The following is a 111,672-nucleotide window of genomic DNA, read 5'->3' on the forward strand; positions in this document are numbered from 1 at the left end:
TTGGAAGGCACTGAACAGACTGCGCTCTGGCATCACAAGATGCAGAGCTAATCTTAAGAAATGGGGCTACAAAGTGGAATCTTCATATTTAAGGATGCTTCAATGATGATGGGGAAACTAATTTTTCCTGTCCTTCCACAATTAGGGAAAAATATAACAGCCTGCTTGCCAATGTTAACCCACTCCTACATATCTTTAAAACATTTGGGAGGTCACTATATTTCCACTGAGTTTAATCTTGTTGGTTTGGAGACTAGTTTTCTGGACTGTCAATGTCATTTTGATTCTTGGTTCTAGTTTCAGTTGTATTAACAAGTACCCCAACTTAGGCCCTTTCTACACTGCCATGTAAAATATAGATTACCTGCTTTGAACTGTATTATATGGCAATATAAACTCATATAATCCAGTTCAAAGCAGATAATGTGTTGTTATATGGCATTGTAGAAGGGACCCAAGATTTAAAAGGAGGATGCATGCATAATTGTGCAGAGGAGTTAGAAGTAAAGGCATGTGCAACCGGGCTGAAACAAATGTGCCTAGAGTGGTGCAGGCTGATGGCTTCCACAATATGGATGGAAAGAATACTTGAAAATCTATTATTTTCCCACTTGATATAAACAAACTTGATATAAATTGTTAATGACCCCCCATCACACTATGGGTTAGTAACCACTCTAGGCATAAATACCTTGTTCCATTCCGTTGAACATCATGAGAGCAGGAGGATCATGAGAGCAGCTGTGGGCTATTTCTGCTTTGGGGATTTCCTGGGAATCTCCAATAAGAAAATCCCAGGCTGCTTCTCATGGCTAGACTGGAGGAAACCAAGAGATTCCCTGTTCTCCAGCATGTCATTTACATTTTAAAAAAACCAAAAAACAATATGGGGGCGGGGGGGGGGGGATTAATCGCATCACAGGTGACTTGAGAACATACTGCAAGTCATTTTTGGAGTGAGAGAATTGGCCAGAGGATGCCCAGATGTGTTACTATCCTGCTGGGAGGCTTCTCTCAAATCCCCGCAAGCTAGAGCAGACAGATGGGAACTCACTCTGTCTCACTGACTCAAACCGGCAACCTTCAGGTTAGCAACCCAACCTTCAGGTCAGCAGTTCAGCTGGCACAAGAGTTTAACCCATTGTGCTACCACCTCTCCTATAGGGAATAGTGCAATAATTCCATTAAGAGCCTCAACACATTTGAGCATTTCCCCCCTCCAAGCCCCTTTAAATGCTGTGACTCCCTCCTGCAGAATTCTGGGGCCTGAAGTTAAGAATCAATGCCCAGGGGAAAGACAGGGAGTTCAGCTTTATAAATAGTATGGGCAGTCCCCGAGTTACAAACATATGACTTACAAATGATTCATAGTTACAAGCGAGAGTGAAACAACAGCAAATGAGAGAAATCTAACCCTCGGAAGGAAAATTAACTCCTGGAAGAGTTATTATCATGGAGAAAAGGTGTCTCCACTGAAGCTTCATCACCAATTCTTGATTCCACAACAAGCCAAATTTTTCAATAGGCCTACCATTAATCTGGTTTTTAATTCTACATGAGTATGTTGTGTTAATAGTTACTTTATTGATATTTTATTATGGTTGTGTTGTATTTTTTGTGTTGGTAATTGAATGCTTTACCTATGTTGGAAACCATCCTGAGTCCCTTCGGGGAGATAGAGCGGTATATAAATAAAGCTATTATTATTATTATTATTATTATTATTATTATTATTGACACAACGATGTTGTATGACACAGCAAACAAGATAGACATGCTGGATTTCGTTTCACAAAACCACAAGTCGAACACTTCCCAAGTGTCTAGGACTGTGTGATGTATTTTCGGATGATGCGTGCAGATCCCAGCAGGGTGGCCTTTTGCAGTTGGCAGATCGTAATTTTGTCAATGTCTATTGTTTCCAAATGCCGGCTGAGATCTTTTGGCACGGCACCCAATGTGCCCATCACCACCGGGACCACCTGCACTGGTTTCTGCCAGAGTCTTTGAAGTTCAATCTTGAGGTCCTGATAGCGGCTGAGTTTTTCCTGTTGTTTTTCATCAATGCGACTGTCACCTGGGATGGCGACATCAATTATCCAAACCTTGTTCTTTTCCACAACTGTGATGTCTGGTGTGTTGTGTTCCAGAACTTTGTCAGTCTGGATTCGGAAGTCCCACAGTATCTTTGCGTGTTCATTTTCCACGACCTTTGCTGGTTTGTGATCCCACCAGTTCTTTCCTGCTGGCAGGTGGTACTTGATGCATAAGTTCCAATGGATCATTTGGGCCACACAGTTGTGCCTCTGTTTGTAGTCTGTCTGTGCAATTTTCTTACAGCAGCTGAGGAGATGATCAATGGTTTCGTCAGCTTCCTTGCACAGTCTGCATTTTATTATTATTTTATAATAATTTATTATTATTATTATTATTATTATTATTATTATTATTATTATTATTATTTGAAGAGTAAGATTAAAAAGCACAGCCAGGTGGGTTTTAGTTTATAGGAAAAACCATAGTGGGAAAATTGACAAAGTGGTGCAGTGTACATTCATTTCCCCAATCTTGGCAAACAATGGGCACTTCCATGATGGCATCATTGCACAATTACAGGGAAACTGCAACCACTAACATAGAGGAAATAATAGTGGTAGTGATAGGTATGACAGTCCTTGCCCTCACCTTGTGGTTTCTACCTTTCACCTCATTCCTTTTCCTCTTCAGGAAAAACAACCAGGCCTCTTGCTATCACTGCAGCCAATTACTTTCCAGCTTCCCTCCTTCCTTCTTTGGAGACTTTTAAGCAGTGGCTGGATGGCCATCTGTTGGGGTTGCTTTGAATGTGATTTTCCTGCTTCTTGGCAGGGGGTTGGACTGGATGGCCCATGAGGTCCCTTCCAACTCTATGGTTCTATGATTCTATGTAGTTACAGTGCCATTCACATTTCCCTAAAGTCAACACTTTACCCATCATTTAAGCATGTGAAAAACCAAAGTAAATTATGGACCCTCTTCATTATATAAATGCACTAATACCAATGAACAGGCAGTAGGTGTGGCTGATAGAAGCCGTATTAGATTTAACAATAATACAAATGCTTAATTAATAAAGATGTATATGATTTTCCTTCAGTACCACCAACTGTAGACAGATCCAGGAAACTGATGAATCAATATATATGTACATACACTTATATCTATCTGTCTATCTATCTATATTAATTGGGGTTGCAGCCAATGTATATGTCTTTGTATCCCAACAACCTTAGGTGTAACCTGAACCTTGCGTAATACCTCCTGTGTTATGTCATACTGCAGAGTTTTTTATCAGTCCTTAAATCCAGAATGGATGAAATAGTGGAAATCCTCCATTACTACTATGGTTAACTTGTGGGATTGTTTGTAATCTGTTTCAGGAAACGTCACCAATGTTTTATTATTTGCCTGCTGGTATATAATATGCTGCTGTGATATATATTTGTTGTTTCTCCTCTGCTTTCTCAAGCTGGATCTACACTTTCTTAATCTTAGGATCTGATCCCAGATTATCTTCTTATCCCAGATTATCTAGCAGTGTAGACATATATCTGGTTCAAAGCAGATAATCTGGGATCAGATTCTAGGATACAGAGCAATATAGATCCTGCCTCAGATGCATTCAGCTGAGCTTCCAGACACAGATTCCCAGATTTCATGACAAGTGATTACAGTGGGCTTTTGGTATCCGTGAGGTTTAGTTTCAAGTATCCACTGTGGATACCAAAATCTTCGGATGCTCAAGCCCCATGTATACAATGTTGGAGGAAAATTGTGTTTCTTATATCAAAATGGCAAAACCAATGATTTTTGGGTGTTTTCTTGAATATTTTCAAACCATGGATACTGGAATCTGTGGATGTAGAATCTGTGAATATCGAGGGCCAACTGTATATTATTTACATATTATATCACTTCTCCCTCTTCAGATATACTCCTCTTCAGTTACAGTATCATATAATACATAAGGATCATATCATAAAGTCTTAGAGATACCTGTCGGATTATCATCTTCTTTATTTCTCAGACTACTCACATTCGTATAAAGAAGTCAAAGCCCAAAGGCCTTGCATCTTCCGGGTTTCCCTTGTATATTTAAATGCAATATGGAGGTGGTTCAAAGCAAGTTACACCCACAATTGTCACAGCACAACATAAATATTCATTTCACTCACAGTACTCAATCACCCTGCAGAATAGTGTAGTTATTCAACAGTGGTTTATGAATGGGCCTTGCAGTACAATGCACAATATAAACTTTTTGCACATCCATGTGTGCAATAATTTCACACCCACTGCCATCAACTGAGTTCTGCTATCGTATAATGTAGAAACACCACATTAGATGGTGCATGATACTTGAGTAAATACAGGTAAACTGGTAAGCCACATGCCCAAGTTTGGATGACCCTTGTGGACTCTTCCAACACTATGAATGTCTGATTGCTTCATGGCTAAAACCCGAGGTATGTCAATTTCTCTGGAAAGATCTGTGACCTTTGGGTATTCCCAGGGAAATAGTTATGGAGTGCTTCCCAATTTTGCACCCAGTTCAATTCTCCTTCCATCCTGTCATTCTGAACATTGCAGAGAGCAAGACACTGGAAAGTGTTCATACCTAGAATTCTAGTATTGGCTGAGTTCACATTAATGTGCTAACTCTGTGTGCTGCTTTTCACTTGATTCCTAAAGTGTATTTATAAATGCTCAATTGAAGGCTTAGCTTACTGCAATGCAAAGAATTTGGGGAGTGAAGAATTTGGGAGATAGAACTCCTATTTGATGGACAATGCCTTTAGCTATTCATTCATTTCATTTAGATGCCTCTTTGATCCCAGGGTGGGATCCAAAGTGGTCATTAATAGTTGATTTTTAAAACAGTTTATCATAAAATATATTATCACACTTAAAACATTCTAAGATCAATTAAGAACATACAAAAGTTGAGAAGATTAATAAAACATCCTAACTTTTTATTTTAAAAAAATATTTAAAAAATTCTCAGGGCAGAGGCCACTAGGGGCACTGGAGTGAGAAGGATAGTCCATTTTACAGGGGGGGGGGGGGAGTTGAAGGAGGAAAACCATTTTCCACATTTTCACTGGTTATTCCCCCTCCCCACTTCCCATAGTACAAAGGAGGGTTGTTTCCACGACGGGGCCATGGGTGGGGGGAATTACAGAATACAGGGGGATATGGTTTTATTTCTTCAACCCACCCACCACCCCCATAAAATGGACAATCCTTCTCTCTCTAGCGCCCTCTAGTGGCCTCCATCCTGATAAGAGAACAGTACCAAAAACCCTGTTTATACATTAAAATCTGCCTAAATGAAAATGTTTTTCCCCACCGGCAAAAGAAACGTGAGAAAAGGACTACTCAGGGAAAAGGCCATTTCAGAGGATGATATCGCCTCTCCTCTCCTCAGTCTATATCAGGCATGGGCAAATTAAGGCTCAGGTGCCGGATGTGGCCCTCTGGGTGATTACCTCAGGCCCTCTTCATTTTCCCTATCCCCTTGACATAAGGACATTGTGGCCTGCCATGTCCTTATGCCAAAAATACAGGGTAGGAAGGCGCACAGCAGCTGAGAGCCCTCTGGAACGCTCTCAGCCACCACATGCCTTGCCCTCCTTCTAGCATAAGGATGGGGTGAGTGGTCCCATCCTTATGCTGGGAGGACAGCGCAAGGAAAGCATGTGGTGGCTGAGAGCCCTCCGGAGCACTCCCAGCTGCCTCCTGTCTCACCCTCCTCTTGGCACAATGCCAAGAAAACAGCCCAAGGAAGATCGGGAGATATCGATTGGGGCAGGCGCCATATGTCCCACCTTCCTCCCAGCATAAGGATGGGCCAAGCAGCCCCATTCTTATGCTGGGAGGGCAATCTGAGGAAGACCCAGGCCCTGCCCTGCCCCCTCCTGACCCTGCCCTCTCCTGGGCCTTAACTCTCATGTGGCTGTCCTGCCCAGCGTGCAAACGCCCCCCCCCCCCCACTCCCCCCTGGTCAAGCCTGCAAAGTGGCCCCAAGGCAAAAACGTTTGCCCATGCCTGATCTAATTCCTTTGAGGGGGACAGGAGTTCAGAACTCGCAAACAAATGGGCGTTGAAAAGAAAATAGTCCAATCCTGCAGATACTGCAATGATAATCACCCAAGTAACTTTTGTCACTTACTTAGTAAAACTGTTCCACCATTCAAACTGGCCTATGATATGTCAAAAGAGCGCACATTTAAGCCCTAATACTAGATTGCAAACTATCAGTTACGTAACCTCCCTAGTCATACAACACCAACCAAGTATGTCATTTTTTGCAGACTTGGTGGAAAATTCCTAGAGACAGAACCACTCCTCTTATTCTAAAGTTCTCTCTATGTGCCTTCAAGCTGTTTCCGATTTATGGCAACCCTAAGGCAACCCTATCACAGGGTTTTCTTGGCAAGATTTCTTCAGAATGGATTTGCCTTTGCTTTCCTCTGAGGCTGGGACAGTGTGACTTGCCAAAGGCCACCCAGTGGATTTCCAGGGCTGAGCTCCCCAACGCTCCAACTACACTGTCCTCTTACCCTTCACCCAACAGACAACTCCCTCCTCCTCGTCCCAGCCATGAGTAACTGCACGCTGCTTCCAACCGCACGGTGCATCATGCAAATACAACTCTTGTCTGATAGTGTTTTTGTAGCATCCCAACCCCTGTTATCTTTATCTAATGTTGGACTCTCTAATGAGTAGCAATCCTCAACCTCTCTACATTCTAGCCTTGCTGGACCTTGAAACTCACAGTAGGCTGGATCCAGACATACATAACAAGCCCACAGAAATCAATGACTTAACATAAGGTTCATCTACACTGTAGAATTAATGCAGCTCAACACCACTTTAACAGCTATTTCTTTTGGGTTTTTGAAAATATTTCATATAGGTGAAATAGTTGAATGGTTCATATAAATCATTGAATCTAGAATGCAGAGTCCATGGATTTGCAGCAACCGACTGGATGCGTATATGAAAAACTGCAATCAAGGCTAGTTAGCAACATCCTTTTGTACCTCTGTGACAGACACATGTTTTGTTGGCAATTTTGGGGGGAAATCATACTTCTATGGTAGAGAAGCAGAGAGTATAGGTTGAGAAGTTCCTAAGAAATTATTCCAAAATTACTTCAAGGCTTTCCAAGCTGTGCTGGTTTTCAAGGCTATGATTTGTCTGCTGAATAGTCAAAGCTGGGTCAGTGTAATAGAGATGATCTCCTGACTTTGCAAAGAAAAAGACACTTTGTGGGTTATGAGGCCAAATAAAGGGTGTGATCTATCTCCATCAAAATCATTATGCAGCTTGCAATTAAATGCAGTGAAGGATAGAATTAACTCCTAGCACCCAAGCACAAATGGGTAGGCAGCTTAGAGAAGAGGTGGACAACCTTAGCAAGCATCCAGCATCTGGTACAGGTTCAGTATCTCTTATTTGAAATGCTTGGGAACAGAAGACTTTTTGGATTTTGGAATACCCATATTTGCATATACATTCATAATGAGATATATTGGCGATGGGACCCAGGTCTACACACAAAATTAATGTATGTTTCATAGATACTTAGCCTGGAGGAGATTAAATACAATATTTTAAAATAATTGTATGTGTGAAACAAAATTTGTACATATTGAACTATCAGAAAACGAAAGGCATCATTATCCCAGTCACCCAGGTGAACAATTTTGAATTTTGGTGTGCCGATATTTCAGAATTCAGTATAAGGGATGCTCAACCTATACTGGCTGCCCCAGGTCTGTTCAGAGAAACTTAGGAGCTTGAGAAGGAAGAAGGTGCAACCTGTTACATGCAGAAACCAAATAGGAAACAAATTTGGGGTGATTTTCTTCTCTGCCAAAGAACAGTGGGAAGTGACCCCAGTGGTCTGTCTGCTGCAAAATAGCTTTGGGGCTACATGTGACACACAGGCCACAATGCCCTCCTGCTGAGAGGCTTAGGATCAGCTCTCACAAAAAGGGACTTGATACTCAAGCTTGTGTTTGGGACAATCAGAAGAGCATGACCAGCCCTACCATTAGGGAGAATGGAACAACTTCTTCAAACATCAAATGGCAAAGGGCCTTCAGTAGCAGCCTTCTAACATTCCTCTCAATGTTCAAGCAGACTCTTTAATCCTTTTCTGATCCTCCTAAACAAGCTTACTTTCAGATGTTAGGAGAAATACTGTTCTCTTTATTGATTTTAATAACATATACAATGCAACAATAACTCATAATCTAAAATCTTGCTTTGATAACATCCACCTTACCACCCCTTCCTCATTTAATACAAAATACTTCCCTTTCAAACTTCTTACTTCTACATTTTGCTCTACTTAATTCTCCATTTTTATTAAAAAATATTTCATCAAGAATTAAGGCATCACCAATGAAGAAGGAGCCACGGTGGCGCAATGGGTTAACCCCTTGTGAAATGCTGACGTGAAGGTTGTTGGTTCGAATCCGTGAGACGAGGTGAGCTTCCATCTGTCAGCTCTAGCTTGCAGGGGCATGAGAGAAGCCTCCCAGTAACACATCTGGCATCCCCTGGGTAATATTTCTGTAAATGGCCAATTCTCTCACACCAGAAGCAACTTGCAGTATGTTCTCAAGTCGCTTCTGACACAATAAAAAAAAAAACAATGCAGAAAGCTTCCGAATTTGACATGATAGATGTGTTTTGGTGAATTTTCATAATGAATTGCAGTTGGCGAGTATTGAAAATGTATCTACTTGCACAAACTTTCCTTGGACAGCCCAAACTATGATCTGTTTTGTGGATCACTAATACTGTATATTACGGTACATTGTGTATGCAGTGGTCCGTCTGTATCCACAAAGTCAACCAACCATGACTTGAAAATATTTGGGGTTAATCCAAAACATCTTGATTTTGCCACACACTAGCTACACTAATGGGTAGGCATGTCTTGTTTAGCCTTTTGCCATTTCAAAAATCCTCAAGCTATCGCCAACATTCCTTTTAGTTCTTTGCCATTTGTTGCGAGGGACAGCATTTTATTATGTCACTAGCTGTGCCCGGCCACGCGTTACTGTGGCGAAGTCTGGTGGTATGGGAAATAAAGTATTGAGGAATTGGTGGTAGTTAAGGTCAAGGGTAAAGGTTTTCCCCAGACATTAAGTCCAGTCGTGTCTTACTCTGGAGGTTGGTGCTCATCTCCATTTCTAAGCCGAAGAGCCGGCGTTGTCCGTAGACTCCTCCAAGGTCATGTGGGATGACTACATGGAGCGGCGTTACCTTCCCGCCGGAGCAGTACCTATTGATGCACTCACATTTGCATGTTTTCGAACTTCTGGGTTGGCAGAAGCTGGGGCTAACAGTGGGGGCTCTCTCCGCTCCCCCAATTCAAACCTGTGGCCTTTCAGTCCAGAAGTTCAGCAGCTCAGTGCTTTAACACGTTGCGCCATCAGGGGATATTATTTTCTAAAGGTTGTGAATATACAATATTTCTGATTGGTTTTTTTTGTTTGTTGGAGGCAAGTATGAATGCTGCAATTAGGAGAAATGATTAGGATGTAATGGCCTTGCAGCTTTAAAGCCTGGCTGTTTCCTCCCTGAGTGAATTTTTTGTTGGGAGGTGTTAGCTGGCCCTGATTGTTTCCTGTCTGGAATTCCCTTGTTTTCAGAGTGGCGTTGTTTGCGATATTTTATGTGCTTCTACTGTCTGTGGCCCTGAGAAAACAGAGGATTTTCCAGACTTTGATGATGGGAATACTTTGTTGGGAGGTGTTAGCTGGCCCTGATTGTTTCCTGTCTGGAATTCCCTTGTTTTCAGAGTGGTGTTGTTTGCGATATTTTATGTGCTTCTACTGTCTGTGGCCCTGAGAAAACAGGATTTGCCAGACTTTGATGATGGGAATACTTTGTTGGGAGGTGTTAGCTGGCCCTGATTGTTTCTTGTGTGGAATTCCCCTGTTTATTTACTGTCCTGGTTTTAGGGATTATATTGTTCTGCATTATTCTATCCCAGTAATTATTTCATATTAAAGAAGAATCTCACTTATCCAACATTCGCTTATACAATGTTCTGGATTATCCAACGCAGTCTGCCTTTTCATAATCAATGTTTTTGTAGTCAGTGTTTTAAATTCATTGTGATATTTTAGTGGTAAATTTGTAAATACAGTACAGTAGAGTCTCACTTATCCAACATAAACGGGCCGGCAGAACATTGGATAAGCGAATATGTTGGATAATGAGGAATTAAGGATAACCCTATTAAACATCAAATTAGGTTATGATTTTACAAATTAAGCACCAAAACATCATGTTAGACAACAAATTTGTCAGAAAAAGTAGTTCAGTACACAGTAATGCTATATAGTAATTACTGTATTTATGAATTTAGCACCAAAATATCACGATATATTGAAAGCATTGACTACAAAAATGCGTTGGATAATCCAGAACGTTGGATAAGTGAGACTCTACTGTAAATACTACATAGCATTACTGCGTATGGAACTACTTTTTCTGTCAGATTTGTTGTATAATATGATGTTTTGGTGCTTAATTTGTATAACGATCACCTAATTTGATGTTTAATTGGCTTTTCCTGAATCCCTTCTTATTATCCAACATATTCACTTATCCTGCCGGCCTGTTTATGTTGGATAAGTGAGACTCTACTGTATATTTCTAATCTTATATTATCTGCTCAGAACTGGATTATATGAGGCTCCTTCTTCACAGCTGTATAAAATGCACACTGAAGTGGATTATATGGCAGTGTGGAGTCAAGATAATCCAGTGCAAAGCAGATAATGTAAGATTATAAATGGGTTATATAGCTGTGTGGAAGGACCTTGAGTCTACACTGCCATATAATCCAGTGCAAATTAGATAATCTGTGGAAGAAGCCTAAGTGAGGCCTAAATTTGCCTGTCCCCTAACTGAAACCTGGCTGTCCCTTGGTTGCTAGGCAACCAAGTGGGCAGAGATTAGCCCTCTAAACTGGCAGCAATTGGATAAAAAAAATTATTGCTCTCCCTCTAATTAGGACTTTATTTTTCTTTTCTTTTTGTTGTATCAACCTTGAGGCGTGGATGATGGGTTGTGTTGTCAAATTTTGAGGTTGGGGGGCCTGTACTTTTGTTGTTTTGTGAGTCGCCGTGATGCCATCACTCTTTTATATATATAGATTGTATATAATGGGACTTGTGTATAACCAAACCCCAGTAGATACTGAGGTCCCACTACCTTATATTTAATTTAATTTAACACTTCTCAAAAGTTTTAGATCTAACCAGTTGATAAATCCTTGTTAATCAATACCAACATGAAGAGAGAACTATGCTGAATTACAATTTTTAGGGTGTGGACGTCTGAACAAGATCACACCCTGGCCACATTTCTGCCTCAACTCTTTTGTCACCTCAGTTGGTTTTTACATTTTACTCGTACAGGCATCTAATGCCAGGATTGCTCAACTATTGTCATTGCCAAATCAGAAGGGATCAGTAACATGACTTACCTAGCTGGATGGGTAACAATGATCCCTTCAGAATCAAGTATTCATGATCATTCTTCATGTTAAATATTGAGCTACTTGAATAATTCATTTCTGTAACAAAACATGCCTTATTAATCAATTCTGAACTGAACATCGGAGAGGTTCATGACCTGGGAGAAGAGATTTGCATCCCATATTTATGGGTCACGGGTTTTTGCTGCACCACCCCCTCGGCCATCCAAAGCCAGCCGTGAAGTAAGCCACTGCCATCTGGACAGAGTATCAAAACACCTTGTTGGAAATGTTGCTAAACCAGCGTTAGAACACATTGTTTCCCATTTATTGTTCATGGCTTTGAGTATCCTTTGGCTGGGTTGCGTCCCAACATTTTATAAATAGAGAAGATAACATTTATTTAGAAAATCAGCATCTGTTTTGAAAGGTGCCAGATGAAGTCAGTCACCAGAGGTAAGAGCGTGATCAGGTTTCAGTTGTGGTTGCATCACTGGGGCCCACCACTCATATGCAAAGGTGAATGTACCTGGGAATAAACACACCATTAATAGCATATGTATTTTCCAGGGTATCATGTTGCTGTTTTGATGTACGGGGAGCCATTATAGTATTACCCCGCATGCTGAATTTCAAGATACGTTCATTATTTGTTTTTCTACTGGGACACACTGGAAGAGATATGCTGTGCACAAGTTGCCTTTGCAGATGGAATTATTTTCATGTTTTATCATAAACTAGAAAAGACCCACTGAATAGTGATGCCCCCCTCCTTTAAAAAACACACTAAAGAACTCCGTTTATTTCTGCATTTCACATGGGAGATTCACAACAGTCATTTGACATGTTTCCATTATTTTCATTGATCTTTTCCTGTTTTCACCACCTGATATTGCAGTTGTTTTTTTTTAAAAAAATACACCCTTGCCACATGTGGTAGCCACTGCCAACATTATATTCAAAGGGTTAAAACATAAAGGTGTAAACTATAAAGAGATAAATGGTTAACAGCCACTACAAGCTTGTCCAACACAGTTCTCACTCTGTTCATTGGGGATCACCTGCTGTTCTCCAGATGTTGCTGGATTTCACCTCCCAGAAGCATCAGGCCCCTTCTACACAGCTGTACAAAATTATATGGCAGTGTAGACTCAGATAATACAGCTCAAAGCAGATAATGTGAATTATCTGCCTTTATAGTCTGGATTTTATGGCAGTGTAGAAGGGCCCACAGATAACACAGCCAATGATAGGGATGCTGGGAGTTGCAATCTAATAACATCTGGAGAACATCAGATGATCCCCAGCAAACATAGTAAGAAATGTGTAAGGATAGACCTTTTGACAGAGGGCCAGATGTTCTTTGCCCTTGTTTAGAGGGAGTTGATATTTTCAACATGCTACAAACATTTTAGTTCGGCACACATTATTCAGAAAAGTACCCTCTTTGCGAATTCGCTAGGTGTCCTAGATGACATATACTATAGAATTGCCCAGAGGACCTGGAAAATACCTAGAGAGACCACAACACATACAACTGAGTGCTGGAGACTGTAGTTATAGGTTCCACGTTTATGGGGTGTTACTATATTTAATTATCTTCTAGCTCGGTTCAAATACAGTAGAGTTCCCGTTATCCAACATAAACAGGCGGGCTGAATGTCTGATAACTGAATCTGCTGGATAATAGGGAGGCCCTATTCTCCCTCCTGGCAAGCCAGGTGGTAGCTGGGAGGGAAAAGTTTCCTCCCTCCCAGCAAGCAACTGGGCTGAGAAGGATCCCTGCTTCCTAGAAAAACAGCTGATTTTCTAGGCAGCAACGAGTAGGAGGCTTTTCACTTCCAGGTGCTTGCCTGGAAGAGAGGAGAGTTTCCCCTCCAGGCAAGCAAGCAGGTGAGAAGGCTCCCTGCTATCTAGAAAAACAGATGGTTTTCTAGGCAGCAACGCATAGGGAGCCTCTCCAAGCGTCGGGTGCTTGAGGGAGGGAAAAGTCTGAGGCACCGGGCACCCGCTGAAACACTGGCACGTTATAATACGGTATAATACGGTGTGTCGGATAAGCGGAAGTGGATAATCAGAACTCTACAGTATGTCTAAATCCCATTGACATTGTTTTGAATGCATGGGAATCACACAGCCCTCGGATGTTGTGAAACTATGACTTCCAGAAGCCATACCTGCTTAGCCAGGGATGATGGGACATATGCAAACTAGTGAAGAATTCTGGGTCTTGCAGCCCAACAACATCTGGAGGGCTATCCAATCCCTACCCCTGATTGACAAGATGAAGTAATGAGGCCAAGGGAAATTGTATGCCATGGTATATGCTAACTCAGGGGTCCCTGTCAAGGACAGAACGCCACAAGATTCAAAGTAACAGAGTTTATTAGATTACAGAACTCAAAAATGCCCGTAAAACACAAGGGCCAGGCAGTTTTTGCCTTTAGGAGCAAAAAGGGGCAAAAGTAAATGTTCAAAAGATAAACCGGATTAAACCGGAGTTTAATCCGGGTAAAAACAAACTGCTTGCTTCAGCCTGGGTATAAACGAAACGAAAGCCAAGGAACAAAAGATACAAAGAATGCAACTAATTGGCAGCAGATTCCTCTCTGCTGCCAACACTGTGCTTAGAGTAACTTGCGTCGCTCCCCCACACACACAGCAGACAGGATCTCCAACACGAGTAAATCAGCCAAGGATTGTAGCAGTTGAGTAGACCAGTTCCGTTCCGTAGATCAAAGCCAGAAGCAGACGTTTGTAGTTTTTCCAAGTCCAAGAAGGGGGGAAGACAAGCCGTGGTCAGTTCAGTCCGAGTTCTCAAAGCAGGAGATGGCGTCCGTCAAGAAGACGACGGAAGGTCAAGCTAATAAGAGTAAGCACAGGTTTGCACAAACAAATGCCCACACAATCCCTCCCGCCGTCTGACCCTGGATTCCAATCAACTTACGTCACAGCACAGGAAAGCACACAAGTCTTCAGGGAAGCGTCCCACACACACACGGATCCCAAGCGTTTGCCCAGATTACCTTGCCCAACGCAATTTGCAATTGCTCTCAAGCCCCATTTTATGCCAGTTACAAATCTTCATCACTGTCAGCTGTCCTCCTTAACCCGGGCGTTTCCTCATCACTTTCCTCGTCAGAGCTGGAACACCTCTGACTACGCCCAACAGCATCTCCAGCTGTGGATCCCGTCCCATCCCTCCAGCTAAACCATGGGTCTAATCCTGAAGGTCCCCATTCATCTTCTGTCCCATCATGGCCAGTGGCACCCACTTCCTCCCTTACCCGAGTCCAATCCATCTCATCCTCCTCTGAGCTAACCAGCCCCTCCTCCATTCTCTCCGTAAACCCTTCGAAAGACTCCTCGTCAGATGGTGCTGCAAATATGTCTCGCAGTCTTTTTCTCTCTCGCTCCTCGAGAGTATCTGACTCTCGAGGAGTCTTACGCCCACGTCTGTCAGTAACAGAGCCATGAGGCTCAATCATAACAGTCCCCAAACTAAGGCCCGGGGGCTGGATGCGGCCCTCCAAGGTCATTTACCTGGCCCCCGCCCTCAGTTTTATAATATAATATTTTATATCAGTTTTAATAATATAATATATTGTATATACATATAATATTGATAATAATATTATGCTATACAATATAATACTAATAATAATACCATATAATAATATTAATTATATGTTATATATTACATATTATATAATAGTATAGTGGTATAGTTCAATATAGTAATATATAATGCTAATATTGTGCTATGCTAATAATGTAATATATTGTATGTACATACAGCTGCTCTGAATCCTCTTCGGGGTGAGAAGAGTGGGATATAAATGTAGTAAATAAATGCAGTAAATAAATAATTAATTTTAGATTTAGGCTCGGCCAAAGTCTGACATGACTTGAAGGCACACAACAACAACAATCCTAATTAACTTGACTATCTCATTGGCTAGTAGCAGGCCCACACTTTCAATTGAAATCCTGATAGGTTTATGTTGGTTAAAATTGTTTTCATTTTTAAATATTGTATTGTTCTTTCATTGTTGTTGTTGTTGCACTACAAATAAGACATGTGCAATATGCATAGGAATTTGTTTGTTGTTTTTTTTTCAAATGATAATTCGGCCCCTCAACAGTCTGGAGGATAGTGGACCGGCCCTCTGCTTCAAAAGTTTGAGGATCCCTGTGCTAACTGATAAGACTCAACTGAGCTTCCAAACTGGAATCTGAAACTACACTTTCTGGCGTGAATTGAATCCTGTCAACATACATACATATTTTCCTTATTAATGATGTATTGGATCCAGAAGAGTCTTGACACTAATGGGCACTTTTTTGTGTTCAATGCAAAGTTTGAAATAGATTCTCTTTTTTGGGCTGCATGGCTCAGAAACCTCTGCCTGCAGCATACCTGAAGGCCATGCTGGCTGGAGATTCTGGGGACTATAATCCAAAAAGTAACGTTCCAAGCTTTAATAATCATACAGAGCAACTCCCATTTTTCTCATATGTGCACAATCTATGAACACGTGAACATTTGCTGTCCATATTACTTTAAACAAGAATAGATACTTAAAAAGACTCTTTAGCCTATTTACGAAATGCAGGTTGCTAGATATGAAGACAGCAGCTTCTGAAATTAGTCAGGTTTGCCTTCTCTCTCTTTTTTTTTAACAGTTGGTTTCTGCTTGCGTTTGCATGTTTGAAGGGAAATCAAGTGGGTAATTGCTTATGTAGCAATTTTATCGTATCAGACCTTTAACTAGTGGTTCAGATTTTCAGCGGAGGATGGTTGCATTTACCACTCAAAGCTGATGACTTGGTTGGAAAAATTGCAGCTGTAGCAAACGTCTGTGAAATCTCCTTTTGTAACAACCTGAAAAAAGTGCAAAACTTGCTGAACAATTTAAGGTGAGCACTCTGCGTGAGAATATATTCCAACTGCATGTCAACTTAGTTGGGTATCAAAATTAATTCTTTACCATAATAAGATACAGTCATATTATTTTAAATTAAGTGCTGATATCATGCCATTTCCCAAAGATTGGGTTTTGGTTGGATATCCTGATATACCCTGGAAATAAGGAAAAAGCAATTATTCCCCCCCACACACAAACACACTTTTTATAGAATACTAGCTTTGCCCAGCCACGTGTTGCTGTGGCTTATGGGAATCATTTGTTGGCCAGGTGGAATAGTAGTAAATAGCCTTGCACCCTCAAAGCCTGGCCGTTTTCTGGAGTAGCTGGAGTAGTACCCTCAATCAAAGAGCCTCTTTGAAGCCTGGCTACTTCCTTAGTAGGGGAATCCTTGTTTGGCCAGCTTGAACTGCACGGAATAGTCTTGCAGCTTAAAACCTGGCTGCTTTCTACATAGGGCATCCTTGCTAGGCCAGGTTGAATGGGACAGAGCAGCCTCGTAGCTTCAAAGCCTGGGGATTTATCACCTAGGGGATATCTTGGTTGGTCAAGTTGAAAAGCACTGAATAGCCTTGTTGCTTGCAAGCCTGGCCACTTTCTACCTTGCAGAATCCTTGGTTGGTCAGGCTGAATAGCAATTAATAGTCTCAGTGTGGCCGGTATGAATGCTGCAATTAGCCACCTTGATTAGCATTTAATGGCCTTGCAGCTTCAAAGCCTGTTTGCTTTCTGCCTGGGGAAATCATTTGTTGGGAAGTGTTAGCTGGCCCTGATTGTTTCCTTTCTGGAATTCCCAATTTCCCTGCTTTCAGAGTGTTGCTCTTTATTTGCTGTCCTGGTTTTAGAGATTATATTGTTCTGTATTATTATACCACAGTAATTATTTCATATTGTATTTATAATCTTATATTATCTGCTTAGAAGTGGCCTATATGAGGCCCCTTCTACACAGCTGTATAAAATCCACACTGAACTAATCCAGTTCAAAGCAGATAATATAAGATTATAAATGGGTAATATGGCTGGGTGGAAGGACCTTGAGTCTACACTGCCATATAATCCAGTTCAAATCAGATAATATGTATTTTATAGGCAGTGTGGATCAGGCCTAAGTGCACTCTGCTTGTGCCCTGGGTGTCATTTTGGCTGAGGGATTTGCTAGGATACGAAGGGGGTGGGGCCTAAAGGCAGTGGGGGGGGGGGGGGCGGACTAAAGGCAGCAGAGCCTACCTTTCTAACTGGCAGTTAGGGGGAGAAAGGCTCTTCCTCATCCTCTGTAATGTGGACTATTTTTCTATGTCATTTGTGGCCAAATTTGTTGTGATTGGGTTCAGTGGTTTTGTTGTTTACTCCATAGTAAAACCAACATTACATTTACATATAGATAGATTTGTAATTAATGTTTGATCTTGTATAATATACACATACCGAACACATATTTACTTACTTACTTAGGCGATCCCTCGTAGATCGAGGATGATGGTCCTCCAGCTGTGGGGTCTTGGGATGAGTCCGTAAGTGGCTGAAGAGACCTATTCTTGATCCACATATTCTCCCGCAGCGGGGACATCAGTTTCCAAGTCAGGGTTGGCTTGACGCGCTTTCCTCTTGGCGCGTTTCTCCCTTAAGCCCTCCATCCGTGCCTCTTCTAATTCCGCAGCACTGCTGGTCACAGCTGACCTCCAATTAGAGCGCTCAAGGGCCAGGGCTTCCCAGTTCTCGTGTCTATGCCACAGTTTTTAAGGTTGGCTTTAAGCCCATCTTTAAATCTCTTTTCCTGCCCAGCAACATTCCGTTTCCCGTTCTTGAGTTGGGAGTAGAGTAACTGCTTTGGGAGATGGTGATCGGGCATTCGGGCATTCAGACAATGTGGCCAGTCCAGCGAAGTTGGACTTTTTGCTTTCTTACAAGTCCATTACGTATTTAGAAACTTTTCTTGTCTTGACAAACCCAAAACTGACTTGATACATTATTTAACATTTTTGACCATTTTATGCATTTTTCTTTTAAATTATTGCCTACTGTACATTTTATATCATTGGTCCACATTTCCTCCACATTTCCATTTGGACGTTATGCCCCAAATGTGAGGCCCATCTTATCATATAAACCTCTGCGTGTTCATCTCATTTCTAATTTCAAAAGACAGACATGTTTAATTATCTGATCATTATCCTTACACAATTCTCAGTAAAAATTCATTTTCTCATTTCACTACCTAGTTCTCTATCTTGATTAAATCTCTTTCAGTTGCAAATAAGACATCCAATTAAGCAGTTTACCTTCATTAAGAAACATTTCTCCTGATTTTAATTACTAACCATCATGTTCCAAATGCACAAGCTCCTCATACATCAAACATCTTTGATTTTTAACCCACTCTTTCCCAACTAGGGCTTCCTGGCTCACAGTGGCTAATATCATCTTATTGTGGCTGATTTACCCTCTTTCAAGATATTGAGCCATGGCAGTTAAAGTGGTGTCAAAGTGCATTAATTCTATAGAGTGGATGAATCCCCTAATGCCTTTTCCTTCAGATCCCACTGCAGACCAAGGGATATTTTCAGGGACATGAAGGGCATTGCCACCTAACATTTCACATCATTCTAATTAAAACTGAGCTGCTAGAAGGCACTGCTGTTTGGTGTCCATTTCGGTTCTGACTTTATTCAATAGTTTGACCTCCAGAGAAAACATTTTGGGCATATGCTGAATGATTTGAAACACCCTTATCTTGACCTGTCTTGGAAAGGCATTTGTCCCCACATTTGAGCTTTTTCACAGCAGCATTATCAAATGTACAGCAGCGTAACTGCCATTGCCAGTTCTGCACAAACCAAAACTGAATATAACAACCTGGCAGCAGTTGATAAGTGTCTTTTTCTTCCCTTACGTTCACTTGTTAGAAGCCTAACAGTAAGAATAAAAACAAACTATCAGAAAAAGTGCTGTTATGAGATCTGGAAGAAATTCAGATCACTTTGACTAGACAGCCTCCTGCTTGGACCAAGAACATTTGGGTTTATTTTTCCATGTGTGAAGCATGGGGCTGACCACTGTGTTGATCCCTGAAGGGGAATCTGTTGTAAAGTAAAAGTAGGATGAATATATAAGGAGAGGAGTTGGCGGCCAGAGGAAGATGTATGAACTAAACAATCTAAGACCCCTCCTGACTGTTTGGTTTATGAAAGAATAGTGCTGTGGGGCAGGATGTGGTTCAACGTCACGCTGGGGAAAGGTCTTAATTCATAACTAATAAGGTGCTTTGTAAATTGGAGCATAGCAGGAAAGAAGATGACCACACTCCAGATGAGTGGACGGTCCTGAAGTTGCGGTCCTGAATTTGGAAGATCTGAGCAGCGTTGTTGGAGGTGACTTGGAGGTCTCTTTCATTCATGGAGTTAGCATAAGTTGTAGCAAACTTGACAGCAGTTAACTATAAGGTGCATATTTTAAATGGGAGAACAGCTACACCTGCTCTATGCATTTACTTCTTTCTGTGTTCTGAGGAACACCAATAATTTGGTCTATTGTACTTGCCATGGGTGCTCCCTACATAATGATGGAGTTGTTAGATAGGACACCAACAGCAAAATGTGGAATCTCACTTTTACACAATGTAGTTGTCACTCATCCTGAAAGCACTGCTACAGCTCCCAACTATAGGCAGCTGTGCTGGCCTATGTGACCAAACCAGTTTTAATCTAGTAGGATCATCAAAGCTAAGTAGGGTGAGTTCTGGTTACTACCTGGATGGGAGATGGCCAATGATTACTAGGTTCTGTGGATTATTTTTCAAAGGAATGAACTGGCAAATCCACTTCTAAGCGGTCCCTGCCTGGGAGAAGTCTTTGAAATACCTGGGGTGACCATAAGTTGAAAGATGAAGGACCATACAAAGAAGCAGACCTCCTACAAAGCTAGCAAATCTTAATTAGCATTACAAGACTAAGCCAGGTTTTACCTAGCAATTCAGAACTAAGCCATCTCATGATATTTTGCATCACAGCAAGTATAGCTCCTCTATGTTCAGCCCACTAGAGTGCGTGTTTACAAAAAACAGGGAAGGGAAATACAACACCAGATGTTGTTGGATTGCAACTCCCAGCAACCCTCACTATTCACTAAAATTACTGGGATTTGTAGTCCAACGTCACCCGGAGACACGTATGAGATATACAGTTACTACAATTGTTATAAACTATGTAGCGTTCAATGTCACCACTGGTTTCTTTGGCTCGTTTATCTTTTTAACTCTCAGTTACTCCCTAAACTTATAATAACATTTCTGAAGCATGAGTAATAGAATGCACACTTAAAGCTGTATGGTCAGTTTCCTAATTCTTAACAGGATATTTGAGGCAACAGAGAGGTTACTATGCTAGCTAACAATGGGCTTGTAAGCTTTGTATTAAAATGAAACCATGAGCTTTTTTTTAAAGCACAGAATGTGAAAGAGAAAAGGAAATACATTCAGATGGGTTGCCTCTGTGTAAAAGAACAGGGTGTGGGCAGTTAGGCATTCTCAAGTTCAAGGCAGCAGAAAGTGAGTAAGAGCAAAAGCACAGGAAGGAAATTTGAGTGCTAAACCACACAGAACGGCTGAACTAAGTGAGGATGAGGAGGCATTTGGGTCAGGCCAAAAGTAAGACGCACATCTCACGGGACCAGAAGTCAAAAATAATTGACCACAAACAAAGCACAGGTTATTCTATATTCTCTATTGCTACTACCTGTTGTAGCACTTCCCAACCTTTCTTCGCCTCAAGTCTTTCTCAACCAATGTTGTTACTTGCCTTTAGGTCATCTCTAATGTAGGCGACCCAAAGGCAAAAAGATCACAGCGTTTTCTCGACAAGATTTGGCCAGAGGGGGGTGGCCATTGCTTTCTTCTGAGGCCGAGAGTGTGTGACCTGCATAAGGTCACCCAGTGGGCTTCCATGGCCAAGCGGAAATTCAAATCATGACCTCCCAAAGTTCTCATCCCACATTCAAACCAATGCCCCATATTGGCTTTCTGGGCTGCATGGATACATCTCAAATGCAAATATGAGCTTGCCTTGGAAAGAAAAGATTAAATTTAGAACATTAATGTCAATGCCATTCGCAAGGATGTAGCATTAGCAATCTCCTTGCAGAAGAGACAGACTCACTTTTGCATCAGCGTTTTGCTGGTGTCATTGTTTAGCAGCAATTATTTCTAACAGGCTGTTGTTCAGTTATTGCTAGGCTACACTTCACTGGTCTAGGAAAATATTGTGGATAGCAAGCCCAGCGAAACAGACCAATGCTGACATCTTGTGGGAGAGGATATTGTGATATAAGGGAAATGTATCTTTGATCAGCTTCAACCTATGATCCTTTGTGCCTGTAGCACAATACAGACACTCATTCTGTGAATCCTAAGCAACCTTCACTGTGCAGCAACCACAGAAATCACATGAAAGAACACATATAGATGTATTAATCATCAGTGCATGTGCTTTTGAAAATTGCAAATCCTCTTGACAAAAATTTTGCTTTTTGGGTTGTATTCTGCTTCACAGACTTTAAGTACAGCAATGTACATCTCAGCTTCTCATACCGTGTCTGTTATTATGTTCTCCTTTGCAAATTAGTGTGTTCGGCTCATCAAACTATAGTTGCCATTCTCATATGAAAAAGCTATATACCTTAATAAAAGAACTGGATTGTAAATATAGACAACTGCTTCACTACCTGACAACAGCAGCAAGATTACGGTTTGATAAAACCTGGAAGCAAACTGAAGCACAGAGAAGTGGTTAGAGATATAGAAAATCTAACAATGTAAAACCCAGTGGTTATAGTTACTAGTAGCTCTAATAACTTTAGTAGTTTAATTTAGATATTTAGTAGAATAATATAGTTTTCTTGGTTGTTTTTATTACCATTTGAATGGGAGAGGCAGAGTTCCTTTAGTATTTTAGTGTTTACTCTATCAAGTTATATTTATGATTTCAGTTTTCAGTTTGAGTTTAGTGTTTTAATATTGTGTTTGGGCTTCATCTTTAGTTGTAGTTTCATACGTTCACATGCAGCCATCCCTTCACGTTCACTGGGGTTTGGGACACAGGACCCCAATGGAAGTGAACAGCCACAAGAAATTGCTATAATTTTACCTGGGAGATCTTCTAGGTCTTCCAGGATGACACTGTGAAAGCTGACAACAGAATTGTATTGGAGGGCTTTAGGAAAGTCTTTCACAAGAGTGGAAGAAGTTGATCATAGCACCACACTCAAGGAACAAGAGAATCCTAGGGAGAACAGTTTGAATCATATCCATGAATAATCAAATCCACTAAAAACTGCAAAGGGACAACTGTATATATGGTTATCTTTTTATCCCTTTTCCTGGTTTCTGGTTTCTTTTATTTTAAATTAGTTTGATTAGTTTGTTCTTATAAATCTAATAAATAATTATAAAAAGACGTGTGTGTTGGTGTATACACACACACATATACACACATATATAAGTGTGTGCGCGCACACATATGCATAGAATAGTGAATTAGTAGTAAAATTATAGAAACAACATTTTGCTATTAGTCTTCCAAGTTAAGTTGTCCTTTGTGGTTGGCTAGCACTATATGCCTGAGCAGGGATGAACCCTGGAACTCACACACTCCCACAAAGTCGTAATAGGAGAACAGAAACTTTTGCTTCTGTTTTCAACCAAAACAACTATTTGTACAATATTCAGTATTGACTATAATAATGGTTGTAAATAACTACAAGCCAGGGTTGTAAATAATGTTTTGAATCATAGAATTGGAAGAGACCTCGTGGGCAATCCAGTCCAACCCCCTGCCAAGAGGCAGGACAATCCCGACACACAGCCTGGACTTAAAAGCTTCCAAAGATGGAGCCTCTACCACACTCTGGGATAGTTAAAATGGTTTTCCTAAGTCACAGCTAACCTATTTTCTGAATAGAAAAATAAACAAGTGAATACTGTTAGTTAAAAGTAAGACAATGTTTTCATTCTATCCCATTTTTAAACCTGTCTCAACCATTCATGTGTTACTATACTATTCACCACAATACATCTTTTTAAAGTCTTAGCTGGAAATAAAGATGTGATCTGATTTAATAATAATTCTAGTTCAAAAGTAAAATTGAACAAAAATATTATTATAACTTCAACCTCGTAATATTCTTAGAAATGAGAGTAAAACAAAAAGAAAAACTGCCTGGAGCTCATAGTAAAAGAGCAAGAGATAACTTTATGAAAGAGTTCCCATCCTTAAAAGCACATTACAAATAACAGAAAGGGGGGAAAACACAGTTCCATGATTTGCACTGTGGGAATGAATATTAATGCCTGTGTCAAAATAGACACAGATTTAATCTTTATGTTAAATTTATTCCTGGGAACCAACAGACTCTACTCCTTGAAAAATGAGTATTTGTTTTATTGGGATGGGGGTGGGGGGGGGGGTAATACACAAAACCATAAAAACATCCATGCTCTCAGTAAGGTATAATCATATAAAATGGAATTTATGATACAGGCAAAAAATTGACAGTTCTGTGTTGAGTTGTTACTGGGGTTAGCATTGACTTTGCCATTCATTTCCACTGGCGCAAGCCAGACCCTTGACAACTTAATAATTCAAATAATTTTAAAGGCCAAATGAAAAGAAGAAAATGACATGACAACTGATTGCCTAATTGTTGAGAAAGACACGGAGTATGAAGTGATTCACATTTGCCAAATAAAATCTATAAATATTTCAAGTAGCAGTAGGAACTCAGAACAACCTCATTAGCACAGAAGTGTTACTATTTATATGAAGCAACTGAGTGAGATCAAATAGCTCCATTTATTATTTTCATCAGTTCTAGGAGCAAACTGCATCTGAACCATTATTTTTGGGAAGGATGACTTACTGGATGATGATCTATAAACCAAAGTTAAATATAAATAAGATTACAGGTCTCAGCTCTCATGGCTAGGGATAAACCAAGTTATATACCAGCACTATCTGTTTTGCTTGCGGTTTGCAAAACAAACAAATACGCCATGGTTATTTTATAGAAAGAAATAATCAAGTGTCAAATAGAAGAGTTTACAATAACTGAACTGCTTCAAGAGCTGGGAAAGAAAACAATGTGTGCAATTCTCATCACAATGACAGAACATTTATTTTCAAAAATCAAGCTTTGGCAAATCATGAAAAAGAATTACCAATGATCATTTATATACCACTATAACTCCTTTCTGTTCATTGGATTCATTTTAATTCTGGACAAAGTTTTTTAAAATAGGAAAGGCTATATTGAGATAACAAAAGATAGTGACAATGTTTCCTTGAACAATCTCAAAACAGAATTAGAAAACCTTTGCCAATGTCATATATATAACATATAGACCCCCACCATCTCCTATAACAGCAGTAATAGTTGTTGAGATAGAACTTTTATAGTCATTTTTTTCCACTTTGGATTTTGTATCTGTCCAGGGTACATTTACACAGAGCCACTGTAGTATTCTTTTTTCAAAACAATTTTCACTTTGATAGGTTCTCTGCTTGGATCAACATTTCCTTTTCGTGCGCTTCAATTTCCTTAAGCAACTCTTCCTTTTCCTTGAAGTAATCCCGAAACCATTCAATGTGTTCCACCTTTTCTCTAACACTTAGGTATGGATTTTTGGAAAGTCCACAAGTCACAAGCTCCATAAAGTGGCGGATTGGTCCTTCCCTGGGGAAGTCTTCCAAATATTTATCCATAAATATATGCTCATGAAATTCAGCATTGTCTTCAAGCCCTAAAGAAGTCAACCACAGTAGATGTTAAAACATCAAACTGCTTCAAAACCATCAGTAGACATTTATCCTCTGAGAATTAATATACAAGAAAGCTAATGACGATACCACAATTAATGGAGAGCCCTTGTTTTATCGTTGATCCAATTAACTTTGCTCACTGGTTTCTGATAATATAAGTTTTGTTATGCTGCATCAACTCGTGACATATTGACTGTGAATCAGTCTGTGGGCTGATTAAATTTATTGCCTGATGGTTCATTTCTCAGCATTGGAACAGTGTTCCTCTGGAAGCACTTTGTTTTGAGCTGATATTGGGTAATAAGGACAGTCTATCTGTGATGCCAGATGCACATAAGGAAGCTTACTGCTACAGTCAACAAGTGACTAAGAGGTATGACTGTGCCAGCTTGTTCCCACCCTCCTGCTATTGTTCTGCCTCTTGGACTTGAACCTTGCCTACCTGGAAAAACCAATGCTTTCAGAATGAGAGAAAGCAATATTTGGTGATCAGGCCTGGATCCAGGTCAAGCAGACAACCCCAGTTCCCTGCCCGGCGCACCACAGCAGCTAACTGCTACTGCCTTAGCCACCAGAGGAAGAAGAAGCTGGACTTCAATTTAAATATGTGATCTGCTAAACTAAGTGCATTGTTGCCTACACAATACAGAAAACATCAAACGCCTGAGTTTATATTCCATCTCCTCCTTCCCAATCCCATTTCTTTCTGTCTTGTGTTGAGGCTGTAACCCTAAAGAGGAGTCCTGTCACATTTCTGCGATCTGCAAGTCTTCCTGAAAGCCTTTTGGAGTCAATAAGAAAGACAAATGTGTTCTATAAACAAAGAACGTTTTCTGGTTTTCTTTTCCACCCACGCTCTGCCTTTTGCCCTTAGTTATTCCCCGAGGACCAAATGGAGACATTACTTTGTCCAGAGAGCCTTTTTGGTGGCTCGCAAGTTGCCAAAAGCCTTCGCATGGGAGGATCTGTTGGCTTCTCCTTGCTGTCTTCCTGCCAGTAGGCAAGGACCTTTTTATTTAGGCAAGTCGTTGGGGGTTTTTTTCAACTAAATGCAGCAGATGGAGTTTTTAATGAAGGGCGTTGCGTCTGTTATTTTTTATGCCCTAAATGTGTTTTTAAAACTCAAATAAAATCATGGTTTGATTCTTTTAACTTTTGTATTAATATCCATTCTGTTTATTAATGCTTAGACCAAAGGCTATACTCATTCACAGATAAAACAATATATAAAAGGCAACAATATAAAACAACATAAACACCAACAATATTAAACCGTATAAAAGGACAATCGTATAAAACATTATAAAAGTACTACATAAATGAACTGACATAAAGATCTTGCCTGTTAAAATTCAATACCATTAAAATACAACATAACAAGGATAAAATTATTTAGCTTAAAGCGTCCCCGTAACAGTTAACTGAGATATCAGCAATAATTTTTGTATTAATATCCTTTTGCTATACTTTAAGTTGTTGTAAACCACTTTATCTCAACCAACCAACCAACCAACCAACCAATCAATCCTTTTACAGCCATGTATATATTAAAATTGCTATTGCATTCAAGTAAATGTGCAAACCAGGAGATTTAAGACCAGTCTGCATTTTTTAAATCTGTCACCAAAACTCAAGATTTCATGTTGCTTGAGCAACAGGCCTTTAATTCAGTCATTTAGTGGAACTTAACTGGATACAACTCAGGCTAATGCTGGTGTAGATTGAGTTTTGATTATTTAAAAAACAGATGAATAGTCAACAATACTTGAAAGCAGCCAAAATCCAAGTCTCATAACCAATTAAGTGAACTCTGAAACTGACATTGTTGTATTACAGGCTGTAGGAAGTAAAACTGAATGGAGACTTCGACATGTCTCTTACCGGCTTCGTTGTTAATTGGGAACTCCCAAAGTTTCCCCTCTTTTGTCCACTGTATCATCTCCTCAAAAGCATTCAGAGGGGGTTGCTGAGTAATTGCTTCGATTTCTTTGGCAAGTTCCAGATCCCAAAGTGTTGGTGTCGACACTATGAACAAATAGGAAGGTTTGTATATATACATACATCCAACTCGCAAGGCATCAGATTGCCAAGTTTTACAAAAACAGACTTGAATGTATTTTGGTTACTTCAACAGAAACCTATTCATCAGAATCATCAAAACAAACTTATCCTAAGCACAATGTATTGAAACACATGCAGTTCTTTTTGCCACATCAGTGTGTCTTTTCATGGTGCCTTTCAACAGTCCCAGGAAGAAATTGTAACAGCACATCAAAGATATAGCATCAGTGAGAGGGAATGTGCTGATGTCATGTTTGCTTAATATGATCATATTTAACGAAGATCATAGCCTAGTAAACTGAACCATTAGCACTCTATACTTGATTCCACATTGAATAGGAATTTTCATTCAGGTTCATTTCACCTGCACTAGGTCTAATGATCAAGTTATCTAGAAAACTGAATCCAAATCTTAGGTTTGGCTGAATGACTACTTTTGCCATTGCCATCTAGTATGGCTAGCAATTTATTCTGGGTGTTGTTTTCCAACTACATCTGGGATTCCAAGTGTGAAAAACACAACTCTGGAATTGCAAATGATATTACTATGTGACTTCAGAATTTTATAAAATTACATCAGAATACACAACCTTATCCTTGTGAAGAAGATAGGCAGTATGGACAATTTTGTTCTAAGAATATGATTTTTGTGAACTCCTTAAGCAAACACCACACTCATGCCTGACATAATTTAACCACAGAGATTCAGTTCCTCTCCGACTTTCACCATCCTTTGCTTTAGGACTTTGGATTGCAGACTTTCCCCGTCTTATTTGGAGAGGCCAGAAATTGAATGCAGGATTTTTTCCACACAAAGCCTGTGCTCTCCTACTGAGATACAGCTCCTGTCCTCTGACCTTAGGATCAAATATCCGCATTGGTCTTAGCAACTCGCCTCAAATCAAATGGAAGATAGCAACTTGCACACATAGGGACCACCAGGACTGTAGTTGGGGGGGTGGGGTTAGGGGTTCAATCCACCCATAAGTAGATAACAAGTAGAAAGAGGAGGTAGAAAAGTAGTGACAAGGGAAGAATGGAGTATCTGGAGTAAATCTGGGCTGCCCTTCTGAATACAGACACAAAGCAACTAACAACTTAAAAAGCGATGCAGTAAAACATATAAAAAGTAAATCATAAAATGGAATTGAAGGAATAGTTATATGGAAATATGTTTTAGTATGTGTGTCTTATGGAGTGTTTTTAAATGATTATGTGTTTTGATTATGTGCTTTAGCAATGTCGTAACTCCTTGAGCCATGAGAGAGGTGGGTAAGAAATAAAATAATAATAATAATTAAAAAGCCCAACAGATATGTGCAATGACTAATTAACCTTACCTCTCTTTTTATTATACAACACTATTAATGTAAGTCTATGCACATTTATTCAGAAATAAACCTTAGTGTATAAAATCCTAGTTTTCATGCCATCTTCAAACATATATCTAAAAGCCAGGCTTCTAAAAATTTCCACTCAAACTTTAGGGCATATCAAATTATTGTGTAGTGGTTGTACCAGATTCCAGGACCCAGATATGCCCCAACAAACTGACTTTTCTAGTTACATGGACACAGCACACAAATGACCTTCAAACTCTTAACCAATGGATTTACTGCAGAATTATGGATTGGTTGCATTTTATGAAATTATATTCTTGTCTTATTTCTCACTTTTGGGTCTCCACTAACCTTTTTCCAGTGCTGCTTCTGTTTCAGAAGCAGGAGGGAAGATGTTAAATCTTTTTCCAGAATATATCCCTCTTCTAGGCAGAAAAGAAAGAAGAAATATTTTAACCATTTAAAACCCATTAATTCTCAATGTATTAATCAGATAGTACAGCACATATCAGTGTATGAAATCCTGTCAAGCTCAACTGGAAATCTTATTGTGACTGATGCATTTACATCAGGCTTTCCCCTATGCTTTCAAATGCATCTTCCAAGTCGTAAGAAAATGTTTTCTTAAGGAAAGAGAGCAAGACAGACTATTATAAACTAAAGTGTTTACCAATTAAATGCATACACTCCAATTTGCTTCTGCTGTAGTGCCTCCACACTTTAGGGGTGCAGTGTCCACATGAAAGTGCAAAAATCACAAATATAGATAAAAAACCCAGATATGCTATGTTTTACCTGAGTGAACACTTCTCTAGGCAATGCTAGGTCCTCTAGGGCAATTCTATAACCAACAGAAGTTGCCCACAGAACCACATTGGAGGACTCGATGATGCTTAGAGAAATGTTTATTGTTGTTGTTCACGTGCTGAGCAGCAGCAGAGGCAATGACAAATACAGCAATGAAGAATTATCAAAATTGTGAATGTAAAACTGGCAAAAGGGGGAAGCCAAATGTACTTCTATTCCAAATAGGTTTCTATGGTAGATCTGTGCAACACTATGTACACTACTAATGGTGGTACATTCCAGTGTTTTTTGAGTTCTTTATACCCTGGATTCTTATGCTGCATCAGCTCTGGTCTAACCAACACCCTGCCTACAGGTATATGTCCCATTTTTTTGCTATTCCTTTCCTCTTGAATATACATTCTGAGGAATATGCACGTTGGACCCAAAATTTTGCATACTGGATTTTGAAAAGCAGCTCATCATAACAATATGGAATTATGTTCTTTTTTAGACATAATTTGTTTACCTGATGTTTATTTTTCTGAAATTGCTTTTTTTTAAAATGGTTTTTTAAAAAGCTTTTTTCCTGAAAACATGACAAGGCTAATATCTTGTTCCACTTCTCAACCCAGGCAGAGTGCCTAAAGTGAGAATGGCGCTCAGAATGCATAATGTAGGAATCCCAAGCAACCAAGACTTTCCTAAGCATCTTGCACCACATGTGTGAAATGATAAATGACGATCACCTTTTATTATAGGAATTATGCAGGAACATGCAGATGAAGATCAAAAGAAGTACCTTTTGAATTTACTGTAATCGCGAAGAACACTTCTATCAACTGTATAACCTCGCCCGTCGTCATCAAACTGAATTTGATTGGAAGCCCTAAAAGCATCCCGTTGTGATGGATTTTTCCCAATCTTCATATTTGTAACAATGTTGCTAAAATTAAGAATATCTGTTACAATGCATATTCAGTACAGAGCAGGAATACTCTTCCTTCACAGTATTCATCAACCCCATAGATCAGTAGTTCCCAACCTTTTTTGACCAGAGACTACTTTGACCAGGGACCACTCTCCAACATTAATACCAAAAAGGTTACAATCAGTTTTTGGTCAACTTTAGATTGGGTTTGTTGTCATGGAGCCAATTCCCAGAGCTGAGTCTGCAAGCTCTGGAATTGGAGCCATAAAATCAAGCACTCCCCGATAGCTCATGCAGACACCTGGCCGCGGAGCATGGGAACTTTTGGAGTGAGAATCAAAACAGCTTAAATGAATAGTTGGTGTTGTAGGGGTAGAAATGTGATATGTGGGGTGGAGTTTGGTGATGATATTTACGTGTGATGTGACGTTGTAGCAAAGGTAATAAAAATGATTGTATGTAAACATTATGTCATTCTCGACTTTTCCAAGTCGTGTGTTCTTCAATAAAGATTGGTTTTGATAACAGCTTCTTTTGATCTGTGTTCATGCTGGTCGTTTGAAGTGAGCGTGACAGTTTGTTATTTGGGATGCTGCTTCAGAAAACTGCATTGGATAGACCACATCAGCTCTCGTTTCCGATACAGAACATATGCCATGCAGTAGTAGCTATCTGCTTGCCCATAGAAAACCATATTAAATAATAGAGATGATGTGTTCTATCCAATGCAATTTTCTGAAGCAGCACCCCAAATAAACCCAGGAACAGGCATCAAAATGAAGAAACCAAGGTGCCCCTGCTTCCAGGCGCCACACGGAACAGCTCTGCTCAGGGGAAGGGAGGAGGAGGGAAAGCAACAGTCAGGAAGCTTGTTGTCGTGCCTTTTGTGGGTAGTCAGTCTCTCTCCTCCCGACATCCCCTTGCCTTGGCACTATAAGAGGGTTTCGCAGGACCAATCACTCTCGTTGCAATGGTGTAGTAACAGTGAGGCCGCGGACCATAGTCAAGTTCTTGGGGACCACAGGTTGGGAACCACTGCCATAGATGAAGATGACGTCCACCACCTGAGCTATGTTACATTTGTATGTATGCACCCGGGTTTCCCTTTCTCTTCCCCTCTCCACATTTATCCTATTTATTTTGGGGTGGTAACTTTTTGACTATAAGCTGTAAAGCAGGGCTCTCTGTTTTCTACAGATCTTCAAAGTGCTCCTAGAACCTCTCTAGCTAAAGAGTGGTATAAGGGATATTTTCAAAAGAAATAAATCATACTGTTCGTAGTATTCTTCGTATATAACAAACTCACTATCCAGCAGAGTCCTGTAGTAAAGGTGTTTATTCAAGCACCAAGAAGGTTACTACTCATGTTTTGGCTCCCAAGACCCTCTATTCCATACCATCAGTAGTTTAAATACATTGCAGGTGTACCAACTGGAAAGTGTGGCTTAAAGGCACAGTATGCCACATCTCCCCTTCATACACAATAGGCACAGTATATCACTGTTGATAATTTAGGGTTGCTTAGAAAAAAATAAATCATAAATAATTGATCACTTAAATAGTCATATTAATACATAACATTAAAAAAACCCTAGATGGCTGCAATGGAATTCAGTCCACCACTCCCTGAAAGGCACGCCAGGACAAAAGACATTTTCCACACATTTTTCTCAAAGTCAGTGGGAACAAATGTTAACACTCCGTGCTTCCTTGAGTTTTGGGGCCCTAACAGAGAAAGCCCTGGTCTGTTTAACTTGCAAACGTCAGATTTGAAAGATGAGGTAAAGAGTGAGCATTCATATGATGAAAAGCGTCTTCATGATGTGCCAGGGAGGGCTTCATAGGCCAGCATGAGGTCCCTGAATTGAGACAGGATCCAAAGGACAACACAGCTGCATCAACACAGTGTTGATGCATAAGTCTCCTGATCTCAAATGTACTCAAGAGTAACTCTGTGCCAGGCAAAGTGACCAAGCTTTTTGCAAAAGAAACAACATGGAGGGCACAATCAGAACTGAGAAGTTACTCTTTGGACTACAGCTCCCAGAATCCTGTATCATTCGTGCTTGTGTTGTTTCAACTCACCAAGCTCTACCTACTTGACCAAATTCTCCATATATTGACTCAGGACAAGTCTGCTGCCCTTAGATTTTTAAAATATCTCAAAATAGAAGTAATCATCCGATGTGGATATCTTATGCAAAAACTCTGGAATAGTTTCTTTTTTTATAGTTATGACTAGCTTGGGTATTGGCATTGCCCAGGTTATTTGAAAAAAATCATTTTTTAAATTGTACAAAATGCATAAGGTTGTGGGTGAACTACAACTCACATCATGCCAGCTTAATCCTGAAAAACTCCACCAGTACTTAGAGTTTGTTATGTTGGGCAAGTCTGCTCTAGATGCGTCATCGGTGGGGTTCAGTGTGCTCTCTGGCTGTAAGGTAAACTACAACTCCCAATATGGTGAATCAGTCCCCTCAAACCCCTGAGTTAGTCATGGGGATTCTGTGTGCCAAGTGTGGACCAGAGGTCCATCAATGGTGGAGGTCACAGTTTCTCTGCTTGTGGGTGAACTCCAATTCCCAGCAAGGAAAATCAGTTTCCCCCAAACCTCTCCAGTAATCAAATTTAGACATATCAGGTATGTGTGCCAAGTTTGGGTTCACAATGTTCTCTGGATGAAGGTGATCTACAACTCCCCCAAATCAAGGTGAATTTTCCCCAAAGACCTCCAGTATATTTTGCTGGTCATGGGGCCTCAGAATGGCAAGTTTGGTCTAATTCCATCTTTGGTGAAGTTCACGGTGCTCATTGGTGAACTATAAATACCAGTACCTACAACTCCAAAATTCCTCCCAAAACCCACCAGTATTCAAATTTGGACACATCGGGTATGCATGCCAAGTTTGGTCCAGATCCATCATTGTTTGGATTTATAGTGCGCTCTGGATGTAGGTGAACTACAATTCCTATAAATCCCTCCAAAGACCTCCACTATTTTTCTTGGTCATGGGGATTCTGTGTGCCAAGTTAGTTCTAGGTCTATCATTGGTGGAGTTCAGAGTGAACTATACACCCCAGTACCTACAACTCCTGTAAAAATGGTGAATTCTCCCCAAACCTCTCTCTCTAGTATGTTCAGTTGCTTAGATCTATTCCTCTGTTTGCTGTGTGCCATAGAAAAGAATAGGAAAAGGTTGAGAGGCGGAGTTATGCAAATTCCACACCAATGAAGAGAGAAAGGAACACTGGGAGGTGTCTCTGGTGGAGGAAACACATAAAATCAAGGATGAAATTGTCCCTGTATGAAAGCCTTCACTTGGGTGGTGGGCAGTATTGTGTTTGTGGAGGACATTGGCAGGGCTCTTGGACATGTTCATGGTACTCGCTGTAACCTGCAATGTCACTGGAGGGAGGGCCATTGGTGTCTCCTCATAGGTGGGGGTTATAGCTGTTTGTGGAGGTGGGAGCCTGTCTGTGAAAGTGGGCATCCCAGCCACACACATACAGATTTTCACTTTTATTATGTGTATAGATATGCAATTTGCAGTAACAGTGAACTTATGGAACCCCACGTATCAAACTGGGGAGAAATAAAAGCTAGTTGGTACTCTGCAGGTTTTCCTGACTTCAACAAGGGCAGAAAATGTTTGGTCTTTCCCTGATGTTTGGACTACATTCCACACAACCCTATACCAGTGCCTATGCTGGCTTTAGCTGGAGGATGTTTACTCAAAAGATCTGGAGGGTCTAAAGTTCCCTAAATTTGGACCAAAACAAGCCAAAAGCTAACTTGCGACCTCTTACTCCACTTTCACCAAGATGAATCAAGGCTGGTAGCACAGTAAGTCCCCAGCACCCAGTCAACACATTCCCAAGGGTCATAAAACAAAAGCTGCAAGCCTGACATCCAGATAATGCCTCAGGCTTGAACTCCTTGTGAACTGTGGCTTGCAAGACCTGCAAATCACTTTACCTTCCATTGCAGCATCATTAATAGGCACTGCGTCACACAAACATTTCCACTCAATGGTACTCTGCTGGTAACACTATCCCCTTCCTAGCCTTGAGAATGGGTTGTATGGCATGACTTGTGGCTGCAGACTGAATGGCATCTCTAGGTATAGCTCTGAACCACACAATCCACAGACACATTCAAGGCAGGAAAGCCTTCTAGTCACCACAGGGAGTAGGAAGGACAAACTATAGTTTTCAACTGTCTATTCACTACTCATTTTAAAGCTGAAACAAGGATCGTAAAGCTCCTTCTGTTATCAATTATAATTAACAATCACAGATGTTTAGGTATTTGAAAGGCTGTCAAAAAGAAGAGTTTTCTGCTGCCCTGGAGACTAGGATTTGGAGCAATGGGTTCAAATTAAGGTAAAGGAGATTCCACCTTAAAATTAAGAAGAACTTCCTGATTGTAAGGACTGTTCAATAGTGGAACTCTCTGCCTCGGAGTGGTGGAAGCTCCTTCTTTGGAGGCTTTCAAACAGAATCTGCATGGCCATCTATCAGGGGTGCTTTGATTTTGCTTTTCCTGCATTTGAACTGGATGGCTCATGTGGTCTCTTCCAACTCTAGGATTCTATAAAAGGGTATTTAACACCATTTGTCTTTTAAACACCCTGTATACAACAGATCTGATACATTGGATCTTGCCTCCGAGAAGCTGTGTAGAAAATTGAGCTGTGCTATATATGTGCTTCCTGAGAAATTATCAAAATTGGCAAGACCCTTCTTATTCTTCCCTTGGTCTTGATCAGTGCCTTTAGCCTAGTCACTGCTTGAATGTGGTCATTTGGATCCTTTCCAAACTGGTCTGGAAAAATGTTCAAGTTCCTAAGGCCATTTCCACACAGCTGTATAAAATCCCACATTATCTGCTTTGAACCGGGTTATACGGCTGTATGCCACAGATAACCCAGTTCAAAGCAGATATTGTGGGATTGTCTGCCTTGATATTCTGGGTTATATGGATGTGGAAGGGCCCTAAGTTAAAGTCTTTAACAGGCAAGGATGAATTTTGGCTCTTAACACATAACCAGTGGCAATAGTGGAAGGGTTGAAAAGAACAAGAAATCCTAGAATAGCAATTTAGAACACAGGGAAGAATATGAGACATATCCTGGATCCAAATAAACAGCACAGTACCAGTGATTGTAAACACTAGGTCTGGCCATTCTCTTTGCCCCCTTCTATGCTGCTATATAAAATCCAGATTTTCTGCTTTGAACTGGATTATATGGCAGTATAGACTCGTATAATCTAATTCAAAGCAGATAATTTGGATTATCTGTTTTGATAATCTTGATTATATGGCAGTGTAGAAGGGGCCTTAGTCCCACCAGTGAAGTCAATACAATGTGTAGGGACATAGGAGAGAGCCTTCCCAGCTATGGCACCCTGACTGTGGAATGCTCTCCCTCTGGAAGCCTGACTGGCTTCCAGTCATTCCATGTCATTTAAATGCTAATTTAAAACTTAGTTGGCATCAAGGCCTATTGATCTCATTCATACAACCCACAGACTGTTTTATATGTATATAATTATACAACATTTAAGTTTTAGGTTTCTGTTTTTATCACATTATATTGTTTATAATGTTTTGGCTTGTTACAATGTGTAACCTGTTTAACGTGTTTTAACGCTATTTGTAAGACGCCCTGATGTAGGGTGGGATATAAATATTGTATTCAATAAATAAATATGAGTGATGGAAATGGGGAAATCTCCACTGCTTCCTCTAAAGTTTAATATATTTAACTATAAACAGAAGCATCTTCGAAAACGTGCAGAAAAAGCGCATGTCTCACAAGTACTCAATTTACATGCATGGATGCCAAAAAAGGCCAGCAAAACAGATGGCAAAAAGCTTTTTTTTTCCAAATTGGCTAAAACGTTCAAAATCTTAGGCATTTGGTTTTTGATATGGAAATAGCCAGAATGCAAAGTGCTGCTCTACTCATCACTTGCGGTCAGTGTGACAAGCAAACCAGAAAGAAGTTGAGCTGGCAAAGATGCCACTGTTTACTTCCTTCATGATGTGGCTAGCCATGCTCCTTTCCTTGGCAGCCACACTAATAAAAGAGCAAACTCGCTTGAAAGAGCTCTTCTTTCCTTCAAGAAAAATGCCTGACTTTTGAGTACAGTCTGATCCTTGAAGCTGGAACTCAACAAGACCTGCAATAGACCCATCTTACCCAGGTTACTATTGGGCGCAGGGAAGGAAATAAAGAAGGATGTATCATTTTTTGGGCCAGTATTGATCAACTCTACATTTGAAGAGATGTTCTTTTTACATTTTGTTTGATTTGTAATGAAGCTGAAGCCTTTAATATTTTTAAAGGTTTCATAATTTCCACAGAGAGAAATACATTCCACCCCAAAATTCTGTCCTGTTGTTATTTCCATTTAGTAAATACTCCATATCAAAAACAAACTGATGGGTGAAAATTTTGTAGAGTAGTGACATCCACAGGTGATATTCTGTTACTGCAAAGGGAAGTAACTCGGCCATGATTTATTTGCAGGCAATTAAGCAATTGAGAAATACAAGAACGTCCTACTTATTTATATTTGGAAAAGATAACTGGTTTTGCAAGAGGGATATGCAACAGAGCAATCTACTTTGATTTTAAGAGGACATGGGACAACATGCCCCAGGAAAAGAGCTTGCTTGTTGAGTTATTTATTTAGTTGCTTACTTATTTCATGCCCCTCCTTTCTCCCAGCATAGGATTTAAGGTACTTGCCTTGGAAAAAATGGATACTAATACAACTACTGTTGGGCTTGGTAAGAAAGTGTTTAGAGCGAAACTGATAGAAGCTTCTGGTAAGAACATAAAGTGACAAAAACAATTAGCAGAGCACAGGGGATTTAGACATACTTTTTTATCAGTGACCTTTGAGAGGAAAGTAATTGCACTCTGATGAAAATTGTACATGACCTCATCATGTTAAGAGGCACTGCTAATATAAATTCCAGACAGGTAATGTATGGCGTAATAAATCTATTAGTCTTTAACATGCCTTGAGACATATTGTTTTTTTTAGTATTAACATAAAGTAATAACTAGGGTATAGGTCTAAATATCTTAAAGGCACCAAGCCTGTGGTTTCTAATTGTTTTGATGTTTTTTAGTGTTGTTTGTGTTTAATTCATAGAATCATAGAATCATAGAATAGTAGAGTTGGAAGAGACCACATGGGCCATCCAGTCCAACCCCCTGCTAAGAAGCAGGAAATCGCATTCAAAGCACCCCCGACAGATGGCCATCCAGCCTCTGCTTAAAAGCCTCTAAAGAAGGAGCCTCCACCACGGCCCCGGGGAGAGAGTTCCACTGTCGAACAGCTCTCACAGTGAGGAAGTTCTTCCTGATGTTCAGGTGAAATCTCTTTTCCTGTAGTTTGAAGCCATTGTTCCGTGTCCTAGTCTGCAGGGCAACAGAAAACAAGCACTGTGCCACTGGGGGCTCCTGAGGTATAAACAATTCTATTTTGATGTTTGCATTTTTGTATATTTTAAATTGTATTATAATGCTTTTATGTCAAGCTGCTTTGAGTCCCCTTTGAGGAGATAAAGCGAGGTATAAATAAGGTTTTCCCCTGACATTAAGTCTAGTCGTGTCCGACTTTGTGGGTTGGTGCTCATCTCCATTTTTAAGCTGAAGAGCAGGTGTTGTCCATAGACACCTCCGAGGTCATGTAGCCAGCATGACTGCATGGAGCGCCGTTACCTTCCTGCCGTTACCTATCTATGTACTCACATTTGCAGGTTTTCAAACTGCTAGGTTGGCAGAAGCTGGGGTCAACAGCAGGAACTTACCCTGCTCCCCGGATTCGAACCGCCAACCTTTCCATCAGCAAGTTCAGTAGCTCAGCAGTTTAACCCACTGTGCCACTGGGGGCTCCTGAGGTATAAATATAATAATAATAATAATAATAATAATAATAATAATAATAATAATAATAATAATACCAGTTTGATCTTGGAAGTTAAGTAGGGTCAATGACTAGCAGGTACTGAAGGCTGTATTTCAGAGGAAGGGGTTATCAAGATCACATTTGAGTATTCCTTGCTTAAGAAAATCCTATTAAATTAATTGACAGGTAACTTGAGTATAAGTATTATATACAGAGTTACTGGTTCCTGATAGGAAGAGATACACATTTTAATAATTGTGCGATGAGAAACTGCTAAGTACACATTGCAAATCAAAATACTTGGAGTTTTAAAAAATGTTAGTCTAACACACGTTCGGTAAAAGAGATTATTTCACACTGGTATAATACAAATGGAATGAAATTCCACAGTATAGGTGCAGTTAGTTTTAGAAAAGATGAATGCTTTATCTACCAACAAGAGTTTGAGGATATATTAATGATATTGGATCAGTAATGGCAGCTGAATATTCAATCCTCCACTTTGAGTGAAGGAAAATGTTCCCACCTACAAAACAGTGTCTGCCAAGTATGTCTAGAAAATTAGACTGCCTATCCAATGTCTTAGACCAGGCAGTGTATTGGTATTCTACTATTCTGCACATAATGGCATGGGTAAGGATCTAAATGTCCTTCAACATGAATTGGCTAGATGTGTCTTTTAAATAATCATTACTGATTTGCTGTTAATCCATCTGAATTATAGTGAACACGAAGGAGCAAGATTTGACTGGGTGGCCCTTGTAGTCTCTTCCAAGTTATGATACTATGCATTGCATTGCAGTACATCTATTTTGTGTTTTTGGTTTACATAAGCTGCTCAACAATAGCCTAACAGAAAGCTATGTCATTGAGTAGCCAGTTTGACCTGATGGGGTTCCAACAGATTTTTGAGCTGTTTATTGAGCTCAGTTTATTCAACAATATTAGCACGACTGCACTTGACAACTTCACCAATTAATTCATGCCTCAAGTTTGTCCATTACGCCAAAGCCATTACTGTGTATCACTTTCACATAAAGCTCCTGAAATTGCTGCAATTCTATTTATGTCACTTATCGTTGTCACTCTGTTTTTACACTCTAATTTGGAATTTATGAAAGCAACTGAACCCAGAAAAAAAATCAGACATGCTTGCAGTGCTACACTCATCATCTACTTCAAAGGAAAAGGCAAGAGAGGATTACCAGATGTTGTCTTCAACTGAACTCTGTCATTTTTGGATCTGATGACAGATAAAGGCTTCTCTCCCCTTCCAGACTGTGATGCAGTGTCTGCCTTCTCTCTTAGATGTTGAAGGACAAAGCCAAAGTGCATAAAAGCAGAGATCCAAGGCCCCATATAAAATCCAGATTATCTGCTCTGAACTGGAATATATGAACAGTGTAGACTCATATAATCCAGTTCAAATCAGATAATCTGGATTATCTGCTTTGATAATCTGGATTATATTACAGTGTAGAAGGGGCCTAGAAGGGCCCCAAGAGAGACCAAAAATGCACAGCATAAGTCTTTAGATTCCTTCTTAACATCAGAACTAGACAGTCCTCAAACATAATTAGTAAAGCTTTGCTGTTTTTGTTATGTGTGGTTTTTTTTGGAAGTTTGATGCAGAGGAGGTTTGCCATTGCTTTCTTCCATGGCTGAGCTCAGTTGCATCTTGGGCTTCCATGGCTGACAGCGGATTTGAACTCTAGTTTCCTTGTCCGACATTCAAGACTGCTACTTTCTACTCTATTGTCTCTTCAAACTCTTTTGCAGAGACCAAGACAGGTAAATATGTGGCCTCTTATTCTAATGAGATAAATGCAACAAACAACTACATTCAGTGAACATGTGACTTTGAGAATATAGGCTACAAAAGTCAAGTACACATTTTTTGAAAAAATAGAGCAATAATTTCTGTGATACAAGTGGCAAACATAATGAAGAGTATAGTGTAATACTACCATTTGCACCGCAATTACAAACCTTATGTCAGTGGCATCTCCATTTTTGCGTGTGTCAGTGATGTCCTTGTGCTTCTTCAGCAGTTGAACCAATTCCGAAACTGTCCTTTTTCTGTCAAAAGGCAGTGAAGATGCAACTGCGGAGGCTGCTGCTACTAGCTCTGGATTGATCTCCTTGCTGTTGGAAGGAACAGGTGCAAACTGAAGTCATTTGTCTTTTTTTAATTCCTTGCTTTTCCTCCATTTTATCAGTCATTTGAAATTAATCACAGAAAATTTGCAGTGATTGCTTTAAACAACACGGTTACCTTCTTCACACTGTGCTTAGATGAAATTGTGATTTTCAGGATTGTCAAATTTAATTTTGAAAATAATGGCACTTTATTAGCTGCTAATACTGCTATTAGGATTTTGAACCTGGTTTGTAAATCAAGTACTCTCAGGAAAGGACAGCAATGCTTGATAATGTAGAAGCAGTAGGAAAGAGGAAGACTGCATTACCATTATGATATAGTGACTTGATGGTATCTCATTTATAGGCTGGCCATAAACCAAAGATCCCTTCTACACTGCCATATAATCCAGATTATCAAAGCAAATAATCCACATTATCTGTTTTGAATTGGATTATATGAGTTTACACTTCCATATAATCCAGTTCAAAGCAGATAATCTGGATTTTACATGGCAGTATAGAAGGGGCCAAAGTTGACTTGATAACAGTTAACAACAACTTCTCTTCCAAATACATCCCTAATACCATTAATAGCAAGGGTCGTAGAATTTGTAGCCTAAAACACTGAAAGGATGCTTGACAGTTGTCAGTCATTTTTCCTACAATTTGAGAAAAAATATGGTAAGATAGGCTGGGAGAGAGAAATAATAATAATAATAATAATAATAACAACAACAACAACAACTTTATTTTTATACCCCGCCCCATCTCCCTGAAGGGACTCGGGGCGGCTTACATGGGGCCTAGCCCGATAAGACAATATCAATAGCACGACTATAAAACAATTATACCAGTAAAATATCAATAACAATAAAACAATCGTTAAAATCAGCAAAAAGCATACAAAAAACATACAATATTAAAACAGGAGACTAATTCATAAAATCCAGAACAGAATGTGCCGGTAGAAATGGACAATAAAGTAAATAAGGTGAAGTGTGAGAGCATGAAGGAGTGATTGAGAAAAGCAACATTTTCAAGTATGCTAGATATTGAGAGAACAAAGAAAGAATGGGATGGTTAAAAGAGATTTTTAAATGACATGTTCTATGAGGTTAGGAATTGGAAATATGGTTCTTTTGGGGGACTGTGGGAGTAGGAGTAGTAGTAGTTATGTTAACAATATAGATGTTTTGTTGAAAATTAAGATGTAAAGAGAAAACAGTAACCATAAGCTTTCATGAGACTATACGGTACTTAAAGTCCACTTATTTATTTCCTGCAATTTGTTTTATAAATGGCATGATTTTAATTGTTGTTTTAATAATTTATGTTTAAATAGTTTGGTTTTAATTGTAACTGTTATTTTAGTATATGTGTGTATGCCATCAAATTGCTGCCTGTTGTAAGGCCACCTTGAGTCCCCTCTGAGTTGAGATGGGTGGGATACAAATATGGTAAATAAATAAATGAACTACTATAATCCTTATGTCACTACTGGTACTAGTCTGGGAAGGAGCAACTCTGGCCATGTAAATCTGAGGAGCCAAAACAAGAGGCTGAAGTTGTAAATTAATTCAACAAAGCAACACAGATAGGATTGACTGCAACATCAAGTGTACATCTACACTGCAGAATGAATGTGGTTTAACTGCCATGTCTCAATTATATGAAATAATGGGATTGATAATTTAATGAGGCACCAGCACTCTATGTCAGAGATAGATAAAGACATTGTAAAGCTACAAGTGTTCTGAAGATATGTCACTTTTGTTGCATTACAACAAAAGCATTTGTTCAGGGAGCTGACATTTCTTGCGATGCCTAACTCAAAGCAAGCAAATACAGCATCCAATAACTGCAACTCATCTAGCAGTGGTGCATGAAAGCACACACAAGAAAATTACCTCTTTGCTTTTTCTTCTGTTGCTTTCTGGAACATGCTACTTGCACTCTCCATACTCCTTGGCAAATCTTTCACTTGGGTCTCAGTCTTCTGAGCTTTCAGCATCTGGAACTTCTTCTTTGAACTTACTTCTACTTTCATTCCACTAATGATGTTCAGCAAGTTCTTCTTTGCCGTTGCTCCTGTCTTATTCTCCTGATTTGGTAAAGTCTTTGTATCTGCATTGTTGGATGGTTCATCTTCCTTGGTACAAAAGACAGAGCTGGTGCCCAATAATTTATGTGCCTTACTAAAAACAAAACAAAACCAATAACATGGAGGTTACTGACACATACTATACACTGGTCATGCTTAAGTTTATTGTCCAGCCCATTTTCCCACTGGTTTTCAAATAGCAAACATGAAGACGGTAATAGCACTATGTACAACTGATGTGCAGCATTTCTGTATTCTTACAAAACACTCTGTAGCATCTGTCATGATTTATCTCTGGTATTTTAGTCCAGAATATTCTTGCCTCAAAATATATTGTACATGCCTTCTATCAGAGAGCTATGTCTCTACTGAACTTCACTAGACAATAGATTTCTAATAGTCTTAACTAGACATTTTAACTAGCAAATGACTAGCCAAAGAAAGCTGGTCATTTGATCAGTAGTACATAAATATCTGTATCTGAGAGTTTCTGGAATCAAGGTTTCAATGCAAAGAATTTTCAGCCAAGTATTACATCTCCCTCTCTAGTTATCTTTGAAGGTGGCACAGAGAAAATCAATTCTATTTTCAAATATATATTACGGTCCATGCAAAACTGAACTGTACCTTTTAATAGAAAAGTGTGGGATGGAAGGAGTATTGCGCTGAAAGTGTAAAAACAAGTTTGCAGTTTCTATTCCGGAGAGTCATTAGTTATGCAAAAGTACTGTATGTAAGTAATGAGTTTTAAAACATATTAACAATCAAACAAAAAATACAGTTCCTGAGATTCCAGGGTTTACAGAACATTTCTGAAAGAAAACAAGGTGACAAAAATGCGAATCGGTTTGCTTAAGTCCCCAGTGACCTTTTGGAAGCAACCTGGAAGGAAAGGTACTGAATTATATTATATACAATACGTATATACTGTAGATCAGGGGTCCCCAAACTTTTTAAGCCGAGGGCCGGTCCACAATCTTTCAGACTGTTGAGGGGCCGAATTATCATTTGAAAAAAAAATACAAACAAATTCCTGTGCACACTGCACATATCTTATTTGTAGTGCAACAACAACAACAACGAAAGAACAATACAATATTTAAAAATGAAAACAATTTTAACCAACATAAACCTATTAGGATTTCAGTTGAAAGTGTGGGCCTACTACTGGCCAATGAGATAGTCAGGTTAATTAGGATTGTTGTTGTTGTTGTTGTGTGCCTTCAAGTCATGTCAGACTTTGGCCGAGCCTAAGTCTAAAATTAATTATTTATTTACTGCATTTATTTACAACATTTATATCCCACCCTTCTCACCCCGAAGGGGACTCAGAGCAGCTGTATGTACATACAATATATTATATTATTAGCATAACACAATTTTAGCATTATATATTACTATATTGAACTATACCTCTATACTATTATATTCTACTAGCTGTGCCCGACCACGCGTTGCTGTGGCAAAGTATGGTGGTATGGGAAATAAAGTATTGAGGAATTGGTGGTAGTTAAGGTAAAGGGTCCCCTGGGCTGAGTGGGTTGCTAGGAGACCAAGTGAGCGGAGCTTAGCCTTCTAACTGGCAGCAATTGGATAAAAACAATTATTCCTCTCCCTCTAATTAGGACTTTATTTTTCTTTTCTTTTTGTTGTATCAACGTAGAGGCATGGATGAGAGGTTGTACTGTCAATTTTCAAGGTTGCGAGGTGTTTACTTTTGTTGTTTTGTCCGCTGCCGTGATACCATCACTCTTTTATATATATAGATGTAATATATAACATATAATTAATATTATTATATGGTATTACTATTAGTATTATATTGTATAACATAATATTATCAATATTATATGTAAATACAATATATTAAATTATTAAAACTGATATAAAATATTATATTATAAAACTGAGGGCGGGGGCCAGGTCAATGACCTTGGAGGGCCGCATCCGGCCCCCGGGCCTTAGTTTGGGGATCCCTGCTGTAGATGGTATTTCATATCCATGGATTCTGCATCTATGGATTCAACCATCTATGTCTTTAAATACTCCGTGTGTGTGTGTGTGTGTGTGTGTGTGAAAGGTAAAGGTTTTCCCCTGACATTAAATCTAGCCATGTCTGACTCTGGGAGTTGGTGCTCATCTCCATTTCTAAGCCCAAGACCCAACATTGTCCATAGACACTTCCAAGGTCATGAGGCCCGCATGACTGCATGGAGCACCGTTATATAATACACACATAAACAAAAAGCAAAACGGGATTTTACCATTTTATATAATTGATACCATTTCATTGTACCAATGTATTTCATGGGACTTGAGCATAAGCCGACTTTGGATCCCACAGATATCAATGTATAATATAACTTCTGTTGTAGTCTCATTTGTAACACCATGTATGTTTAATTCTATTTCAGTGTTTAAATATTTGGAATTTAAATTGTATTTAAATGCTTTTAATGTAAGCCACTTGGAGTTTCTGTTGTGGAGATAAAAATTAGAGATAAATAAACATATTATTATTAATAAGAATAATGTTATGGGCCCCCCATTTGGGTGTCAGGGCACAGTTTAAGAAGAAGTGCATTAGACAACTTCTATTCTTGAATACCTAGATCTTGGGACAATGGGTTCTAAGTTTGATCAAGCACTGTTAGATTACACATGTATTTATCGTATCAGAAGTGAAATCGAGGGTACAGTTGTAATGTATTTAAAAACACAAGCAAAATTAAAAACTTGGCATTATGCTAAATGTCCTTTAACCGGTAGCTGGCCACTTGGATTGCCTCTGGTGTTGCTATAAGAAGGTCTTCCATTGTGCATGTGGCAGGACTCAGACTACATTGCAGTAGGTGGCCTGTGGTTTGCTCTTCTCCACACTTGCATTTTGTGGACTCCACTTTGTAGTCACATTTTGTTGAGATTGGATCTGCATCTCGTGGTGCCAGAGTGCAGTCTGTTCAGCATCTTCCAAGTTGCCCAGCATTCTGTGTGACCAGGAGGGAGTTGCTCATCCAGTCTCAGCCACTGATTGAATTTCCTATAGCCTGCTATTTCTGGAATCTCACTTTCTGTGGTGTCCCTGCGAGTATCTCTGTAGATATTAGAAAACTGTTTCTTGATTTAAGGCATTAGTGTGCTGGCTGATATCCAAACAAGGGATAGGCCTGAGATGTCACTGCCTTGGTCCTTTCATTATTGGCTGCTACTTTACACATTATAAATAATAATAATAACAACAACTTTATTCTTATATCCCACCCCATCTCCCAGAAGGGACTTGAGGCAGTTTACATGGGGACTGAGTTCTCAGTTTGCTTCTGACACGATAAATACATAAATTTCAGAAAACATGATTAGAATCCCACCCTCAAATATTATTTCTGCGACACTTTGTCAACGGAATACTGACAGGATGGGGCAAGTGTCATGTGATGGGACCTGTTTGAAATAATTCTCAAACATTCTCAGAAATTGATTATATCCCAATGTGATCAGGTCCTTGTAGAAAGGCAATCATACTCGGATGCAAGGTATCTCCGATGATGAGTTCGACAAGGCCTTGAGCCTTCTCTGCCAAAGAGGGCTGCTGCTTCACTCAACTACAACTCCCAGGATTCCATAGCATTGGGCCCAGGCACTACAAGTGGCACCAAACTACATTCATTCTGCAGTGCAGATACATACCCCACCCGAGTCTCACTGCCCTTGAAAAGCAAGGCCAAGAGACAGAACTAGACTGGATGCCTGAGAGGATTCTCTCCCTCCTCTCTCTCTTCCGCACAGCTATACAAGCCAGAGTAACAAGACAGAACATCCCACAATATCTACTTTGAACTGGGTTATCTGAGTCCATGTTGCCATATATTTCAGTTCAAAGCAGAAAATGTGGGATTTTATTCAGCTGCGTGGAAGGGGCCTCTCTCTCTCTCTCGGGCTGCAAGTACCTGTCCAGCCCCAGAGCGCCTTTCCCACGAGGGCCCAGGGCCAGGAGCCCGACACCGACGCCCCTCCGCCACATCCTGCGCCTCAAGGCAACGAGCTACCCAAAGGACGGCCGATTTGTTCGCCCGACGAAACGCCCCCCTTCCCCATGAGGCACTTCCGCCGTAAGGCTCCGTCACGGGAAAGCTGTCCGGCCAGAAACCAACACCCTCGGCGCGTTGGTTCCGCTGTGGAAGGAAAGGTCTATTCCAAAGAGGTCGTACTGGCTGCGCAGTAAAATCCTCAAAAATCGTCGTTATTTGTTTGTGTGTATATAGATAGATCAGGCATGGGCAAACTTCGGCCCTCCAAGTGTTTTGGACTTTAGCTCCCATAATTCCTAACAAAATCTGGCTCCCAGTACAGTAGAGTCTCACTTATCCAACGTTCTGGATTATCCAATGCATTTTTGTAGTCAATGTTTTTAATATATCATGATATTTTGGTGCTAAATTCGTAAATACAGTAATTACTACATAACATTACTGCGTATAGAACTACTTTTTCTGTCAAATGTGTTGTATAACATGATGTTCTGGTGTATAATTTGTAAAGTCATAACCTAATTTGATGTTTAATAGGCTTTTCCTTAAGCTCTCCTTATTATCCAACATATTCGCTTATCCAACGTTCTGTTGGCCCGTTTACGTTGGATAAGTGAAACTCTACTGTATTACAAAAAAAACCCTCTAAAGTCAGTACCGTAAAGAAAAAACAACACTCAGAAATCAGGGGAATTCTAGACAGGAAACAATCAGGGCCAGCTAATCACCTCCCAACAAAGGATTCCACCAGGGAGGAAGAAGCCAGTCTTTGAAGCTGTGAGGCCATTCATTACTAATCAAGCTGGCCAGTTGCAACATTCACACTTGCCTCCAACAGACATGAGTTCTTTCTCCCACCCTGGACATTATTCCACAGATATATAAACCCCTCTTGCCCAGTTTCCAACAGACCTCACACCTCTGAGGATGCCTGCCATAGATGTGGGTGAAACGTCAGGAAAGAATGCTTCTGGAACATGGCCATACAGCCCAGAAACACACAGCAACCCAGTGATTCTGGCAATAATAGTAATAATAATAAAACTTTATTTATATACCGCCCTATCTCCCGGATGGGACTCAGGGCGGTTTACAGTCATAAAAGCAACACAAACATTACATAACAACATAATACACATTATTAAACAAAGTAAAATAATACAATTATAACAATAAATCACACTTACATGACCAGATCAAGGGGACGGGAACCATAAAGGGAAATTTTATGCAATATATTCAGGCTCAGAAATCGGCGGTAGTCCAATGTAATTACTCAAAAACCTGCCGACACCACCAGGTCTTCAGTTCCTTATGGAAATTGGATAATGTAGGGGATTGCCTGATCTCTTTTGGCAGTGCATTCCAGAGCCGGGGGGCCACTGCCAAGAAGGCTCGTTCCCTCGTCCCCACCAGCCGCACTTGAGACGGTGGTGGGAGCGCGAGAAGAGCCTCCCCGGAAGATCTCAAGGTCCGCACTGGCTCATAGGGGGAGATGCGATCACGGAGATAGGTCGGGCCCGAGCCGTGTAGGGCTTTATAGGTCAAGACCTGCACCTTGAATTGGGCCCGGCAGTTTATCGGCAGCCAGTGGAGCTGCTTTAATAGGGGCAATGAAAACCTTTGACAACACATGGAAAACCAGAATGTGGGAAATATTGCTCTGGAATTGCCCTGTTAGCAGCTTTGAGGGCCCTTCCAGACAGGCCCTGTATCCCAGGATTTAATCTCAGGTTTTTTGTTTATCCCAAATTATCTGGCATTGGGGACTCAGGCCCTTAGACACAGCTGTATAAAATCCTGCATTATCTGCTTTGAATTGGGTTATATGGCAGCGTGGACTCAGGGCCCTTCCAGATAGGCCCTATATCTCAGGACCTGATCCCAAGTTTTCTGCTTTAAACTGGATTCTGCATTTCCAGATCCTGCGTGCTCTGGTGTTCTGTTCGGCAGGCATGCTTCCAAACAGAAACTTTGCTAGGTCTTACTTTTGGGGGAGGCCTTAAATTTAGCAATTCAGCTAAATAAAGCTACTAGGCCTTATTTTTGGAGGATGTCTTATTTTTGGGGAAACGGTAGTAGAATAGATTACAATAATAATAATAACTTTTAATAATAATAACTTTATTTTTATACCCCTCCCCATCTCCCCGAAGGGACTTGGGGCGACTTACATGGGGCCTAGCCCAATAAAACAATCAGTATCAGTAACATGACTATAAAACAATTATACCAGTAAAACATCAATAGACATCCAATAATAGCCCATAGGGAGCTGGTTGACTTTTCAAAGTAAACTGTCCTTGAAAACCAGATCAAGGCTCCTCCCCTTCCAGAGAGATAAGAGAAGGGTCATTTCCATAGCTAGATAAAGGGTAGTTGTTCTCCTTTCTGCCTTATTTCACATCTTCTTCCGGGTTGCTTGAAATGAAAGCAATAACCCAAACCGATGCAGATGCACCACTCCTGGATTATGCACATAACATAACAGATACTTTGACAAGGAGATTTACAGCAACTATCTAAATGCATCTCGGCAGCTTACAGAGGAGAAATAACAGGTATAAGGAACACATTATAGACCTATAAGGGAGATCAATTGACTGATTGTCAGCCAGAAATTATAGTGAAGGAAACCTAACCATCCCTCTTAACTTACAAGGGTGGGATGTGCATTGATTTCCCTGGAGTGCTGGCTCCCATTTCAGTGGGGTCCCCAGTCCATTCTAGGTTTTGACTTATATTTCAAAGGATCTTTCCAAATGTGATGCATCCAAATTCCCAAACAAATCCAGCATTTCAAGAAAGCTCTTTTAAAACTCACATTAAAATCTGGGGTGGGTTTTCTGTTCTGCTGATGTGAGAACCCCCCAGACTTCGGTATCTCAAAATGTGTGCATATTGTCTCTGAGACAGTCTTTCAGAATATATGCATTTCCCCCTCCTATTGGAAGATGGGAAACCTCTTTCATAATATATGACAGATGCAACAGTCCCCAAGTTATGAACAGGATCCGTTCTGTAGGTTTGTTCTTAAGATGAATTTGTATATAAATTGAAACAGGTACATTTTTGAAGTGTAACTCCAGCCAATACACACACACACACACACACATATATATACACATAAAAGGTAAAGGTTTCCTCTGACATTAAGTCCAGTCATGTCTGACTCTGAGGGTTGGTGCTCATCTCCATTTCTAAGCCAAAGAGCCGGTGTTGTCCATAGACACCTCCAAGGTCATGTGGCCAGCATGACTGCATGGAGCGCTGTTACCTTCCCGCTGGAGCGGTACCTATTTATCTACTCACATTGGCATGTTTTCGAACTGCTAGGTTGGCAGAAGCTGGGGCTAACAGCGGGAGCACACTCCGCTCCCGGGATTTGAACCTGCGACCTTTTGGTCTGCAAGTTCAGCAGCTCAGTGCTTTAACACACTTCGCCACCGGGGCTCCTTATATATACATATACACACACACACATATATGCTTTAGATAACAATGTTTGTTTTACTGTCTGTGTTCCTGTTCAGAAGATTTCGCCTCACTTTCTGCCCTTGTGATAACTAGATTTTGACAAATTTGGCTTGTTGTGGAAACAAGGATTGGAGTTAAAGCTTCAGTGGAGACTCCTTTTCCCCATGACAACTCTTCCAGGAGTGAATTTCTCTTCCGAGGGGTAGATTTCTCTCACTTTCTGTTGTCTCAGCCCCGTTCTTAACAGTAAGTCATTTGTAAGTCGGTTGTTTGTAACTCAGGGACTGCCTGTACTCTGGTTGTTTGTAACTCGGGGACTGCCTGGACTCTGCTGCATGTACTGTCCATATAACCTTCCTGATCTCCTTTGGCCAGAGAAATATAATCTGCAGGTTGAAGGGGAGAAAGATACATAAGAACTGCAAATATTGCTTATCTTATCAGAGAGCATTGACAAGCGTAGTTGGAGGGAGGTGCAGACCTCCCACCAGAGATAAGCTAAATAGTTTGATTGATCATTGTCTTACTCAGAGCCATACCATGGGGAGGGATGCAGCTGGGTGACTTTTTGTACAACTTACAAGACTTTGTATAAAGACTTTGCTGCGATACTTTATTTTTTCTCCTTCAGCCCCTTCCACACAGCTGCATAACATCCACCCTGAACTGGATTATTGGGCAGGATGGACTCAGATAACCCAGTTCAAAGCAGATATTGTGGATAATCTGCCTTGATATTCTGGTTTATATGGCTGTGTAGAAGGGCCTTAACAGAGTCATGTTTTCCCTTGAAAATTGATTGAATGAGAACAGTCTCACAAACTGAAACACCACAGTTGGGCTGTAGTTCAAGTTCAAGGCGATTCCTAATTCTCAGGGCCCTTCCACAGAGTCATATAACCCAGAATATCAAGGCAGAGAATCCTCAAGATCTGTTTTGAACTGAGTTACCAGAGTTCACACTGCCATATCCAGTTCTAAGCAGATAATGTGGGATTTTATTCAGCTGTGTGGAAGGGGGCTCTGATAACCCAATTCAAAGCAAATATTGTGGGATTTTCTGCCTTGACATTCTGGGTTCTATGGCTGTGTGGAAGGGCCCAAAGGTGACCTTGGGGAGGTGACACACTCTCACCTTGCAGGATAGGCTTGCAAAAGGGCTGCCCTGTAGCTGCATGCAGTGGGCTGCCAAGGCTCAAGGCGAGGGAATCCTGGAAGCCGTGGTGCTGGGAGTCACCGGTGACGCTACAGCTCCCAGGATGCCATCGCATATTGAGGCCATGGCCGTCCAAACGGTGCCGTGGCGCATCCATTCCCCAGTGTAGATGCACCCCGGCAAAGCTGGCTCTCCAAAGCGGGCGGGGACGCCTCCAGTTCCGCTTCCCAGAGATCCGGCTGCAGCTCCTCCTCTTTCTCTCTTTTTCTCTCTCTGTCCAGGCAGGAAGGACGATGCAGCCGAGGAGACCCCGGGGGCTTTGGAAGGTAAGTCTGAGATTTATTTTTTTTTTTTTTGAGGGGGATGAGCCCGGATGACATCCATGGCGGAGGAGGGTGGGTGACCCACGTGGCGGAGGAGGAGCGCATCTACACTGTAGAATCAATTCCGTTCTGATCCCACTTGCACTTCCCCGTGCTGTGGAATCCTTGGAGTTGCAGTTCACCTTCGAAGTTCAAGTGGGATCAGAACTGAATGGACTGTAGGTGCAGCTTAGGGGCCCTTCCACACAGCCATATAACCCAGAATATCAAGGCAGACAATCCCACATTATCTGCGTTGGTTATCTGAGTCCATACTGCCATATATCCCAGTTCAAAGCAGGAAATAGGAGGTTTTATTTAGCTGTGTGGAAGGGGCCTAGGTCTGGCTAAACCAGTGGTTCTCAAGCTGTGGGTCCCCAGGTGTTTTGGCCTACAACTCCCAGAAATCCCAGCCACTCTACCAGCTGTTAGGATTTCTGGGAGTTGAAGGCCAAAAACATCTGGGGACCCCAGGGTGAGAACCACTGGGCTAAATGGAGCATAGCATTTGGGGTGAGGGTCTTGGTTATGTCCTTATGTGGGTTCCGACCTATGGAGAATCTATCACAGGGATTTCTGAGGCTGAGAGTGTGTGACACCCCCCTCCCCCCCCCCCACACACACATGGCAATGTGTTTCAATGGCCATGCAGGGGTTCCTATGCCACTTGGCTCTTCCAATTCCTTGGTCGGCCAACTACACTGCCCTATGGGCCCTTCCACACAGCCCTATATCCCAGAATATCAAGGCAGAAAATCCCACCATATCTGCTTTGAACTGGACTATCTTGAGTCCATGATTCAAATAATGTGGGATTTTCTACCTTGATATTCTGGGATATAGGGCTGTATCACAGGATCTGATCCCAAATTTTCTCGATGTCTGTTTTAGGGTTGATTGATTTTATTGTGGTATTGTTTTATGTATTGATGATGTAAATTATGTTTTCCTTTGATATTGATGTATCTGCATTTATTGCACATTATGCATTGTTCCATTGCAAGTGCTTTGTAAGCCGCCCTGAGTCCCTTTTGGGAAATGGTGGTGGGGTAGAAATAAAGTTTTATCATTATTATTATCCCAAATCATCTGGCAGTGTAGACTTGTATAATCCAGACAAAAGTAGACAATCTGAGATCAGATTCTGGGATATAGGGCAGTGTAGATCCAGCTCTTGTAGTGGCAGTGGAGGCGATACTGGGTGTTCTGGCATTCTAGACTTAGGCCCTTTACACACACAGCTGTATAAAATCCACATTGAACTGGATTATGTGGTATTGTGGACTCCGATAACTCAGTTCAAAGCAGATACTGTGAATTATCTGCTTTGATATTCTGGGGCTTCTTCCACACAGCTGAATAAAATCCCATTTGAACTGGGAAATAAGGCAGTATAGACTCAGATAACCCAGTTCAAAGCAGACATGGTGGGATTCTCTGCCCTCATATTCTGGGTTATGTGGCTGTGTGAAAAGGCCCTTAAGGTAGATCCTTTGGTTTGCATTTCCTCTGCTTGGCCTAACGCTTGCCCTCTACAATAGACCTCAGTAGCAGAAAACAACACACACAACAATCATGTTATCCTTGCAACAGCTTTATAGACTGAGGGCCCTTCCACACAGCCATATAATCCAGAATATCAAGGCAGATACTCCACATTCTCTGCTTTGAACTGGATTATCCTAGCCCACACTACCATATAATCTAGCTCAAAGCCGATAATGTAGATTTTATACAGCTGTGTGGAAAGGGCCTGAGTGGTGGTGCCTGGCTGCCACTTTCCTCAGTGAACCTCTTCGGTGAGATAGGATTTGAATCTTTGAATATTTAGCTGCCATATGGAACCCTGGGATTTGTAGTTTGTTGCGGCACCAGCAGCCAAAAAGGAGAAATAGCGCACAAAACTCCGGATCCCAGGATTCCAAAGCATGGCAGTTAATGTGTCAAAGTGATGTGTGAATACAGCCTCGGTCTCCTCGGTGGTGGCTGTGTGCCTTCAAATCATTTCAAACCTGTGGCGACCCTCAGGATTTTCAAGATTTGTTCATATGATGATTGCTCTTGTCACCTTCTGAGGCTGAGAGAGTATGACCTGCCCAAGGCCAGCCAATGGGTTTCCATGGCCCAGCGGGGATTTGAACCCTGGTCTCCAGAATTAGGGTCCAACATTCAGGCAATTGCATCATATTCAGTGCAACACATAAAATAGACATCTCTTTGGAAGGGAAATACAGGTAGTCCCTGACTTACAAGCATCCAACTTACAAACAACTCATAGTTAAGAGCGGGGGAGAAACAACAAAAAGTGAGAGAAAACTACTTCTCTGAAGGAGAATTCACTCCTGAAAGAGTTATTATCATGGGGAAAAGGGTCTTCACTAAAGCTTTATCCTTGTTTTACAACAAGCCAATTTTTTCACAAAGACCCAGAAAAAAAGCTATATTCCAGCATATAACATTTTTATCCACATTGTCAATTTTTCATGGTGGAGATCATTTTTATATTTCCTTGCATGTTAAACCTTGCAAGACAGTGTGAATTTCTAGCTCTCGTATCTATATGACTAATTGTTGATTGTGGTTGTATTGCAGCTAACTGTTTTATTTTATTGATTTACTGATAGTAGTTAGCCACCCTCAATGTACTGAAGGCAAGATGTTGTTGTGGGCCTTCAAGTAGTTTCAATGACCCTAAGATTATTACAGGATTTTCTGGACTGGATGTGTAGGTTTTGCCCAGGGTCACTTATAGGTTGGATCAACACTGCCAAATATTGCAGTTTCAGAATATAGTTTAACTGCATTAAACTGGGTTATATGAGTCTACACTGCCATATAATCCAGTTCAAAGCAGTTGCATTGCATTATTTAGCAGTGTAGATCTAGCCTCAGTGGGTTTTCAAGGCTGAGAAAGGATTTGAATTCTGGTCTCCGGAAATGTAGTCTGACACTCAAACCACTACACCAGGGGTCCCCAAACTTTTTAAACAGGAGGCCAGTTCATGGGCCCCCAGACCTTTGGAGGGCCGGATTATAGGTTAAAAAAAACTATGAACAAATTCCTATGCACACTGCACATCTCTTATTTTGGAGTAAGAACAAAATGGGAACAAATACAGCCTCAATGTTAATAATAATAATAACAATAATAATAATATTCATCATCATCCTCATCATAAAAATACTAAAGAGGGTTGTAAGAGACACTTTGGGCCATCTAGTCCAAGCCCCTTCTGCCTTTGTGCACCAAAACATAATCAAAGCACCCCTGACAGATAGCCACCCAACAACTACTACTACTACTATTACTGGTACTACTACAATAATAATAATAATACCGTAATAATCAGGGTTGGAAGAGACTGCTAGTCCAACCCCCTTCTGCTATTGTGTACAAAAGGCATAAGCAAAGCATCTCCGACAGATGGAAGGCGGGCGCGGGGCGAGGGAGGAGGGAAAGGCTTCTCCTTCATGCCATACGTGCCTTCCTCGGCGGAGAAGGAGAGAGTCACTGCTGCGGGGGCCGGATAAATGGCTCCGATGGGCCGCATGTGGCCCACGGGCTGTTGTTTTGGACCCCTGCACTACACTATACAATAATTGCACAACGACATAAAAATCTCATACACTGTTTTGCGGCCTGTGTTATATAACTCCATTTGTTACAAGTAGTGAATGTGGGATACTTGACCAACATAGAAAGCTTAAGGTGGAAGAAACATATGCCGACTTTGAATGAAAGAAAATATTCCTATGCTTAAATCTCACATTGTCTCATAACCTCAAAAAAAGTATTATAAGGTGATGTGTCACTGGTTCCATAGACCAAAATAATTGGCAAAAATGTACAAGGAACTGAAAAATAAATGTTGAAAGTGCGAAAAACAAGAAGGATGTGTTGTTGAAGGCTTTTATGGCCGAAATCACTGGGTTGCTGTGAGTTTTCCAGGCTGTATGGCCATGTTCCAGAAGCATTCTCTCCTGATGTTTCACCCACATCTATGGCAGGCATTCTCATAGGTTGTGAGGTCTGTTGGAAACTATGCAAGTGGGGTTTATGTATCTGTGGAAGGTCCAGGGTGGGAGAAAGAACTCTTTGTCTGTTTGAGGTAAGTGTGAATGTTGCAATTGGCCGCCTTGATTAGCATTGAATGGCCTTGCAGCTTCAAAGCTTGGCTGCTTCCTGCCTGGGGGAATCCTTTGTTGGAAGGTGTTAGTTGGCCCTGATTGTTTCAAGTCTGGAATTCCCCTGTCTTCTGAGTGTTGTTCTTTATTCACTGTCCTGATTTTAGAGTGTTTTTTTAAATACAGGTAGTCAGATTTTGTTCATTTTCATTCTTCCCTCATTTCTGTTGAAATTTCCACATGCTTTTGGATTTCAGTGGCTTCTCTGTGTAGTCTGACATGGTGATTGTTAGAGTGGTCCAGCAGTTCTGTGTTCTCAAGTAGTATGCTGTATCCAGGTTGGTTCATAAAGTGCTCTGCTCTGGCTGACTTCTCTGGTTGGATTAGTCTGTGGTGCCTTTCATGTTCCTTGATTCGTGTTTGGTCATGTCAGACTACACAGAGAGACAATTAACATTTGCAAGCATGTAGACAGTTTCAACAGAAAGGAGAAAACTATGAAAATGAACAAAATCTGACTACCAATATTTTAAAAAACCTCTAAAATCATGACAGTAAATAAAAAACAACACTCAGAAAATGGGAATTCCAGACAAGAAACAATCAGGGCCAGCTAACACCTCCCAACAAAGATCCCCCAGGCAGGAAGCATTCAAGCTTTGAAGCTGCAAGGCTATTAAATGCTAATCAAGCTGGTCAATTGCAACATTCACACCTGCCTCAAACAGACAAGCGTTCTTTTGCCCACCCTGGACATTTTTGCACAGATAAATAAACCCCACTTGCCTAGTTTCCAACAGACCTCGCTCCCTCTGAGGATGCCTGCCATAGATGGGTGAAACATCAGAAGAGAATGCTACTGGCACATGGCCATACAAGAAGGATCATATTACCAATTGTGTTAGTCATGTAAAAAATGAAAAGGGGGGGGGGGGAAGGAAATTAGTCCAAAAAGAGACACAGTAAAACATAAAGACAAAAAAAGAGTTTTAAGCCAGAACTGCTATCATTTGGTGTAATAGATGGACAAATTAAAGAACACCGTTAAAAAAAATAATTCCGTATACATTACCAGCAGCCAGATTAGTTTATGCTCCAAGATGGAAGTATAAAGAAATATGTTTAATAGAGGACTGGGATATTGAATTGTTTGTGTTAGCAAAGATAGATAAATTAACTATGTCAATGAGAGGAAAAGTGGTTGATGAATCTTTGAAAGATTAGGAGCCTCTCCTACAATATATATGTGTGAGAGCGAGCAAGTGATGATATTTGTAGGTCTGGAGAACTGCTTCTATGTATCTATTTGCCTGTATATACATTCATATATGTATGTATATATTTAAGTCATAAGCTGAAGCATGTTGTATATTACAATATAAAGATGACAAATCAAATAATCAATTGATGCCAGTAAGGGAAAAGCTAGAAACCCAATATGTTTCACATTAATGTATGTAATATCTGTTAAATATTATATGTTAAATGTTATGTTGTATTAGGTGTAACATGCACTTGAGTTTGTGTGTATGTATAGTGTATTAATTTTCTGTAGAAAATATGGATGTTTGTCGATCGTTAAAATATTTTACGTATGTATGTAAAAAAGTTACAATAAAATGAATTTAAAATATTCCTATGCAATTTGGCATTTTTAATTTGAATGCAAGGCAAAAGCTTTAGACCTGGGGGTGTAGAAGTGGTGCTGTGAAAAAAAAATACAAGGAAACTGATGGGGGTTTTGTTAATTGTATTTTCTCTCTCCCAAAGGCTGCTAAAGGGGAAGCAGGAACACCTGAATTTTTCTACCTCTTATTATTTGTTTCTAATTATTAGATGACAGATGCCTATGTTTCAGTACATTCATTGTCAGAGATTTGAAGAAACTGGGACTTTTTGGACAGGAGGACAAAAACTGAAAGAATAAGAAAATAAATGTGTCTGTTATGGTCCCAGATAGAGATGAGGAGATGTAAGCAACACATTCAAAGACTGCAGAACAGGGTGAAGATCTCAAATTGCCTTCAAATGGATTAACCCTTGCAACATTAACATCGATTTGATAATAACACAGTGGTTCATCCAAGTGATGGTTTACATATTGCAATGACTTACTTCACCTCCTCTGAGCCAGCAGTGCCAAAAAGAGTTTGTACCTTTGCACTGTGGTGAAGCTGGGGAATAGTTGATTCATTACTGTTTAGTCAGTGTATTTTTAATACGAGTTGATTTTCTCCTAAAGCATTTGTCTCAGGGAAACTCTCACCCAGCTGAGCGTATCGAGTGCTTGCATCAAAGTGGGTTGCTGAGATTAGGAATTAGAGGTATTAAAGGAGCACCTTGGGTCATGGGATAAAGTGGCTGTAACATTTGGTGAGTGCGGTTGCCTAAATGCTTACCTTTCTGGATTTGTAGGATGTTTCTTGGTTACCTTGTTCATGATCTGCCGGAAAGGGTTCGTTGCTGGAGAGAATGTGCTTTCTTGCAGCCTTTCCTTCTTTTTGGGTGCATCTACACTAAAACCCATGCTGTTTGACACCATTTCATCTACCACGCTGCACTGCTGTGGAATCATCGAAATTGTAGTTTGGTGAGGCCCCAACCCTTTCTGGCAGAGAAAGCTAAAGACTTCGTAGAACTACAACTCCCAGGATTCTATAGCACTGAGCCATGGCCATTAAAGTGGTATTGAACTGTATTTATTCTACAGTGTAGATGCATCTTAAGACATAACCATGCAGTTATTTTGTGTTAAGATGTATACATATACGTAACGTGTGATACATGGATATGCATAACAGTTGGATAGATGTGTATTGTTAAGTGACTCTATGTATTTTGGTGGGTCATCATGATTAGATTCTCACCCACATGAAAGATGCTGCTATTTTGTTTTTAAATTTCTGTTGGGATGTCAAGAAATGCTATAAATTGAGAGAGCGCAGAGCCCGGGAAAGGAACTTTTTTGGATTGTATCTCTGGCAGTGCTGCCAGCCAGCCCAGCATGTCCTTTTCCAAGCTTTGATCCAGCAGCTCCACAATGTAGTTAGACTATAGGGAAGAGTTTGTCTTCCCCCTTGTTGCTCTTGTTTTGGTTCCTATAGAACTCAGTCATCCAATCACACGGAGAGAATCTCTAAATCCTTGGTAAAGGGTTATATGGGATGCAATTTGATGCCTTGCTTTGTGAGGTCTTTAAAAGTTATTTTTTGGGCTACAATTTCCGGAATCCTATAATCACACAAGCAGCTATTATCTGCACAGCCCCACCATAGGTAGTGTCGCAGGTATCTCATCTTTATATCGTATTGCCATTATCACATGGTAAAATGCACCAAATCATGGCAAATGTTATAGACAGTTCACAATTTCATAGCTGGAGAATCAAGAATATGACAGAGGCTGACAAAATTTCCTATTTTGTTCCTTTTCAGAGACACTTCTGCTTTTAAAATTGAATGCCTTTCTAACTATATTTTATTTTAACTTATACCAGGGTCACATATTGAGAGAAAGGTATAATATAAGTAAAATGAAATGCAGTTGTTATTGAATTATGGGATTGTTTTGCCCTTAGAGCTCAATAGTGAATGTGATCTGGTTTTGCTTTCTGTTAACATTTCTATAAGATTTGCTTGTTTACCTTGACTTCTTATTGGCATAAGGGAAGCCATGGAAATCCACTCATGTATATGATTTATTAAAGCAGCATGGTTTTGTAAAATGAACAAAAGTGTGAATTTTAAGGCAACGTGCTAAATGTGAGCCCCATGTTGCATTACAATAGAAATGCTTTCCATTTGTAACTAGACCTAAGTTGTGTTTTCTTTCTGCCAGTTTAGACGAGCCCATCACAACTCCGCATGTGCCACAGAAAGCTTCATGATTTAGAGACTTCACAAAGCAAGTGGTAAAGATGAGAACAAATCCTGCAATTCAAGCGGCCATCGACCTCACAGCTGGGGCCGTAGGTAGGTAAGGCTCATGAAAGCCTGTTTCAAAAACCTATTCGAAACTGATGTTTTTGTACCTTTTGAAGATAACCTCTCACAAACGTGCCAAACAATACTGAACGACAGTGACATTTGGAAAATGTACTTTGTGAACTATAAATCCCAGCTTTTTCCTGTGATCAACCTTTTCCCTGAACTAGTTACGGGATTCAGGGAGTGATTACCTAGAAATATAAGTTTTCTGACATTTAAGCACTGAAAGAAGTGCTTGTCTGAAAAAATGACACCAAGGAAGATAAGTTGTTGATCTTCCCTGGAAAGAGCCACTTCCAATATGTTCATTGAAACTATAGGCTATCGCCTAAAGGTAAATTTGGTTTTTGTCTAATAGATTCCTCACTGTGACTTTGAATTTATTTAATTTTCAAGCTCTTCACATACACACACAGCAGTCGGAACACATTCCTCTCAACCATTTGCTGTATGTTACATCTTGTCTATCCTATTCTCCGTCACTAATGGTGACAAAATAGAACTACAGTTTGGCAACATCTGGAGAACCACATGTTCTCTATCCCTTCCCTTGACAGTTTGAATTCATCCATGTGGGCACCTTGCTTTTGGCAGTGGCACTTTACTCCTGCAGAATTAATACACTGTGCTATTAGGAATTAATCTAAAAGTGCCTGAAGGCATCTCAGAGTCAGTCATTGACTCATAGCCCATTGAGGTTGTTCTTGGATGGAGCAGAAATATTGCAGAGGTTTCCCTACTTATTCACCACCATCACCCAGAAATAGAGAGGAGCTCCTTCGCTGGTAGTTAACAACCCCATTGCTGTAGAATAGTTTGATGTATGGAAAGATGTCACTTGTGGTAGCTAGCTACCATAAAACCCCAAATAGGTCATCTAAGACAAGCTAATTGAGAAATAGAGCAGAGCCATCTTATTCTAAGTATCACTGATGTCCACTGATCCCATCTCATGTTTTTTTCTGGGGTCATAATTTATTTCTCTGGGAAGCTCCAGCTGTCTTGCTTCATAAATGCCATGTGATCACAGAAAGACACACACACACTGTTTGTGAATCCTCCTTTTGTGTGTGTAGGAGGCACTGCCTGTGTGATGACCGGCCAGCCATTTGATACAGCCAAGGTGAAAATGCAGACTTTTCCCGACATGTACCGAGGCCTCGTTGACTGTTTTGTGAAGACTTACAAGCAAGTGGGCTTCCGAGGCTTCTACAAGGGGACCACCCCAGCACTGGTCGCAAACATTGCAGAGAATGCTGTGCTCTTCATGTGTTATGGCTTTTGCCAAAAGATTGTGAGGAAGATTGCTGGACTAGACAGGAAAGCAAAGTTGAGGTTAGTAATGAGCATTTTATCACCTTTGTAACCAGGCTATGTAATAGATGCTGAAAAGTATCAACACGTAGAACAAGAAACACACTTTCTCCATTAGTAGTAGTAGTAGTAGTAGTAGTAGTAGTAGTAGTAGTAATAATAATAATAATAATAATAATAATAATAATAACAACAACAACTTGATTATTATATCCTACCACCATTTCCCTGAAGGGACTTGGGACAGCTTACAGATGGCACAAGGTGCCTAAGAACATCATAAAGGTGAACACAGTATAAAATACAATAAGATAAAACACATGCAACATATAAAACATCAATTCAGATTCAATCAAACTGTGGCGGTAAATTACTGACACCATGGGGTTGTAAACATTGGAATAAAATAAGTGCCAGCTGCAATAATGGAAAGAGGGCATGGGATAAAGTGCAAGATGTGCGATTAACTATGTAGGACAACTAGGGGCTAAATATTCTCAAAGAATTGATTGAAGAGCCACATTTTCAAGTCCCTACGAAAGGAGAACAGTGGGGGCCTGTCTAGCTTCCCTGGGGAGGGAGGTTCAAAGCTGGGGAGCCACCATCAGGAAAGCCCTCTCCCTCATCCCCACCAACTGCATTTGTAACAGTGGTGGTACTGCGAGGAGGGCCTCACTGGCAGATCTTAAAGCCCGCGCCGGTTCATATGGGAGATGCAGTCACAAAGATAGGCAGGACCTGAGCTGTTTAGGGCTTTATAAGTGATAACTAGAGCTTTGAATTGGGATCGGAAATTTATCGGCAGTCAATGGAGCTGCTTTAATTGGGGCTTTGTGTGCTCGCTATAGCTGGCTCATGCCCCAGGCACAATTTGTCTCTCTTGCAGTGACCTCCAAAATGCTGCCGCTGGCTCCTTTGCCTCTGCCTTTGCCACCTTGGTCCTCTGCCCCACAGAGCTGGTGAAGTGCCGCCTGCAGACCATGCATGAAATGCAGTTGTCTGGGAAAATAGTGCAAGGACACAAGTAAGTGAACCAGACCACTGGTGACGTTGTCATTTCCACATTCACTTCCAAAACCAATTCTCATATATACTCATGTATAAGTCGAGGGCAGGTTTGAGGAGCAAAATTATGGGTTTTGATATAATCTATGGTTAAGTCGAGGCTCATTTTGCAAAGAGGGGGAAAGCTTCATTTCTGTCAGGGATCAGCTGCTGCTGGTTGCTGTTTTTTTTCTGATTCTTCCGAAATGGATTAAACTCTTGCCTTTTGCCTCTCTACTCAGAGAAGATTTTTTCCTGTGTTGATAAGTTTTAAGATACAGTATTCCCATTGTTCTACGAAGAAGTCAACCCAGGTTTTCTGGGTTGATTTATTTACAAACATTTCTAGACTTATACTTGAGGATGAAGGTAGTCCAGTTTGGACTGTGACGCACACACACCCCAGCCATACTGCTAAAGGTGTCTACACGTTTATTCAACAGGTTAGGGACCAGAACATTGTCAAAAACTGGAAATTATTGATATACAGGACCCTATCTTGCCTATTCAATTTCATTTAGTTATATCTAAAATTGCTTGAATTTGAATCCGCTTTGTTTTATTTAATAATAATAATAATAATAATAATACAAACAGAGGCACAACTATGTGGCCCAAATGATTCATTGGAACTTATGCCTCAAGTACCACTTCCCAGCAGGAAAATGAGCAAGCAAAGATACTGTGGGACTTCTGAATCCAAACTGATAAAGTTCTGGAACATAACACACCAGACATCACAGTTGTGGAAAAGAAAAAGGTTTGGATCATTGATGTTGCCATCCCAGGTGACAGTTGCATTGACGAAAAACAACAGGAAAAACTCAGCCGCTATCAGGACCTCAAGATTGAACTTCAAAGACTCTGGCAGAAACCAGTGCAGGTGGTCCCGGTGGTGATGGGCACACTGGGTGCCGTGCCAAAAGTTCTCAGCCGACATCTGGAAACAATAGGCATTGACAAAATTACGATCTGCCAACTGCAAAAGGCCACCCTGCTGGGATCTGCGCACATCATCTGAAAATACATCACACAGTCCTAGACACTTGGGAAGTGTTCAACTTGTGATTTTGTGATACAAAATCCAGCATATCTATTTTGTTTGCTGTGTCATACAATAATAATAATAATAATAATAACAATAATAATAATAATAATAATACTTTATTTTTGCATCCTGCCACCATCTCCCCGAAAGGACTTGGGGTGGCTAACATGGGGCCAAGCCCAAAAGACAAAGTGTAAACAAATTAAAATATAAAACAAGACAGTAAAAACAAGTAACAAGCAATATAAAACACAAACGAATTCAGGCACAATTTTAACAAACGCATAAAACAAGATAAAAGTTGTAAAACAATATCAGCTTCAACCACCAAAGGTCAAGAAGAGTAAAGGGGATCAAAGTAAAGTGCATAATAACAAGGTATTCCCTAAAGTGCCTGGCCGGGGGATCCAAGGTTCCTGAGATGATATTAGGGGTAGGATGGGGTGGGGTCAGAGATAGAATGCAGAACAGCAGCATGGTTGTCAAGGGGTCTGTAGTATCTTATCTAGTTGAAAGCGCTCTCAAAGAACCATGTCTTAAGTTTTTTTAAATAAAAACAGACAGGGTTGGGGCCAGCCTAATCTTCTGAGGGAGGGAGTTCCAGAGCCAAGGGGCCACCGCTGAGAAGGCTCATCCCCACCAATCGAACCTGTGAGGTTGGAGGGAGCGAGAGGAGAGCCTCCCCAGAAGATCGGAGAGATTGTGCGGGCTCATAGGGGGAAAGGCGGTCACGAAGGTAGGCGGGTCACGAACCGTGCAGGGCTTTGTAGGTGATTACCTGCACCTTGAATTGGGACCGGAAAGTGACTGGCAGCCAATGGAGCTCCTTAAACAGTGGGGTTGACAAACAAGCAAATCATATGTCGAATAAGCAGGTTCTGGGTATAATTCAGCATGGTAATAAAAGTGCATCAAGAAGTTGGAGATGCCTGTACTCCCAACTAGTATCAACCAATTGAATGAGTTGGATTTACCAATGTATTAACTCACCATGGAACAATTGATTCAATGAGTTTGCACAAACTGGAAGTAACCAACAGGATTCCAGCTTCAGTAAAATGTAATATGACCACACATTTGTATGGCAGTTTGATGAAAGGACTTTTTTACAACAGCCCCAAAAAGCAGAACAAAATTGAGAGGTAATCTGGAAGGAAGGGAGATATTTCAGGTAGGGATTGAAATATAGGAGAGGGCAATCTAGTCAGGGATGAACCCAAGGTATCTTGACTCATAGGTAAGTTGCTTGCTATATAGTCTCCACCAGTCTCTTTTTCTGTATTGGCAGGTGTTCCTCTGCTTCTTGGTAGGATACCACCCAGTTGCTATAAGCTGCTGTTGCTGGAGCTGGGGAGAACAACTTGAGGATCTCCAGGTGTTTTTTAAATGAGTTCCCATGACCACTAGCCAACATAGCCAGTGCAGGGGATTGATGGGACCTGCAGTTGAACAGTTTCTGGAGGGCCATACAATTCAACTGCCCACATTGAACAATATAGCATAAAGTAGCTGAGGGGTCTCTACATGGCAGTCCATAAATATGTTAATCTAAGAAAGAAGCTAGATTTTTGTTGTGGTTTTCCCTTTAAAGGAATGCTTTTGGTATTTTACACATAAGTAAATTTCTTTTTAGAAGTGAATCTTTTTAATCTGAAGATGCATGTATGCATGCAGTTGAAGTTTTTAGAAGATGGATTGTACGTGGAGTACCGTTATTATGCATTATTAAATAATAATTATGCATGGAGCCCCCGATGGCGCAGCGGGTTAAACCGCTGAGCTACTGAACTTGCTGACCAAAAAGTTGGTGGTTTGAATCCGGGGAGCGGTGTGAGCTCCCGCTGTTAGCCCCAGCTTTTGCCAGTCTAACAGTTCAAAAACATGCAAATTTGAGTAGATCAATAGGCAACGCTCTGACAGGAATGTAATGGCACTCCATGCAGTCATGCTAGCCACATGACCTTGGGCTCTTTGGCTTAGAAATGGAAATGAGCACCAATTCCCCGAGTCCAACACAACTAGACTTAATGTCAGGGAAAAACTTTTACCTTAACCTTACTATGCATGAGTGCATATCAGATTGCACACATGGATGTGTGTTTAGGTGTACAGCTTTGCCATTGGATACAAGGGCTACCTCACACAACCAAATCTCTGCATCACACATGCAATGATTTACATTATACATACCCAACTTCCTAAATACATCAAATTATTTTGCTGTTTGTAAGGAAGTTTTTTTTAAGCCTATGGGCTGCATCCTTTTCCTGACACTCTTGTTCCTCTCCTAGTACAGTTTGGTCAGTAATCAAAGCTGTTCTGCAAAAGGATGGTCCCTTCGGCTTCTACCGTGGTCTCTCCAGCACTTTGCTGCGGGAAATTCCAGGCTACTTTTTGTTCTTTGGAGGATATGAACTGAGTCGGACGTTCTTTTCATTTGGAAGACCCAAGGAGGAATTAGGTATGTTGTTAATGGCATGAAAATGACTTTGTTTAAATAGATACAACTCATCCTAATAGAGCAATGGGCCCTGCATTACTGGCAGTGTTTTGAAATGTTTATTATCATTATTATTTTATTATGACACAGCAAACAAGATAGATATGCCGGATTTCGTATCACAAAATCACAAGTCAAACACTTCCCAAGTGTCTACGACTGTGTGATGTATTTTCGGATGATGCGTGCAGATCCCAGCAGGGTGGCCTTTTACAGTTGGCAGATTGTAATTTTGTCAATGTCTATTGTTTCCAAATGCCGGCTGAGATCTTTTGGTACGGCACCCAGTGTGCTGACCACCACCGGGACCACCTGCACTGGTCTCTGCCAGAATTATTATTATTATTATTATTATTATTATTATTATTATTATTATTATTGTTATTATTATTTCTTCTTATCTGTCTCTCGTTGTGGCTCAAGGCGGGTTACAACACTGCTAAAAACATACAATCATCTAAAAACATTCTACAAAATACATATTAAAATACACAAAACAAAGATTAAACATAAGACACAAGTTTAACATTTGTGATTAAAGCTGGCTGGGTAGGCTTCTGGAAGAGATAGGTGTTTGGATGTTTTAAATTCCGACAGCTGATCTAGCTGTCAAAGCTCTACCGGCAGGTTGTTCTGCAGTCTTGGGCTGACCGATGAAAAGGTCCTCTGGGTGATGGTCGCCAATTTGGTTCTGGCTGGTTGGAGCAGATACCCCTCAGAGGACCTCAGTGTTCTGGGCAGATTGTATGGGAGAAGGTGATCCTTTAGGTAACCTGGACTCAAACCATGTAAGGCTTTAAATGTCAAAACCAATGCTTTGTACTTTGCCCAGAAACTAATTGGCAACCAGTGGAGTGATTTTAGTATAGATGTCATATGCTCACTCCAGGATGTTCCTGTAATCAATCTGACTGCAGTATTTTGAACCAACTGGAGTTTCCAAACTTGATACAAAGGTAGCCCAATATAGAGTGCATCAGAGAAGTTCAGACTTGAGGTTACTAGTGCATGCACGACCATATTAAGGTCTTCCAAATCTAGGAAGGGGTGCAGCTGGTGTATCAGCCGAAGCTGGTAGTAAGCACTCCTGACTGTTGCATCTACCTGGGCTGACATTTGGGGAGATGGATCCAGGAGCACTCCCATGAGCAAACACAATATTTCAGGTGGAGTGTAACTCCATCCAGGACTGGTTGACACACTTCCATCTCCAGATTAGAACCCTTGGTTAGATACTCGTCTGTAATTATTAAGGTCCAGGGGAGCCAGGGAGGACTTCTTCAGCAGTAGTCTAACTACTGCTTCTTTTAAACAGGATGGGCAGTTCCCCTCTCTGAGAGATGCATTAATAATTTGTTGTATTTGAGATCAAATTGCATCTCCTCACTGGACAACCAGCCAAGAGGGACAGAGATCAAGAAAGCAGGTTGTCCTCCTTACTGGCCCCAGCAGTTTGTCTATATCAATAGTACTCCTCAATTGAAACTGATCCAGTGTAATCCCACTCACAGAGTTACTGGACACCATGTTGTTGGCTTCTGCTCCAATGACAGATCTAAGTCGGCTCTTATGTGAGATATTTTAACTGTGAAATGGTTATTAAAGGCATCAGAGTGTATTACTGAAGGTTCCAATAATGGATTGGGAGGGGAGGGGATATGAGTTAAACTTCTCACCACTCTGAACAGCTCAGCTAGACCTGAATTCACAGACGCAATGTGTGCAGAGAAGAAAGCTTTTTTCACTGCACATCTTGCCAACTTATAAGAGCAGAGATGCCCTCTATTCTGTTGTCTTGTGGCATCAAAGTGAAGTTTTCCACCATCTGTGCTCTAGTCATTGTCCCTCCCATTTCCTTTCCTTTCGGTTTTCTTTATACAAGTAGGAACCTGATTTGTAACAGGTTGGAGAGGACATTTAGGAGTGATCATGTCAGTTGCCCTGTTTAGATTCTGACTAAGCACTTGCTAGCATTAGGGCAGCATCATATTCTTTAAATCAGTCATTTGACACTTGTTCAATCTACACTGGACAACAGTTTCTTTATAAAACAAATTGCTGGAGTATAGTTCTAGATGCAGGTTGATATCCCTTCAGACCAGACGTGTTTTGGGCTTCTAATTGTTTGGAATTTTGGAATACTTGTACATGTACATACATAATGAAATATCTTGGAGATGGGATCCAAGTCTTGAACACAAATGTCATTTATGTTTCATATACACATTATACCTATAGTTTGAAAGTAATTTTATACGTTTGTAATTATTTTGTGCAAGAAACAAAGTTTGTGTACATTGAACCATCAGAAATAAAAGGTGTCCATCTCTCAGCCACCCAAGTGGACCATTTTGGAGTATTTTGGATTTCAGAAATCTAGAAAAGGGATGCTCGGCCCTAGTACTAAGGAGGGGATGGTACAGAGGGCATTGCCCACATACATCTACAGATAGGAATGGCACAGGTGGTTTTCTTGATACCATCTAAAATATGTCATTCTTGAAGAAGTACCTTCCTGTCATTTTAGTGCAGGGTTGGATACCGTCAGTTCCTCAGTTGTCTTCATCAGCCTCTTTTGAAAACAGCATTCAGCTTTAATGTGTCTCCCAACTGACCAAGATTAGTAGCAACTGGTGGCTTCCCTGTCATTGAGACAGAGTATCCACACAAGTTTTGTGCCTGAAGTTCAGATGTCCAAGGTGCTAAATCCTATCTCCCAATTGGTTCAACAACTCAGAACAGGTTTACTGATCCAAAAAACACGGAAGCCACCAGCTGCCTTAGAAAATGATATCCATATGCATGCTTTATTTAAGTCAGGTCCTGTTGTGCCATTAGGTATAGGAAACTGTAGATATGTATGGAGCGGGGGTATTTAATTACATTTTATTGCAATAAAAGGATGATGGACACTTTTTTTTTTTTGCTCCAAATAGCCTTATATCCCTGCTTGATTTTTACAGGTCCTGCTGCACTTATGGTTAGTGGTGGTTTTGGCGGAATGTGTTTATGGATTGCTGTATATCCAATAGACTGTATCAAATCAAGGATCCAGGTTCTCTCAATGGCAGGAAAACAGGCTGGCTTCATGGGAACCTTCGTAAGCGTATTCCAGAATGAAGGTGAGGGCTCGAACCATGGGAGAAGGGGTCTGTTGGGATTTGCACTAGAACAAGTTGTCTGCAACATCATAGCCCTCGTATTTTCAGGGAAAGGGGGAACACTTTCTCCACAAAGCGACTATATTTTCCTTTTAGGTCCATGCCAAGTAACTTCCACTCTGCTATCAAGAATTGCAATGTTTTTTAAAAATTAAAAATAAATGACAGAATTGAGCAATTATCACCACAGTGGAATCTGTATTATTTGAAGCCTCAGCTCAGCTCACATTCTCTGCTTCTACAGAATAACTAGTAGTTGTTCTCTTATAGAACAAATTTGTGGTCATGGCCATTCAGGAGCTAAATTTAGACTGTTTGGACAAGTAGTATGGCAAATTTGTGGTACTGTGTAAGTATGGAGCTCCTTTTCCCATCACACAGTCCAGGCTTTTGTTCCAAAAATATGCTGGATGGAGATTTCTGGAAGCTGTCATTCAAAAAGCAACTTTACCCAGCGATAGATTTAGTTAGCATTGGCCTTTTTAATAATCAAATATTTTATTCTTCAGCTGTTTTGCAACTCAAACTCTACAGAAATAGGTGGGAGAGGCACTGTTGAGAAACAGCTTAGTTAACACATGGCTCTTGTTTTGCAGGTGTGTTTGCCTTGTATTCTGGACTAAAACCTACAATGATTCGTGCATTTCCCGCCAATGGTGCATTGTTCCTTGCCTATGAATATAGCCGGAAACTGATGATGAATCAGTTTGACACATAAAACTTTGTAGACTTTGTATAGGACACAATAGTCAAACCATTGTAAAACTGCTATTAAAGCAAGTTTAACAGGTTGTGGTTTTGTTTTTAAAGTATTTGTTGACTTTAGTAAACATGCTGTGTTTTCTAAACTTTGTGTGGTTTGTTGTTCTGTGTACCTAAACAGTAAGGATCTTCTGCACTAGATCCTCATAATATCTTACAATCACAGGGATTATTACATGAATAATACTATATTTTTAAAAACCAAGTATCAGTTAAGATTCTTCATCCACTCTGGGGGGTGTTAGCACTGTCAAATGGACATATACATAAGAATGCTGTTGTGTTGCGAATGCAAACTCAGTGGAAAATGGAGATGACAAAAAATAAATCGACCAAAAACTCCATTCTACTCACACAAACCAGTTGGCAAAATTAATTATTTTAATCACCATAAAGCAGCAGCATACATACTGAGAGAACCAGGCAACCTTTTGGTTAAACCTTTAAGTGTTGTGGCTTTGACTACAAATGTGGAGGAAAAGTTTTGGAACACATAGAAGTAAAGCGACATGATTCTGGGAGAAAAGCGAGTAGCAAGTAACGCCATCTAAAACCATTGCTGCTCATTCCTGGTTATGGTTCAGTGAAGTTCACCTCTACAGCAAACTTCTCGCTGAAAGTCTTCCACATTTTTGGCTTGTGTAGGTTATCGAGTTCATTTCTTGGTAAGTAAAGTCTGGGGAGGGAAAAGGGAAGAGTGGCAATGCACATATATTTGCAAGAAAGGACAAATTGTCCATCTTTGATAAAACAGGAAGTTTTAAAGATATTTTTGTTGTAAATACCCTTCAGCCGAACATTGAAATGTGTACTTCAATGTATAACTATCCTGACCTCACTTCCAACATTTCCACACACAATTAATTGCTGCTGCATTTTTTGTTTGTTGGGACGTCTTTGTTGGTTACAGCTATGCTGTAGTGGAGGTTTGGTGTAGTGGTTTGAGTACTGGACTAGGATTGAAGACCAGGGTTTGAATCCCCACTCAAGCAGCCATGAAAACCCACTCTGTCACATTGAGCAAGTCACATTCTCTCAGCCTTAGAGGAAGACAAAGTTAAAGCTCCTCTGGGCAAACCTTGTCAAGAACCTGCTAGCTGATAGATATGCTTTAGGGTCGCCATAACACTTGAAGGCACATAACAACAACATGAATGTGTGTAAATTGTAGCTTAAAACATCTGAAGGGTCACTGCTTCTCTTCTACCAATTGTACCCGGTGGCGCAATGGGTTAAACCCTTGTGCCGGCAAGAATGCTGACCGAAAGGTCGGCAGTTCAGATCCAGAGAGTGGGGTGAATTCCCATCTGTCAGCTTCAGCTTCTTATGCAGGGACATGAGAGAAGCCTCTCACAGGCTGATAACACATCTGAGTGTCCCCTGGGCAACGTCCTTGCAGACGGCCAATGTACTCACACCAGAAGTGACTTGTAGTTTCTCAAGTTGTTCCTAACAACAAAAAAACAAACCAAAAAATCAACTGTACCTGTGAAAATTATCATTATCCTCATTTACTATAATAACGCCACCACTGTACATGCTTAGAAATGGATGAAACATTCACTGCTTAAAGCTGCCAGCTTAAGTCTTCCTACAGAGTAAATCAAGTTTACACCTAGATAGGAATTGTGTAGTAGCAGCCAAAGAAGTTGTATTCATAATGAATACAAAAAGAGAACAGCAGAAAGCTAAGCTCATTCCCTCACTTCTGAAGACAGAGGAAGCATTCCTTAGCCTGGATCTCTTAAAAGGTCTGGATAGATGTCATGCCCTACTCTCTTGGAGTATGGAGGAGCAGAGGTGGTTTACCCACAGAGAAGCATGCTCTCCATTATAAGAAAGAATCAACTGCCTCTTAATCCTAAAGGCTTGGCTTGAGCCAGCCATTCATGAAGGTCAAGAATCTCACACACTAGCCCTCAAGCCAAGTACAAAATAAGCTTTTCCACTCCAGGCCTCTGCTGTCAAACACATTACAACTGACCTGTTGTCTTCTATGAAGGAAGTGTTGAACCAGAAGAAGAAAACACAGTCATCATAACCTTTTGGAATATCCTGCATGTCAACAAGGAAATCAGTTTTACTATCGTTTTCAAAGCTCTTTGCATCTGCTACCTAGCTGTATTGCACACAATTGCATTTTCTTTATTTCAAAGCTTGGATGCAATACAAGACATAATTATGACACACTGTTAATATGGTATGAGCCCTAAATTTGCAGGGGATACATTTGTGGACTCCTCATGGATGCACAAAAGCATGGATAATAGTGAACTCTATTGAAATGAAAATGTCTAGATAGCATATTTTGTCTTTTGTGGATGAACGAAACCACAGTTCTGCAGATATTGGGATCATATATTGTAGTTGATTCTTGAAAATAAATGTTTTATACATTTAAGGCATTGAATTTTTGCCACTGAATATGTTGGGAACTACTTTGAGTCCCCTCGGGTGAAAAAGTGGTATATAAAGACAATAAATAAATAACAACAACCAAACACTTTATTTTACCAAAGAGATGAGCACTCAAATGTTCCTTTTTCCTACAAAACGTGGGTCTGGCATTATTTTCTTCTGAGAGTGGGATGGGGCTGTTCCTGAAAACTGAGTTATTGAAACAACATATACTTTCTCATAGCAAAATCCAAGCCAAGAGGTCACTTTTTAGGGGACAGAGGGAGTGGTCAGAAGAAGACCTCCCGTGAGAGCTGAATGGACTAAGTTTAGAAGAAAAAAAAACACAACCAGAAATATCAACCATATTAGGTGGGTGTAATGCAACTTATTAGAACTAAGAAACAATAGATGACAACTGTCTGGATTTCAGGGATAAGAAATAAGAGAATGCATTACTTTTGGAGAGCTAACACTTTAAACCCTGATTTTTTTATTCTACTTTTCTCCCAGAAATGAAACTCAAGGTGATTCTGAAAGGCAAGTCAGAATTATCCCCTGGAATGCAGTCAGGGGCTGGGTGGTGTTTGAGGAACCCTGTAGTTTGCTTAAGGCCTTTTATTCTAGTATGCAGCATCAGCAAGGCTACTGTATTCACAGCTTAGCACTGGAGCTGCAACTCTGTACTGGCCCTACAGTTTATGGTAGTTTACTACAATCTGTCAATCTCCAGAGGGGCAGACTAGTGACACTTTACTTGTAGCTACACAGGCGTGAGTGCAAAAGAATACATAGCTGCTGAGGGATTGTAGAAAGTGAAGAAAGCCTAAATGTAAACAAAACATTAATGATAATGTTAATACTGTAGCTGCCACTGTCAGTACTTTTGACATCATTTTAACTCAGACCTCACTGTCTACAGCCAGCTTACCAGCTGTTAGGAATTATGGGAGCTGAAGTTCAAAACATCTGGAGGAGCAGAGTTTGAGACACTGGTCTACAGTATAGCTGGAGACAGCACAATCCTCCAGATGTAGTTGGACTACAACAAACCATTATCCATCAACATCACCTATCATAGCCAGTGCTTATAGGACAACCTCCATATCGTTGGGACTGGTACCTGCAGTTTCGTTTATTCGCATCTGACAAAATATTTCTAAACATTTTCTAGGTCCTCTAGCATGACTCTATGGCAGAGCTTTGCAAATTGTGTGTCACAACATGTTAGTGTGTCAGCTGCAGTGAGTAGGTGTGTGCATGAATGTAAAGAGAAATCTCTAAATCTATGTGAAATAAACAATACCAACTTGCAAGTATATTTACGCAGCAAATGTGCCGATTGGTATTAGTAACATATTGCTATTCATAAATGACAAAATATTGGAAATGTATGTTATGACCTCACAAATCATATATTTTTTAAAATATAAATTAAAGGCTTTCATAAGTTATGTTGTATCCCCATATATTTCCTTATTACAATGTATGTATGTGCCTATGTCTCTTATAAGGGGGTGGTTTAGTGTTCTATTGCTAGTAAAACTGAATTACTGTGTTGCGAAATGATGAATGTCTAAAAAGAGTGTCACCAAAATGAAATGTTTGGAAAGCTCTACTCTATGGAATTCTCGGGCCAGAAAGGTTTGCTATTTGCAGTTTTATGTATCTGCACGAAGTCCAGGAATGTATTCCCCACAGACAGAGTGGCCATACTGTAGTTGCAATTCTGCAATAAATGGAGGACCTCATGCTTCAAACCCCTGACCTCCAATCTGCAGTATACTATTTATGCATATGTTCAATGTACCTATCACCAGGGGAATTGGGCTGTTGTCCAGAAAAACTCATGTTATAATACATTTGGTAGTTTTATGGTGCCTTAGGAGTTTTTCTTGTTTTTGTTTCACTCTCTCTTCAATGGCATTTATTAATGAAAATAGAGCAGCTTTTCTACATCAAGCTAGTTTCATAAACTCTTCACTCTAATTTTTCTTCCAAACTGAGAAAACCTTCAGTCCTCTCTACATAATAAAATAAGAATATAACTATTTGACTTGATGGTTCCTCAACGACAGAGGCAGTGGTGTAGTAGTTTGAGTGTTGCACTTACACCAGTTTTAATCTACACTTGGTCATGGTGACATCTACTTTGGTGACCATGGGCAAGTCACCTTTTCACAGAGAATGCGAAGGCTTGGCTCTCTGAAGGAATCCTGTTAAGAACATTCCATTATAGGGTCACCTCAGGGTCACAATACGTCAGAAATAAATTGAGGACACATAACAATAAATTCATTACATAAAGTTTTTAAAAATGCAAATCTCATTGACTGTAAGATCCCTGTACCCAAGGTCTCTGCTCTTGTAAGCCCAATAAGGAGTAATCAATCAGCCTTCTGTTTCAGGTAAGATCTGGCATATTGTCACTGGAAACAGGGACACAACTACAAAGCTTTTTACTTACAGAAGAAGATTCGAATCTGATTTTGACATCATTCTTAACAACAGGACAGTTTTCTAAGCCAATCACCACCCAGTCATTTTCACCATCAAAGAACAGCTGCAAAGAAGCAGAAGGACATCTCAGTCTTGTTGTGATCCCATGATGACCAACACAACCAGCAAAGACCACCTGCTGAGCCCTCGCCTTAGTCCTGCCCTTTCTCTTGACTGAAATCATTGTGATTCTGAGCATTTTTCCAAAGGAGGGTCTGATATTCCATCTACTCAAACAAACAAATTAGATAGGCTTCCAACAATACCATCCCAACTCATGAAGTATATGTGTGCTTCAGATGTTTTTCCCAAATGCATACATCAGTAGCGTTGCCTAATTTCACACAAGGAGGAGGACGAGATGAAAAGTCATGCCACAGGCTCCTGAAGTTACCTTTGGAAGGAGTTACAGTGGTTTAAGATAACAGTATGCAGCATTAATGGCCATCTCTGGTGGAGACCTAGGCAATGATTGGCCATGCTGTGAATACAGCCAGTAACCCAAATGAATCCACCCTTTGGAAATGTATTTATCTCATGATACAAGCATTCCTTTGTCTCCATTAAATTCCTCCTGTCTAACTTTCCTGTTAATCTATTACTACTTGTGGGAATACGGCTCACATGTGCAGTTCAAAAAGAATCCTGCAGTGATGGCAAGATAAACACAGCACTTGTATCCCACATTTCGCTTCCCATTTGCAGTGACTGCTGAGTTTTTTAGCCATGTTTTAAAATTTTATTTTTCAGGAAAGGATATCCTTGTACTGTATGCCATTCTGCATGCAAAATTTTGGAGTACAGTAGAGTCTCACTTATCCAACATAAACGGGCCGGCAGAATGTTGGATAAGCGAATATGTTGGATAATAAGGAGAGATTAAGAAAAAGCCTATTAAACATCAAAATAGGTTATGATTTTACAAATTAAGCACCAAAACATGTTGTACAACAAATTTGACAGAAAAAGTAGTTCAATACGCAGTAATGTTATGTTGTAATTACTATATTTACAAAATTAGCACCAAAATATCATGTTATATTGAAAACATTGACTACAAAAATGCATTGGATAATCCAGAATGTTGAATAAGCGAGTGTTGGATAAGTGAGACTCTACTGTATTTCAGAATTGTGTACTAAATATTGGTAGTGATTTTTTACTACATGTGGATGGACAAAAGTGGAATAAACAGCTTCCCTTCTTCTTACCTCTTTGTCCATTTTAACTACAGTAGAGTCTCACTAATCCAAGCCTTGCTTATCCAAGACATTTTTGTAGTCAATGTTTTCAATATATCGTGATATTTTGGTTCTAAATTCGTAAATACAGTAATTACAACATAACATTACTGCGTATTGAACTATTTTTTCTGTCAAATTTGTTGTATAACATGATGTTTTGGTACTTAATTTGTAAAATCATAACCTAATTTGATGTTTAATAGGCATTTTCTTAATCCCTCCTTATTATCCAAGATATTCGCTTATCCAAGCTTCTGCCGGCCCGTTTAGCTTGGATAAGTGAAACTCTACTGTACTTTGTTTGCTGCATGAAGGAGTTCAACTTTAAAAATGCAGGTATTTTAATGGCTGAACAATTCATTTTAAGAAATCTCTTTTGGCTTTTGTGTTGTTCCCAGTGCGCCTCCCTTCCCCAAACTACAATTCTTTTATCCAGAAATGCATTCAGGCCACACTGCACAGTGTGTGGGTATTTTTCCTGCACAAAAACCTGCCTAGGAAGACAATCCCAGGTCCCTGAGATCACTGGCTCTTTGGATTAACTCAGGCGCCTCTTACCTTGCAGTTCTCCTGGGTGGCACCAAAACAACGAAAAACCACTCGCTTTTCCTTGATTACCATCACTCTCAAATCAGTCCCATTACCTTTTCCAACATCTAAAAGAAATGAACAAGATGGGTGAGATAATCGCTTGGATGAAATCCTGCAATTCAGGTCTATGAGCAGCTTGCTAACTCAACCAGAGAGGTCAGCCAGAGCAGAGCACTTGATGAACCAACCTGGATACAGCATATTATTTGAGAACACAGAAATGCTGGACCACTTTAACAACCACCATGTCAGACTACACAGAGAAGCCATTGAAATCCACAAGCATGTGGACAATTTCAACAGAAAGGAGGAAAGCATGACAATGAAAAAAATCTGGCTACCAGTATTAAAAAAAACCTCTAGAATCAGGACAGTAAATAAAAAACAACACTCAGAAAACAGGAATTCCATACATGAATCAATCAGGGCCAGCTAACACCTCTCAAGAAAGGATTCCCCCAAGCAGGCTTTGAAGCTACAAGGCCATTCAATGCTAATCAAGGTGATTAACTGCAACATTCACACTTGCCACCAACAGACCTTAGACCATCCATAGATACATAACCCTCCCTTGCCTAGTTTCCAATATACCTCACAACCTCTGAGGATGCCTGCCATAGATGTGGATGAAACATCATATGAGAATGCTTCTGGAACATGGCCACATAGCTCAGAAAACTCACAGCAACCCAGCTTGCTTTCAATTTTGTAGGAAATTTATTTAGTATTTATTTACAGCACTTTTACCCGGCCTTTCTCAACTCCGAGGGGGACTCAAGGTGGCTTCACAACATAGGCAACAACATAGGCCTAATAAATACCCTAAAGGCACCAAAAGCCCATCCGATCTTAGAAGCTAAGCAGTGTCAGCTCTGGTTAGCTAATGGGAGACTACTAATAATTACCAGGTGCTGTAGGTTGCATTTTAGAGGAAGGAACTGGCAAAACACCTCTTAATATTCCTTGTCTAAAAAAAATCCTATGAAATTCATGGTGTTACCATATATCTAAAAGCACACACACACACATTTTCTGTGACTCTTACCATGGATAGCATAGAGTTTTATGCTTTTGATCTTCAGTGGTCTCACTGGTGGGAGGTTCAAGTTGTACACAAATTTCAAAGTGGCATAATATCCAACGTATCTACTCTACAAACAAAATGTTAAGCATGTTTTAAATGAATTTTTTTTATAAAGTTATGAAGTTACTACAATTTTTTAAATATAATTCTAATTCCTTCTTGGGACCTGGCACTCTAAAAGAGTACAGGTCCCAAGGCAAATCAAACCAATAAGACAATCTTGAAAACGGCGAGATTTTGCCACTCTTTAGCTACAAGGGAAGAAAGGCCTGAAAACCCATCACTGCCTAAACTTTATGCAAACATTCCATAACCCAAGTCAAGGTTTGCTGTTCCTCCAACCTGTAATGCAGTAGTGAGGATGCTCTAGAATTCAGAAGGCTGGAGTCCCGCCACCTCCATTTTCTCCTCCTCAGGCCATAGTTCATTGCCAGGGCTATCATTTTGGACTACCAGATGACACAACACTTCCAGATGCATTTAGGACCACTGTATACGGGTCTGTTTGGAGTGAGGAGCATTCTAAAATAGCATGTAACAGTCTTGCAAAGATTTCAATGTATTGTTTGGGCTAAATTTTTAACATTGAGGGCTGAAACTTTTCATGAGGTCAGAAAATCCCAAGAACTACATTGAACCCCAAAAGGATACATGTGGGCATCAGGTGATAGAATTTCAATCATTCACTGGATTGGAAGTAGCTTCGATACCATCCAAAATCCAAGGAGATGGAAAAAAGGTCTCGGACAATAAAGTCCCATACATTTCGACCATCTATTTATTACATTAATGCATGCCATAGAACTGCCTGTAATGTCTTAAGCAGCACTTCAATGTAGATGCTTACCTGGGATGGAGTTTCAACACCCTGGAACTTGGAACTTGTGCTTGTATCTGTTCTCCTCTCACCAAAGTAGTTCAAACTGTCCTAAAAACAGAAGAGAGTTGTGATATTGTTGTTTTTGTTTTTTTTAAGAAGCAACCTGAGAACATACTGCAAGTCACTTCTTGTGTGAGATAATTGGTTGTCTACAGAGACATTGCCCAGGGGACGCTCGGATGTGTTATGATCTAGCTGGGAGGTTTCTCTCTAGCTTCTCCCTGCAAGCTACAGCTGACAGATGGGAGCTCACTCCGTCTCGTGGATTCAAGCCAGCAACCTTCAGGTAAGCAATTCAGCTGGCACAAAGGTTTAACCCATTGTACAACTGCGGCTCCTGTGATACTGTAATAAGTGGCATTAAAGCAACAGATTCACCAGAATCCTGGTAGTGTTTTTAGGTGTAAGTTCCTCTATGGAAGCAACTGGACTTCTCTATCCAATGCAGAATGTACACAATATGTATCCAATTCAAGGTTATAGAAATTGATCAATATATGTGGTGCTATTGTACATCTAGGGGTACAGGTGCATTCAGAGGTATGCAATGTTTCCATTCAATAGAAGAATTGCTTAACACAATCCATAGAGTTTTATGCTATGTATCCGCAATGGAGGGCGCCCCAGATACTGTGTTCTCATCCAAAAGTTTCTTTTTTGGGGTCACGTAAATTTTACAATATCCCGCACCATTTCTAGGAATTTCACAAGAGCAGATTTTCAAGCTCATGGCAGAATGGAGAAGAAGTTTGGGAAACTCCATTGTTAAAACATAAACCTTGCTCCAAATGTGGATCTTCTATATTTATTTATTACACTTTTCTCAGCCCTAGAGTGACTCAAAGCAGTTCCCAACATAATCAATGGCAAAATTCAATGCTTGACATGTATAAAACAACACATATCAAAACAACGACAATAGACTAAAACCATTAAAATTATAAAACTATAAAACAGCAGTCACACATAATACATAAAACATGTAGGCCTTCCACAATCCTGATGATATCTTTAACTATGATATCTATACAGGGTGCAAGCAATGGGAATCTTGCTCCTAATAAAAGAGAACTCAGTTCCTCCCTGTTCCTTTTAAGTTTACAAATTCCAATTCATAGACGGAGTTTCATCCAATGGTCAAACCGAAAGCTATCAAAATTATCTGTGGATGGGAAGTGTCTGGCCGCTCCCCTCCCCTCTTATGTGTGTAGGGGAGGCATGAATGCAACCATATTATCATTTTCCTTTTTGCACCCCCCTACTCCATTTCCCATATAGTCCAAGGGTTCCCAATAAATCTAAAGCCTACACAGCAGATGGATCCAAAAAGCGACACCCTCTTCTCCCCTTGCACAAGAGAGGGTGCCAGTTTTGAGATACATCTGCTATGTAGGCTTTAGATAATTGAATCAACAGAAGGGTTGATAATTGATATATCTTTGTTTAAAGGTAATGTATTTATTGTGATCTGATTCTATCACATGTGGCACCTGGATAGTAACACATCCGGGCGCCCCCTGGGCAACGTCCTAGTAGATGGCCAATTCTCTCACCACTAGAAACAACTTACAGTATATTCTCAATTTGCTTCTGACACAATTTTAAAAAGGCACTTGGGCACATCAAACCTAAGGACCATGTTCAATGTTGCTGTTTAACAGACAAAATCAGCTGAAATACCATGGAGTGTTTGCACAGTCTTGTTGGGCTACTCTATAATGTCAGCACATCCAAAGAGTACTCCTCTCCACTCCAATGTTGACAAAAGCTGATGTGTTTATGAGCCCCCTTCCTTCAAAAACGGACTGATTTGCACAGCTCAGAATGTAAGTGTTTCAGTTCGATCAGAGACAAGTCAAAGATCACCACCCTTGCTTTCTGTACCTTGGCACTATCAAACTGGTTGCTGTCAATAAGCCAGATGCAAATCATTGTTCCCGTCCGACCTGTATAAAAAAAGAAAACAGCAATGTCTCAAGAATATAGCCCACTTGCACTAGACCATATTATTTCCCATGCCTCCCTTCAAATCTGAAACATATCTGATCCTGCCTACAACCTACCTTTCACGCCAACTCACTGGACACTGCAAAATGCCATTCTCTATCCTCACTCAATTTGTTTGCCAACTGCTGTACTCCCGCATAGGTTCTTGCAACCACTAATCACCATTTTTAGGGATTTACGCCAGAGACTATTTCCCCTTGCAGCCCAAATCCTTTAATCATTGGGAATCTCTTAATTTAGAACAGTGATTCCCAAAGTGGGCGCTACCGCCCCCCAGTGGGTGCTGGAGCGATCCAGGGGGGCAGTGATGGAAACTATTAGGACACAGGGGCGGGGCCAGAGGAGGGGCGGGGCCTCTTCTCAAGTGCCAGAGACAGGGCTGAGCACCTGACACGCCTGTTAGGACACACAGGGGGCGGAGCTAGAGGAATGGGCGTGGCTTCTTCTCAAGAGCCCGAGACAGGGCTGAGAATCTTCTATACCTCTCCTGAGGCTCTTGTTGGGACACAGAGGGCGGAGCTAGGAAACAAGGCGGGGCCTCCTTCCAAGAGCGCGAGACAGGGCTGAGCCTCTATACCTCTCCTGAAAGGCCTTTTAGGACTAAAGGGCGGGGCTAGGGGTGGGGGCAGGGCCTCTTCCCAAGAGCCTCTGTATACATCCCCTGAGGCATTTGTTAGAACACGAGGGTGGGGTAGAGAGGTTCAGCCCTATCAGGCACTTGGCAAAAGGCCCTGCCCCCTCCTCTAGCCCCACCTCCTGTGTCCTGACAGGCGCCGCAGGACAGGGATCGAAGCTCAGCCCTGCCTCAGAGCTCGTAACTCCACCCATCCCAGTCTTGGTTGCCCATTTGTGGCCCTGCCCACCTCCCCTCGCAGCCCTGAATCTTGGACTAGGGGAGAGGCTCAGCCCCGCCCTCTTGAGCAGGAGCCACACCCACCCCTCTAAGCCACGCCCCCCTTTTCAGGGGCACTGAGTCATATTTTTTCTGGAAAGGGCCAAATATGTTTGGGAACCACTGATTTAGAATGGATTTTTCCCTAATTTTCAGAAAGATAAAGAATCAATCCCTTCTTTCCCTTTACAAAAGACAAGCTGTTGTACCGCATTGTGTAGGACTATTTGTTTGAGAGCTTCAGAGAGCATGCCAGTTTATTTATTTCTGTATCATTAATGAGTGCTTTTATAGCCTTGGCTCTCATGATGATACAGTAGAGTCTCACTTATCCAAACCTCGCTTATCCAAGCCTCTGGATAATCCAAGCCATTTTTGTAGTCAATGTTTTCAATATATCGTGATATTTTGGTGCTAAATTCGTAAATACAGTAATTACAACATAACATTACTGCGTACTGAACTACTTTTTCTGTCAAATTTGTTGTATAACATGATGTTTTGGCGCTTAATTTGTAAAATCATAACCTAATTTGATGTTTAAGAGTCTTTTCCTTAATCCTTCCTTATAATCCAAGATATTCGCTTATCCAAGCTTCTGCCGGCCCGTTTAGCTTGGATAAGTGAGACTCTACTGTATATATGATAAATCACTGACAACAAAAATATTGCTGAGTTGCTATGAGTTTTCCGGGCTGTATAGCAATGTTCCAGAAGCATTCTCTCCTGACATTTCATCCACATATAGATCCTCAGAGATTGTGAGGTTTGTTAGAAACTAGGCAAGTGGGGTTTATATATCTGTGGGATGTCCTGGGTGGGAGAAAGAACTCTTGTCTGTTTGGGGCAAGTGTGAATGTTGCAACTGATCGCCTTGATTAGCATTAAATAGCCTTGCAGTTTCAAAGCCTGGCTGCTTCCTGCCTGGGGGAATCCTTTGTTGTATTGCTGCTTTATCCCATACCATCTGTACTCCAGCACCTGCACTGCTTTCAGTTAGCACCTAAATCTAGCTCTGGCAATTATCTAGTGATGTCATACATAGATTTGTAGCAGTATCCTCCTTATAGAAAAATCTAAAGACTTGTGAGTACTTGAGAACTCTCCTGGTGTCTCTTTACCTTCCAGAAATTCAACTTCCCAAACTGACATGCTTATAATCGCATCAAGCCTTTTATGCAAAGCTTCACGAACTCTAGGTAAATGTTTTGTGATCAGGTACAACTGAGAAAATTAATGACAGTTTGACCTCCTTTTCTGCAATTGAGATTGGGACAGAGGTCAGGCTATAACTTGTCAGTGAGATCCTCAATCTAAAATGACTGAAATGCAACATTAATTCAGTTTCTTGAATTCTTGAATTCAAATGCTATTTTTTAAGTATTAGCACACATAACAGGATGCAAGTAAAGTTACCTAGGGGCATTTGTCTGGGATTAGGAAAAATGGCACCAAGTTTTATCTTCCAATAATTCACTAATAATGTATTTTCTATGCCTCAAAATCCTCCTTCAGAGAAATAAAAAGTGACAATTTAATAGCTGAAATCTGGAAGCATTCCAAGAAAACCAAATATGATAGGACATTTTTTTCATTAAGATGAACAAATGTATGTGCTTGCTTCAGCAGTACATATTTTAAAATTGGAACGATACAAAGATTAGCAGAAGATGAACAAATGTAGATGTGAACTAGGTAACAAAATGATACTCAGGTCAGTTCAAATTTTTCGGTTCTGACTCAATGTTTCCGTTAGAAAAGTAATTGCTTATGCTTACCCTTCCCTCCTTTGCAGTGTATTGCTATGACATTGTTCTCGTCCTGTTGCATCCATTTCCGGACACTAGCAGTGAACTTTAGCATGTCCCTTAAGTACAAAAGAGGAAATATTTTCCTTGAGAATCCTTCCAGTATACTTTTCTAGGAAGAGAGTCTTCTGGATCAGAGCAGTAATATTAGAGTTCATATAGCTCCAAGTTATCTATTTCAGTGTTATTCATATGACATGTTAGACCTATACAAAAACTGTGTTGTCGAAGGCTTTCATGGCCGGAATCACTGGGTTGCTATGAGTTTTCCAGGCTGTAAGGCCATGTTCCAGAAGCATTCTCTCCTGATGTTTCACCCACATCTATGGCAGGCATCCTCAGAGGTTGTGAGGTCTGTTGGAAACTAGCTAAGCGAGGTTTATATATCTGTGGAATGTCCAGGGAAGGAGAAAGAACTCTTGTCTCTTTGAGGCAGTGTGAATGTTGCAATTGGCCAGCTTGATTAGCATTGAATAGCCTTGCAGCTTCAAAGCCTGACTGCTTCCTGCCTTTGTTGGGAGGTAATAGCTGGCCTTGATGTTTCCTATCTGGATTTCCCCTATTTTTTGGGTTTTATGCAAAAATTCATTAAATCATGACATGGAGTGAAGGTGGGTGTCACATAACGGCTACTCCAAACTTCCTTCATTACAACAATGCATGGCTAAATATGCTTACGTTCTGGCCCACAACTAAGATTCCTTATCATAGGAAGGACTTAAAACGACATGCTCACCATCAGATAGATATTAGGCAAATAGGCATCCTCTCCACAGGTGTAAATAATGAACTCCTAAACAAGGCTGCTGAAAACATGCTATTTAAGATTAATGTGAAACAATTAAAAGTCTACAAGTTCCTGAGAAAAGTTCCGGACTTAAAATATAATGGAAATACAGTATCAGTCTTTCAGGACTTGGCAAAATCAACTAGAGATGAAAGAGCCTCTCTCAAGGCGGTTAGATAGACTCAGAACAGAGAAGATTAACTACACCTGGGCCTTTCCAGCTACTATTGTTATCTACAAAGGGGGGGGGGGGAATCACGGCGAGGACTCCACATGAAGGAATTAAGATGCTAAAGGAGCTGAATTTAACTTGTCCTTCACCCAAGAGTCACTCAGCTGATACAGATCCAGATGAAGGGACTGGCAGAACAACTGAGGAAGAAGAAGGATCCGAAGCTCACACGAGGCCAGATCATTTAAAAAAAAGAAGGGTCTTAGGAAAAAAAGCTGGGAAACAACAAGCATCCCAGTACAGGCCCCGAACAAGAAGGAACTACAAATAGTGGGACTTTAGCTAACTGAGTTGTGGAATATGCACTCTGAACAAAAAAAAATGTGCTTATAAAATGTGTTAAACTAACAGTTATAATTGTTAAAACACCTAATACATTGTAAGAGATTTAAGACTGATTAATCTCAAGAAGGAAGTACTTTCTCAACTAAAAGTTGAAGAAGGGAATTTAACTTAAGGTGCTTACTAAACAATGTTTATTAAGTGAATCTACAAATTGGATTGTTAATTATGTATTGCTAATTAGTTGTTTAAGCAGGAAGAGAAGTCTGTAACTGCTTACATGGGAAGTAATAAGTGGGTGTTATATGGGTTAAGGGGTAATACACGGAATAATAAAGAGACTACTATTGTAAGTATCTACGCCCCTAATAAAAATCAGTTAGGATTTATACAAAAGTATTGCACCAAAATTGAAAAACAAGCCAAAGGAGATATAATAACAGGGGGAGATCTTAACATGGAACTCTATAAACAAACCAAAAAAACAGGGCGGAACCCAGGCAGACTTGAATGCAAAATAAACTTTAAAAAATGGAACCTCATAGAAGCACAAAATAGATTAGGAGAGGAGGGAACTACCCCAACCTTTTATTCCCACAGGCACGCAAAATTCTCTGCAATAGACTACTTCATAGTTGGAATTAACACTAATAAGGGAGATTAAAGTGGGGAATCACTGGCCAGGTGATCATGCTCCCCTTCTGTTAAAATTAGGAATCGCAGTAAGAAAGACACCAAGGAAATGGATTTTCAACCTAAAGGTAACCTTTAACGAAAAGGATAAACAGGTCATTAAACAGCAGATTCAAGAATTATTTCGATTTAACAGACAACCACAAATAATAGAAGAGATATTATGGAATGCTTTTAAAGCAACCATAAGGGGTACTTGTATTTCATTGGAAATAGCAATCAATAGAAAAGAAAAGAAAACAATTCAGAAATTAAGATCAGAGGTTGAAGATGAATTCCTTCGTTTTCAAAAAATCCCATCAGTCGAGAAAAAAACAAAATGGAAAGAGGAAAAACAGCAACTGAACAACTTAGATAAAATAGAAACCACAAAAATACCTATGGATTAAAAACAATTATCAAATAAATTCAACTGATAATTCGAAGAGGCTGGCCAGAGTCCTAAAATCAAAACAAGCTAGAAACAGAATACTTAAGCTGAAAGATGATAGAGGACATCTGAGAGCTACAGATAAGGAAATTAGGGAGATTATGGCTAGTTATTATGAAAAAACTTTACGAAGGTAAAGACCTAACCAAACAAATTGGCCTCTTCAGAAAAACTATAAATAAACAGTCAGAATCTATTCTAACTAGTACAATAATTAAATCAGAAATTCAAAAAACAATAGAAAACCTAAAAACAAATACATCACCTGGGCCAAATGGATTTACAACAAACTTCTATAAAATATTCAAAGATGAAATTACAGTAGAGTCTCACTTATCCAAGCTAAACGGGCCAGCAGAAGCTTGGATGAGCGAATATCTTGGATAATAAGGAGGAATTAAGAAAAAGCCTATTAAACATCCAATTAGGTTATGATTTTACAAATTAAGCACCAAAACATCATGTTATACAACAAATTTGACAGAAAAAGTAGTTCAACACGCAGTAATGTTATGTTGTAATTACTGTATTTACGAACTTAGCACCAAAATATCACGATATATTGAAAACATTGACTACAAAAATGGCTTGGATAATCCAGAGGCTTGGATAAGCGAGGCTTGGATAAGTGAGACTCTACTGTACTCCCTACCTATTTATACTCTTTAATGAAATAATGGGAAAACAAAATTGTACCAAATTCTTTGAAACTCTTCGAAATTCTAACAATCTTAAAGCCAAATAAGGATGAAACAGATCCTAACTCGTACGGACCAATATCCCTATGCAATGTGGATTACAAAATATTCACCAAAATATTAGCTAATAGACTGAAGGATATACTCCCAGAGATAATTCACGAAGATCAATACGGATTTGTAAAAAACAGGAAATTAGCGGACCCTATAAGGAATATTCTGAACATCCTGAATCATGCCACAGAAAAAAAATCTAAAGTACTTATACAGTAAAACCCTGCTTGTCCGAGCCTCCGTGCAATCCGAGCGGGTGAACAGGGAGGGCCGCAAAAGCCCTCCCCGTTCACCTGCTCGCTGGCTGGCTGGGTGTGCATGTTGCTAGGTAGATAGCATAGGTAGATAGGGTGGTACATTCCAAAGGATTGTTTAATATGTCATTTAAGCATTAGTTACTTTGGTATTATGTATATTGAAATAAGACATGCGTCACAAAAATTTTGTTAATTGTTGGAATGTATCAAATAAAATATCAAAAAATGTGAAACAATTTCTCATGGGATAAAGACATTTCCAAATTTTAAACCACTGGTTCTGGCTTGATGAGGCTGTTGAAATTTACAGGCCAGCCTTTTGTAAAATACCCATAGCACTACCTTGGCGAGGCACTTACTCTAGAGTAGGGACATTGTGATCATCAATAAACATTCTTTCCACCCTGTAATGGAAATACTTGGGGTCATAGCCCTGTTCACCTGCAGGGAGAAAAGTATAGAAATATTAATTAAAGACACCTAGTTTCTATGGGAAGACTAAGTAGCGCTAGTTTTGCCCAACATTTTGACCAATTGATCCATGTGGAGTTGTACAAACAAAAGCAAAAGCAAAAAGGAATGCATCTTTAGGACATCCATGTGTGGCCAAAGTGTGGTTTCAAAGTGTGAGGCCTGGCATGAAGAACCCAGTTGAACTTGAAGTAAGGCCTAATGTAGACAAATTGAAGGTGGTGTAATAAGCACTTCATTTAAAGTATCGAATATGCAGCAGAGAATGGAGGGAATCTGAGTGGATTTAGATTACCTCTGCATTTTGGTATCTTAAGCAAATATTATTGGATATGCTCAGATATAAAAGGCTTGATCTAATTAAAAAAGAACATCTGTATTGAAGACAGACAGCTAAATGATACAATGAAACATACTTACTACAAAGGTTGTAGACTTTGTAGTGGCCTTCATGTTTTATATCCAAGAACTTTGCAACATCCTACAAAAACCAAAGTGAGATGTTTAAAGAATTTGTGATACTAAAGAAGGCTGAGAGCAATAGCACTACAGAGTTCATATTTAAAGAAAGCATTCTATGTCAATCTTTAATTCTCTTTCCTTAATACCACTGAAACATTCATTGATTAGTATATTAATTCTTTAAATTGGCTACCTGAACATATAATTTTTCTTTGTTTGGGAGTCAAACACAGCTGAGTAAATGTTAAAAAGATGCACACAATGAACTTATGGTTAAAGACTTAAGACAAGTCACAGATTCATGCAAGAACTAATGTTTGTTGTTCTCGAAGGCTTTCATGGCTGGAATCTCTGGGTTACTGTGTGTTTTCCAGGCTGTATGGCCATGTTCCAGAAGCATTCTCTCCTGACATTTCTCCACATCTGTGACAGGCATCCTCAGAGGTTGTAAGGTCTGTTGGAACCAAGCAAGTTGGGTTTATATATCTGTGGAATGTCCAGGGTGGGATCCTCTCACCTCTGCAGAAGTCTACCATATACCATGCAGCTGTGGAGACGTTTACGTAGGGACCATCAAACGCAGCATTGCCCAAATACGAATCAAGGAACACGAAAGGCACTGCAGACTAATTCAACCAAAGAAGTCAGGCATAGCAGAGCACCTGATGAACCAACCTGGACACAGCATATTATTTGAGAACATAGACCACTTGAACAACCACAATGTCAGACTACACAGAGAAACCATTGAAATCCACAAGCATGTGAACAAATTCAACAGAAAGGAGGAAACCATGAAAATGAACAAAATATGGCTACTAGTATTTAAAAACTCTAAAATCAGTACAGTAAATAAAGAACAACAGGCAGAAAAACAGAGGAATTCCAGACAGTAAATAATCAGGGCCAGTTAACACCTCCCAGCAAAGGATTCCCCCAGGCAAGAAGCAGCCAGGCTTTGAAACTGCAAGGCTATTCAATGCTAATCAAGGTGGCTAATTGTGGGGTTGGGCTCACAGGTGAGGTTAGGGGGACAAGGATAAGTTAAGATACAATAACGGTACAGCCATTCTGTGAATATCCATTAGTTTAACGAGCGCTGGCTGTACACTACAGCGTAAAACTTTATATCTTTCTGTATTTTTTTTCTTTTTGTGTGTGTCTATGTTATTTTACTTCTTGTTTCACGCTTTCATGATTGTCTGTTATATTTCTTTAAAAATAATTTTTAAAAAGGTGGCTAATTGTAACATTCATACCTGTCTCAAACAGAAAAGAGTTCTTTCTCCCACCCTGGACATTCCACAGATATATAAACCCCACTTGCCTGGTTTCCAACATATCTCACAACCTCTGAGGATGCCTGCCATAGATGTGGGTGAAACGTCAGGAGGGAATGCTTCTGGAACATGGCAATACAGCCCAGAAAACTCACAGCAACCCACTAATACTTTGCTTTCTATTCTTCACTCACCTGAGCAAAAACATCTTTCCTCTACTGCTAACCATCACTTTACTAGTATTAATTAAAATGAAACCAGCAACAGTTAAGAGCAGGGTAGGGGAGGAAAGAGAATGGACTCATAAGGATTCAGAAAATACCATATGCTATTTGCACAATCTTTCTGATTTTAAGTTACCTTGATAGGATTCCTATAGAAAGCTTGCTGCCCAGAAGATGGAAATGACATTGCTATAATACGGGCTGAGAAAAACACAAAAAGGTGTAACAAGTGTAACATAATTGAAAACAGTGCATTTCTTGAAGACACTGAAATAGAAATGTCATGTCAGGGATACCCGCATGCTCTGTGCATATAACTCCATATCCCTCTCTTTTAAATAGGAAGAAACTCAACCAAACTAAAAAGCTGCTGAGAAGCATCAGGACTTCTTGGTGTTGTTATTCTATGCTTAATACGCAGATCAGACATCCACTTCCGATGTTTTTATGCCTCTATTCCAAGACTATGGTCTCAGGACCTTCTCATGGAGACTTGGCATACACATCTAGAATCAATAGCTAGATTTCTTATCTTCCACATTACTGACAAGATGTGTGCACCTACCTTTTTGAACTGAACTGAGGAGTATTAGAGTTGTGTATCTAATCTATGCATGGGACGAGGTTGAACTAGACGGCCCCTGTGGCCCCTTCCAGCTCTAAGATTCTATGTTCTTCTGCAATCCCACTAACTATTAAAATAATATATGCACATATCCCAGAGAAGGGAAGGAATGTGGCATCTGAATTCAAAGCACAAAAACAAGTGTTTCCCACCAGAATTCAAGCTTTTATTCAAGACCATCAGTGATCCATGACACCTATGTGTCCCATTGAACCAGTCCCTAATGTGGATGTTAACGCCTCGAGTTCACTCATTTAGCTTAATAATCAAGAACTAATGTCTTTCTGGTAAGATGCATGATGGGAAAGGCATGACATTTCGGAACAGAGGACGCAAAAGTTTGGCAAGAACAGCAGATTGGCAAGAAAAGCAGTGTCCAAGTGGTGGATCTTGGCTTCCATAGTATGTCTCTAAGCACGTTACTGTCTTATTGAATGTCTTATTGAATGTAGTTAGGTTTTAACTGCTTAAGAGATTTGGCAGTATTTGCCATTGCATTTATTCACTTCCAACTGAAAAGCAATACCTAGGAGAAGTACATGCAGTGTCACATCACTCCAGCTTTTAAGGCCAAGAGGGAAGGAAAGCAAAGGGGACTGTCAATTCACACACTTTTCACAGTTCTTGGGTGCCTGAATACTGCAAGCTCCCATTACCAACTATAGCAGTGGTTCTCAACCTGTGGGTCCCCAGGTGTTTTGGCCTACAATTCCCAGAAATCCCAGTCAGCTGTTAGGATTTCTGAGAGTTAATGGCCAAAACATCTGGGGACCCACAGATTGAGAACCACTGAGTTACAGCAAACATATACAGGCAGTCCCCAAGTTATGAACAAGATAGGTTCTGCCAGCTTGTTCTTAAGTTGAATTTTTATGTAAGTCAGAACAGGAACATATTTAAGTGTAACTCCAGCCAAATATATGTATCTATTTTGCTTTGGACAACATAGGAGAGGATTAACACTTTGATGACATTTGTTTTGTTGCCTGCGTCCCTGTTCAAAAGATTTCACCTCACTTTCTGTCCCTGTGATCAAAGGATTTTGAAAAATCTGGCTTGTTATGGAAACAAGGAATAGTGATAAAGCTTCAGTTGAGAGAAACACCTTTCCCCCATGAAAACTCTTTCAGGAGTGGATTTCCCCTTTGAGGAGAAGATGTATCTCACTTCCTATTGTCTCACCCCTGTTCTTAACTATGGGTTGTTTGTAAATTGGATGTTTATAACTCAGGGACTACCTGTACAAATCAATCACCCCACCTCTTACCAAAGGATACAAACCAGTGACATAGGTGAGGTCCAGATCAAAGCCATCCTTAGTATAACGCCTCTTGTTTTCTGAGACCTGCCAGCCAAAACATACACAAGAAAATTGGAACAAGAGGGCGGGGAAACCAACCACCCTAAGCCATAAACACAATAGAAAGTCATAGCTGGTTCAGTACCAGATCACGTCTACATTCACTTCAAGAGATGAAATAACACTGCTTTGGTGCCATTTTAAAGATTATCCTTATGAATCAAGGAAGCTACCTTGGACTAAATCAAATGCTGCATGCCAAGGAAACACTAGGTCTTATATAACTGGACAGAACCTTGCCATAGCTTAACCTAATCAGTTTTAGTTTTTTTTAGCATAATATAGAAAACTAGCTGTGCCCGGCCACGCGTTGCTGTGTCAAAGTATGGTGGTATGGGAAATAAAGTATTGAGGAATTGGTGGTAGTTAAGGTAAAGGGTAAACGTTTTCCCCTAAGATTAAGTCCAGTCGTGTCTGACTCTGGGGGTTGGTGTTCATCTCCATTTCTAAGCCGAAGAGCCGGCGTTGTCCATAGACTCCTCCAAGGCAATGTGGGATGACTGCATGGAGCGGCGTTACCTTCCCACCGGAGCAGTACCTATTGATGCACTCACATTAGTATGTTTTTGAACTTTTGGGTTGGCAGAAGCTGGGGCTAATAGTGGGAGCTCTCTCCGCTCCCCCAATTCAAACCTTTTGGTCCAGAAGTTCAGTAGCTCAGCACTTTAACACGCTGCGCCATCAGGGGATATTATTTCCTAAAGGTTGTGAATATACAATATTTCTGATTGTTTTTTTTTTTGTCTGTTGGAGGCAAGTCCGAATGCTGCAATTAGGAAAAATGATTAGGATGTAATGGCCTTGCAGCTTTAAAGCCTGGCTGTTTCCTCCCAGAGTGAATTTTTTGTTGGGAGGTGTTAGCTGGCCCTGATTGTTTCCTGTCTGGAATTCTCTTGTTTTCAGAGTGGTGTTCTTTGCGATATTTTATGTGCTTCTACTGTCTGTGGCCCTGAGAAAACAGAGGATTTGCCAGACTTTGATGATGGGAATACTTTGTTTGGAGGTGTTAGCTGTCCCTGATTGTTTTCTGTGTGGAATTCCCCTGTTTTCAGAGTGTTGTTCTTTATTTAGTGTTCTGATTTTAGAGATTGTATTGTTCTGTTTTATTATACTGATTTTAGTGTTTTTGAATACTTGGAGCCAGATTGTATTCATTTTCATGGTTGACCGCAACACAATAATAATAATAATAATAATAATAATAATAATAATAATAATAATAATAATAATGACTTTGGTAATACACAGTGCTTCACTCCCTTCTCAGCTTCCTTTCTGGAAGAATCCTTTCTTGGGAGGTGTTAGCTGGCCCTGATTGTTTCCTTTGTGGAATTTCCAATTTCCCTGCTTTCAGAGTGTAGCTCTTTATGTACTGTCCTGGTTTTAGAGATTATATTGTTCTGCATTATTCTATCCCAGTAATTATTTCATATTAAAGTAGAATCTCACTTATCCAACATTCGTCTATACAATGTTCTGGATTATCCAACGCAGTCTGCCTTTTCATAATCAATGTTTTTGTAGTCAGTGTTTTAAATTCATTGTGATATTTTAGTGGTAAATTTGTAAATACAGTACAGTAGAGTCTCACTTATCCAACATAAACGGGACGGCAAGTACTGCTCCAGTAAATTTGCCGCCTCTCTCCTCCGTTTCCAACAATGGGGGCGTGGCTGGCAGCGCAGCGTCTTGACTACGCTGCAGGAAGGGGGAAGAGCTGAGGACACAAGCAGGGAATTTACTGGAGCAGTACTTTTCAAACTCATTTATCTATATGAAACGTGCCTAAATTTCAATGGGGATTACATGAGATTGTAGTATTGGAATGTGTCTTTCAGCTGCATATGGTAAATGTTTTATCCTATACTTTGTCCTTTTTAAAATCCAAAACGTAACGTACTTTCTGGATAGCCCTCGTATATCCATGAAATGTCCAGTGTGGGGGAAAGAACACTTGACTGCTTAAGGCAAGTGTGAATGTTGCAACTGGCCAGATTGATTACCACTGAACAGTCTTGCAGCTTCAAAGCCTGACTGCTTCCTGCATGGGGAATCCTTTGTTGTGAGGTGTTAGCTGGCCCTGATTGTTTCATGTCTGGAATTCCCCTGTCTTCTAAGTGTTGTTCTTTATTTACTGTCCTGATTTTAGAGCTTTTTTAATATTGGTAGCCAGATTGTGTTCATTTTCATTGTTTCCTCTTTTTTGTTGAAATTGTCCACATGCTTGTGGATTTCAATGGTTTTTCTGTGTAGTCTGACATGATAGTTGTTAGAGTGGTCCAGCATTTCTGTGTTTTCAAATAATATGCTGCATCCAAGTGCTCTGCTATGGCTGACTTCTGGAACATGGCCATACAGCCCGGAAAACTCATGGCAACCCATTTTTAGCTTCTCTTCGATTTCCAAGCAGGAAAATGACCACATGGTTTTCCAGAGGGAGAAAGTTCCACCATTGTGGTACCGTGGCTGATGAGGCTCCATAATGACTCACCATCCTCCGTGTCACTTTTTCAAGCCGTTCCTTCTCAGAAGCCAGTCGAACTACTCTTGCCAGGATTATAATCCTCAGGATTCGAAACAGAATAACCGTTCTGGTCAAGACATACAAAAGAATCATATCAAGCTCAATGAGAGGCTGCAGTTTATATTTAACATCTACTTTACAGGCTTTTGAAGCAAGGTTATCTATGTGCTTTTTTCCTTGCTGCACTTCCTATGTCCAGTTCCCCATTTAAGAGAAGAAAATTGGAAACTTTTGACAGAATCAGGAACAGAATTAAAAAACAAAGTATATTCTCTTTACCTTGGAATTTGGCTTAATCCACTCAAGTCAGAGAAGCAATATACAATATTGACTAACAGTGTGCCCAAAATAATGATGGCATCTAGAATGTTTATGTTGGATTCGAAGTATTTTCTGAAACTGAAACACAAAAAGATACAGCTGGCAAGGGCTCTTTCTGAAAACTTTAATAAGGTCTTCAGCCAAGAACCTAACCCCAGTAGTGCCACAAGATTTTATTTTGCAGTGGAATTTTGCATCATTCCCTATTGCAGAACCAAGTTTGAATTTCCTTCTCATTCTTTGAAGCTTCCTGCAGTTCCCAGTGCAATATTTTCACAGGAATCCCTGCTCTTACCCTTCAACAAATACTCGCAGACTGACATCCAGGAGGAAGAAGAGTGCTATAGCCAGAGAAATGTTTCCAATCATGTGTTCAAGAGAGAGATATTTATCACCAACCAACAGAGACAAAACCACAAGTGCAAGGTCCACAAAAATAAGCACTATGCCAAAAAGCCTGCAAAAGAAAGGGCAGATGAGCAAGAGAAGATAATTAAGTTTCATAATGGTATCATGCCAAAATATATCTTCTCCAAATGTTGTACTACAACTCCTGTCACCCCCAACCAGTCTGCTGAATATCTGTGATACCAGGAGTTGTAATCCCACACATGGGGTGCTTAATGGCTTCCATAAAAGGAACCAAAAAACAGCATAACAGAAAATAGACTTCTGAGCACAGACAGACATGTGGGGCTCAGAGTGTTTATTGAAAATACTGTATATATTTTAGCTTTTCTTTTCTCCTCAGCAAGAATGGTTTCAAACTCTCTAATATATTGTTTTTGGCAAATAAAACTTGTTAATCCTGAAGGTGATACCAGACTCTACCATGTTTCTCATGTGTAAAATTCGTATCAGATTATATTATGGCTCTGCAAATTGCTTCAAGATTAGAGAAAGCAGTCTAGATGTAGGAATTAATATGCAGTTCAGTTAATAATAATAATAATAATAATAATAATAATAATAATAATAATAATAATAATAATAATAATATATATCTCCTCGGAGGGACTCAGGGCGGATTCCAAACATAAAAGGCAGACATTCAATGCCTGAACCTAATAACAATACACCTATAACAAAAATTGACAACCCAGTATATAAAAAATATGACTTAACAGCTAACATTAAATGAAAAATGCAACCTGTTATATCAGACATGGCACAAAACATCAAACTTCAAACAGAAGCCTCAATTTCCCAGTTCTTTGGGAGCAAATAGATTGATCATTGCTCAAGATGTCTATTGAGCTGGTGGGGCGAACAGGGCACAGGAATGGGTGGCAGCTATTAATCCGAGGTACAATGATAGCATTAACATCTATTTCCTCTCCTCATATGCCAGTGAGCAAAGATACATCTTCAGCTGTTTCTTGAAGGCAGGGAGGGAGGGGGTCATCGTTAACTCCTTAGGAACGGAGTTCCAGAGGTGGGGGGCAGCCACAGAGAAGGCCCTTTCTCTCGTACCCACCAGCCGCACTTGGGATGGGGGTGGGACTGAAAGCATGGCCTCCTCCGATGACAACAGTGCCCAAATTGGTCTGTTTGTCAAATAGCCTGGACCTGAGCTGTTTAGGGCTTTAAAGGTAATAACCAGCACTTTGTATTTAGTCCAGAAGCAGACCTGCAGCCAGTGGAGCTGCCGCAGCAAGGGAGTGCTTCTCTCCCTGAACAGCACTCCAGTTATTAATCTGGTGCCGATCTGTGGACCATTTGAAGCTTCTGAACTATCTTCAAAGGCAGCTCCATGTAGTGAGTGTTGTAGTAGTCCAAACAGAATGTGTCTAAGGCGTGGACTACCATGGTCAAGTCTAGCATCTCAAGTTTTAATTGTGCAAAGGCACTCCAGGCCACTGCCGACACCTGGGGTTCCAGGGTCAGCAATGAGTCCAGGAGCACCCCCAGACAGAGAACCTGTTTCTTCAGGGGGAGTGCAACTCCATCCAACAGGCTGTAATCTTACACCCTGATTTGCCTTACTACTGACCAGGAGTAGCTCTGTCTTCTCTGGATTTAGTTTCAGCTTGTTGGCCCTCATCCAGTCCATTACTGATGACAGGCACCGATTTAGGGGCAGGACAGCATCCTTGGCATTCGGTGGAAAGGAGGTAGGTATCATCCGCATAAATTTGACACCAAACTCCAAAACTCTGGATGATCTCTCCTAGTGGTTTCATGCAAACAGCATGAGGGACAGAATTGAACCCCAAGGAGCCACATGGGCCACAGGCCAGGAAGTTGAACAGGAGTCCCTTAGCTCCACCATCTGGGTTCGCCCCTCCAGGAAGAACTATAGCCACTGTAAAACAGTGCCCCCAAGCCCCATCCAAGAAAGATGGCCCAAAAGATACCATGGTCGATGGTATCAAAAGCTGCTGAGAGGTCCAGGAGAACCAACAAGGACACACTTCCCCTGTCTAGCTCTCTTCGTAGATCGTCCACCAGGGCGACCAATGCCTGAAACCTGATTGAAATGGATCCAGATAATCAGTTTCATCTAAGAAACTCTGGAGTTATGAGGCCACCACCTTCTCTAGAACCTTGCCCAAAAAGGAGAGATTTGATACTCGCCTGTAGCTGTTCAATTGCTAACAGAACATTTGTCTTTTGTTGATAGAAAAGACCAAGTGTAAAACAGTAGGAGGAAATGGTAACTGATGCTCCAGCACAGCACAACAAAGTAATTTTGTAATGAATAGATCTACTGTCCCAATAATCACCTAGAAAATATATCAAGTAGAAATATATGATATAAGCCAAAAGACCACAAAAGAGATGATGGAGTCCTGTGCAAGGCGGTATCTGTCCACCCAGACCAGCAGAGATTATACCATGATATACATGTCTCAGGAGTTACCAATTCTACTCAAGACACCTAAAGAGTAAAGAATGTGGATGGAGAATCAAAAAAATCAAATTTGCTTTAGTGATCCCTAACTCTGAAATGAGGACAATGCAAAGTATGAATGAGTTGTATACTAATTACTTCTCCATGTTTTTTAAATTTCCAAAATATGATAATATCACTTTATTTTACCTGAATCCAAAAGACATCACAAAGGGAGAAATTATTTTCTTAATCTTACTGGGGAAGGAGAGAAAAGAAAGAGATGAGGAAATAATAATTATTAGGACTTTGGCTAATGCTTTAAATAAGTAAATAAGTGTACCAAAGTACTGTGGTGTATGATCATCTAAGCTCTAAATTGATAGTATGTCTATTACACTCCAATGGCTTTCCAGATTTTTTGGTCTATAATTCCCATCAGCCCTAGCAAGTACAAAATCAATTGTGAGGAGTGTCAGAAGCTGAAGTGCTAAAACAAGTTGAGGATCAACATTTTTCACCTTTGTGTTATATAGTTTACTAGCTGTGCCCGGCCACGCGTTGCTGTGGCGAAGTATGGTGGTATGGGAAATAAAGTATTGAGGAATTGGTGGTAGTTAAGGTAAAGGGTAAATGTTTTCCCCTAAGATTAAGTCCAGTCGTGTCCGACTCTGGGAGTTGGTGCTCATCTCCATTTCTAAGCCAAAGAGCCGGCGTTGTCCATAGACTCCTCCAAGGTCATGTGGGATGACTGCATGGAGCGGCGTTACCTTCTCGCCAGAGCAGTACCTATTGATGCACTCACATTTGTATGTTTTTGAACTTCTGGGTTGGCAGAAGCTGGGGCTAACAGTGGGAGCTCTCTCTGCTCCTCCAATTCAAACCTGCGGCCTTTCGGTCCAGAAGTTCAGCAGCTCAGCGCTTTAACACGCTGCGCCATCAGGGGATATTATTTCCTAAAGGTTGTGAATATACAATATTTCTGATTGGGTTTTTTTTTGTCTGTTGGAGGCAAGTATGAATGCTGCAATTAGGGGAAATGATTAAGATGTAATGGCCTTGCAGCTTTAAAGCCTGGCTGTTTCCTCCCTGAGTGAATTTTTTGTTGGGAGGTGTTAGCTGTCCCTGATTGTTTCCTGTGTGGAATTCCCCTGTTATCAGAGTCTTGTTCTTTATTTAGTGTTCTGATTTTAGAGATTGTATTGTTCTGTTTTATTATACTGATTTTAGTGTTTTTGAATACTTGGAGCCAGATTGTATTCATTTTCACGGTTGACCGCAACACAATAATAATAATAATAATAATAATAATAATAATAATAATAATAATAATGACTTTGGTAATACACAGTGCTTCACTCCCTTCTCAGCTTCCTTTCTGGAGGAATACTTTCTTGGGAGGTGTTAGCTGGCCCTGATTGTTTCCTTTGTGGAATTTCCAATTTCCCTGCTTTCAGAGTGTTGCCCTTTATTTACTGTCCTGGCTTTAGAGATTATATTGTTCTGCATTATTCTATCCCAGTAATTATTTCATATTAAAGTAGAATCTCACTTAGCCAACATTCGCTTATACAATGTTCTGGATTATCCAACGCAGTCTGCCTTTTCATAATCAATGTTTTTGTAGTCAGTGTTTTAAATTCATTGTGATATTTTAGTGGTAAATTAATTACTAAATGAATTACTGTACAGTAATTACTACATAGCATTACTGCGCATGGAACTACTTTTTCTGTCAAATTTGTTGTATAATATGATGTTTTGGTGCTTAATTTGTATAACGATTACCTAATTTGATGTTTAATCGGCTTTTCCTGAATCCCTTCTTATTATCTAACATATTCACTTATCCTGCCGGCCTGTTTATGTTGGATAAGTGAGACTCTACTGTATATTGATAATCTTATATTATCTGCTTAGAACTGGATTATATGAGTCCCCTTCTTCACAGCTGTATAAAATGCACACTGAAGTGGATTATATGGTAGTGTGGAGTCAAGATAATCCAGTGTAAAGCAGATAATATAAGATTATAAATGGGTAATATAGCTGTGTGGAAGGGCCTTGAGTCTACACTGCCATATAATCCAGTGCAAACTAGATAATCCGTGGAAGAGGCCTGAGGCCTAAGTCTGCCTGTCCCCTGGGTTGAGTTGGTTGCTAGGACACCAAGTGGGCAGAGATTAGCCCTCTAACTGGCAGCAATTGGATAAAAACAATTATTCCTTTCCCTCTAATTAGGACTTTATTTTTCTTTTCTTTTTGTTGTATCAACCTAGAGGCGTGGATGATGGGTTGTGTTGTCAAATTTCGAGGTAGGGGGGCCTGTAGTTTTGTTGTTTTGTGTGTCACCGTGATGCCATCACTCATTTATATATATAGATAAGCTATTAGCAATGCAAGCATTTTCTGCAAACCAGTGCAAAGGGGCTCTGAAAATCGTGGACACCATATTCCCAAGATTTCTGGAAATCAGACCAAGATTTCTGGAAATCAGAGTTCAAATCCTTGCTCAACCTTAAAACCCACTGGATGACCTTTGGCAAGTCACATTTTCTAAGCCTTAGAGAAAGACAATGGCAAGCCTCCTCTAAATAAATCTTTCCAAGAAAATCCCATGAGAGAGTGACTGTAAGACTTGAACGTAGCTAACATAAAGTGTAATACACTGCTCTTTTAGGGCACCAAATTTTGGGAATTAATTTATGTCATGATTTGGCCAGGAAGTCAGAAACCCAAAATATATTGGGTTGTTGTGAGTTTTCTGGACTGTATGGCCATGTTCTAGAAGCATTGTCTCTTGACGTTTCACCCACATCTATGGCAGGCATCCTCAGAGGTTGTGAGCTAACACCTCCCAACAAAGGATTCCCCTAGGGAGGAAACAAAAAGGGTTTGAAGCTGCAATGCCATTCAATGCTAATCAAGGTGGCCAACTGCAACATTCACAGTTGCCTCAAGCAGACAAGAGTTCTTTCTCCCACCCTGGACCTTCCACAGATATATAAACCCCACTTGACTAGTTTCCAACATCTCACATCTTCTGAGGATGCCTGCCATAGATGTGGGCAAAACGTCAGGAGAGAATGCTTCTGGAACAATTGGCCATACAGCCCGGAAAACTCACAGGAACCCAGTGATTCCAGCCATGAAAGCCTTCGACATCACAATATATTTTATTTGTATCCCACCTTTCCACAAAAATAGTGTTTACGTGTTTAAGGGTGTATACAACGGCAGTGTGGCCCTCCAAAACCTTCAGGGGGCTAACGCAGCATCCTAACTTCCCACAGTTTCTATACTTTCAGACGAGAATACATAAAGCTGACCTAAACTGGAATTTTCCTGTGATACTTCATGGTACTTCAGTCTTGTAGAATTACAGTTGGCTTAAAAGTCCCTCTTCCACAATACTCATTCCATTTTCTCTTCCCAGTCAGCCAAAATATTCTGATCATGCTCAGTCAGGTTTCAGGGTAATTTTCTTTCTTTTCAATATTTTTTTCCAAAAGTATTTTAAACCTTCAATTTTCCCTCAATTCCCTAAACAAGTCTGTCAATAACTGCTTCTCTTGATGCTGGTATTTTGACTACAAATGACTGAATTTGTTATTAGAATACTGTATAAGATACAGAGTTTGCAAATTATACAGAAGACAATAATATTCCCTGCATATCAGCATATGTAATTGTAAAAGAGCGAGAGAGAAAGACAATGAAGATATCTACACATTATTTTGATTGAGCTAACAGATTCGTTTAGGAGTGCAACTTACTAAGTTAATGAATTCTGTTCATCATCATCTTCATCAACACCATCATCAATTGTAACAGTAGGTTCCTTAGTTGGATGAGTTCTGCTACAGAATTAATTAAACAGTTACATCAAATATTCCTTATTCAACAGGGTGAGAAAAATAAGCATTGAGGTCACCTGAGTCCTTCTCTAAGTTCTCTGATTTCACTAGGAAGCTCATACCAATTCATGACAGGAATGGACAAATTTCTGATCTTCCAGGCGGATGGCAATTCCCATTATAATTAGCCAGGATAGCCAGTGGAAAAGAATGGTGGGATCATAAGCCCAACAGCATCTGAAGAACCCTATATCGTCCAAAAATAGTTCTGTACAGCTGTTATCTGTAGAAAAGTATTGCTAGACTGTACTTCCTTTCTAAAAACAGGTTTTTAAAACAGTTCAAAGCAGATAATGTGGGATTTTATAAAGCTGTATGGAAGGGGCCTCAGGGAGTGTTAGAATAGTATAGGTTGAGCATCCCTTAGCTAGCTCCAAAATACTCCAAAATCCAAAATTGTTTACACGAGTGGCCGGGATAGTGACACTATCCCGGCCACTCGTGTAAACAATTTTGGATTTTTTGCACAACATTATTTCAATAACTTTTTAAAATCCAAAATGCAAGATACTTCTGGTCTCAAGCATTTCGGACAACAGCTTCTCAACCTGGATGTCTTTTCCATCAAAACTGTCAAGGTCAAAATAGTCTTTGCCATCAAGGTTATACACCATTAAAATTTACTCATGTTTGGAGCATGTGAATCCTGCGTAAGCTGGCCACCCTATCAACTTGCAGGATATGAAAAGTTACTCTTAAGACAAATGGAAGCTATGACACATTGTAATCATTTATAACTGAGCTGAAGTTGGATAACAGCTATGAGACAGGCATAAATCTTACAAACCACACAGTTTGAGGGTAGAGCATCTTCATCTCTCCAGATGTTTTGAACTTCAGCTCCTGGAAGCCTTTGCTATTACAAAGGCTTGTGGAAATTGTAGTCCAAAACACCTATAGGAGCAAAGGTTACCTGATCATGATACAGAAGAATTAACATGAACTTCTGTTCATGTGCTTAACACACCATAACATGTGGTGAGCAACATTCACACATGGTTCAATCAAAATGATTACATCCTGAAATTGGAACCTTCTGCGGGCCCTGAACAAGCTATGGTTCCTTTTATATCCATCCCACCCTACATTACTTACCCCAAAGAGTCTTGAAATTCCAAGCTTTGTTCATTCTTTACAGTTTTCATTGTGCTTGTACTGCTTACAAGGTCATGTGATTTCCCTACGGAGAAAAACAAGCATAAACATAGATGGTGCTGACAGGTTTATTTCACGTACAAATCAGAATCTTTTATCAAATTAGACTACATAGGTAAAGGTTTTCCTCTGACATTAAGTCCAGTCATGTTCGACTCAGGGGGTTGGTGCTCATCTCCATTTCTAAGTCGAAGAGCCGGTGCTGTCCGTAGATGTCTCCAAGGTCATGTGGCCAACATGACCATCCCACCAGAGCAGTACCTATCGATCTACTCGAATTTACATGTTTTCTATGAAGTCTAAATTTATTTTGGTCAAAGAGAAGCAACATTGATATTTAGAAGGTATATACATGGAATGTACCGAGTTGTTTATGAATAAACCAGTTGAAATGAAATACAATAATGTACTTATGTATGCATTTATGTTCACATATTAATTCGCTAAGTGCATACATTTATGCACTCAGTAAACCATGTACCAATTCCTCAGTTAAAAACGGATCAATAACATATTTCTGCCCAAGAGTCGAAGATGGCACAGTAGCATATCTTAGGGCACCTTAGAACTGAAGTAGAGTTTAGGGCTAATGCTAACTAAAGTAGTCCAACTATGCTTGGTCTGTACAATTTCCGTTTGCTGGTGGGAAGCTCAGGTTAATACGTGTTTGGTATTATTAAGGTCGCTTCAGAATACTTCAATTGTAGTTCATGTGATGTTGCCAGCACTCCATTACCTGTTGCCTAAAGCACCCATCTCACTCTAAGTAAAGCCAGTCCTGCTTCTTAAAAACTAACCTGTTGCATACTGAAAGTTAGTATTTCTGCACTTCCAACCATGCCTTCTCCAACTTACACCAGAGGAAAACAGGGTTCCTGGAACTGTTTTAAGGTGAAGCACTTTACTCATTAGCCTGTCCTTTAAATTATTGTTGCACTAGTCCACCCACCCATGATGATAAAGTGAAATTGTTATTGGTTGTTGGTTTGATGTCTTTTTATATATTGTTATAATGTTGTTGTTTTATTTTGCCTTCTATTGTTGTTATGCATTTTAATGTATTACATTTAAACTGTGTCGTTCGGGCTTGGCCCCTTGTAAGCCACCGTAAATCCCTTCGGGGAGATGGAGGCGGGGTACAAAAATAAAGTTGTTGTTGTTGTTGTTATTATTGGTAATCTACACTGGCAGGCAGCTGTTACTTCTTTTGCCTACTTGCAAGGACTTGTAAGTTGTTACTGGGCAGTTTCAAATCATTTCTGACTTATGGAAACCCTAATGCATTTCTGGAAGTGAGAGTCAGTGACAGAATTATAAAACTGAAAGAGAGTATAAGAGCCATTCAGTCCAACTCTCTGCCCTGCAACAAATCAGAACACCCAATCAAACAGCTCCTGGCAGATGGCCATACAGCTTCTGATGAAAAGCCTCCAGAGAAAGAGCCTCCATCGCACTCCAAGGCAGTAGCATAGTCCAGTGCTGAACTGCTCTTATTGTGGCTTGCTCAAGGTCACTCAATAGGTTTCCATAGCTGAGGCCCCTTCTACACTGCCATATAAAGCCAAGATTATCTGCTTTGAACTGGATTATATGGTAGTGTGGGCTCATATAATCCAGTTCAAAGCAGATACTATGGATTATCTGCTATAAGGCAGTGTAGAAGGGGCCTGAGTGGGGAATCAAACACTGGCCTCCAGAATTGTAGTTTAAAATCTCTAAAACTGCAATTGAAACATCTTTCCACGCACCATGTGTATTCAGAAGTGTCCTCTATGTGTTCAGTGTAGCTCATTCCCAAATAAGTGAGCACAAGACAGACTAAAGGCAGCCCTTATAATTCCTGGTAGTTTTCAATGACTGTCTTAATATTTCTGAGCACTTGATCATTTGCTATACTTCAGACTGATAACTCCTTAGGAAATTCAACTACATAGGAATCTTGGTGATCCAATTTTGTCAGATTGTTGGGGTTTTTTGTGAGGGAGAAGAGAGGCAAGTGCTGTCAGGTATTCTTTGGAGGAGCAAGCCCCTTTCCAGCTGTCTTGGTGGGATTGAGCCCGCAAGGTCAACCCCTTTGCAGCATTCACTAAATGAAGATTAATCAATGTGGAGGCTCAACACTGTTTTTGGATGGGCTTAATCAAGGAAAACATGTCCTGAAGTCTGCAAGACCCAAGCAAAGTTTATTTATTTATTTATTTATTTATTTCAAATATTTCTATCCCGCCCTTCTCACCCGGAGGGACTCAGGGCAGCGTATAACTGGAAACAATTCGATGCCGATACATCATTAAAAACAACAACATATAAAAATATATTACAACCAATTAAATACAGTATAAAATATAAAACATAAAACATATGCTTAAAATCCGTTCATCCAATATCCTCCAACTTTAAGTTGTTAAGAACAGGGTGACTAGCAGTTACTTGAACTGCTATGGCTGAAAGCTATGGAATTATGAGAGCTTTAGTTTCATAAGGTTTTTAGAGCAGGCATGGGCAAACTTCGGGTCTCCAGGTGTTTTGGGAACAGGCTGTGGCACAGCTGGTTAATAGCCAGATACAATAAATCATTACTGACAGAGAGGTCACGAGATCAAAGCCCAGGTTGAGTTAAGCCCCCGACCATTAATAGCCTAACTTGAAAGGCTATTTGTATCATAACTACAAATAGTAGCTCGAAAGACAGTTGCACCTGTCAAGCAGGAAATTTAGGTAACACTTTATGCAGGGAGGCTAATTTAACTAATTTACAACACCATAAAATTGCCAGCAGTGCACAGAAAGGAAAGAGGAAGTAATATCATCAAGGATTCAGTGTTACAAGTGGACGGTGAAGCGGCAGCTCCCCCAGTTGCCAGAATCAAACATACTCTCATGAAGCCGGAAGCTGGAAAATTTTAAATTGCCTCTGTGTGTGTCTATATGTCATATGTATAATGACATTGAATGTTTGCTATGTATATGTGCATTGTAATCTGCCCTGAGTCCCCTTTGCAGTGAGAAGGGCAAAATATAAACACTATAAATAAATTCCCATCATTCCTAACAGTCTCAGGCCTCTTCATTTTCCCCTTCCTGCTTAAGCAGCTGGGGGGGGGGGGGAAGGGGCCTGAGATTGTTAGGAGTTGAAGTCCAAAACACCTGGAGACCCAAAGTTTGCTCATGCCTGCTTTAGAGACTTATGGCTAAAGTGTGGCTGCTTTATCAAAGCCATGGTAGTAAAGGTGCTGTCACACTGCATTAATTTTACAGTGTAGGAGGTGCCCTCAAAGCCTGACACCCTCTGCAGAGCCCTTCTGCCATCTCCCCCCTGAAGTTCAAAAAGGGATTTTTACCTTGGCAAAGCACAAGCTGAGCTCCGACCAAATGCCTTCAAAAGGGGGTCAGGAAGCACTTGAAACTACTGAAGCAAGAGGTAGGCAGTGAGCAGAAGTGGGGAGGGAAAGCGGCAGACAGAAAGGAAGGAAGGAAGAGAGAGGAAGAGGTGGAGGAGTAGGAAACAGAGGGAAGTATTTGTTCCAGTGGAGAGAAAAAACTACCTGATCTAAAGCATAGCAAACAGGCTGCAAAAAGTCTAACAGAAGCAGGGTTTTATTTCAATCCCAGAGAAGGGGATGGGTTCGGACCCACAATCACTGAAATCACATTCAGTACAAATATGAAACAAGATATCTTGGTGGCACCTTAGGCATTGGAGCACCTCTCTGTGAGAGGCTAGATTTGCCTTCTGCTTAAAGCCAAATTGTGCTTATTCAGGGAAGCACTTGGTCTATGAGCTGGTCTGTTGCTGAAAGAGGTGTGACTTGCAAAGTGTTGTCTATCATTATGCATTTAATGAGTCATGAGGGAAGCCTCCCACAAGGATGGTAAAAACATCGAAACATCCGGGCATCCCCTGAGCAACGTCCTTGAAGACGGCCAATTCTCTCACACCAGAAGCAATTTGCAGTTTCTTAATTCACTCTGACACAAAAAAAAATGCATTTAGTTGTGCTCTAACTCACTGCATCCAAAACTGTGGATCCCGACTGCAAATTGGGTCACCTCAGCTCAATTCTAGGGTCACAGAAAATGTAGAAACAGTAAAAGATTTCACGAGTCCCATCCATTTATACAAATCTGTGAGCAGTGTTTACAGTGGATTCTGCAGAAGAAAAAGGGAAAATTAGCCTGTTTAGGAAGCCTTGCAAAACCAATGGGCTGCCTTTCATGGGCCGGGCTGTGGCACAGGCTGGTAAACAGCTGCTGCAATAAATCACTCTGACCATGAGGGCACGAGTTCAAGGCCAGCCCTTGGCGGGGTGAGCACCCGTCAATTAAAAATAAAATATAGCCCCTGCTCGTTGCTGACCTAGCAACCCGAAAGATAGTTGCATCTATCAAGTAGGAAATAAGGTACCACTTATAAAAAGTGGGGAGGCAAGTTTAACTAATTTACAACGTTGGAATGAGGAAGTGAGAAAGTGCCATCAGAGTGGATGATGAAGCAGCTGCTCCCCCCTGTGGCCAGAATCGAGCATCCCCTCAGGAGAAGGTTAAATTGCCTCTGCGTCTGTCTGTCTGTTGTCTCTGTCTCAATGTGTTTATGGGCATTGAATGTTTGCCCTATATGTACATAATGTGATCCGCCCTGAGTCCCCTTCGGGGTGAGAGGGCCGGAATATAAATACTGTAAATAAAATAAATAATAAATAATTATTAAACTATGTAACATGATTTTTTTTTAAATGTCATTTCCTAATTGTTTCTATCAAAAGCACGGGGAAAGTTTATTAAAAACTTTATTTGTGTGGGACATCCTGCAGCACATTTTGCTATAGTTTTTCAATGAATATGTTAGAGTCTCAACCAATTCAGCGTAGTTTGTGGCAGCCACAAAAACAAAGTTTCTGGAGTAGAACTACTTTAAAAGTAATCACTGCACAATTAAAGTAGAAATAGCACTTTCAAACCAGGAACTGAACATTTTTCAAACGTTATTACATAGTGTTATCATGAATGTTTGAATTTTATACTTGTTTTATATACCTGTAACCACGGTCATGTAAAATTTTCTGAGGTGGAAAAGGATTGCAACAAGTGGAAGAAGTTTAAGAAGCCCTGCTCTGATTTGTTTTTTTGTTTTTTTTTGTTTTTGTTTTTTTGGGGGGGGTGTTAGTGTAATGTTCTGATTACAATTTTAAACTGTGTAGTTTATTTTGTTTCAAAGAGTTTTTATTTCATTTTCACACTTTTTATATCATAAGAATGGGGGAAAGGCAAAGGAAAGTATAATAAGTTGGTTATGGAGTTTTGTTAGTCAGTTAGGTCTATCCATAAGACTAATGTAAATCCAAGAATGAGGAAGGGGAGGGTATTGTTATACATATTCTATTTTTTAAAGCACTTCCATTCACAATGTCTTTTACTTAGGAAAAACAAACAGAATTGTTTTTTCTTTTCTTTTGGATTCCATTTGTCTTTCTTGTTGATTTTCTTATATTGTCCCATGCTTTTCTTCTCTTCTAGGCCTATACCGTTAGTATTTCTTCTAGTTATTTTGTCACTTTACTTATCATTACATTTTCTATTTTCCCTTACTTTTAATAATATTTTGTTTATATTACTTAGGACCCCTTCCATACAGCCATATAACCTAGAATATCAAAGCAGAAAATCCCACACTATCTGCTTTGAACTGGGTTATCTGAGTCCACCCTGCCATATATTTCAGTTCAAAGCTGAAAATGTGGGATTTTATTCAGCTGTGTGGAAGTGGCTGTAGAGACAATGTTGTTTGTTAATGTGTTAGTGATGTCTGCATAAAAACCCGTTACAGTAGAGTCTCACTTATCCAAGCTAAACGGGCCGGCAGAAGCTTGGATAAGCGAATATCTTGGATAATAAGGAGGGATTAAGGAAAAGCCTATTAAACATCAAATTAGGTTATGATTTCACAAATTAAGCACCAAACATCATGTTATACAACAAATTGGACAAAAAAACTAGTTCAATACGCGGTAATGTTATGTTGTAATTACTGTATTTACGAATTTAGCACTAAAATATCACGATATATTGCAAACATTGACTACAAAAATGGCTTGGATTATCCAGAGGCTTGGCTAAGCGAGGCTTGGATAAGTGAGACTCTACTGTAGTTTGGTCCATAGTCTAGCCTTCTTTTATATCTGGGCCCTTCCAGACAGACCCTATATCCCAGGATCTCATCCCAGGTTTTCTGCTTTGAACTTGATTATATGAGTCCGCACTGCCAGATCATCTGGGATAAAAAGAAAACCTGGGATCAGATCCTGGGATAAAGGGCCTGTCTGGAAGGGACCTCAATCTCTCTCTCACACACTAAACATATACATAAACACATTCATATGTATACCTATATGTATGTATATGTGTGTTTCTACAATTTCTATGTCATTGATATTGTGCATTTTTTTCTATTATAATTTTATTTTGAGCCACCATGAGCACAAGGTTTGGCAGAGAGACAGCACATTTGAATAAATAAAAACAATGTGATTCTGTGGGAATATATAAGGACAAGGCACATACAGTGGAAGTACACTCTCTGCCAATATGGGAGAAATATTAATTGGAAACAAGATACTCACTCCCCTTCCACACAGCTGAATAAAATCCCACATTATCTGCTTTGAACTGGAATATATGGCAGTGTGGACTCAGATAACCCAGGGCCCTTCCACACAGCCCTATTTCCCAGAATATCAAGACAGAAAATCCCACAATATCTGCTTTGAACTGGATTATCTGAGTCCACACTCAGATGATGTGGGATTTTCTGCTTTGATATTCTGGGATATAGGGCTGTGTGGAATGACACTTAGTAGAGCCATGAAGGCGATTGTTTTGCCTTGCAAGTCTGGTGAGAGGAAAAGATCCAGCGAGCAAGGCAATAGGAGAAGACCCTAATAAAGGGCAAGTAGTCCCTAAATTACAAACATCCGACTTGTGGTTGAGAATGGGGTGAAACAACAGGAAGTGAGAGAAATCTACTCCTAGGAAGGGAAATTCACTCCTGAAACAGTTGTCATGAAGAAATGGTTGTGAAAAGCAATCAGAAATCAGTGTCTAGCTTCAGTAGCTATTCTAAAGGCTTCAAAGAAATTGCAACTCATTCCTTTTCCAATATAGGGGAAATCAGCCAACATCCTAAAGGCTTGGAGCTCATCTACACTGCCATATAATGCAATTTCATAATGCAATTTCAACACATTAAACAGCAGTATATGGTAGTGTGGACACTCATATGGTAATACTGTTCAATGGGATAGAATACACTCAAAACTGCATTATAAGTCAGTAAAGTGTACATCCCACTTATCTGCTTTGAACTGGGATATATTAACAGTGTGGACTCAGATAACCCAGTTCAAAGCAGGACTTGTGGGATCTTCTGCCTTGATATTCTGCGATATATACCTGACTGAAAGGTATTTCAACCCTTCCCCCTTTTCTCCAGACCCAAGGGCTTTCCCGCCTTCTTTGCAGGCCTCCTCGCGGCCCTTCCTTCCCGCCCGCTCGCTTTTTTCTGAACTTGGTTCCTTCCTTCCCGCTCACCTCTCTGCTCCCTCCGGCGGGGATGGGGCGGAGGAGGAGGGGACGGGGCTTCTTTCTCCGGCGGCTCGTAGCCAGGGTCGGGGGCGGAGCCAGCGTCATGCCGGCTCCTTTGGCGGGGCCTCGCCACCTGAGCCAGCTTCACACCTCACCGCACTTCCCATCACCGCCCTGAGAGCGGGAGGGAAGGAGGAGTGGCGGCTGTTCCGTGGAACCCCCCCCCCCCCCCCGTTGCCTAGGAGACGCAGGGCCCTTCGAAGCTGGCCGTTATCCCCTGCAATGTGCGACGGGCTTCGCACTGGGCTCTCCTCCCTCCCTCCGCCGCCACTGGGGCGCGTGCTCCCCGCTTTCCCGCCAAATTCTAAGGCCGCGCGCGAAGGCAGCCCAATGGTTTCGCAGACAGGGGTGCAGAGTAAAGGCCAGCACAGGACTTTCCCCTTCCCGTTAGAAACAACAAAATAAAGGGCCCTTCCACACAGCCATGTAGCCCAGAATATCAAGGCAGACAATGTCACAATGCCTGTTTTGAACTGGGTTATCTGAGTCCACACTGCCATATATCCCAGAACAGATAATGTGGGATTGTATTCAGCTGTGTGGAAGGGGCCAACGATTACATTTAATATAGAAAAATATGTATGTGTCTGTATATAAATAGAATATATATACACACACTGTATGTGTGGGTGTGTGCATTCTTTATCCATATACAGTAGTCTCACTTATCCAACATTCTGGATTATCCTGTTGTAGATGAAGGGAGAGATAACGCAGGAGAGATCCTTCTGAGAGGCCCAAAAGTCCGGTTTATTTTATTCAGCTGAAGACTCTGGAAGTGGAATGTGTTCCAAAAAGCAAACCAGAGCCCCCTATCAAGGCGTGGACTCGCCTTTTATACATTTTCAGACAAAGAACATGCTTCTACATACATCTCGTCATTAGTAAGTCACTTCACATGCTTACATACATGGGCATAAATATGCACAATCCGCATTTTCCTATCTTAAGCACTCTAAAAAGCCTGTAGTAAGTCACAGTCACCACGGCTCTGCTTTTGTAGATTAATCATGGCCCCTTGTCAAAAGGGAGGGGGAGAAGTCAGCTCTCCTTCCATTAAGTGTGAACCAATTCACACTGGAATGTTTAGATAACTGGCCCCCCCTTCTCCCCCCTGTCCTGTCAGCTTGTGCATCCCTAAAATCTAACACAGAGCCTTTGCACTTCCTGTGCCTGATAGAGAGAGCATGATTTGTTCTACATTTCAGTGCTTCTAATGTGCATACAATATATGTCTAAAAATCTGTATTTTTCAGTTCTTCATCAATCCAACACATTTTTGTAATCAATATTTTCAATACATTGTGATATTTTGGTGCTAAATTCGTAACTACAGTAATTACTACGTAGCATTACTGCCTATTGAACTACAAATGTGTTGTATAACATGTTTTTGGTGCTTAATTTGTAAAATCATAACCTAATTTGATGTATAATAGGTTTCTCCTTAATCTCTCCTTATTATCCAACATATTCGCTTATCCAACATTCTGCCGGCCCATTTATGTTGGATAAGTAAGACTCTACTGTATATATATAGTGTAGTATGGAATCTAGTATTAGGCCTATTGTTAAGCGTATCTCCCAAGCAACCAAGAAACTACCTTTTCTCAGCATCTACCAATCCCCATAAGTTCAGTTTGTTATAGATAATAAAATATTTACAATAAACCAAACCTCTGATTGTGAGTTATATCTAAAGTAGGTGAACTCGGTGCGGTTGTGGGAAAGCTGAGCCGTGTGAGAGAGAAAATGTGTTGTCAAATGCTTTCATGGCCAGAATCACTGGGTTGCCAGTGGGTTGTCCGGGCTGTATGGCCATGTTCCAGAAGCATTCTCTCCTGACATTTTGCCCACATCTATGGCAGGCATCCTCAGAGGTTATGAGGCCTTTTGTAAACTAGGCAAGTGGGGTTTATATATCTGTAGAAGGTACAGGGTGAGAGAAAGAACTCTTGTATGTTGGAGGCAAGTGTGAATGTTGCAACTCTCCACCTTGATTTGCATAGAATAGCATTGCAGCTTCAAAGCCTGGCTGCTTCTGGCCTGAAGGAATCCTTTGTTGAGAGGTGTTAACTGGCCCTGATTTTTTCTTGTCTGGAATTCCCCTGTCTTCTGAGTGTTGTTCATTATTTACTGTCCTGATTGTAGAGTTCCTCACAACCTCTGGGGATGCCTGCCATAGATGTGGGCGAAACATCAGGAGAGCATACTTCTGGAACATGGCCATACAGCCTGGAAAACTTACAGCAACCCAGAGAGAGAAAAGCTGGCATGAAGAAAATCAACTCCAACCCTATCTGCACTGCCATATAATCCAGTCTCCAATCCCAGGTTATCTGCTTTGAACTGGATTATATGACAGTGTGGATTCAGATCACCCAGTTCAAAGCAGATATTGTGGGATTTTCTGCCTTGATATTCTGGGTTATATGGCTGGGTATCCAACCTGGTTCATTATAAGGCAGCTTCCCATGTTTTT

General features: G+C 40.4%; 3 protein-coding genes across 10 annotated transcripts; 1 reads left to right on the plus strand and 2 right to left on the minus strand.

Annotated features, from left to right (window-relative positions):
* Positions 1–23,891: 23,891 nt before the first annotated feature.
* Positions 23,892–46,695, minus strand: mrps31 (mitochondrial ribosomal protein S31). The gene is made up of 7 exons (XM_003215293.4): positions 46,530–46,695; positions 42,389–42,676; positions 40,329–40,484; positions 30,279–30,422; positions 29,042–29,115; positions 27,171–27,314; positions 23,892–25,270 (listed from the first exon to the last, which is right to left on the minus strand). The coding sequence occupies exons 1-7, from the start codon at positions 46,601–46,603 to the stop codon at positions 25,011–25,013; spliced, it is 1,140 nt and encodes a 379-aa protein (XP_003215341.1). The 5' UTR covers positions 46,604–46,695; the 3' UTR covers positions 23,892–25,010.
* Positions 46,696–51,341: 4,646 nt separating this feature from the next.
* Positions 51,342–69,631, plus strand: slc25a15 (solute carrier family 25 member 15). 3 transcript variants are annotated; one of them, XM_008115545.3, is made up of 7 exons: positions 51,342–51,569; positions 59,568–59,701; positions 60,793–61,051; positions 61,917–62,054; positions 65,414–65,583; positions 68,586–68,744; positions 69,380–69,631. In XM_008115545.3, the coding sequence occupies exons 2-7, from the start codon at positions 59,647–59,649 to the stop codon at positions 69,499–69,501; spliced, it is 903 nt and encodes a 300-aa protein (XP_008113752.1). In that variant the 5' UTR covers positions 51,342–51,569; positions 59,568–59,646; the 3' UTR covers positions 69,502–69,631. The 3 variants fall into 3 exon arrangements, with proteins under 3 accessions (XP_008113752.1, XP_003215313.1, XP_008113756.1); XM_003215265.4 differs by having other exon boundaries at positions 59,573–59,701; XM_008115549.3 differs by lacking the exon at positions 51,342–51,569 and adding an exon at positions 57,995–58,103 and having other exon boundaries at positions 59,573–59,701.
* Positions 69,632–69,904: 273 nt separating this feature from the next.
* On the minus strand, positions 69,905–109,349 carry LOC100552176 (phosphatidylinositol 3,4,5-trisphosphate 3-phosphatase TPTE2). 6 transcript variants are annotated; one of them, XM_008115594.3, is made up of 20 exons: positions 109,137–109,347; positions 104,894–104,961; positions 101,493–101,577; positions 100,257–100,337; positions 96,691–96,738; positions 93,943–94,104; positions 93,606–93,725; positions 93,294–93,393; positions 90,724–90,787; positions 88,954–89,018; positions 87,272–87,332; positions 86,740–86,821; positions 82,918–83,006; positions 80,125–80,186; positions 78,208–78,288; positions 77,322–77,427; positions 76,244–76,341; positions 74,410–74,505; positions 71,530–71,600; positions 69,905–70,221 (listed from the first exon to the last, which is right to left on the minus strand). In XM_008115594.3, exons 3-20 carry the CDS (start codon positions 101,540–101,542, stop codon positions 70,119–70,121), a joined length of 1,539 nt encoding a protein of 512 aa, XP_008113801.1. In that variant the 5' UTR covers positions 101,543–101,577; positions 104,894–104,961; positions 109,137–109,347; the 3' UTR covers positions 69,905–70,118. The 6 variants fall into 6 exon arrangements, with proteins under 6 accessions (XP_008113801.1, XP_008113796.1, XP_008113779.1 ...); XM_008115589.3 differs by lacking the exon at positions 104,894–104,961 and adding an exon at positions 105,563–105,702; XM_008115572.3 differs by lacking the exon at positions 104,894–104,961.
* Positions 109,350–111,672: the final 2,323 nt, after the last annotated feature.

This window comes from Anolis carolinensis, chromosome 1 (genome assembly GCF_035594765.1).
Source record: "Anolis carolinensis isolate JA03-04 chromosome 1, rAnoCar3.1.pri, whole genome shotgun sequence".
Classification (NCBI taxonomy): Eukaryota; Metazoa; Chordata; class Lepidosauria; order Squamata; family Dactyloidae; genus Anolis; species Anolis carolinensis.

Coding starts and splice junctions, on each gene's coding strand:
- slc25a15 (XM_008115545.3), top strand. CDS start 59,647: ATGAGAACAAATCCTGCAATTCAAGCGGCCATCGACCTCACAGCTGGG. Junction 59,702..60,792: donor CCTCACAGCTGGGGCCGTAG/GTAGGTAAGGCT, acceptor TTGTGTGTGTAG/GAGGCACTGCCTGTGTGATG. Junction 61,052..61,916: donor GACAGGAAAGCAAAGTTGAG/GTTAGTAATGAG, acceptor TCTCTCTTGCAG/TGACCTCCAAAATGCTGCCG.
- LOC100552176 (XM_008115572.3), bottom strand. CDS start 101,542: ATGAAAACTGTAAAGAATGAACAAAGCTTGGAATTTCAAGACTCTTTG. Junction 78,289..80,124: donor ACCAGTTTGATAGTGCCAAG/GTACAGAAAGCA, acceptor TTCTGTTTTTAG/GACAGTTTGAACTACTTTGG. Junction 77,428..78,207: donor GTGTTGAAACTCCATCCCAG/GTAAGCATCTAC, acceptor TTTTGTTTGTAG/AGTAGATACGTTGGATATTA.
- mrps31 (XM_003215293.4), bottom strand. CDS start 46,603: ATGTGGCGGAGGGGCGTCGGTGTCGGGCTCCTGGCCCTGGGCCCTCGT. Junction 40,485..42,388: donor ACAGAAGAAAAAGCAAAGAG/GTAATTTTCTTG, acceptor TCCTTCCAACAG/CAAGGAGATCAATCCAGAGC. Junction 25,271..27,170: donor CCCAATTAACAACGAAGCCG/GTAAGAGACATG, acceptor TGACTTCTTTAG/GGCTTGAAGACAATGCTGAA.